Consider the following 129,035-nt stretch of genomic DNA (forward strand, 5'->3'; position numbering starts at 1 on the left):
ACGGATGCATAAATCACTGAAGTGCTGCAGGATAATGCACCAGATAGTGGATGTATTGGTTGTGATGGCATCCATCTGTCTCAAGAGACAATGGACTGCGCCCAGCGTTTATGTCACTTCTGGATTGAACATTGTCTGTTGTGGCTGTAGAGGCCGATGCATGAATGGCTGTCCCTTCTGCAGCTGGCACAGATGAATGACGTTGGCCTGAGGTTGACTTTTTTTTCTTTCCAGTGAGCTTTCTATTTCGCCATCTGGTCAGTTCTTATGTTCTCTGCTTCTTCAATGCTCTTCCTGACTGCTTGTCTCCAGGCACTCAAGTCAGCAGCAAGGAATCCCAAGAATCTGCTCCGATCCCAGTAAACTCGAGGTCTCGCTTTCAGACATCCTTGCATTACAGACATGAGCAACCTATTGGTCTCGTGCTGATAGCAAACTCACCATAGAGCATATCTTTGGGGATGCGGTTGTCATCCAATCGGCTCACATGGTCTAGCCAACGAAGTCGCCATTGACTCAAGAGGGCAAACATGCTTAGGATCCCTGTACACTGATGTACTTCCATATTCAGCATTCTGTCTTTCCAGGAGATGACCAATATTCATCTGAAGTAGTGGAGATGGAACCTGTTCAGCCACTTTTCTTGGCTGGCATAAGTTGTTTATGCTTCGCTACAGTAAAGGAGGATACTGGGAACACAAGCCTGGTACACACAGAGCTTTGGATTTTCACTTAGTTTGCTGTTGGTTCACAATTGACTTCTCAGCTTTGACATGACAGATGTGGCCTTGGCAATCCTGGTGCTGATTTTGGCATCAAGGGACAGATTGTTGATCCAAGGTATGTGAAGCTGTTGGCAGCATCCAGAGTGAGGGTGTTGATGTTGATGGGAGTTGGAGTCTCCATGTCCTGGCCCATAACTTTGGTCTTCCGGACACTGATTGTCAGTCCAAACACCTTGCAGACCCAGAAGAACCAGTCTACAAGCTGTTGCAAATGAACTTCAGTAAGGGATGCCAGCACACCATCGGCAGCAAACAGCAATTCATGGACTAGAGCATTAAACATTTTGGATTTTGTGCGCAGTCATGCCATGTTGAACAGCTTGCCATCAGCTCTGGCATTTAGGCAGTGTTTGATCCAGTGCCCTGGTTTGTTGGGGCTAAAGGATCCGGGTTGCACACTTGTTTCGGGTGATCGGGTTGGTACAGAGACAAAGAACATCCGGAGATCATTGTTAGAATAAACACATGCTGTTTAGTTACAAACTAAACTCAGCAGCTACACTGTGTGCTCACAACATAAAACTCTGTCTTCACTCATCAGTGACTAACTCAAGACTCTCCCACGGAGATGTAGCCTGCACTACTCTGCTATTGGGTGTTAAGATCATGTGGTCTTACATGACAATACTTGTCTTAAAGGTATATCACATATCAGATTACTACATCTCTCCCCTTTATTGAAAAATATATTTTACAGTTTTTCAATAGATCAGGTTATTTATTTACAGATCAATTATTTACAAAGCCAGTCTCCCTGAGGGTTTCCTTATGCCTGTAGAATATCACAGATCTACAGCTTCTGAAACTTGCTTTGAAATCTCCCTTACTGAACTCGTCTGGTTCTACAGCAGGTTCCTGTAAATTTGTTTCTTCGACCCTTTCAGGCACAGTTGGCACTTCAAACGCACTTGTATTCGGTTGAGTCCTTTCAACAGGGAATGTTGATCTAGCCTCAAACAGTGGTGGAATCACTTCTGGATATTTGGTTTCTCCCCTTTATTTGTGTTCCACATGCCTCCTTATTATTCGATTTCTGACTTTCACTTGGTAGGAAAGAGGTCCCGTTACAGCACTTATTTCACCGAACAACCATGCTGGTACTTCTCTGCATTTTTTCACAAATACCTTCTCTCCTACATTAAATGTTCTGTTCCGACTGTGACAATCATGTCCCAATTTCTGACTTTGCTGCCTTCTTTCTACTACCCACCCCCCCCCACCTCCCCAACCAAGCCTGGCATGATTAGGCTCAGTCTCGAACATAGATGGCGTTTCATCAACAATTCTGCAAGTGCGACACCTGTTGTCATATGAGGCGTGGTCCTATAATGGAAAAGAAAACATGCCAATTAAGTTGCTATCGAATCTCCAGATAATTTCTTCCTACCAGATTTGAAAGCCTGAGCTGCTGTCTCGGTGAGTCGGTTTGCATGGTATATTGAGTGGTATGGAGATGTTTTCACGTGAACAATACCATTGAGTCTTGTAAATCGGTTAAATTCAGCACTTATGAATACTGTTTTATTATCTGATGCTAGCACTTCAGGTAATCCATTTATAGTGAAGTTCTGTCGTAGCTTGTCGATTGTCACTGATGATGTGGGTGACCTCACTTCGTATATGTCCATCCATTTTGAGTGTGCATCGACGATAAGTAGAAACATTGTTCCCATAAAAGGTCCCACATAGTCGATGTGTACTCGCACCCATGGCTTTCCTGGCCACTCCCAGGGGTGTAACGGAGCTGTTGCAGGTAATTTTTGCCCTTGCATACAACTTCTCACTAAGTTTTCTATCTCTCCATCCATTCCTGGCCACCACATATAGCTACATGCTATTGTCTTCATTTTGGAAATTCCAGGATGTGCACTGTGAAGTTCTGCTAACAATGACTTTCGTCCTTTTGGAGGAACAATCACTCGAGCTCCCCACAAAATGATACCTTCTTGGCTGGTTATCTCGCACCTTCTCTGGAAATACGGCCTCATTTAATCAGATTCTTGTGTTTGTGACCAACCATAAAGAACTTGATTTCTCACTTTGGATACGGCTGGGTCTCGGTTTTTCTAATCTTTAATTTGTTTTGCACATATTGGTGATGAGTCCAGGAAGTTCAATGACAAAACGAATTCCTGAGGAATTGGAATATCCTCATCTTTTACTTGGAAGGGTAAACAATTGAGTGCATTTGCAATTTGACTTCTGGATCTGTGAATAAAAGTATACTCATACGCTGCTAAGATCAACGCCCATCTTGTACTCTTACCTCTAGAGGGTATCGCCTTGCCTTCACTGAATACTCCTAACAATGGCTTGTGGTCTAATATGATAGTAAAATGACTCATGAGGTGTCCATTTTGATGGCAGAAGAAACATTCAATCTTTTTAAACTGTGATTCGGTACAGGGCTGTTTGCTTCCACCTCTATTACTATAATTTCATGTTTTTGCTGTTAAGTTATCCCTTTTAATTTGTCTGCTAGTGATGGGCTGCTTCCCGCTTCAGAACAAAGCTCTACACTTTTGCATTCTTTTTGGTTGAGGCTGCCCACCCATCATGGAGGATGGCACCATTTTTCACTCCTTGAATGGCTTCTGAGTCTTGTACTGCACCTTCCATTGCCAGAGCGGTTTCCAATACCTTCTGAAAATCTAGATTTGTTTCAGCCAGTAATCTCTTCTGAACCGCATTTTCATTTATACCACACACCAAACAACCTTTGAGCATATCATGGAAGATGTACCAAACTCGCAATATATGGTTAATTGCTTCAGACTTTCCACATAACAAGTGACTGTCTCCCCCTTAGCTTTATTTCTTGAGTTAAATTTAAGCCGTTGAATCATCACCGACGGCTTGGGCTGGTAATGATTCTTTATGAGGTTCACTAAATCATCAAAACTTTTCGAGCCGGGGGCGCTGGGTGCCAACAGATTCTGAATTAGTCCATATGTCTTACTCCCACACGTGGACAGAAGGATCGTGCACCTCTTCCCCTCCCCCGCAATGTCATTCACCTGGAAGGAGAACGCGAGGCGTTCAACAGTCGTCCGAGGTTGGGTCAAAAGGCTCCACTCTTCCAAATTGTGGCGTGCTCTGAGTCAATCACTTCGACGCTCAGGAGGAAATTTTCTTTTACTTACAACTACCGTGCGAGGTACGGCCTGATTTTGGTTCTTCTGGATTCCTTTGTCTTTCACATGCTTTTCGCCTCGTTTTTTCCTGTGATTTTTCGTGCTTTTACTCTTGTTGCCAGTTTGTTGGATCCAGTGCCCTTGGTTTGTAGCGGCTAAAGGATCCGGGTTGCACACTTGTTTTGGGGTGACCAAGTTGGTACAGAGACAGAGAATATCCAGAGATCATTGTTAGAATAAACACATGCTGTTTATTTACAAACTAAACTCAGCAGCTACACTTGTGTGCTCACAACATAAAACTCTGTCTTCGCTCATCGGGGACTAACTCAAGACTCTCCCACAGAGAGGTAGCCCACGCTACTCTGCTATTGGGTATTAAGGTCATGTGACCTTACATTATAATACTTGTCTTAAAGGTATATTACATTTCAGATTACTACAGGTAGACACACTCACTTGAGTCACTGAAAGAGTACAATAGCAGCATGGAGAAAAGTATGTCAGAGAGTTGGTGCCAGGATTCAGCCCTGATTTACCCACTGCTGATCTTGAACACATCTGATGTTGCTCCATTGTAACTGATGGAACTATGCATGTTCTCAGGGAAAGAAGAAACAATACCCAGGAGTCCATGTGGGCAGCCTATTTTCTGCAGCAGTTTGAAGAATCTGCCTCTGCTGACGAGATTGAAGGTCTTGGTGAGGTCGATGAAGGCAATGTTAAGTGGTCTGAGCTGGTAGCGCTGCTTCTCCAAGGTGAGAAAACCATGTCAACTGCCGAGCTGCCAGCCCTGAAGCTGCACTGAGACTCAGGGTAGATGCGTCACGCCAGGGTCTGCAACCTGATCAGAGCAACGTGAGGAAAGACCTTTCCTACCATACTTAATAACGAGATAAAAGCAAAAAACTGCGGATGCTGGAAATCCAAAACAAAAACAAAAATACCTGGAAAAACTCAGCAGGTCTGACAGCATCTGTGGAGAGGAACACAGTTAACGTTTCGAGTGCGAATGACTCTTCATCAGAACTAAACCTCTTTTCTATTTTTCCTTAATAAGGAGATGCCTTGGTAATTGTTGCAGTCACTGTGACCCCTTTTGTTCCTGCACAAGGTGACTATTTTTGCATCGCGCAAGCCTTGAGGCACAAATCTTTCCTTCCAACGGAAACACAAAAGCTCATGTAGCTGCTGCAGCAGTGCTGGGTTTCCACTTTTGATGATTTCAGGTGGAATGCCATAGTTTCCTGGGGCAAGACATTCAATAGCCTTATTGAGCTCAACTCTGGTGGGCTCACTGTCCAACTCTTCCATGACTGGGAAGTCTGGAATGATGCTGAGAGCATCTTCAGTGATTGAAGAAACTCTTAGATGCAGGTTAACAAGGCCAATAAAAAATGCATACCAAGCACTAGGATTCACTTCTAAAGGGATAAAATTGCAAAGCAGAGAAATTATGTTAAAATTTTATCGACCTTGGTTAGCAACTTTACCGTCCTGGCCTCTATATTATAAAATGGATTATAGAGGGAGTGTTGAATGTGCTAAAAAGATTCATAAAGATGATAGCAGAACTGAAATAATGTACTTAACAGGAAAGGCTGAACAGATCAAGGTTCTTTATTCTAGAAAAGAGAAGGATGAGGGGGGAACTGATAGAAATATTTAAAACAATGATTGATAAAGTAGACATAGTGAAAATGTTTCCACTTGTGGGTGAGTTCAAAACTGGAGATTATAAGGTTGTCACTAATGAATCCAACAGATAATTCAGGAGAAACTTCTGGCTGAATTTTCTGGAGATTGGGCCCCAAAATGGGAGGCAAACCCCTTTCGGACAGCGGTGCCAGTGGGACCCGGGGTACGTATTGCCAGCAGTGGCCAATTAAGTAGCCTTCGCTTTGGCCCCAGTCCAGTTAAGGATGGTGGCCTTCCCACAAGCACTTCCAGTCCAATCAGAGGGCCAGCAGCTCAGCGGTGCCACCAATGGTAGTGGCCATTTCTGTGGGTGCAAACCCCTCAATAGCCAACCGCCCTTGAAGACTGGTGAGTGGGGTTTGGGAATGTGGGTGCCAAGCAGGCAGGCAATTGGAGGGTGGGATCTGTGAACGCCAGTGGCACCACTGCCTGGAGAGCAACCATTACCGCTGCAGCGCAGCTCAGTGGGCAATGAAGTGTTCATAAAGGAGGGATTTCCCGTCCCCCCAGAACCCAATGAGAGGCTGCCAGGTTTCAGCCAGCCATCTCCCCACCCAGCATCGGGCTCTCCCAAAGCGGGCAAAAGGCCAGTGGAGGTGGGAATTGGTCCTTAATTGGCCAGTTAAATGCCTCAATTGGAATTCCGGCAGGCGATGCATCTGCCACCTTTCCCACCATTGGCAATATGGCACGGCAGCAGGAAGAAGTCAGGCACCCTCTGATACCTTCCTTCTGACATTTCACCAGCCCTCCCACCTCCTAACCTGTTCCCCCAAAGGGCCCGGAAAATTCTGGCCTTCTTTATCCAAAGAGTTTTAAGAATACACAAGGACACAAGAGGTAGAAGCAGGAATAGACCATACAGCCCATCAATTCAATACAATCATGGCTAATCTTGGGCTTCAACTGCACTTTCCCAGCTGCTCCCCAGATCCCTTGATTCCCTGACAGACCTACAATTTGTCTATCCCAGCCTTAAATATGTTAATGATGGAGCATCCACAACCCTCCAAGGTAGAGAATCCCAAAGATTCACAACCCTTTGAGAGAAGAAATTTCTCCTCATCTCAGTCTTAAATAATCGACCCCTTATCCTGAGACTGTGCCCCCATGTTCTAGATTTCATAGCCAGCGGAAACAATCTCTCAGTGCCCACCCTGTCAAACTCCTTCAGAATCTTGTATGTTTCAATGAGATCGCCTCTCATTCTTCTATTCAGAGAATATAGGCCCATTTCTGCCCTTCATCACAGAACAACGCTCTCATCCCATGGACCAATCTAATGAAGCTTTGCTGTACTGCCTCCAATGCAAGTATATCCTTCCTTAAAAACAAAAACTGCACACTGTATTCCAGATGTGGCCTCACCAATGCCCTGTACAATTGTAACAATACTTTATTATGTTTGTAGTCCAATCCCCTTGCAATAAAGGCCAACATGTCACTGATGGGGCTCAGAGCAAATGACAAGGCTGAAGCATTTGCTACAATCTTCAGCCTGAAGTGCCGAGTGGGTAATCCATCTCGGCCTCCTCCTGAGGTCCTCAGCATCATAGATGCCAGTCTTCTGCCAATTCAATTCACTCCACATGATGTCAAGAAATGACTGATGGCACTGGGTACTGCAAGGGTTATGGGCTCTGACAGCATTCTGGCAATAGTACTGAAGATTTGTGCTCCAGGACTAGTTGTCCCCCTAGCCAAGCTGTTCCAGTATAACTACAACACTGGCAACTACCTTGCAATGTGGAAAATTGGCCACGTATGTCCTGCCCACAAAAAGCAGGACAAATCCAACCCGGCCAATTACCACCCCGTCAGTCTACTCTCCATCATCAGTAAAGTGATAGAAAGTGTCGTCGACAGTGTTATCAAATGACACTTACTCAGCAAAAACCTGCTCACTGATGCTCAGTTTGGGTTCTGCCAGGGCTACTCAGCTCCAGATCCCATTACAGCCTTAGTTCAAACATGGACAAAAGAGTTGAACTCCTGAGGTGAGGTGAGAGTGACTGTATCTTGAGATCAGGGCACATTTGACAGAGTGTGGCATCAAGGAACCCTAGCAAAACTGGAGTCAATGGGAATCAGAGGTAAAACACTCCACTGGGAGGAGTCATAACCAGCACAAAGGAAAATGCTTGTGGTTGTTGGAGGTCAATCATCTCAGTTTCAGGACATCACTGCAGGAGTTCCTCAGGGTAGTGTCCTAGGCCTAACCATCTTCAGCTGCTTCATCAATGACCTTCCTTATATCATAAGGTCAGAATTGAGGATGTTCGCTGATGGTTGCACAATGTTCAGCACCATTCGTGACTCCTCAGATACTGAAACAGTCCATGTCCAAATGCAGCAAGACAAGTGCCAGGCAATGACCATCTCCAACAAGAGAGAATCTAACCATCTCCCCTTGGCATTCAACGACATTACTATTACTAAATTCCCCAATATCAACATCCTGGAGGTTAGCATTGACCAGAAACTGAATTGGACTTGCCAAATAAATACTCTGCCTGCAAGAGCAGGTCGGAGGCTAGGAATCCTGTGGCAAGTAACTCACCTCCTGACTCCGCAAAGCCTGTCCACCATCTACAAGGCACAAGTCAGGATTATGATGGAATATTCTCCACTTGCCTGGATGACTACAGCTCCAACAACATTTATGAATCTTGATACTATTCTGGACAAAGCAGCCCACTTGATTGGCACCCCATTCATCATCTTAAATGTTCACAGCCTCCACTACTGATGCAGTGGCAGCAGTGTGTACCATCTACAAGATGCACTGCAGCAATTCACCAAGGCTCCTTCAAAAGCACCTTCCAAACCCACCTAGAAGGACAAGGACAGCAGATGCATGGGAACACCATCACCTGCAAATTCCCCTCCAAGTCACACGCCATCCTGACTGGGAACTATATCTCTGTTCCTTTCCTTTTGCGGGTCAAAATCCTAGAACTCCCTTCCTAACAGCACTGTGAGTGTTCCTACAACATGTGGATTGCAGCGGTTCAAGAAGGAAGCACCCCACCACCTTCCCAAGGGCAATCAGGGATCCACAGTAAATGCCAGCCTAACCAGTGATGCCCACATCCCACGAATAAATTTTTAAAAACTGCCTCCCTAATTGCTTGCTGGACTTGCTTGTTAACTTCCTGTGTATAAGCACACCCAAGTCTCTCTGAACATCAACATTTACAAGTTTTACACCGTTTAAAAAAATTCTAGCTTTCTATTCTGACAACCCCAAAGTGAATAACCTCACACTTTCTCAGAACGTTCCTTCTGTTATTTGTAACGGACAGAATATATACCATACTCGACCAGCTCGTGCTTAGAAAACACAAAACAAAATGTCCACCGTTAGATGTGATTCTGTGATTGGGCAGTACTCGCTGAATAATCCTGAGTGCGCTAATAGCTACACTAACAACCAATTTAAGATAATCAGTCAATCTCATAATGTGGCTCATTTACACTTACTAGTAGTGACATACATTCATACATAGGGGCCCGTTCTCTGCAAACAAAAGGAATATGTTCAAATCTTGCACCTTTTTTGAATTACCTGGGAGCTTGGGGAGCCTATAGTTCCCTAATGCTTTCTCTAAGGCAACGCCCCAGCCAATCAGCATTGACTTGCCAACCAATCAGCCCCCTTTTCTCCTGTAATGTAAATTGTTGTGATTGTTTGAAATTTGACATTTTTGCGTTTGTCCTGATGAGTGCAAGATGAAAAGCTTTGGCAACATGTCTCTCCTTCAAACGAGATTTAATAGTAATTAATTACGCTACTCACCATTAATTGGAGGGATGAGGTTGTTGTCCGAACATAGGTGCATAATATTTGGAGTGATAAATGATAGTTAGACTCACAAATCGAGTTCCCTTAATTAGGACAGGTGCTGGGCAACTGAAACTGTCCTGTAGCATGTGGTAACTGGAGGTGAGGGCTCTGTAGGTTATTATTGCGGTGTACCCTGTGTTCTTATTGGTACACCTTGAAGTAAATTAACTACTTTATTTAAGAAATTCCTATCAAAATCTTGGTCTAAGTAGCCTATTGTAAAAATGCAATAAATAATTAAAATAATTAATAAATAAAATCCACCATTAGTCAATTTGTACCCACCCAGCGATGTCTCGCATATTTCCAGGGATACACATACCATGATTTGGGAACCCCTGGTTTAGAACGAGTGATTTGGTTTTGCATCTTGCAGTAAATTCAGAAAATTTCTAAACCTAACTTGTTTGAGCAAGGAGGTTATGTGTAATTTGTATATCACTAGTCTGCCCTCAGCTGGAGCATTGCGTCCAGTTCTGGGCGCCACACTTTAGGAAAGATGTGAAGGCATTGAAGAGAGTTCAGAGAAGGTTCATGAGAATGGTTCTGGGCATGAGGAACTTGAGTTATGAAGGTAGATTGGAGAAGTTAGGACTGTTTTCCTTGAAGAAGAGAAGGCTGAGAGGAGATGTGATAGAAGTATTCAAAACCATGAGGGATTTGATAGAGCAGGTTGGGCGAAACTGTTCCCACTCATGAAAGGATTGAGGACATGAGGGCACAGATTTTAAGTAATTGGCAAAAGAAGCAAAAGCGACATGTGAAAAAACTTTTTTACACTGCGAGTCGTTAAGGTCTGGAATGCACTGCCTGAGAGTGTAGTGAAGACAGGTTCAATCGAGGCATTCAAAAGGAAATTAGACTATTATCTGCAATGGAAGAATGTGCAGGGTTACAGAGAGAAGGCGGGAGAATGACACTTGGCGAATTGCTTATTCGGAGAGCTGTTGCAGACACAATGAGCTGAATGGCCTCCTTCTGCGCTGTACAACTTCTGTGATTCTGTGAAACTTGCCTTTTAGGTATTCCAATTTTGCATTAAAAAATTCCAGAGGCAAATAATGTGCAGTAACATTCCTCTTTGGACAGGCTGTAACTTAATTTTAACTTGTCTGCAAGCTACGCAGGACCTCAGAACTTCCTTAGCTGTCTTGTTGATGGTGCATAAATTCTATCTCTTTTCGTGCCGTTGTCATGAAATGAATGATAGCATTACCCCCAGGACTCTGCTAAATACATATCCAATTATTTATGGTCTTAAACAATACCAACTGAGACATCTCCGAACTGCTTGTGGCAGAAGGCTTTAATTTATAGAGTTAGTGCCGCAGCCATTTTATTTTCTTTGGAAATAGAGATGTTGTGTACAAACCACCGTTCAGGTCTCCTGTTCAGATCTAAAGAAGATCCCTATAGCATTACAAAAGCTATTCTTATCTTTAAAACAAGAGGCTTTGGAGCTGAAGGAATAATTCATCTGACTAATAGAAGGGTTATAATTAACTAAACAAACTAATTGAATCATAATTAATTAAAATAAATAATTATTTACCCAGGCAGCACGGTGGTGCAGTGGTTAGCGCTGCTGCCCCACAGCTCCAGCCAGGGACATGGGTTTGATTCTGACCTCAGGTGTCTGTCTGTGTGGAGTCTGCACATTCTCCCTGTGTCTGCGTGGGTTTCCGCCAGATGCTCTGGTTTCCTCCCACCGTCCAAAGACATGCTGGTTAGGTGGATTGGCTATAGTTAAAATTACCCCTTGGTGTGAGTGTGTGCCCTGTGATGGACTGGCATCCTGTCCTGGGTGTACCATGCCCATTGCCTGTCAGGATAGGCTCTGACTCCCCATGACCCTGAATTGGATAAAGTGGCTCTGGAAAAGCGAATTAATTACCCTAAACTGTGCTCAACATTCCTTTTTTATGGAAATGAAAATTAATCAGGTTCCATAACAGATCAACATACTTCACCATATTACTGCCCAAACAGTAAAGGTGACAATTACACACCAAAGTCACATTTTTAAACATGTCTTCCAATTAAAATTGTTAGCCTAACTATACAAAACAAGTACATTTTAAACGAAGGGAGTCATGTGGACTCGAAACGTTAACTGTGTTCCTCTCCGCAGATGCTGTCAGACCTGCTGAGTTTTTCCAGCTATTTTTGTTTTTGTTTCAGTACATTTTAAAGCTCTTTGCTTATTATTAAAATAATGTAATTACGGCTGAGATCTGAGTAGCATCATTATTGTAACATCAGGCTTATTTCATCGTCATGAGGTGAATTTTTAATAGCTGGCCGAAGGCCTCTAGCATTCTCTTGAGTTGTCAACATTCTGGTTATATTGGAGAGTAAAGAGGGCTAAAAGCAATATTAAGGGGTGATTTTAAACCCGTTCGCCTTGCTGAGAGAGGCTGGGCTGTTAAAATTGCACTCACCCACTGAGTGCCTGATGTTTTTCTCACAGGTTCTGAATTTATCCTGCTCTCCCAGGCAGAAATGGATACCTGCCAGAAACTAGTGGAACATTTCTTTAAATATGAGGAACTGTTCTTTTGGTTCCCGGCGTCGGCATTATAAAATCCCCTCGTGCAGCTTTGTCAGTTGTGGAGAGTATTGATGTGATGGCACAAGTATCAAACTGGAGGTATCTCAAGAGATCTATCCTTTGGCTACACCATCACGCTTTTCCACTGAAGTAACAAGCAGTTCTTGATGGCATTAACATGAAGTAAATCTGACTGAGCACAGTCACCATATTGTGACAGAAAGGTTTGGAATTTGTTGGCCTCACTATAAATATTGAAAGCAAGCATTTAGTCAGCCAACCTTTCCTATTTCAGCTCCACACTAGAGATAATTGATCCATAAGCACAAACAAAAAATAAAATTCAAAAATGTTTAAAATTCAAAATAAAAACTTTAATTGTATTATCGATGCATCTAAACTAATGTGCAACTTTTTATTAATGGCAGGCTTTACTGCTATCTGATGCAGTCTTAAAAGTGGATGTTGTACACATTAATGAGCATTTGACATCACCAATTTAATTCAATGTATGTCTAAGTCTTCTGAACACAGCTTCTAACATAAGCCAGATGCCAGAATGCTTCTTGATAGCCCACAGGAATTCCAACTAATTGGCCAATAGTTTATTATATAGAAAGTTCTACAGTGTCTCTGTATGTTCAAAAAGCAACTTAGAGAGTGCAATTCACACAATTAAATTCAAAGGGTATGATACTGGATAGCCTCCAAAAACGGATCAGGGTTAAGCAAGCATTGCAATCCAGGCCCAGGGATTACAATACTTAATTAACCCACGTCCGTTCAACGTAGTGCAGATCGCACAGCACCTTCATGTTGCCTGTTAATATACATGGTTTCTGCATGCAGCCTAAGCTAACTGCGTTGTTTATTTGTCGTGCATCGGTACTGGGCCCAAAATTGATACTTGCGAGCTCTACACAAAGATAGCCTGCACTGCTTAAAGCCTCTAATAGGAGGGGGACATTGTGGCTGCTGGAGGTTTGGACAGCCCCCAGGACAGTGCTGTGCAACAAAGAACAACAGGAGAGTGCGTGCACCAATGTTTCCCAATGTTGCATACTCATAGCTAATATTCCTATGCTTCACCTCACTCCCACACCCTTAGCACTGTTACAAGCCACACACCCATCTCTCACAGGTTGTATAGACTGCCAGCTACTCAACCATGGCAGCAAACACGTTGCAAGACACTCACTGATGCACACATACTCTCTTGCAGAAGGCAGTGCATAACCAGAGGCAGCAGGAACTGACAAAACAACTGCATTTTATAACTCCCTCCATGTCCACCAGGGAGGAGATAGTGTTGGTCATTATTGGGATGCCCATTGCTGCAGCCATTGTCAACAATGGGACTGAAACCATTGAAGAAGATGGTATCCTCATACCTATTTCCCCTTCTCATATCACATTCCACTTCTTCCTCATACCACAATCTCTTCTGACTTACAAGATGGTGTTGGCATACACCACTTACTTCCCCCCTTGCGTTTTTGTCTTTTCAGATATCCAAGATATGCAGCCTGGTCAGGCAGTAGAGGAAGAACAAGAAGTGACTTTCACACTGGCAGCTACCACCTCAGATACTGGCACCATGCATTTCTTAGAGGATAGATTAGAAATGGGGTCTACATGTACTGAGTCACTGGCTTCACTGGCACTGCAGGCAGGACAGGGGGCAAGGATATTACAGATGCCAGCTTGCCAGCTTGGCACATCAGGAAGCCTGCCAGAAAGTCTGTGTTCAATGTCAAGGCACATGGAAGAGTCCAGCATCAATTTTACTCAGTCCTTTGTGCATAGCTTGGAACCCATCCTTCCCAGCCTGGATGTCATGGTCAATTCGATCAACATACTTGTGGATCAAACCATGATGCGGCATCTGATGGACAATGTGTCAGCTTCCATTGTAGCACAAGCAGCTTCCATTGGCCACTCAGCCCAGACTGCTCCATCCTGTGCCGGGATCTGGTATTGACCTGAATGAATTGCTACCTATTGTCACACAGTAGCTGGACTTTCAGAGAGTGGAGTCCCTATCAATTCTGGTACATGGCAAAGCGACATGTTACAGTCAATAGCCCCCTGCACCTTCAGGAAGCTTGCAATCCAAGCAAGCCCTTGTTCTCTCTTTGGCTTGTTTATTTCTGGCAAGAAATTATGAAACCGTGTCAGCTCTCATTGGATAGAGAGCTTCAGTGACCTCTTTTATGCAAACGTGCATGGCAAACAGTGTGATGTTGCTAATTTTTATTTAGTTCTTTCACAGGAAGTGAGCATCACTGGCTAGACCAGCATTTTAATTGCCCATCCCTAATTGTCCTTGAGAAGGTGGTGGTGAGCTGCATTCCTGAACCGCTGAGTTCAAGTGGTGTAGGTACACCCACAGTGCTGTTAGGGAGGGAGTTCCAGGATTTTGACCCAGTGACAGTGAAGGAATGGTGATATATTTCCAAATTAGAATGGTGAGTGACTTGGAGGGGACCTTGCAGGTGGTGGTGTTCCCATGCATCTGCTGCCCTTGCCTTTCTAGGTGGTAGAGGTCATAGGTTTGGAACGTGCTGTCGAGAGAGCCTTGGTGACTTGCTGCAATGCAACCCTTGTCCTGCTCCTGAGGTTGAGGTTTTGACTGCAGCCGGGTGACAGGTTTAGTGAAGATGTCCTTAAAGAAGCACAATTGTCTCACACACTGTTCCTTGCTGAGGTTCAGGTAGGAATCAGTCTCCTGCTGAAAGCACTGCTCCTCCTCTTCCTCCTCCCTCTTGTAGCAGCTTGTTCTGCTCTGTGTGACCTCTATTCACTCTTTCACTCCTACTGTATTCCAAGAGGAAGGCCTATGCTTCTTGTTCAAGACAGAGATGAGGAAAATCTTTTTCTCTCAGAAAGTCATGAGTCTTTGAAACTTTCTTCCTCAAAAGACGGTGGAAGCAGAGTCTTTGAATACCTTTAAGGCAGAGCTAGATAGTTCATTGATAAGCAAGGGGGTGAAAGGTTATCGGGGGTAAGCAGGAAGGAGGAATTGAAGTTAAAATCAGATCAACCATGATCTTAGTGAATGGCAGAGCAGGATCGAAGGGCCGAGTGGTCTACTCCTGCTCCTAATTCGTATGTTCATATGTACTATTGCATTCATGTCTGGGATCAACTTATTTATCACAAAACTTAAAGTCAGCAAAAAGTACTTCAGCATCTGCCACACAACTCCCTGTAGACTTATGAAATGTGAAACAACTACGGAAAACATTGAAAATGTGTAGACTTGTAGCAACAGCCAGAAGGCATAAATCAGTAACTAACCTGCAAGTAGTTGATGACCTCTTTAAACAGTGCTGGTGGAGAGTTCTACCTGCTGATGAATGAGTTTTCAGCTGTGTGAGATCAAGAGAGGACGTTAACTGAGGACTGAACTACAAATAGCATTGCTGGCATCAAATCAGCATAGCATTCTAATTGGTGTCCTGATCTATTTCCTCTGCATACCTCCTGCAGGTAGTCACTGTGTGCACGCCAACACCTGCACCAAGATGCATGTGGCATGGTTCTTATCATGGATGTGCGGGTACTTCAGATGGCATTTTGGCACTTTAACTGTGCTCATAGTGCCCAAAAAAAGGGCACCACCTGGCCCAATTTCTTGCCCACATTGTAAATTTCAAAATGGCACAACAAGGAACAAGAGAACAATTCCCTGGTTTGGAGTTAAACCTGTTAGTTGTGTTGCAGCACATCTTGTTGATCCAGTCTCTATCTTTTCATTGATGTACTATTACTAATCATTCTAGTGATCTATGCTGCCTACTTGAGGACTACAGATTTCATAAAAATGATGCCCTTTATGAACCTTTTTTTATAAATGAATATGACTGGGCATTATATCTGTCTTTTGGATGAGGCTTTAAACCAATGCCCCCGTCTGCCCTCTCAGGTGAACATGGCACTATTTTGAAGAAGAGTGGGAGAATTCTCCCCAGTCTCCTGGCCAATGTTTATTTTTGAGCCAACATTTCTACAACAGATTATCTGGTCATTTATTTCATTGCTGTTTGAGGCGGCCTGCTGTCCACATATTGCCTGCCTCCTTTCCTATGTTACAACTGTGACTACACTTCCAAAGTTCTTCATTTGCTTTAAAGTGCTTCGAAATATTCTGGGTGGAAGGTGCTATCTAAATGCAAGTCAGGTTGATAACCTTTAAGAAATGCTGGTTAGGAAATTTATAAGTTATAAATAAATTTATTTATATTTACAAATGTTGCATTCCCTCAAACATTAAAGTTACTCAGTTTGTGCCTCATTTATGCCTTCTTTATCTCTAGATGTGACTATTCCAATGTACTCCTGGCTAGCCTCCTATGTTGTATCCTCCTTAAATTTGAGATCATCCAAAACTCTGCTGCCCATGTTTTAACTCACATCAAGCTCCATTCCCCCATCACCCCTGCGCTCGCTGACCTACATCTGGCTTCTGGTCAAGCAGCATCTTGATCTTAAAATTCCCATCCTTGTTTCCAAATCCCTCCATGACCTCACCCCTCTCTATCTCTGTAATCTCCTCCAGCCCCATAACTCTCTGAGATATCTGCACTTCTCCAATTCTGATCTCTTGTACATCCCTGATTTTAATCACCCCAGCATTGGTGGCTATGCCTTCAGTTGCCTCGGTGCTAAGCTCAGGAATACCCTCCCCTTCACCTTTCTGTCACCCTACCTAGACTTTCAATCATCTGATCTAATTTCTCCTTATGTGGTTCAGTGGCATACTTTGTTTTATAATGCTCCTGCAGTGCCTTGGTGCCTTTTTTTAACATTAAAGATGCTCTATAAATACAGGTTGTTGTTCATCTGATAGCTGTGTCTGCATTTTTGTAACTCAGCTTTGTTGTTGGGCTTTAATGATTCTGTTATGTTATGGGTACCACTTTGTTGAACCAACCTGTCTAGAGCTGACTAATCCAAAAGACAGAGCTGGTCACTGGAAATATAAAAATAAAAGCTCAAGAAAGCAGTGAAACGGCAACAGAGACAGAAACAGCGGAGATGAAGAACTAAACAGAGAATGACTCAGATAACAACTTAGGAATCAGGACACAGGGAAAGAAAGGAACAAAGTAAAATAGCAAGAAGATAAAATGAGATGAAAAGCAATAGATACAGGAAAAAGAAAGGAAGGTAAAAAGGAGTAAATTAAAATAAAAGGAAAGTCATGGAGAACCCCCTAAACTGAGAAGCAAGAGGGAGAGAATTAAAGACTGTCTTTCTTTTCATGAAAAGATTTTGTAATTATAGGGAGGACAGGTGTCAATGGGATTTTATAGAAGGAGATTCGTATAGTCTGGCTCTTGTCCAGATTGTTAAATATACAGCAAATTAATGACTGAATACTAAATAAACCTACTGTTTACTTTACAGAATGTGACTGGAGTGGCTGAAGCCAAAGATCCTATATGCTTTCCTAACAGCCTTTTAAACTTGTCCTGCCACCATCAAAGACGGTTCATATGTTCCTGCATTCCCTTTACCATTTAATTTATGTTGCCTCTTCTCATTATTCCTACCAAAATGTAATCCCTGCTCTTTTCCCATTCCCTTTAATATTTTTATTTTTAAAGTACTTCTCTGATACCCTCTTAATTGTGATTAGTTCAGCTTCAATCAGCACCTCTGGTGATGCAATTCATGTTCATATTACCCTTTGCCTGCAAACCCTTCTTCTCATGTCCTCCTCTTAATGCTTTTCGCACTAATGTTAAATTTATGCCTTCATGTTACTGCTTAATCACCCACTGAAAATAATCTCTCACTGTTTCACTTGCATAACTTTGAACACTCCTGTTAATTCCCCAAGAACCCTCTTGGCTCCAGTGAATATGTGTGCCTGTGTTTCAGATCTCTCATTAGACATAGTGGCTGCCGGTCTCACCAAGTGGAACGTGTAAACAAGTGCTGCAGATTCAGGATCCTTTTCACCATATCCCCACTCAACGAGCATAGCACGCAATCTTCCACCTGGCTTTTTAGGCTGACATAAGGTATTCTCGCATTTCGCTCATCCGTGTAAGAAGGTGAAGGAAGCTCCATGGGCTAAATGCATAACATTTCTCTCATGTGTATTTTTATTTTATTCCGTGGCTCGTTGATCTGATTTCTTTTTGACGTCAAAACGTGTACTGAAAGGTTACGTGGAAACAAAAACGACCAAATGTTATCTTCAGAAATCATTGTAAAGCCAACTGCAGTTTACAGGTGTTTAGCAAAACAGGGAATTGTAAACAGGAGAAGGAACATGTAAAGGGATGTTTGCAGTATAAACATTCACTGTGGGTTAGAGGCATTTAACTGCAAGCTATAGACATTCTGGGTCAATTTACAGATCAAGTTAAACATTAATGGTGTGCAGGGTGCTTTTAATGTTGCAAATACAATATCCCCCGTTTGAAACTATACAAAGTATGTTAGGTCGATCAACTGACACAAGACTATGCACACCTACTCTTATGCCAAAAATTGTGGCAACAACCCTTGGTGCATCAACCTGATAAAGGCAAGGACAAGTGCCTTCACAATCTCAAGGAAGCACAGAGATAGGTGTAGATATTTGTCGCCAGGTCACCAGGATGACACTGTTGGCGATGATCAAGTTCATACAAACAAGGAGCAGGAGTAGGCCATTCAGCCCCTTGAGCCTACTCTGCCATTAAACGATCATGGCTGATCTGATAGTAACCTGAAATCTGCATCCCACCTACCCCCGATAACCTATCGCCCCCTTGCTTACCAATAATCTATCCACCTCTGCTTTAAAAATATTCAAAGACTCTGTTTCCACCACCTTTTCAGGAAGAGAGCTCCAAAGGTTCACAACTCACTGAGTGATAAAATTTTGCCTCATTTTTGTTTTAAGGCGAACCTTTATTTTTAAGCAGTGACCCCCTAGTTCTAGATTCTTCCACATCCTCTTCATATCCACCCTGTCAAGACCTCTTCACTTCTGCTCTCAACATATCTACCTCTCCCAGGTAGATTCATAGACTCATAGACGTCTACAGCACAGAAGGAGGCCATTCGACCCACCGTGTCGGTGCCGGTCAACAAAGATTTGCCTACACTAATCCCATTTCCAGCGCTTGGCCTATAGCCCTGGAGGCTTTGGCAACGCAAGTGAATATCTAAATACTTCTTAAATGTTCCAAGAATTTCTGACTCAACCACCCTTTCAGGCAGTGAGTTCCAGACTCCCACCATCCTCTGGGTGAAAAACATTCTTCTCAACTCCACTCTTAGCCTTCTACCTCTTATCTTAAATATATGCCCCCTGGTATTGACCCCTCTATGAATGGAAAAAGTGCCTTCCTATCCACCCTACCTATGCCCCTCAAATTCTCATACAGCTCTATCATGTCCCCTCTCAATCTTGGTTGCTCCAAGGAAAACAACCCCAGCCTATCCAATCTTTCCTCATAGCTCAGACCCTCCAACCCAGGCAGCACCCTGGTAAATCTCCTCTGCATCCTCTCTAGTGCAATCACATCCTTCCTACAATGTGGTGACCAGACTGCACACAGTACTCCAGTTGTGGCCTCACCAGCGTTTTATACAGTTCCGGCATAACATCTCTGCTCTTGTATTCTATGCCTCAGCTAATAAAGGCAAGTATCCCATATGCCTTCTTAACCACCTTATCTACCTGCCCTGCTACCTTCAGGAATCTATGGATATGCACGCTGAAATCCTTCTGATCTTCAGTGATTTCCAGGGTCCTACCATTCATAGTGTAATCCTTTGCCTTGTTAGCCCTCCCCAAGTGCATTACCTCGCACTTTTCCAGGTTGAATTCCATTTGCCACTGCTTTGCCCACCTGAACAATCCATCGATATCCTCTTGCAGTTTATGGCTATCCTCCTCACTATTTACCACCCTACCAATTTTCATGTCATCCGTGAACTTCTTGATCATTCCCCCTACATTTAAGTCCAAATCATTTATGTACATCACAAACAGCAAAGACCCCATCACCGAGCCCTGTGGAACCCTACTGGAAACAGGCTTCCAGTCACAGAAACATCCTTCTACCATCACCCTCTGCTTCCTGCCTCTCAGCCAATTTTGGATCCAATGTGCCACTTTGCCTTGGATCCCATGGGCTTTTACTTTCTTGGCCAGTCTGTCATGAGGGACTTAATCAAAAGCCTTTCTAAATTCCATGTAGACTACATTAAATGCATTACCCTTATCAACACTCCTGGTTACCTCCTCAAAAGATTTGATCAAATGTGTCAAACATGACCTTCCCTTAACAAATCCATGCTGACTATCCCTGATTAATCCATGTCTCTCCAAGTGCAGATATATTCTGCCCCTCAGAATTATTTCTAGTAACTTCTCCACCACCAAGGTTAGACTCACTGGCCTGTAATTTCTTGGTCTATTTCTTCCTCCCTTTTTTAATAATGGGACAAGGTTAGCAGTCCTCCAGTCCTCTGGCACCTCACCTGTCGCCAGAGATGATTTGAAAATTACTGCCAGGGCCCCTGATATCTCTTCCCTTGCCTCCCTCAACAGCCTGGGATACTTCTCATCTGGGCCAGCGGATTTATCCACTTTTAAGGCCGCTAAACTCACTAGTACCTCCTCTCTCTCTATGTTAATTTCCTCTAATATTTCACAGTCCTCCACCCTGATGTCTATACCTGTGTCGTCCTTTTCCATTTTGAAGACCAACGCAAAGTATTCATTGAAGACAGTACTCACGTCTTCCTAGTCCACACACACATTACCTCTATGGTGCCTAATTGGTCCTACTCTTTCCTGAGTTATTCTCTTGCTCTTTATATATTTAAAAAACCCTTTGGGTTTTCCTTTATTCTACCCACCAATGCTTTCTCATGCATTCTCTTAGCTTTCCTAATTTCCTTTTTAAGTTCCCCTCTGCACTTTTTATACTCCTCTAAGGACTCTGCCGTATTGAGCCTTCGGTATCTACAATAAGTGTCTCTTTTTTTCTTAATCCTAACCTTTATGTCCCTTGACATCCAGGGTTCTCCGGACTTGGTCCCCCCACTTTGTCTTTCCAGGAACATATTTGCCCTGTACTCTAGCTATTCCCTCCTTGAATGCCTCCCACTGCTCTGACACAATTTTATCTGCAAGTAGCTGCTCCCAGCCCACTTGAGCCAAATTGCAGTAAAATTAGCCTTTCCCCAGTTTAGAACTCTTATTCCCAGCCCAACCTTATCCTTTTCCATAACTAACCTAAATCTAACTGAGTTATGGTCACTATCCCCAAAATGCTCCCTTACTGATACGTCTTCCATCTGACCGGGCTCATTTCCGAATATTAGGTCCAGAACTGCCTCCTCCCCTGTTGTGCTTTCTACGTACTGGCTAAAAAAGTTCTCCTAGATGCAACTTAAGAATTTTTCTCCCTCCCTACCTTGCACGCTAAAACTATCCCAGTTATATTTGGGTAGTTAAAACTCCCTACTATTACTGCCCTATTATTCTTACACTTCTCTGAAACTTGATTACATATTTGATCCTCTATCTCTCCCTGATTGTTTAGGGGCTTATAGTACACACCCAACAGCATGTTTGTCCCTTTTGCATTTTTTACTTCTACCATATGGCTTCATTTGGTGATCCTTCCAAGATATCATCCCTCCTCACAGCCATAATTCATTCCTTGATTAATATTTGCATCCCACCCTCCTCTTCTATCCCCCTCTCTACCACTCTATCTCGTCTGAATACCTTATAACCAGGAATGTTGAGCTGCCCTTCTTTTAGCCAAGTCTCAGCCATAGCTATGATATCATACTCCCACGTGCCTATATGTGCCCTCAGCTTGCCTGTCTTATTCCTCAGGCCCCATATGAACCATACAAACATATGAACAAGGAGCAGGAGTAGGCCATTCAGCCCCACGAGCCTACTCTGCCATAGGGTTCATTTGAAGTATTGGGCAGTGTGCTGTCCACAGGAATTGGCATTGGTCAGCAAGGCTAAACTTTTATCTCCTCTCCTGCTGAATAGTAACAGAAACATGACAGAGCGGCTAATTTCCCAAATGACAGGATATGATTGGTGGCTGCCAAGTGCCCCAGCTTAAACACTTGCATCTACCCAGAAATGTAGAAAATTGCCCAGGTATGTTCTGTACACAAAAAGCAGGACAAATCCAACCTGGTCAATTACCACCCCATCAGTTTACTCTTGATCATCAGAAAAGTGATGGAAGGGATCATCAACAGTACTATCAAGCGGCACTTGCTTAGCAATAACCTGCTCACTGACACTCAGTTTGGGTGCTGCCAGGGTCACTTAGCTCCTGACCTCATTACAGTCCTGGACAAAAGAGCTGAACTCCAGAAGTGAGGTGAGAGTGACTGCCCTTGACATCCAGGCAGCATTTGACCGAGTGTGGCATCAAGGAGCCCTAGCAAAACTGAAGTCAATGGGAATCAGGGAGGGTAGGGGGTATGGTGAAACTTTCCGCTGGTTGGGGTCATACCTAGCACAAAGGAAGAGGGTTGTGGCTGTTGGAGGCCAATCATCTCAACCCAGGACATCACTGCAGGAGATCCTTGGGGTAGTGTCCTAGGTCCAAACATTTTTAGCTGCTTCATCAATGATCTTCCTTCCATCATAAAGTCCAAAGTGGGGATGTTTGCTGATGATTGCACAATATTCAGCATCATTCATGACTCCTCAGATACCGAAGCAGTCCATGTCCAAATGCAGCAAGACCTGGACAATATCCAGGCTTGGGCTGACAAGTGGCAAGTAACATTTATGCTACACAAGTGCCAGGCAATGGCCATCTCCAACAAGAGAGAACCTAACCATTGCCCTTTGACATTCAATGGCATTACCATCGCTGAATCCCCCATTTTCAACATATTGGGGGTTACCATTGAACTGAACTAGACATATAAATATTGTGGCTACAGGAGCAGGTCAGAGGCTAGGAATCCTGCAGTGAGTAACTCACCTCCTGACTCCCCAAAGCTTATCCACCATCTAAGGAGTGTGTCAGGAGTGTGATGGAATATTCCCCACTTGCCTGGATGAATGCAGCTCCAACAACACTCAAGAAGCTTGACACCATCCAGGACAAAGCAGCATACTTCATTGGCACCCCTTCCACAAGCATTCATTGCCTCAAACACTGACACACAGTCGTAGCAGTGTGTACAATCTAAAGATGCACTGCAGGAACTCACCAAGGCTCCTTAGACAGCACCTTCTAAACCCATGACCACTACCATCTAGAAGGACAAGGGCAGCCGACACATGGGGACACCACCACCTGGAAGTTCCCCTCCAAGCCACTCACCATCCTGACTTGGAAATATATTGCCATTTCTTCGCTGTCACTGGGTCAAAATTCTGGAACTCCCTCTCTTACAGCACTATGGGTGTACCTACACCACATGGACTGCAGCGTTTCAAAAAGGCAGCTCACCACCACCTTCTTAAGGGCACTCTTATTAAGGGACGAGATCAGTACATTAGTAAGAGAGGATATTAGATGAAAGGATCAAGATGTAGATTCAGTTTGGGTGGAGCTAAGAAACTGCAAGGGGCAGCAAACATTGGTGGGAGCTGTTTATAGGCCACAAAACTGTAGTGGTAATGTTGGGCACAGTATAACTCAAGAAATTAGAGATGCATTTAATGTGGGTAATGCAGTAATAATGGGCGGCTTCGATTTACGCATAGTCTGAGTTAACCAAATCAGCACTAATGCTCCAGAGGAGGAATTTCTGGGGTGTGTACGAAATGGATTTCTGGAGCAGTACTTTGAGAAGCCAACTAGGGATGGCTATTTTGGATTTAGTGCTGTGTAATGAGAAAAGGAGAATTAATAACCTTGATGTAAAGGAGCCTTTGAGAAATAGTGACCATAACATGATAGAATTTTGCATTAATTTTGAATGCAGTATAGTTCATTCTGAAACTAGGGTCTTAAATCTGAAGAAAGGAAGTTGCGTTGGTGTGAGGGGCAAGTTGGCTATGGTGGATTGGGAAAATACACTAAAAGATTCAACGGTAGACAGGCAATGGCTAGTATTTAAAGAAATACTACAAGGTCTACAACAGAAATACATTCCTCTAAGGCACAAACATCCAAAGGGAAAGGTAAATCAACTTTGGTTAATGAAAGAAGTTAAAGATTGCATTAGATCAAAGGAAGTGGCTTATAAGGATGCCAGAAAAAGTGGTAAGCCTGAGGATTGGGAGCAATTTAGAATCCAGCAAAGGAGGACCAAGAAACTAATTAAGGGGAAAGAGACTGAATGCAAACTAGCAAGGAACATAAAGGCAAACTGTAAAAGCTTATGCAGGTATGTGAAAAGGAAAAGATTAGCTAGGACAAATGTGAGCCCATGACAGGTCAGGACAGGAGAATTTATAGTGGAGAACAGGGAAATAGTGGAGAAACTAAACAGTTACTTTGCATCTGTCTTCACAGAAGAAGATAGAGAAAATCTCCCAGAAATATTAGGTGATCAAGGGACTTGTGAAATTGAGGATCTAAAGGAAATCAATATTAGTAAAGAGGTAGTACTTGAAAAGTTAACTGGATGGAAGGTTGATAAATCCACTGGACCAGATAAACTTCATCCCAGAGTGCCGAGGGAGGTGGCTAGAGAGATAGTAGATATTTTGATGATCTTTCAAAATTCTATAGATTCTGGAAAAGTTCCTGTAAACTGGAGAGTAGTAAATGTAACCCCACTATTTACAAAGTGCGGAAGAGGGAGAATGGAGAACTACAGACCTGTTAGCTTGTTGTCAATAGTAGGGAAAATGTTAGAATCTATTATAAAGGATGTGATAACTGGACATTTAGGAAAGAATGGTAAAATTGGGCAGAGTCAACATGTATTTATGAAAGGGAAATCATGGGAAGAATTTTGCCCCCAGTGGGTGGGCTCAGCAGGGGCAGGCGGGGAGGGTCGAGAAGCCAACTACTGCCCGTGATCAGTGCCAGAACACTGGTTTCACACTGGTCAATTAAGACCCGCCCAACGTGAATGCCAGCTGAAGAACCTCTGAGAAGGGCAGGTGGGGGCAGGGGCCTGTTGTTCACTGGGTCCAATGACAACCCGGCGGCTGGTTCAAAAATGGCGCAGGTAGCCCCAGGGAGGCCATCCACATCAGAGTTGCAGCAGCAAACAAGGATGCAGAGACCAGGTGGGAGGCGAGGTCGGCTGGGCACTCAGCCCCCTGTTTTTCCAATGAGTGCCTCACCACCCTCCTGGAGGAGATAGCTACCAGAAGGGACATCCTTGTCCCCAGAGATGGGAGGAGGAGACCACCGCAGCTCACAAAGAGGGCATGGGAGGAGGTGGCAGCCCGGGTGAGAAGCCACAACGCGATGGAACGCACCTGGGCCCAGTGCCAGAAGCGCTTAAATGACCTGCTGCGCTCAGGAAGGGTGAGTACTGTGTTGGCATGGGTCAGTGTGTTGAATTGTTTTGGGCTGGCCATCTACCCATGGAGCTCAGGGGTGTTAGGGTCTGAGTGCCAACTGTCAATCACGCCGGAGCTGGCCAAGGGGCTGAGCCCTGGCTGCTTGGACTGAGTACCTTGCAGCTTGAGGGCCACAACTCAGATCTGCCCTGTGAGGTGCTCCTCAGCTGGGGTTGGCCAGGCTGCATTGGCGCTGCAGGTAGAGAGTGGACTAATCAGTGCTCCTCCATCCTTTCTGGAGAAGACATCCCATATCAATAGAGAGAGGTTGCGACTGGCAGAGGATCCCCACACCTCCTCATCCTTTCCCGGCGCGAGCAGGAGGCCTGGGAGCTCGAGAGGCGCCATGCACCTCGGTCAACCGGCCGCGGTGAGGCTGGGGTGTCAGACGAAGGTAAGAGTGCAGTGAACAGAGGTGAGAGTTTCAGCTTGTGCAACCATTCTAGTGCAGTCTCTTCATTGATGACAGCCTCAAACCTGGAGTCCCCATTGATCATTGAAAGACGATGGTACCATGATGCAGATCTCCATTGTCTCACCAGGGTGCCTGGCATGCACAGTGAGTGTGATGACTTTTAACTAATAACATATCCTTCTTCTCCCTTAGATCTGCCACCAAGAAGCGAAGTGCAGGACCTCCAGGAGCTACCCCTGAACCCGGAGGACCAACATGCTCCCCAAGCACCTGCGCCACACCCACTCTCTGAACCAGGCACCAGCACAGATACCGGCACCTTGGTGGGCATTAGTTCAGCGGCTGGTATCTCGGTGCACATTGGTGAGGGCACTTCACACTCGCTTAAGGTGCAGGCAGAGGCAGAGAGTGCCCAGGGCACCAGAAGTCGGAGGGCTGCTGGAGACTAGGACGATGCTAGTCGAAGGCAGATGATGAGCCTCTGGAGTCATCCATTAGGCAGCAGATGCTGGACATCCAGTGAGGTGTGCGAGAGGATCTGGCAGAGATCCATGAGGGTAGTGTGCCATGGTCTTCATTGTGGAGGACTCCATGCAGAGTGTGACCATTGTGTTGACCCCCATGGCCAAGCGCAATGCCTCCTCCATTGAGAGAGTGGCAACTCTCATGGAGAGGCTGCTCCAGGGACAGAATCAGGGGCTCCTAGGGTTGCGCTCGGACCTGCAAGTCCTCACACAGGCAATGACTTCAGGCGGTCAGTGTCCGTGTGTGAGATGGATGGGGCACTCAATAACCCAGCTAGGTGCCCGTCCATCAATGGTGAGCAGGGAGGTCCACAGCGACCTCACGTTGGCGCATGACCTGCTTGTCATCTCTGTGGGCTCCTCTCAGGGCGCTCTGGATGACGGCAGCGGCTCCTCCGCCCCTCTGCCAGCGACCGTCGCATCTGATGAAGCTGCGATGACTGGGGAGATGCCAGCCATGGCACTGGCTGCTCCCTCCCAGGCGGGACGAACACCGGCCAAAGGATGACCACCAAAGTCATCAAGGCCGACAGGACAGCAAGGTCAGCAGGCTGTCTCCAATGCTGGTGCCAGCAAGGGGGGAGGAACTAGATGTAACACCCGTAAGCGTAAGTTTAAAGCACCTTAAGCACAAGAGGGACTGGTCACTGGTGATCTTTTGTTCCCCAATCTTGTTATTCCTTTTTTAATGGGGTGACCACCTACACCAGATATTGTTCTATTCAGTACAATGTGAGTACCAACATAAATTACATTTGCTTTTGTGTCATTGGCCTGAGTATGCTTCATTTGTTTTGTAGGTGCAGGGTAGGCCAATATGTAATGCTGGACGTGGGTGGCTTGAACCTTTATCACACAGGCACTGAGTATATCTTGGGGGTCAAGGAAAGGGTCATTTCGGCGATCCACGATGGATGCGGCAGCCCTGGCATGAGGTGGTAGTTCTTATTTGGCAGCCTAGCTGAAGGAGCTTTGGATCAAGGTGTCTCTGCCTCCCTGGATGTTACTGAGGTCTGCCTCCACGCTCTCAGTGTTCTCCTCACCGTGCTCCTCTTCTGACTCACTATTGGATTCATCCTCTGTGGCCTGTGCAGCTGTGTCAAGATCCTCTTCCTCTAGCGGGTACCCCTTTGCCAGTGCCAGGTAGTGGAGAGCGCAGCATGCAACCACTATCAGTGACACCTACTCTGGGGGTATTGTAGTGCTCCCCCTAAATGGTCCAGGCATTGGAAGCGCATCTTGAGAAGACCTATGGTTCTCTCTACCACCGCTCTTGTGGGGTCATGGCTCCTGTTGTACCACTGCTCTGCCTCTGTTCTTGAATGGCGGAGAGGCGTCATGAGCCACCTTTTCAGGGGATAGCCCTTGTCACCCAGCAGCCATTCATCCAGTTGGGCTGGAGCACTGAAGGGCCCCGGCACTTGGGAGTGTCTGAGGATGTAGGTGTCATGGGAGCTGCCTGGGTACCTTGCATAGACTTGCAGAATCTGCATCCTGTGTTCACACACTATCTGCACGTTCATGGATTGGAAGCCCTTCCTGTTGACGAAGGCACCGGGCTCACCTGCTGGTGCCTTGATGGCCACATGTGTGCAACCAATGGCACCCTGGACGCGGGTGAACCCAGCAATCGCTGCAAAGCCTCTGGCTCGCTCAGCCTGGCTAGTCTCTTCCGTACAGAAATGAATGAAAATCAATACCTGCCTGAACAGAGCTTCTGTCACCAGCTTGACGCAACTGTGGACAGCTGATTGGGAGACTCCACACACATGCCCCACTGAGCCATGGAAAGAGCCGGAGACAGAAGTTGAGGGCCACTGTGACCTTCAGAACCACTGATATAGGGTGTCCACCCACACAGTCAGAGCTGATCTCAGGCCCAATCACCTGACAAATGGAGGTCACTGTCTCCCTGGAGAGGCAGAGCCTCCTTCGGCATTGCACCTCGGACATATTGAGGTAGCTGCATCACTGCCTGTAAACCCTGGCAGGATAGTGGCGTCTTCCCCGGCCCCTTCCCCTTCCCCTTCCACCTTGGGCTAACCACTGGCTCTATGCCCCTGTGCCTGCGCCTCTCCTCCCAAAGGTCCCTCCCCTGGAAGCTGCACTGGGACATCTGGCCTCCTCTCCCTTCTGCCCCTCTTTTCCTCCTTACAGGAGGTGTCTCCAGCGGAGACCACAATCCCCATTACCAGGGTAAAGGAAGGCTGTCTGATACCTGGAAAGATCCACATGGCCTGAATCCTCAGGGGGTCTGGACACCAATGAGTCCAAAAATGACACTGGAAATGCTAAGAATGAAGCCCCAAACAGAGATGAAGCTAACAAGTACCAAGGAGCCGCCAACAGCAAGTTATCTCCAAAACCCCTCACTGCTCACATTAACAATGCTGCTGACCCATCTCATCCCTCCCATGGATGAGGTTTTGCAAATTGTGGGTTGCCCGCCTGCCCGTTTTGCCCATGTTATGAGTGAAAAATCACACAGGCAACGTTAAATCACCGGCAATTGGGTTGTCAAGGGCCTTAACCTGGCCTCTTAATTAATGGCGGGCACGACTCCGACTCTCGCACGCGCCCACTGAGCGAAATATCGTGCGAGTGCTCAATGACGCTAGGACTATCGCCCGATGTCATCACGCTTCATTTTATGCTCATTCAGGTCGGGCGCATGCCCACCCAATGAGCTAAAAATTCTACCCTATGCTTGACAAACTTGTTGGAGTTTTATGAGGATGTTACTTGTAGCATTGATAAAGGAGACCCGGTGCTTGTGGTGTATTTGGATTTTCAGAAGGCTTTTGATAAGGTAAATAAAATTAGAGTGCATGGGATTGGGGGAAACATATTAATATGGATTGAGAATTGGTTAACAGGCAGAAGCAGAGAATAGGGATTAACGGATCATTCTCAGGATGGCAGGCTGTTACTTGTGGGGTATTGCAAAGATCAGTGCTGGGGTCACAGCTGTTCACAATCTATATAAATGGTTTGGGTGTGGGGACCGATTGTAATATTTCCAGATTTGCTGATGACACCAAACTGGGCAGGAACGTAAGTTGTGAAGAGAATGCAAGGAGGCTTCAAGAGGATTTGGACAAGCTAAGTGAATGGGCTAGAACATGGCAGATGGAATATAATGTGAATAAGTGTGATGTTATTCTACTTTGGTAGAAAAAGCAGAAAGGCAGAATATTTCTTAAACAGTGAGAGGTTGGGAAGTGTGGGTGTTCAAAGGGACTTGGATGTCCTTGTTCATGAGTCACTAAAAGTTAGCATGCAGGTGCAGCAAGCAATTAGGAAAGTGAATAGTATGTTGGCCTTCATCACAAGGGGATTTGAGTGCAGGAGTAAAGATTCCTTGCTGCAGTTGTATAGAGCCTTGGCAAGATCACACCTGGAGAACTGTGTACAGTTTTGGTCCCCTTATCTAAGGAGGGGTATACTTGCCATAGACACAGTGCAATGGAGGTTCACCAGATTAATCCCTAGGTTGGTGGTGTTGTCTTATGAGGGCTCCTTCAGACACCCTTACTTTTTCCTCCAGTTTTACTCCTTCCCTCTTCCCAACTCCTTCCTCCACCTTTACTTCTTCCTGCACCCTTACTCCCTCCCCTCTCTGCACTCCTTCCCCTTTCTGAAATCCTTCCCTTACACCTTCCACCCCCCCATCATGCACTTCCCTTACACCTACCTCCCCAGTTGCTATCTTTTCCCCCGTTACCCTCTCCTCACCCCCATACTCCCTAATCCCTAACCTCCTGCCCCAACAATTTCATCCCCCCTCCAACTCACCCCCCCTGCACCTTCATTTCCCCCCTCCCAACCTCACCCCCCGCGCACCCCCCGACACCTCTTCCCCTCCCAGTCGACCCTAGACGTTCCTCCAGTGTGCTGTTGCTGTCAGTCTCCGGCCTCTTCTGCTCCTCGGGTATCCACAATGTGAGCAAAGCCCTGGCGGCAAGTTTCAACTTCTGCACGTCACACTTGTCAAGATGTGTTCTGCACCGGCCGATGTGGGCGGATGATCCAGCGGGAGGGGATAAATCCAGCAAGCTAGCTTTGTAATGAGATGCTGATATGTTACAATGAGGTTCCCAACGTCTGATGGTAGGAAACACAGCCCGCCATCGACGGACTGAGTGGACAATCGCGAACTGGTTTCACGACATTGCAAAACCAATTTTCTGCCTTCTTGCCATATTGCCCGCTTACACCACTGAGCATGCCCAATGCCAGCAGGCATGGTTGATTCTGCCCAGGGATGGCCCAGAATGGGCCAGTGTTAAATGTGTAGCTGTTTGATAGCCATTACTTTGCAGCCTGTACACTTGAGCCATCTACCCTTTACATGGTACTGTTGCTTAGCCCTGACAGCCTTCTTAAAATCTCCATATCTGTGTCAGGTATTGCATGGAATGTACACCACAATGACTGTTATTGCCACCTGCTGCCGGGCATATTATCCTGCTGGCATTTTGGAAAAGTGTGTTGGAATGCACACAGAAAAATCCTCCTCACACCTGTAACATGCAACAGCACCTTCATTTTGGTGGCCGTCACCTCTCTAGCACTTATAGCACTTATCCCAAATGCTTTTAGACATCGCGGCCTTTTGCAGACAGTTTTTGGAAAGGCATCTACATATTTTATATCAAGTGCAACTACTTGGTCAAAGAAAAACTATTGTCAACAAAAACATCCCAGTTTTCAACAATGAACAAAATAGTTTTCAATATTTCTGATTTTAATTTAAAGTGGCCTCTGCCTTTAATTATTGAAGATGTTTGCCAAACTTTTACTTGTAGTGAAATACTGCAGCGTAATGATGCAGCTTGTCATCGTACCCCAAAGTCATCCTTGTATTGTTGGAACACATCACCGTCATGAAAAACTTATATGAATGCTGTAAAATTTTATGTGAACACAGAGTGCTATGCTTAAAGCAACTATTTAGTTAAGAAAAGTTGGAAGTTGAAGGGCAATTTTTAAATATTGTCCATTTATAGGTGCTTTTATCTAATTTTGTCTATAAGGGAGCTGAGGCATATAAGCCCTTAATACATGATTGTCTAAATATTTTTATCAACAGGTAAACCTGCTGTCATCTCTATGAACTGCTGACTACAGTAAGAGTTCACTATTGGTTGCAGTTGTCTATTGGCCACCAAATAGTAATGGTAGTGTGGGGCATGGTATTAATCAGGAGATGAGAGAAGCATGTAGCATGGGCAATACAGTAATCATGGGTGACTTCAATGCATATAGACTGGGTAAACCAATTGAGCACTAACACTGTGGAAGACGAGTTTCTACAGTGTGTTAAGGATGGTTTTCTAGAGCAGTATGTTGAGGAGTCGACTAGAGGACAGGCTATTTTAGATCTAGTATTATGTAATGAAAAAGGTCTAATTAATAATTTTGTTGTAAAAGAACCTTTAGGCGTGAGTGACCACAATATGATAGAATTTTACATTATGTTTGAAAGTGAGGTAGTTCACTCTGAAGCTTAAAGCTGAATAAAGGAAATTATGAAGGCAGGAGGGACAAATTGGCTGAGGTGGATTGGGAAAATGCATTAAAAGGTATGACTGTACATAGGCAATGGATAGTCTTCAAAGAATTATTGCATAGCTTACACCACCTATACATTCCTTCAAGGTGCAAAAACCCAAAAAAGTCAGTCAACTGTGGCTGACAAAGCAAGTTAAGGATTGTATAATATTAAAAGAAAAGGCTTATAAAGTTGCCAGAAGTAGTAGTAAACCTAAGGATTGGGAGATTTTTAGTATACAGCAAAGGAAGGCCAAGAAACTGGTAAAGAAAGGGAGAATAGAATATGAATGCAATCTAGCAAAAAACATAAAAACAGCCTGTAAAAGGTTCTATAGGTTTGTAAAAAGGAAGTGTTTGGCTAAGAAAAATGTGGGCCCATTACAGGCAGAGTCAGAAGAATTCATAATGGGGAACAGAGAAATGGCAGAGAAGCTAAGTGATTAGTTTGCATCTGTTTTCACTGAGGAAGATACATGGAATCTCCCAGATTTAGAGATCCAAGGGACTAGGGAGAATGAGGAGTTGAAGGAAATTAGTATAAGAAGGTTGTGGTGGAGAAATTAATGGGACTGAAAGTTGATATTATGCAACCCAGAGTGTTGAAAGAGGTTGCTATAGAGATAATGGATGCATTGAAGATCATTTTCCAAAATTCTATAAATTCTGGAACGGTTCCTGAAGATTGGAAGGTAGCAAATGTCACCCCACTACTTAAAAATAGACTCATAGACGTCTACAGCACAGGAGGCCATTCGGCCCATCATGTCTGCCCCAGTCAAAAAAGATCTGACTACACTAATCCCATTTTCCAGTGCTTGGTCCATAGCCCTGGAGGATATGGCAACACAAGTGAATATCTAAATACTTCTTAAATGTTACGAGAGTTTCTGACTCAACCGCCCTTTCAGGCAATGAGTTCCAGACTTCCACCACCCTCTGGGTGAAAAAATTTCTCCTCAACTCCCCTCTTAGCCTTCTACCTCTTACCTTAAATCTACGCCCCCCCCTGGTTATTTACCCCTCTACTAATGGAAAAAGTGCCTTCCTATCCACCCTATCTATGCCCCTCATCATCTTATACACCTCTATCAGGTCCCCTCACAACCTTCGCTGCTCCAAGGAAAACAACCCCAGCCTATCCAATCTTTCCTCATAGCTTAGACCCTCCAGCCCAGGCAGCATTCTAGTAAATCTCCTTTGCTCCTTCTCCAGTGCAATCACATCTGTCCTATACTGTGGTGACCGGAACTGCACATAGTGCTCCAGTTGTTTCCCAACCAGCGTTTTATACAGTTCCAGCATAACCTGCTCTTGGGAGGGAGGGAGAGAGAAAACAGGGAACAACAGACCAATTGGCCTCCTGTTGGCAGGCTGTGGCTGGTGGGATCCTGCAAGGATCAATACTTGGGCCCCAGCTATTCACATATATCAATGATTTGGGTGTGGGGACCACATGTAATATTTCCAAGTTCGTGGATGATAGAAAGCTGAGTGGGAATGTGTGTTGTGAGGAAGATGTAAAGCGGCTACAGAAGGATTTGGACAGACTTAGTGAGTGGACAAGAACATGGCAGATGGAGTACAATGTGGAAAAATGTGAGGTTATCCACTTTGGTAGAAGGAACAGATGTGCAGAGTATTTTCTAAATGGTAAGAGATTAGAAAGTGCAGATGTACAAAGGGACCTGACTGTCCTTGTCCATAAGTCACTGAAAGCTAACATACAGGTGCAGCAGGCGATTAGGAAGCCTAATGGGATGTTAGTCTTTATTGCAAGAGGATTTGAGTACAGGAATAGTGAAGTCTTGCTTCAATTGTATAGAAGCTTGGTTAGACAGCACATGGAGTAGTGTTTGCAGTTTTGGTCCCCTTACCTCAGAAAGGATATTATTGCTATAGAGGGGGTGCAACAAAGGTTCACCAAACTTGTTCCAGGGATGGCAGGACTGTCTTATGAAGAGAGATTGGGAAAACTGGACCTGTATTCTCCAGAGTTTCAAAGAATGAGAGGTGATCTCATTGAAACCTACAAAATATTTAAAGGAATAGACAGGGTAGATGCAGGTAAGATGTTTCCCCTGGTTGGGGAGTTTAGAACCAGGGGACACAATTTCCAAATAAGGGGAAGCCACTTAGGACCGAGGTGAGGCAAAATTTCTTTACTCAGAGGGTTGTGAATCTTTAGGATTCTCTAGCCCAAAGGGCCGTGCTAGCTCAGTAATTGAGCATGCTAAAGGTAGATATTGATAGATTTCTGATTAACAATAATGTAAAGGGTTATGGGAATAGTTTGGGCAAAAGGCATTGAAGTGTTTGATCAGCCATGACCATATTGAATGACAGAGCAGGCTCGACAGGCTGAATGGCCTTCTCCTGTTCCTATCTTCCTATGTTCCTATTCAGATTATTTTCCAGATATTTCCATTATTCCAATGGGTAACCTCATGAAGATGCCAACATGCAAGATCATAAAGACACAGTGGGCATCACAGCAGAACAGAATATGATAGAATAAAACAAAACAAGCTCAAGTGATAACATTAGTGCACCAATAAAGGTCTTAGATCTAATTGAAGCAATATTACCCCCCTATCACCTTACTGTATTCTATGAGGTTGTTTATGCCCATTGTCTAACAGTATTGAGCTGTTCAGACAAAGGGAACAGGTCTGAGGTAGAAACAACAAAGCCAAGTCACACTCAAGTGGGAAAGCAAGGAAGGGAAGGGAAAGGGATAGGAGAAGTGCCTGGGAGGTGGGTGCACAGCATTGTGTTTTGGACTTTGAGGACTCACCCTGCCTGGTTGGACTTTTCTTAATTGCTCTGGCTTCCAAGGATTGAAGCAGAGGGAGGAAGGAACTTGCAGAAGGGTTATCCTTTGATGGTTTATTTGTTGCTGTCCTGGTGAGCAGAGGGAAGAGTGTTGAAGACAGAATTGTGTTTGTCTGACTGTGTGGAAGATTAAGCTTTAAAATTGCAATACCCAGTGCCTTTCCCAGCCCAGGGGAGTAAAATCAGTAAAATCACACCCAATCTGTCAGAGGAGAAATGTTTGATGCATTCATATGACATTTGCTTCTTTTTCAGGTGACTGTGCGCAACAATGAATATGCTAGTATCAGTAATTTAATATTAAGTATTTAATATAATATAATCACTCAATCTTGAAGGAAGACAGCAGAGCCGAGGGGTGAAGAAGGACTGTTGCTGCCCAGGGAGTTTGCTTGGCTGTTTGAAAGGATGGTCCTCCCCATCGGCTCAATGCAGTCCCCAACACACCCGATTTGGTTGGAACCTCTCTGTTTATTGCCTATTTGCTGTGTAGTCCTATCTACCATTTAATGACTCGTTGGCCATATAATACCTCTTTTGTTTAATTCATTTATGTGATATGGGTGTTGCTGGCTAGGCCAGCATTTATTGCCCATCCCTAATTGCCCCTAAGAAGGTGGTGATGAGCTGCCTTCTTGAACTGCTGCAGTCCCTGTGGCATAGGTACACCCACAGTGATGTTAGGGAGGGAGTTCCAGGATTTTGACCCAGCGGCAGTGAAGAAACGGCGATATATTTCCAAGTCAGGATGGTGAGTGACTTGGAGGGGAACTTCCAGGTGGTGATGTGCCCATGTATCTGCAGCCCTTGTCCTTCTAGATGGTAGTGGTCGTGGGTTTGGCAGGTGCTGTCCAAGGAGTTTTGGTGAGTTTCTGCAGTGCATCCTGGAGATGGTACACACTGCTGCCACTGTTCATTAGAATCGCATTGAAATTTTTGAAGGTATTGCTCAGGTCTCTATATTCTGTTCCCACTGTCAACTGGGATCTGGGTTTTCAGTAGGTAAAATCATGCTAAGTGCTACAATTATATCACATATGTAGGGCAGAGATAGAACTTTCAAAGTATCCTCTCCACCTGCTAATATCTCAGGAGTGAATGAGTGGATGGGGTGCCAATCAAGTGGGCTGCTTCATCCTGGATGGCATCAAGCTTCTTGAGTTGGAGTTGCACTCTTCCAGGCAAGTGGAGAGCATTTCATCACACTCCTGACCTGTGCCTTGTAGATAGTGGACAGGCTTTGGGGACTCACTCACTGCAGGATTCCTCTGACCTGCTCTTGTAGCCTCAGTATTTATGTCCACTTCAGTTTCTGGTCAATGGTAACCCCCAGGGTGTTGATAGTGGGGTATTCAGTGATGGTAATGCCATTGAATGTCAAGGGGTGATGGTTAGATTCTGTCTTGCTGGAGATGGTCATTGCCTGGCACTGATGTGGCATGAATGTCACTTGCCACTTGTCAGCCCAAGCCTGGATATTGTTCTGGTCTTGCTGCATTTGGACAGGGACTGCTTCAGTATCTGAGGAGTCACGAATGGTGCTGATCATTGTGCAATCATCAGTGAACATCAACACTTCTGACCTTATGATAGAAGGAAGGTCATTGATGAAGCAGCTGAAGATGGTTGGGCTGAGGACACTACCCTGAGGAACTCCTGCAGTGATGTCCTGGGGCTGGGATGACTGGCCCCCAACAACCACAACTATCTTTCTTTGTGCTAGGTATGACCCCAAACAGGGGAGAGTTTTCCCCCTGATTCCTATTGATTCCCCTGCAGTTTTGCTAGGGCTCCTTGATGCCAGACTCGGTCAAATGCTGCCTTGACGTCAAGGGCAGTCATTCTCAGCTCACCTCTGGAGTTCAGCTCTTTTGTCCATGATTGAACCAAGGCATGGTGACTAATTATATTGATCAGTAAACACATTATGGCCTGAAACCTTGTAAAACAGTAATACAAAACTGTGCTGAGATATTAGCAGGTGGAGAGGGTACTTTTAAAGCTCTATCTCTGCCCTATACATGTGATATAATTGTCGCACTTGGCACGATTTTACCTACTGCGAATCCAGATCCAAATTGAGAGTGAGAACAGAATATAGAGACCTGGGCAATACCTTCACAAATAATGAGCAGGGGCATTGAAATATTGGCAGGCAGTCAAAGCTGGCAAGAGTACAAGTCTTTAAAATACTGATACTATCATATTCATTGTTGTGCACAATCACCTGTAAAGAACATAAGAACATAAGAAATAGGAGCAGTAGGCCATTCGGCCCCTCAAGCCTGCCCCACCATTCAATAAGATCATGGCTGATCTGCCCAGGCCTCAACTCCTCTTTCGCGCCAGCTTCTCATGGTCCTCAACTCTCTATTTCAAAAATCTTTCTACCTCCTCTTTAAATACTTTCAGTGATCTAGCCTCCACAATTCTCTGGAGTAGAGAATTCCAGGCATTCACTACCTTCTGAGAGAAGAAATTCCTACACATCTCAGTTTTAAATGAGTATCCCCTTATTCTGTAACCATGTCCCCTAGTTCGAGACTCCCCCACTAGTAGAATCATCTTCTCAACATCTACCCTGTCAAGCCCCCTTAGAATCTTGTGTGTTTCAATAAGATTACCCTTCATTCTTCTAAGCTCTAATGAATAAAGGCCTAACCTGTTTAGCCGTTCTTGATAAGTCAATCCCTTCGTCCCAAGAATCAGCCTAGTGAATCTCTTTTGAACTGCCTCCAATGCAAGTATATCCTTTCTTAAATGCAGGGACCAAAACTGTACACAATACTCCAGGTGCAGCCTCACCAACACGCTGTACAGTTGTAACAAGACTTCCCTATTTTTAAACTCCAATCCTCTGGCAATACAGGCCAAAATTCCATTTGCCTTCTTAATTACTTGCTGCACCTGCATGCTAAATTTTTGTGTTTCATGCACAAAAACACCCAGATCCCTCTGTGTTGCACTTTTTTGGAGTCTCTCTCCATTTAAATAATAGTCTGCCTTTTGATTCTTCCTACCAAAGTGCATGACCTCACACTTTCCTACATTAAACTCCATCTGCCAAGTTTTTTCACACTCACTCAACCTGCCTATATCCCCTTGCAGATTCCTTATGTCCTCATCACAACATGCCCTTCCACCTATTTTTGTATCATCAACAAATTTGGATACATTACACCCTGCCCCCTCCTCCAAGTCATTAATATAGATTGTAAATAATTGAAGCCCTAGAACTGATCCTTGTGGCACTCCACTAGTTACATCTTTCCAACCTGAAAAAGACCCATTAATCCTCACAGAGATAAAAACAAAAAGGGTCATGAGGACTCGAAACGTCAACTTTGTTCTTCTCCGCCGATGCTGCCAGACCTGCTGAGTTTTTCCAGGTAATTCTGTTTTTGTTTTGCCATTAATCCTCACTCTCTGTCTTTTGTGTGTTAACCATACTAAAACACTACCCATAAGAACATAAGAACATTAGAACTAAGAGCAGGAGTAGGCAATTCAGCCCCTTGAGGCTGCCCCGCCATTCAATATGATTCAATTCATGGCTGATCTCATTTTGGCCTCAACTCCAATTTCCCGCCCTCTCCCCATAACCTTTCAACCCATAACTAATTAAAAATCTGTCTATCTTCTCCTTAAATTTACTCAGCGTCCCGGCATCCACTGCACTCTGTGGTAGTGAATTCCATAGGTTCATGACCCTTTGAGAAAAGTAATTCCTCCTCATCTCTGATTTAAATCTACCACCTCTTAGCCTAAAACTATGGCCTCTTGTTCTAGAATGCCCCACAAGGGGAAACATCCGTTCCACGTCTACTTTGTCTATCCCCTTTAGCATCTTATATACTCAATTAGATCTCCTCTCATCCTTCTAAACCCTAGCGAGTATAGGCCTAAATTGCTCAATCTCTCCTCATAGGACAAGCCCCGCATCTCTGGAATCAATCTAGTGAACCTCCTCTGAACCGCCTCCAGTGCAACTACATCCTTCCTCAAGTAAGGGGACCAAAACTGTGCACAGTACTGCAGGTGTGATCTCACCAATGCCTTGTACAGTTGCAACAACACTTACCTATTTTTATACTCTATTCCTTTAGCAATAAATGCCAAAATTCAATTTGCCTTCCTTATTACCTGCTGTACCTGCATACTAGCTTTCAGCGATTCATGCGTGAGGACACCCAGATCCCTCTACACTGAAGCATTCTGAAATTTCGCTCCATTTAAGTAATAAGTCGCCTTTTAATTGTTCTGACCAAAATGGATAACCTCACACTTACCCACGTTAAACTCCATCTGCCAAATTTTGGCCCATTCACCTAACAAGTCCATATCCATTCGTAAATTTCTTATTTCTTCATTGCAACTTACTTTCCCACCTATTTATATAAATTATTTATATAAATAAATATATATATAAACCTGTAAATTTAGCTACAGTACCTTCTATCCCTGAATCCAAGTCATTAATATAGATTGTAAATAGTTGGGGCCCAAGGACGGAACCCTGTGGCACCCCACTAGTTACAGCTTGTCATCCAAAAAAAGACCCATTTATCCTGACTCTCTGCTTTCTGTTGGTTAGCCAATCCTCTATCCAAGCTAATATATTACCCCTAACTCCGTGTGATCTTATCTTGTGTATTAATCTTTTGTGCGGCACCTTATCAAAGGCCTTCTGGAAGTCCAGATATACTACATCTACAGGATCCCCACTATCCACTTTGCTTGTCACATCTTCAAAGAACTATAGCAAATTTGTCAAACATGATTTCTCTTTCACAAAACCATGTTGACTCTGTTTGATTGTGTTAAGCTTTTCTAAATGCCCCGTTATTTCTTCCTTGATAATGGACTCTAGCATTTTCCCAATGACAGATGTTAGGCTGACTGGTCTAGAGTTTTCTGCTTTTTGTCTCCCTCCCTTCTTGAACAGGGGTGTCACATTAGTGGTTTTCCAATCCGCTGGAACCCTCCCGGAATCCAGTCAGTTCTGGAATATTTTGACCAATGCCTCCACTATCTCTGCAGCCACTTCCTTAAAAACCCTTGGATGCAGGCCATCAGGCCCTGGTGACTTGTCTGCCTTTAGTCCCATTAGTTTGTCAATACTTTGCCCCTCATGACGGAGACTGTTACAAGATTTTTCCTCCCATTGTTTAGCTGGTATCTTTGGGATGTTTATAGTGTCATCCACGTGAAGACCGATGCAAAATATTGGTTTAAATTATCTGCCATTTCCCTGATCCCCATTATCAGTTCTCCAGCTGCCTCCTCCAAGGGTTCCACGCTCATTTTAGCCATTCTCTGGGCAGGATTTACCCCCACCTTGGGGGGGAAGTTGAATTGCAGGCGCGCACAGTTCCGCCTCCAATCGGCACCCCCGATCGGGGGGGGCGGCACCATTTATGTGGGCGGGCGGGACATCTGCGCGCATGCGCAAGAAGAAGCGTACTCATCTCCCTGAGGCTAAGTGCTGCCTCAGGGAGATCAGCTAGTCTGGGACAAATATTAAAAATAGGGGAAAAAAAATTCCTGACATGTCCCCTCATATGACACTGTCAGATGAGTTAGGACATGTCCATAATTTTTACAAAAACCTTAATAAAATTTTTAAAAACCTACATGAAACCTCATCCCGCCCGTGGATGAGGTTTCATGCTTTTTCTAATTCCTGCCAGGGCTCCTGGCCTGCCCGCCAACCTTAAGGTTGGACGGGCAGGTCCATTAATTAGTTTAATGACTCTGTCAATGGCCTCAATTGATTTTAATGACTCTGTCAATGGGCTCAAGCTGATTTTGCTGCGCCCCCGCCTACCGGAAAATTTAAATGGAGTTCCGCGCCATTTTACGCATCGGCGAGCAGGCCCCGCCCACCCGCTCGTCGACGGGAAAATCCTGCCCTCTTTCTTTTTATATACCCGTAGAAGCTCTTGCTGTCTGTTTTTATATTTCTTGCCAATTTACTTTCATAATCAATTTTCTCCCTCTTTATTAACTTTTTAGTCATCCACTGCTGGTTCCTAAAAAATTCCCATTCAATTCCCAAATGGCCTACCAAAAACATTATTTTTTGCCTTAGTTTTTGATTGGATACTCTCTTTGACTGCCTTTGTTAACCACGGGCGGTTCATTCTTCTCATCGAGTCCTTCCTTTTGACCGGGATAAATTTTTGCTGAGCTTTATGAAATATCTGCTTAAATGTCTGCCACTGCTCATCCACTGACCTTCCCCTTAGTCTATTTTTCCAGCCCACTTTAGACAACTCTTTATTCATACCTCTGTAATTGCCCTTATTTAAGTTGAGGACACTGGTTTGAGACCCAAGTTGCTCGCCCTCAAACTGAATTATAAATTCTACCATGTTGTGATCGCTATCCCCTAGAAGAGCCTTAACTACAATACCTCATATTACTCCCACCTCATTGCGCATTACTATATCTAAAATAGCCTGTTCCCGGGTAGGTTCTGCAATGTATTGCCCTAAGAAAAAACCCCTGATGTACTCTACAAATTCGTCTTCCATGTTACCCCTGGCAATCTGATTTGTCCAGTCAATATGCAGATTAAAATCACCTATTACAATTGTAGCGCCCTTCTTTCACACCTCCACTATTTCCCAATTTATACTTTGTCCTACAGAAGCAAGTGTCATATGAATGCATCAAGAATTTCTCCTCTGATTGGGCAGGAATTTACTGTGGTTTTTGGGACACTGACGTCAGGACCAAACGGAGGTCCCGAGCTCGCACTTGCCAGCACTGACACCGGCTTGGCACACAGGCGGCCTCCTAATTGGCCAACTCCTTACTTGCCGTCCTATTAAGGGCTCCCAGTGCTGCAGTTCCTTTCACAGGGCTGTCAGCTGAAAGCCTCGCAAGCCCCATCAGGAGAGATGGGTGCTGCTTAGGCCAAGAAGGACATCTCCCAGAGACGTCCTCAGGGGGGTAAACTTGTTAATAGATCAAAGGGGAGGAAGGGGATAGATGCCTCAGAATAGAGGAGAAACCCCTCCAGATGCACCATTTGGGCTGTGGGAGTGGCCTTTCACCCCTCTGGCTCTTATTGTCACCGGTCTGCCAAAGGAATGTTGCCTCCATTGAGCTGGAGGCCTCCACACATGACAGGGAGCCACTCCGCCACCAGCTATATGCCATGACAGCCACAAAATCACCCCCAATTGGGGCCATAGCTGGTTAAGCTGCCTGCCTTCCTCCATGCAGTGGGTAGGTGATCCTCATCCCAAGCCACCCTCGGAAAACATCCCTGCCTCCACTCCCGCCATCACAGAGCTGGGAAAATTCAGCCCATTATTACTGCTTGCCGCAAAAATTAAGACTATTTTTCTACAAATTTAACAAAGTAGATTACTCAACTAGCTAAGGACTGTGTTCCATGTGCAGGAGTCCTGTTGCTGTTACATCGAGAGGGGAAGTATGGCACGCCATCCACTCCAAGTCACACACCACCTTTGATTTGAACATGTCTCTCATTCCTTCATTGTCATTGGTGAATAGCCTGCAATTCTACCTCGTGCCAGTGGGGGCACCATCACCATTAGGATTGCAATGGTTCAAAGAGAAGGCCCCCCACCACTTTGTCAGGACAAGTAGGGACAATTAATCTGGCCTTCCCTGTATCTTGAGGCTATTGGCTTAAAAGCTCCTTCTCAAACAATCATCAACCACAATAAGTAAAAGGTTCTGTTTTCATGAAGTGGTTAGTGTACAATTTTTGTTTCTAACAAGTCCAAAGTGCAACTACATGGATCCTATTTAAAGGCAGCCTGGCGTGTGTCATTTACAAATCACATCATCCATGACAATGGCCCACCACTTTCTACAGAATCAACATTCCTTCATGAAAATGATGTCCGCCAAAGTCAGCTTGCCTCCAGGTTTCAATCTCAAAGTAACAAAGCATTGTATAATCGCGACGCCGATTTTTAAAACTCTGTTGCTTAAATGTAGTTTGAAAGAAGCAAACGTCATGAAGCGAGTTCTCCCTAAAAAGGGAGTGACGGGCAGAGTCTGAGCTGCCCTATCGCAGAACAGCAAACCCCTTGCCCCAGGGAACCTGCATAAACCCCTAGTCCTCAATAATTCCCCATGAATACTGTACATCATCCCTCCTGTCCCTTGACGTTCTGCTGAACAGACTGAGCCAACAGTCAGTCAGACACCAGTGAGATAGCACTCTCTTCTTCCCTCCCTATTTCTCTGTTGATGCAGCTGCATTAGTCTCCAGCAGTAACATAGCAAAATGACCCATTTCATTGGAATGTGGGGAATATGAATGCTGGAACAGGAGGGGTGTGGATTCCGTCTCGATCAGCTCTTGAAACGCGATCCCACTTCTAAATGACCAAGGAAACAGACAACCAAGTGCATTTCCACTAAGGAAGACTAATATGTAAATGTTGAGTTGAAACTCTTGTTATAGTAAGTGGGCAGTGTCTGGAAGATTATTGCAAAATGCTATTGTTGCTGCCCTCACTGTTACTGTACGTGGTGAACGGCTCCTCGCTGTCACCGACTCGAGGAGATCTGTACACCTCCCTCCTGAACATCCAGGGAGAAATTGCCGTGGAAAAGGTGCTTTTGCAAAATTTACAGACTTACATTGAAAACGAGATCTACAGAATGGATGACCTGAAACGGTAAGATTTTAATTCGCTCGGAATTAAATCCATTTTTTTAAAAAACAAGAGCTTTAGCAGTCTCATTGAGGAATAGTGAACATTGTCCTGAAAATGTCGTTTATACATTTTTATTTCAACATTTTTATTAATATTTCCCTCGCCTTTCAATTAGTTAGCTCAACTTAGTTGAGTTTATTTTTTTCAGCCTAGTTAGGCAGCTGCATTTTATTATGTCACATTTACAATAATAGCTATTCTCTGAGACCAAATTTGCATTAGAAAGAGCTCACAGCCACAGGATACTTCTTTAAGATAAGTGACATAGTCCTGTGCAATTAAAGCTGGCAAAATATACTGGGCTCAATTTTAATCCATTCAAAACTCATTCGCTTACCCAGGGTTAAAATCATATGTAGCCTTGGTGCAGGATTTCTCCCCGAGATTAAAACATTTAAGTGCAGCTTTTTGATTTACTGTCTTGACATTTACAAAACAGGATACAATGTTACAATTCTATCCATATTTCAGAGCACAGGACTGTCAGATATGATGTGAGGTCTTGGCAAATTACTCAGACTGTAAATATTTGTGACTTAGTCAGCTCTGGTGTTGATTTATTTATGTTCTAGCCAAAGATTTAATTCATTCTGGACTATTTACTTTCAATAAACTCAGCTTGATTTATTTTTCCTTCGATTTCCGTAGTTAAACAAACTAATAGGTATCAATGAGCATCTAAACTCATTCTTAAAGTAATGTTAATTTGATTTCATTTGAAGTGTAATCAGAGTTGAATCAACCTTCAATTTCCTTAGACGGACTTGTGTTTCAGGACACAGGTTGTTTTTAATAGTAACACATCTTTTATTGTCAATGGGCACTTCAAGTTACGTGTATTTGAATAGTGACACTTATCTTGCATTTATATACCACTTTTCATGACCTCAGGATGCCCTGAAGCATTTGATAGTCAATTACATATTTTTGAAGAGTAGTCACAATCACTGTTGTAATGTGGGAAACATAGCTGCCATTTTCACACAGCAAGCTCCCACAAACAGCAGTTTGTTATTGATCAGATAATCTGTTACAGTGATTTTGGTTGGCGAATAAATCTTGGCCAGGATATCAGGGGAATTCCCCCGAAATCCTGGCCAGATCTTTCTGCTCTTACTCATATATGGGATCTTTCACATCCACCTGAGAGGGAAGATATGGGCAAACAGGAGGAGTCCTTGGTTTGATATCTCATTCAAAAGACAGTATCTCCGGCAGTGCAGAACATCCTCAGTGCTGTACTAGATTGACAATCTGAATTTTGTGCTCGGGTCTCTGGAGTGGGACTTAAACCCACAACCTTCTGACTCAAAGGTAAGAGTGTTACCAACTAACACTTATGGATGCTGATTGATGCCACCAGTTATGTGTGCTGTAATGCTGAATTAACTGTATGCACACGATATTCCAATTTATATCTTATTCCAATTTAGAGAGATCGACATTGAGTAGCATTAAAAACTCCTTGTGATGGGGGCAGGGTTTGGAGTAGGTGACGTCTTTATGATACTTAGGTACTGTTGCGATGTGAATGATGATGTGTGCCAGGCAGATCAAATCCACGAGGGAAACTTGATCATGCTATCATGATGGTTTTGCAATTTGTATTTATTTTGAGATGCGTGCCCTGAATTCAGAAGTAATGAATCCACCAAGACTCTACAGATTTTTAAAAAGCAAAATTAAAATATTTATTAACAAAATAAAAGATTTCAAACACATACATAGGTCTACAAATTACTACTGTAATAACTCCTAAAATCCCTAATTAGCCTGGCTTCCAGTTACACCCCTGTTAAGGCAGCAGTTTAAAAAAATAGATTTTAAAAAGATCCAGCAAGTCAACACAATACCCTGGACAGTGGAATTCAAAGTGGCTCTTCCCAGCTTTGGTTTCTGTAGACAGCAGACTTAATGCAAAAATACCAGAGGCTCCTTACACCTCTGTTAGATCTTACAATGCCTTCCCTGACACATAGCCTCATTCTCCTTTATACATGTTTCTCCCTTTTAATGTGTAAATTCCATTGCCCATATGTCTTTGGAGCTTTACCTTTCTCATAATATAAATCTTTTCATGTTGCCTCTATATATTTTCAATAGCCCTTGAGAAAAATAAACACATTCCTCAGCTTATAAAAACAAAAAACTGCAGATGCTGGAAATCCAAAACAAAAACAGAAATACCTGGAAAAACTCAGCAGGTCTGGCAGCATCGGCGGAGAAGAACAAAGTTGACGTTTCGAGTCCTCATGACCCTTCAACAGAACTAAGTAAAAATAGGAGAGGGGTGAAGTATAAGCTGGTTTAAGGTTGTGGGGGGGTGGGGGTGGGGTGTTGGGGGTAGAAGGGGGAGACATTCCTCCGCTTGCTTGTCTGGGTGTTTGTAAACAGATGGAGAGCCCTTTGAAAACTAAATCTCCCTTCATCTATCTACAAATGCAAATTCCCTTTATACCTTACGTGCTAAGACTCCAACCATGTTTACTCATTAGCATATTAGAGACTCTTCTGCACCTTATTTCTTTTGATACTTCAACTTGCAGCCTGCTTGGCTACAAGATGTAATTAAATCACACACACAGACAAAACAACACAACCCCATAAACCTACATTACACTAAAGCAGGAAAATATTATGAAAATTATTATACCTCATGACAATACTTTAATTTTGCAGGTGTCAATTGTTGTCTAGACTGGTTTGCTTTATTCCTAGCCTCTGACCTCCTCTCATAGCCACAGTATTTATATGGCTAGTCCAGTTCAGTTTCTGGTCAATGATAACCCCCAGGATGTTGATAGTGGGGGATTCAGTGATGGTAATGCCATTGAATGTTAAGGGGCGATGGTTTTCTCTTGTTGGAGATGGTCATTGCCTGGCACTTGTGTGGAGTGAACGTTACTTGCCATTTGTCAGCCCAAGCCTGAATATTTTTCAGGTCTTGCTGCATTTGGGCATGGACTGCTTCAGTACCTGAGCAGTCGCAAATGGTGCTGAAGATTGTGCAATCCCCACTTCTGACCATATGATGGAAGGAAGGTCATTGATGAAACAGTTGAAGATGGTTGGACCTAGTTTAACACTGGAGATACTGAACCTTGCCAGAGATGGTGATGCGCATTAACTTAACTATATAGGCACTCTCAGTACCCCTTAATATATTAAATATAGCTGATGGTAAGATACTGATTGCTGCCAACTATTTTGTATAGACTTGTAGAAGAGTCTTTTTCACATCACTGCACCATTTAAGTGGCACTTGTTGTGCTGCCTGAATACTTTAAACCCACGTCAAAATATCTTCAATGGAGAGCTGAAGATTTCCTTCAATTCAGATCAGAGAAGGACAAGTTATTGTATTTATTTACTGCATACATATTTAGGGATGGATATAAACTAATTAATGGATCAATGCATAGCACACTTGGAAAATGTTCTTCTGCCAAATAAATGTGCTCCCAATCAACAATTTTAAAGGATATAGCATAACAATGGGCAACCAAGAGACACTGATGCAGGTATCTTCACAGGTAGTACGTTTAGTATGGTATGATCATTCTGGTCAACACAGGCTCTCCTTCATTCAACTATGTCTTTGGGATTTACCAGCTTTCAGGCTGGTTGGTTAACTAATTTAGGCAGGAGCAGATTTGGTTCCAGTTTTACTGATTTGGCTAATAAAATCTCTTGTGTTCCAGTCTCTTTATCTACATAATACAGGCAATTCCCTCAGCTAACATTACATCACCAGTCCAAGCTCTATGTGGAAAGTAATAAACCATTGCTCTGAAAAAGTCAGGAAATAGCCTCTAAGTGAGTTCAAAACATCCAAATCTAAATGTTAAGTCGCCCCTTTCAGATTTTTTGACTGCAATAACTCTGCTCTCTATCTGCCTGATTGGAAAGTAGGTCCTATCATTACCACCAGCAGTCCCAGGAGCACGAGTCCAGCATGTGACCTGGGCTTCGAATCTGCATGGAGACCCCTAGCAAGAGAAGTTTCGGGTTTGACACTGGTGATAGGTTTGGGGAGAGGTGGGATGATTGTGTATTTCTAGGGCCTTTGTTATGAAGGTTATAGTTTCCCTCTGGAATGTAATTTTGCACCCCACCCCCAAACCACCTCCCCCCCCCACCCCGCCCCAACCCCCCCCCATCCACCTCCATGTACTCTTCCACTTTGAATCTGGGGAAATCCTGGAACAATGCTGCTTTCATCCTCTACACATGTCCAACCCTTGAGAATTCTGACACATCATAATGCTCCTGTGAAGTGCCTTGCAATGTTTCGCTACATTCAAGGTGCTATATGTAGTTTATTGAAAATTGCATTGTGCATTTTGTCCACTTGAGGCTACCATACACAAATGTACCAGCAGAGAGAGTCTGCTAGGATGAGATAACAAAGGACCCATGTTTAACACCTCATGTTGTTCTCATTCTAAATGTCTCTGGCTGAATATAAAACTGCTTCGATTCAAAGAACTTGGTACTATATAAAAATAAGTTGTTGTTATCTGTTTAATAAATTGGATTCCTTGTAGTCTTGTGTTGCACATCAGTCTGCAAAGCCCTTTGCCAATATTGTGACAAATATTTAGCTCATGGTTCATATTAATATTTTAGTGTTAATGTTTAGTTTTGAGAAGATTAGAGTTTAATTGTGGAAAATGGGATAAATGCAACTAAAGTAGCTTGGAGTCTATTACACTTAAAAGCTTGGAGCCATGCTGACTTAAGGGGTTAACAGCTAGAAAGGTAAGATCATAAACAGCAGGTGGCTTACTTTGCTGGAGAGCTGGTGACACGGTATCTACATTGCTTCCAAAGAAGGGCAGTCCAGAGAGTTGTTCTGTTTTGGGAGTTAGAATTAAATTAGTTTAAAAACATTCAGTGAACCCTTAAATACTACATTGTCATCAATTTGGGTAGAGCTGAAGCAGGTTATCTGGTTTTAATTTATCCAAGTGCTCTGTAGCAGTGGAAGAAGGAATGCTGAAAGGGCGCTGCTGTTAGCATGTTCCAGGTAGTTAGGGCTTGAAGAAGCCCTGGTAGCTATTCAGTGCAGTTAGAGCTCAAGAGAAGTCTTGGGGAGCTGGCAAGGTGGCAGAAGGTCACTGGTTCTGTGCTAGGGAGGGTTAGGGCTCAGGAGAAGCCCTGGGAGCCATTTATACCTCGGTGCAGCTGGGAGCATGGAGTTTGGAGAAACCCAGGGGCCGTGCCAGTTTAGTGAAGCTAACGGTCTATGAAAGAGTTGGAAGCGTGCTGGTAATTAGAGGTGGGAATGCAGCTTTGTGAATCCATGGAATGCAGTCTCATGAGAGGAGATTGAACCCTTGGGAAGTGGGCAGTCGTTGAGGCAGTCTGAGTCGGAGGATCTTCTGGAGGAATTCAGAGGATAGATCTTTGAAAGTGAAGAGCTGAAATCCTTCATAACGGAGACAGAGAGTTTTAACAAGACTTTGTCACTGACAACTGGGTGGGTTGCTGAGAATGCTGTGGGATTTGTCTTGGTCATATCTGTTATTTAATGCGCAGTGTGGTGTGTTCAACCACAGTTTGCTTGTTAACCTATATTGAGCTCCTGTTAATTCTGAATGTTAGAGTATAAGGTAGATTTTGTTGATTGTTTTACTTTTCTTACTTTGTATGGTAAAGTTTGTTTTGTTTGTTTAAAACCATGGAATCTTGTAGCTTTATTCTGCTAGTGGGTAACTGGGATTTCAAACTTTATCAACTTTAAACAAAGTGTTACTTGCCCCTAACCAGATTTTAACAAATATCTTTCTCTAGAGATTATTACTATATTTTTAAACAGTATTTTCACCCATATTTCTGGGTCATCGGTGGTGTTCACCAGAGCTCAATTCTTGCCCCTCTCCTAATCCAATATGCATTATTTACATGTTATTGATTAGCAACATCATCTGCAATTGTAGATAAACTTTCACTTTTATTTGGATGGAATTCAATTCTACTTCTCTGTTGCTACCATCGACTCCAAGATTGTTGCTATACTTTCTGAATGCTTGTCAGGATTCAAATCATGGATCAGCTGAAATTTCCTTCAGCTCCAAATTGACATCAAACAAAACCCTCTTCTTGGTTTCCATTAGTATCTGATTCCATTTCATTAACCTTTCAGATTGCTCTCCGATTGAATTTCAATGCTCTGTTCCACCCCGAGCTAAGTTTTTCACCTTTTACCAGGTCTGATGCTGTGTTATTGCTGACCTACAGCCAACCTCTCGCCTTCTGCTGCTGAAATCCAAACTCATGCCTTCATCATCTAGAGGATTCCATTCATAAATACTCTTCCCTTATGAACCCTGTGCCAATGCCCTCCCCAGCACAAAGTGATTCAAACCAATCACTCCCTTCCATGTCAAGCTCCACTAGCGCTGTGTCCTAGGTGATTAAGATCCATGACCTCATCTTTCACAAAGCCCTTTCACATTGCTCAATATTTTCCAGTCATATATCCTTGTCTACATTTTCTCCCACTCTGTCTCTGGATTGCTGCTTCTCCCGCTGTTTCAACTCCAATATAACACACAGGCCAATCATTCAATCACTGCACTTTGGAATTCTCTTCCAGCAACATGGTCAGCCTACTATCTTCCTCTGTCTCCCAAAGCCTCCTAAAATCCCAACTCAACTGTGCCTTCAGTCTTACCTATCCTGATGAATTTCCTAATTCTCCTACAAAGTGTTTATCTATCTGAATTGTAAAATGCTCCAAAACACTTTTTACTGGAGGCATGTTATAGAAATACATGAAATTGTTCTTTTTGGTAATATGTTGCATTGTGGCTTTGTCCAAGATTTCATTACTATTGCTTAGGTTGTTCTAGAAATGCTATCCAACTGATTTTCAACAAAAGGGGGTAAACCAATTAGTTCCTTATCTTTCAAATTATTTTGTTTCTCCTGTTCTAGGTCTTAATTTTTTTGCATTGCAGATTTTATGAAAAAGTAAAGGCACTGCACAGCAATGTTTATCAGGAACCTGTGAAAGCAATATCAAACCCTTTGTTTGCTTACACCCTTATAAAGAGGTTGCAAATTGACTGGCAAAATATTGTACATAGCAATGAAGCCATCGAGAATATCCAAGGTAAATGCTTAGGCTTAAATATTAATATTTTTTAATCTCATCAGTAAAGTTATTATAATTGTACAACTATAATATTAAATATAGTATGGTAAAAGTATAATTGAATTAATTCACTTCTGCAATTACAAAAATTATTTTCAGTGCTTTCATTTCTGGCTACTATTATCCATTGCATTACACCCAGACATTAGCACATTGCTATGCCTTTGGCTATTACTTCGAATCTCTGTGGGTTTGACCATTTCTGGTTTTCATGCTACATGAACTGGCATCTCCTGTAGTTGCACACCTAGAACCAGATTGCTACTCAGTCATACCACAGACCAAGCAGTGAAGGTGAAAAATCATTACTGGCTAGTTATTTCTTTTTTAATTTTAAAACATCACTGCTTTTAATATATGGTGACAATACACCAGTGTGATACAATAAGCCAATTCAATTCCTTCTTTAAATTTAGCTTTGTGTTGTGGATAATCCTGGCAAAGCAATATTTATTGCCCATTACCAATTATCTGGAAGGCACTAAGAGCCAACCACTTGTCGACTAGACTGGGTAGGGGTGGCAGGTTCCCATTCCAGGAGGGCAATAGTTAACCAGTTGGATTTTTACAAAAATATGGCAGCTCTGCGGTCTCTTTTCCGATTCCAATCCATAACTTGTTTTGGTGGGATTTAAGCTCATGATCTCTAGGTTGCCAGTACTAAAACCACTAGGGTACCATACCAAAATCACCACTACCAGCAGCAAATTGTGCTCATGTTCATTGACCAAGAACATACTGCTCTATTCTAGAGTATTATTGTCTATTTGTGGCCAGAACCAGTAAGTTCAGTAAGTTGAGATCAATATAGCACTATGGAATTTTACAGCACATAAGGAGTCCATTCAGCTCCTCAAGTTCTGTGCTAGCTAATTGCTAGAGAAATCTAAATTAAATCCCACTGCCCTTTTACCACAGCCTTGTATCTGCTTCAAATATTTATCTGCCCCTCACTTAAAATATGCAGTGGTACCTGTCTCAATTGTTGCTTGTGATAAATAATCCTATTTTACCTTCTCAATCTCTTGCTGACAATCTTATATTGATGGACACTGGTCACTGGCTCTTCGATAAGAGCCTTTTCACCCTGTTAAAAACCCTTTACAATTTAAAGAAACCTATTGTTAGGTCTCCACTTAGCCTTCTCTGCTCCAGTTGAAAATGTCCCAATAACTCAAGTCTTGCCGCATAATTATAGTTTCTCACGTCAGGTATCTGAACAGGAAAGGTTAACAGTATCAACAAGCATTTTATATTAAATAATTCAATGTACTAAATCTTCAGCAAGTACACAGAGCACATTGTTAGAGGATATGTAATTAGTGGAATTATACATATGATCAGGATTCCTTGCAATGATTGTCTATAAAAATTAAATGCACGGGAATCCAAAATAAATCTTCACTACTGAAAGACAACAGCACATACAGAAAATCTATCAATATGTTTGCATACTAATGGTGCAAATGGTATCACTCCCAATGCAATGAGGTATGTACCTCATCAAAGAGGTCTGCAGAACATAACTATTCATAATATGAATTAGATAAATGCTTGAAGGGGAAAAAATGCAGGGTTACAGGGAAAGGAAAGTAGCTTTAGTGCAATAATACAAACATACATACATATATTTATATATACATTGGGCCAGATTTTAACTGACTCAAAATCCATTCAATTACACAGAGTTATAATCAGGCCAATTAAGTCTGTCGCTCTTACTTCCCAAGTTGTGACTGACAGACAGTTTCCACTATTTCTTTTATATATCAGCAAGTGGAATTCAGGTTCAAGATTCAGTTTTCTTCTGCTACGTACATTACATGGCAAGTGTGGGTACATGGCATGAGTACAATCTCAAATCACCAACACTGAGCCAACAAAATACAGTGCAGCCCTTTTAAAGTAAAACAGCTTGCTAACCACACAAACGATTTTTTTCACTCCTGAGTGTTACTGACTGACACTTTGATTGAGTGCAGAAAGCAATGAGTTCATGAACTCAAGTTGCAATTGCAATGTTTAATACCGATGCAGCAATTTATAATGAAAACAAGGTGCTAACTCTTGAGGGTGTTATTTAATGTGTACTAGGCCACCCCAATGATTCAGCAAGTAAGGGCAATGCCAAATCTAGAATTGATCTGCACAAACCAGGAGGTTTGATGTTCTGTCTCCTGTTCTGTTGGCTGATCTCAACTGCAGCATGGTTGGGACAGCCATACCTATTGCCTACTTAGTGAAAAACTGCACTTAGGTGTCAATATGTGGGGATAAAATGGCACAAAAAATCCTTATTATTAACGGAACAACTAAATTATGGAACAAAAATGCATTAAAATGAATTAATGAATCAATGTTCTACAGAAGATAGCACTGTAGATTAAAATTTGTCAATTTGATGATTTTACACTGGTTGCTGCCTATCACGTGACAGAATCTGTTTCATTACTTTCAATGCTTGTGGTTTAGTGCAGCCAGCCTAAAAATTTGGTTTAACTCTCTTTACTGTCTGCATAGTGATAAATACTGCATATTTTCACCATCTGCGGAATGTGACAAGTGTAAAATGTAAATCCTGTGGACAAAGATCTCCAATAAGGTGAACTGACACTGCTTCCAACACTGCATTTAGCGCTAAAGGATGGTTATGAGAAAGTCGAGGCAAAACTCCCAAAAGCTGAGGACCTAGAGGGAGCTGCCAAAGGTTTGATGAGGCTGCAGGATGTGTACGCCCTAAGCACAAAGGGATTAGTCAAAGGGGAGTTTCTACAGGTGGCTGGAGACGATGTTTCCATTCTCTACAGGCCAACTCTGTCCAGTACCCTTTCAGCAGATGACTGTTTTCAAATTGGAAAGGTATGTAAACATAGGCGAAAAGAAGTTGATTTTCTTTTTAAAAATTCTGAGCTTTGTGGAAATTATGTGAGTTCCTCCTTTCTGTTGAGTATATTTAAAAGGCGCTGGTGCCTCTTTGGAATGAGACTCTCTGACATTCATTTATTGTTACCGTGGATACCTTAGCCAAATTTTAGACCAGCTGAGCATGCTGGTTTTTCACATTTGCCTATTCCACATGCATGCATTAATTAACCAAACTAAGGATTGTGCCAGTTGTTTACACATTTTCTACAGGTATTTAAGGTGTGATTGTACAGTTGCCATTGACTTGTGAGCAATAGCACATCTTATAATGCATGAGATCATTTTGATCAGCAGGAATGAAAATATAAATATTTTGAGAACTAATGTGTATTCTTCTTCAGGTCTCTGGTGATTATTTGCCAAACCACAGCAAAGTGCTCTGACTTTTTTTACTGCAGGCAGAGCAAGGAGTCAGGCCCTAAGTCTACCTCAGCCAGGAATGGGGATTGAATCTCATGTTGTTGGCATTAACCTGCGCTATGCAGTAACTATTTAGCCAACTGAGCTAACCAGTCCCCCATTGTGTTATTATTACCCATGAAAGTGGGATATTCTAAAATCTAGATCAGGAGAAAGTTTTCTCCTCCTTCCCTCCCGCATAATTCAGCTGGTTCTGCTTCAACGCTTTCATTCAAGCGCAACAAAGAGAAAGCTGATTCCTAAAACCATTTTTGAATTTTGTTTTCAGTCATGTTGAGAGACATGAGGCTAGATTTTCAACCTGTCTAAAGTAATGGAAATGAAAATTGGCTGGTTTCTTTAGCAACCAACTCATTCAAAATACCAGCTTTACGCCCAATTGGCAAGTTAATAAACCTACTCCAGGATTTTGCAGTTATAGATACTTGGGCATAAATTCACCTCAGGTGATAGCATTGATGTCAATGGAAAATTGGGCAAGTTCAACCGGGTACTAATTCCCGATCACACATTTTGCATTGCCATTAAGGTGAATTCATATCTCACTATTTTTTTCCTTGAAGAATTTAATGTTTTTATCCATCTATTCTGTTTCATCAAACCAACATGATTTGCTACACAGTTTTGCATAAAATATTCCAGCAGGTGGTGAAAATGATGCGTTTTGACTGGATTTGAGTCAATTGAGTTCAATGTTCTTGAACTGAATGGTTTCCAGTGTATCTCGGTAACAAACTCACTTTCTTAGTTCTTACTAGACAAAGTGATTTCCAATTTACCAACATCAAATTAATGGCTTGTTTTCCGTTGTCAATCCATCTGTTCCTAATCACAGACTTGGGGATTGTTTTGTGTGTGTGTGTCCGAGGCTCAGTTTAGTTGCACATTTAGTTGCATAAACGCCTTGTTCATAAAAAAAAGATAGAATTATATATTTTTTTGCTTAATTAGACCTTCACTTGATTAATCAGAGAATCGTTTCCTTTAGTACGCCCTCAACAAAACAAAGGTACATGAAATCTGAATCAGAAATCCAAGAAAATCCCAAATTGGGATCACATCCAAATCAAAAAGCTTTCTGATTAGATAAAGGAGCTCTGAACTTTGCAATAAATCAGGACCTTTTTTTTATTAAAATAAGTGCTTGCAGCAGAGTCATGTATTTACTCCTGCTACCAGTGTTGATTAGGTTCGAAGTAGCCTGAATATGGCTCAGCATCGCCTGGATCTGGAGAATAGAGAAAGAAACATTTTTGAGAAATTAGATTTCTTTGCTTTTGCTTCTCGCTAGCTGGTTCAATGTAACTACGGAGATGATAAATCTCTCCACTGAGGGGTTGTTCATCATTCCTAGTTTATATTACATTACTTTCATGTTCACAGCAAGTGTCTTGATTCCTCCCCCTCTTCTCACGAACTAACATGTTTTACCAGAATCCCTGATGTCACACCCCACATTTTCTCATTCTTACATCAAAAGGTAGTAAAATTCCACAAACATATTGCATAATACTGAAGAAGTAACATTGTTGTGATTAACAGAGAATGTAAAATAGCAGCAGCTTGTCCAGAGCCCATGAGTAAACTGGGTTCGCACTTATTAGAATGTTATCTGAGTATCCTTCGGCAGAACTATTGGGTAACTGGGTTACAGTGAGAGAACAGGCCTGACCCACTTCTTTGTTCTTTAAATATGCGTAAAGGCAGGAACAATTATTTGGGTTTGATTTTTATCCTCGCCAGGGCCTGGATCAGAGATGGACGGGCATAAAAATAGCAACACTGACTGATGTGCCAGATCCCCCAGCTTCATCCCGGCCATGCCATTTTTGCAGAGGGAGGATTGGGATTGGCAGGGCTACCCGCCCACATGCAGTAGGCAGCTGGCATGACTGATTGAGAGCCTATTGAAGCTGATTAAAGGAAGCCAACTGGAATTCTCCAGTTGGCTTCCAGTTCCCTGCAGGTGGCAGAGGCCAGTTTAACTGTCCGGAGGTGGCCTCTTAGTGGCAGAGTCAGTGGCCAGTGCTCCAGGCACACTGTAGGTGAGCTCCGCCTCCATTCCCCCACCCACCCCCAAACAGTGTCCTGGCCACAAGATTCATTTTTTACTTAAGTTTTAAAAAATTTTGGAGGGAGGGACCTCCATTTTAAAACACCCCCACCTTTAGTTACCCTCTACTGCAGCCCTCTACTCCTTTCAAGCTGGAAAGCTTTGATTGGTCCTCCAGCTTCAAGAACCCACTCTAGACCAGCTAAGGGTGGAGAGGCACCCCATCAAAATTGGGGCCGGTGACAGTTCTCCCCTGAGGGTTGTCTTAGGACCCAGAAACAGTCTTACCTCTGTTCCCTGCCCCAGAGGGAAAATCCTGCCCTTGGAACTTACTGTTTATGTGCAATTTGAAATGCAATTGAATTTCACAAAGGCCAACTTAAAAGTGACATTTTTGAATGCCTGTACAAAAAATATATATATATAAAATATACACATATATAGCTTTATATAGAAAGCATTCTTATATAGCCTTATATAAAAAGCATTCTGATATTACTTTACATAACAAGCATATTTAATTGACCATAAAATATTCTTCTATAACTTTACACAACTATATATAAAAACATTCTTATATAACCTCTTACTCATTGGTCATTATGACACCATTTTAACATAGATATTTAAATCCACATTTTACATGTTATGTTCCCAGGTTGCCTATGATATAGGTGACTACTATCACTCAGTTACTTGGCTAGAAGAAGCAGTCACACTTTTCCGACAAAGTATAGGAATTTGGAACACTGAGGACCAGGGAAATCTTGAGGAAGCTCTCGATCATCTCGCCTTTTCCCATTATATGGTAAGCAGTACGTCTTGAAGGTCGAATTTGTTTGATGGGAGAGGACAAATATTGAGAACATACTACCTGACTGCATGTGAAAATTGTTTAAATGATTAGTGCTGGCTCTGCAATACTTTGGTGAGAAGCTTGAACAGAGAAGGTACTGAGTCTGTTGAACCCAATTTGTAACTCAACTTGGACTAGAGCATTTCTGAGTTTTGACTTTCTAGTGGCAACAAATAAAATAGATTGAGATATTGGAAAGTGGTTTGAAGTTTCTCAGAGCACTCATGTTTACTGCAGAAAAGAAACTTCTCATCCCAATGACTTAAAAATGGAAAGCACTTTGGGGCATTCTACTATGTTAAAAATGCTATTTAACTGCAACTTGTTTTTGTTGACTCTTCAAGGATTTGATATCTTTTCAGTTACAGGAATTTGAAATTATACTCCATAGAGCTGAACAAAAAACAAAATCTAAAACTCAATGTGCATGCAGAAAATAAATCTCAACAGGTCGCAGACTGTCACAACCATTGGGCAGGATTTTCCAGCCCCCACACTGGCGGGCATCGTCACAGGCAGGACACGAAAATTTGGAGAGCTGGTAAAGGTCAACGGCTCTCCAAATTTTCCCGTCCCACCCCCAACGATGCCCGCTGGTGGTGGGGCCGGAAAATCCTGCCCAAGGTTTCCACCGGATATAACAGTTATTTCATACACAGAATACTGACAATCCCCACAATCACCATTATGCACCTATCTATAATATATCAAAAACGTTATGCTATTTTATGACACTTCCTATCGTAAGACCTTGCACCCAGTTGCCAGCTTTCTCTATTATAAGTTCTTATCTCTATATTAATAATGGAAGAAGCCCAAAGTGAAGTTGTTGCATTGGGTCAATTGCTGGCTCAAAATCCTGGAACTTTCTCCCTAACAGCAACTGTGGGTGTACCTACACTACATGGACTGCAGCGGTTCAAGAAAGCAGCTCACCACCATCTTCTTAAGGGCAATTAGGGGATGGGCAATAAATGCTGGCCCAGCCAGCGAAGCCCACATCCCGTGAATAAATAGAAAACAAATTGCAATGCATCTTCCTGCCAGTGTTGGCATTGTAGCATCTTGGTTTTGTAGGGTTGGTTAACACCAATTTTTTGAGCACCAAGAGTGCCCTTCCAACTCCAAAATGGAACTCATGGCATGAATGCACGCAAATCACACTGGGCACCATATTGGTGAAGGTGTTAGTGTGCGCAGTGAAAGACTGTCGGATGTATTCTGAGCGGGCAGGTCATGATCCCCGTGCAGATTTGATGCCAGTGGTGCGATTTTGGAACTCTCTCTCTCTTGACCTCACAAAACTATGCACACATTCAACATCAGGAAAGACCCCTTTCCCAAGCAGTGGTATTTGAAGGGATCAACAACTGCTTACTGATTTGTTGCTGGTTGATTTCTCCTGGCTGTTGCTTCAATTCAACAAGAGTTTGATGCTTTCTATAGTTGACTGAAGTTACAAAAGTCTACAGGGAGCGGTGTGGCAGCAACTGAGGACTTTTTGCTGACTTCAAGTTCTGCATAAACCAGTTGCTCCCAGACATGGACGGCTCAATCTTTGTTTGGATGAGGAGGTAGGACCAGAGGTAGGTGGGCCTTCAAGATCCACTGTCGACCATTGCAGAGGTTTGCCTCCATGCAAATTTTGAAGAGTCCGTTTCGGGATGGGGGTGGTGGGTGGTGGTGGGTGGGTGGGGGGTGACGGCTACCTTCCCGCAAGCAGAGGGTTGCTAATTTTTTTTAAAATGTATTCTTTCATGGCATGTGGGCATCACTGGCAAGGCCAGCATTTGTTGCCCATCCCTAATTGCCCTTGAACTGAATGGCTTGCTAGGCAGTTAAGAGTCAACTACATTACTGTGGATTTGGAGTCACATGTAGGCCAGATCAGGTAAGGATGACAGGTTTCCTTCCATAAAGGATACCAATGAATCAGATAGGTGTTTACAACAATCAATGATAGTTTCATGGTCACTATTATTGAGACTAACTTTCAATTTTGGATTTTTTTATTAATTGAATTTAAATTCCACCAGCTGCCATGTTGGGATTTGAACCCATGTCCCCAGAGCCTAGGCCTCCGGATTACTAAGCCACTGATTTTAGGCCACTTGAAGGGCTGATTAAGGCCCCTGTCATCTAGCAGTCGGCCCGCTGAGGTTGAAGCATGGCCAATGAGAGGAGGCAGCCTCCCAGTGGCACACCAGGGAGCCAGCAGTTAGTTTTGCTTTTCAACCTATACCACCCCTGCAACCATGACTGAAAACTGGCTACAGGTGTGACTACAGGCTGCCTAGTGGAGGGACTCCACCTCTAGTATGGAGGTCTGACGGCTGTGGCCAGGTTTTATATGCTTATTTTGAAATGTATAGAGGCACCCTCTCTCTCCCTCAGCTGCCTCGACAGCAACCATCTCTGAATGTGGGCTGCTGATCTCTCAGGGCTGGAGGACTGCCTATAGCCCCCCCCACCCCACCCAGCCTTAGGAGCCTGCCCTCCATCCTCAATTGGATGGCAAGTGTGCTCCCTCACCACTAATTGGCCCGCTTGTTAGAAATGCCATCAGGCTTCAGGCATCAATGCGGGGACAGGACCCAGAAATGCGCCCAACGTAGGGAGCCCGACTCCAGAGCTAAAACCCAACCCAGTCCTGCTATTTCCCTTGGGATACACCATTGCTTGGAGAATGAATAAGGGCCATGCAGAGCAACATAAGCTGAGGGGAGACGGGGGAAGTGGAGTTGGGGGGGGAAAAGGGCTTTCAGCAGGAGACCATGTACACCCAGGGTGGCAAGCAGCAATTTTTATTTTTATATATCTGTTCATGGGATGGGAGTATCACTGGCTAAGGCCAGCATTTATTGCCCATCCCTAATTTCCCTTGAGAAGGTGGTGGTGAGCTGCCTCCTTGAACCGCTGCAGTCCATGGGCAGAATTTTAAGTCCCGCGGGCGGGCACGTGCCCGACCTGGTCAGGTGTAAAATCGCGCATGATGATGTCGGGTGAGCATCCCGATGTCATCGTGCACTTGCGCGATATTTCGGTCGGCAGCGCGCCCGCCAACAATTAAGAGGCCTACTGAGGCCATTAATGTAGTAATTGACCTGGATCTTTTGCTGCCCGTCCAATGTTACGGTTGGCAAGCGGGCGAATCGGCCAGGCGGCCTTTGGATTTTTGAGGGAGCCTCATCCAAAGGCAGGGTGAGATTTCCGATATTAATTTTAAAAAAAATAAAAATGTTTGGGCAGAATTTTTACCATCAATGTGTTTAGGTGAGTGATTCTTACTGGTGGAATTTTTTTTCGGAATTTCATACTGTTTATTTTTGGTTTTAAAATTCTTCAGGTCCCTGAGGCAGCCCTCTGCCTTCAGGGAGCTTTCATTGCGTGCTCCCCTTGTGCCTGTGCTGACTTCAGCACTTGCCCTCTTCATGCCCGCAACATGGCAGCGCTGGGCCTTTCAGCTCCCGGACCCGCCCATGCACCCACAGTGCTGTTAGGCAGGATGTTCCAGGAATTCTCCTATGTCCGGTATGAGGCCTGACAGGTAAAGATTTTTTGGTAGATGAGGTGCGTGGTAATTTGAGAAGCGGATGAGGTTACTGATGCAGATGAAGGGATATAATATTTGAAGGCGCATTCACTGATCTTAACCACCTGAGTGAAGCCATTAAGTTTCTTGTGGTTCTGCAGACCTGCTGAGCATTTTTGACATTTTCTGTTTTCATGTCAGATTTCCATAATCTGCAGTATTTTATTTTTGATTATATGTTAGGTGGAATTGGTATACATTTGAAAGCATATGTATCCATGCTTTTCTGCATGGCAGCAGTGTGAAAATTAGAATTTAATGGGTGATTTGCATATTGATTCATAGAATTGCCAAAAATGCTAATTCCGTGACCTAAGCAGCTTTTCTTGTTCAGTTTCTGTTACAGTGGGGCATAAGCTCAAATTTGTAGCTACATGAGACATTTATGGCAATTTTGAGGGTATTTCAGTTTTTCTTTACTGTTTATTTCATTGGTTAGTTTAAAAATGGCAAAGTAAATGGTACTTAAATATGTCAAAATACTTCGTATCATGGTGAAGACAAATGTGAAATGGACATTCTGAGGAGAATGATGAAAAAGAAATGAGATAACATCATTTGACAGATAATACAAGATTATAAAACAGAGGTTAGGATACATTATAGGGGGTGGCATTCATTAGAGTTATATCGGTGAGGGATTGAGATATTGCCTGAAGAGCATGAGTAAAATGTTGTGGCTCCTCTGTCCTTGTGTTTTCACAAGGAGTTGATTTACCCCCATTTATGTCTGTGTAACCTGTTTAAAAACAGGATGTTACGCTGACCAGGAGATTGTGTTCGTCTTGTCTGATGTGAAGATACGCTTTTTTAATTCTCTTAGAAAAGCTTAGGGATAATACCACAGTGCAAAGTATTTCCTTGTACTGGATTTAATGCAGCCTGTTGTGGTGGGAACCATGGCGGTTGGGTCCGTTTAATGAAGGCAGAGGCTCCATATCGGTTTCCCAGTGGCAGTAAAACCTCCCCTGATTAAGTTGGAGGACAGAGGGGCTGTTGCTGGATTCCCAGCCACCACTGGCAGGATGTCAACTAGGTTCATTTCAGTGGTGACTCAGGTATTAAAATGGGAGCAGCAAGGCTTTCCCACAGAGGGAAACCTCTGAGGGGTTTGCTGGGGTCCCCAGGGCAGGGTGGGGGGTGGTCCCTCTTTATCAGACCTCTCTACCCAATTAAGGGACAAGCCCCTTCCTCTTGCCTCCAACCCCGCTGCCCCCACACTTTCATGACACTCACCCCACAATCCCCATCCCACTCTCATTCACATTTGGCTGGAAGTACTTGGCGATCCAGGGCCTCTGGTGGGTGCATTGCCGACAGTTGCCACCGCTCCTGGTGGTGCTGATGAGCAATGGAGTGCTGCCTCTGATTGGCTGCCTGATGTGAGCTAATTTTGTTTTTATTATGATGGACACCCATTATTTCCAGTTTTTACTTATGCCCAGAATTTTTTCCATCATTTAGTCTGCAAGAGTGGCCCTTTCACCCAGGAGTGGCCCCAATCACTGATATGCACATAAGAGCTCTCACCAAGCTTGGAGGCTGCTTCATAGACATCAGTATCAGAAGCCACTTGAAGCAGCTCAATACCCAGTACCCACCGTAGGTATCTCTGGGTCAACTGTTATGATCCCTGTAGAGGCCAATAACTTTTAAAAGAAAGGAATTCCCATGATGACAATGGAAAGAAAAACACTGGACATTATTTCACTTTTCAAATTTTTTACTGTAACAAACCAACCAAAATTAACATAATTCAAACATTAGTTAACAAGCAAAGGTATTTCAAACAAAGAGGCAAATTTTACTCAACATAGTCAATACAACAAAGATGCATCTCACGTAGTTATAAGCACCGCGCTACTTCCTGCACAAATGCGGCACCACATTCAGTCTCACAGCCCTTCCAACTTGGCTTCTGTTATGTAAGATCTCTTTCTCCCCATCCAATTGTTTTGGTCCTTGAGTTGCAATAACCAGCAACCCTACTCCATCCAAGGTCCCCTGACACAGTTAACACTGACAAGGCGCACATCTACGAACCCTCTCTCATTCAGGTCATGACAGTCCTTATGGCATGGAATCCCCAGAGACTTCCTTCTCCGATCCCTTTAAATGGCCTGGTGAGCTCTGGCAACAACGAAACAGCAGCAATGGCTCTTGTCTAATCCTTAATCCCTTGGCTTTCCTGTCTTCAGCTCTCTGTTCTTTACAACTGTATAACACAGAGTAACACATTCTCTGCTCTATTCTCAGACACCTGTTTTAACAGTTCAAAGATGAAAACTGTTCCATTCGGAAAGAACCTTTATACAAATTCTCAATATGTTCTGAACTGCCAAACAAAAAATGCAGACTGGCCCAATCCCACAGCAATTAGCTTGCCGTTTATGCTTTGTTTCTTAGCTAATCACCCCCACGGCAACCTCGGGTCATATGGGAATTTCTTGGAACCTAATGTTGTCATAATCAGAGAACCAATTAATCCACTTTCAGAATACTCCCCAGTCCACTTTGGTCTTAAAGGGGAAACTTGCACTAAAGACATTTCCCAGTACATGGATCATCACACAGAAAATACAAGCCTTTCCCAGTACATGGGTCATCGCACACCTCATAGACCAGCTTGAAGTCTCTGCTTTACTACAGATTAATTTTGTTGCCTGTGCCCTCCAAAGCATGCATCATCATATCAGAACAGTGTGCGAGACCTGAAATTGTGGACCTGAAATGGAAATATTTTCAGTCAAGAAATGCATCTGAATTTTATTTTTATATAAATACTCTGCATCGCTTCATGTATTTCCAAATAACAATTTTTTTATTCCGGGATGCATTTCAGAACAACTTAAATACCTATTATGTTATCACTGTCAGAAATAACTGATACACAATGTTTGAATAGATGAGAAAAAGGAAAAATGGTGTAATGTTGCTCATGTTTTATTTTTCAGACAGGAAATGTTGGTTACGCTGTGACTCTATCTAAAGAGCTACTAAGGCTTGGTACGTGTTGCTAAAATCATATTTCCATCAATTTTTCAGAGACACAGTTTCTACATGTCAAACACCAAGTCCACCCAAGGCTGCCACTTGTAATTTTTGATGGCTTCTCCATTCATCATCTTCATCTTTAGACATTTTTGGCCTCACAACTCTCCATTGCTAAATCTGCCTTCCAAAAACTCTGTTTCAAACTGTTTTCCTCTACAGCTCTATAAAGTACAGGTGCATTGAAGACTTGAATATTGCTCCCATATTTAGGGAGGCTTTTCCATTACATCTCACACTCTTGATCATGACCATTCACTCATCTATAGCCTCTAATCCCTCTCTGTGTTGCACTGTCTGTTGGCTTTTTCCATTCTGTCAACATTTTTACAGTCAGCCGTCTGAATCCTAAGTGCATGTTTCTCAGTTCCAAATTATACCACCTTACATTCTGTTTCCTCTGTGTTGAAATCAGCAGTCTCCTACTCCAGCTCATCCTTTCCCACGAGTTCAGAACTGTGGGACTCCTTATACCTTCCCAGCATTTCCTATGCTCTACAATCTTCAAACTTTTAAAAGCTGAGCTTGGCACCACCTAATCGCTGCTTTCTGATGTACAGGGACTTTGCCTTCTCGTTCACTCTTTATGGGTGCATTCCAACACTTTTCTCCAACAAGGACCTTTTTTTTAAAGTTTGGTTTCCTAATGAAAAAGCTTACAATTTTTTTTGTAGAAAAACTCACAAGAACCCAGCATTAGTTGACAACTAAGTTTCAAAAGTCTTTTTTCAAACAAGAAATTTGAAGTTTAAAAATCCTGTTCCACTATTTTCAAATATTCAGTTGTTTTCTGTTAGCAAAGTGTGAGACACAGAATTAGACACTATTTAAGTTAAGTAAAGCAAAATAATTATCAGCCCGGAATTTCCTCTAAACCAGTCCCATTGTAGTGCCGTAACTTAGTTGAAAGTGCAGTGGAAATCCTGCTTACGTGCACTATAGTTCTAGATGATGAGTTGAACAGTCCATCGCTACCTTAGCTGTGTTTTATGTGGGTGCAAACGCTTTATATGCTAAAAACCATATGGAGCCCTGTTGATACATGGGACAGAAAGTGCATTAAAGCTTAGCCTATTGTGTTCAAGGTTGATCAACAGAATATTCCAAACGGTGACAAGAACAGCAAAAAAGACACTAAGAATAAAGCACCTGGAACCACCGAGTATTTTGTTATTACCTACGTAAACAGCAGAAGTTTATTTTGGTAACAATTAAGCCCCCTTTTCCCCAAAATGATCTAATGATTGGTGCAATCATTGCGTGTGGGTATTTTTTCATTGAGGTGATGATGATCTTTGGACAGAAATTGCACACTTCTCTTCTGGTACTTTTAAAAGTTCAAGTTTTGATTGACCATGAGCTGGAGCTGAATAGTCATGACAGAAACATTTTCTCCCTACAAAATGCACCATCCTTCCTCGAGATTTCCCAATGGATTCTATCCAGGCCTTAAAATAATGCAATGCTGCTTAATGTAAATGTCTGGTTATCTTCCAACATAGCTGTGATTTATAAATAGGGTTTGCTTGTTTGGTGATAGGAAACCTTGTACAGATGTTAACTTGTCACACTTAATGGATTAATGATGCAACCACACAATGTGTAAATCATTTGCGTAAAAAATCAATGCATAGCATCATGAAAGGTGCTGTTTGCTCCAAATAGTTTTCCATATTATGTTTTCTGCCTCATATTAAACTAAAGTAAGAATATGTGCATCTTATCTATATTTATACTATTTCAAGGCCAGTTGTTTAGTTGATTTCTTGTCAACAGACTCAAACAATAGGAGAATTGCCAAGAACATACTGAAGTATGAAAAGATCTTGCAAGCATCTTTAGAAGCTGAACCGAAGGAAATTGTGCTTCAAAGACCAAATGTGACTCATTTGCTTACAAGGGACACCTATGAATCATTGTGTCAAAGACTGGGCTCACAGGTAAACTACATGACCTCTTAGCCCTAGTGCAGACTTACTTGAACTTATTGCCATTTTCAGTTCCTTCTGAGTCATGAGGACTTTGCAAGTTTGTTTTATTTCTTTCCTTTGAAGTCTAATAGTATGATCCAGCTATATTTCCAGTTTAACTGTCAGGTTTATAAGAAAGAAGAGCAGGATTAAGCCTTCAGCCCTTGTAGCCTGCACCTTCATTCAATATGATCTTCTATTTCAATTCCACTTTCCCACACTATCCCCCATACCCCTTAATTCCCATTGGTATCCAAAAACAAATCAATCTCAAACTTGAATGCATTCAACAACTGAGCATCCACAGCCCTCTGGGGTAGAGAATTCCAAAGATTCATAAGTTCTTGAGTGAAGAAATTTCTCCCCATCTTAACCCTAAATGTTAACCCCTTATTCTGAAATTGTGAAAGTTGTGTTACATTGAGGATTAAATCTTTTCAAATTGACCACCTTATTAGAATTTTTAAAAAAGAGTACTTATTTTTATCTCAAATGTTGCATGTGAATTTCAAACAAATTGTATTGTTTAATGTTTAAGAAAAAAATACTACTGGATCCTTTTTTACCACTTTAAACCCCTTGAAGTCAAAATGGGAATGGAACCTGGCTGAGTCAAATTTCCCTCCATTCATCCATTGTGTTATTGCATGTGAACTGCCCCCAGTTCTCTGTATAGTTCTGGAACTAAATACAAGGAGGAATTTGAAAGCAACTCCATATAGCCTTTATAAAAGTATCCCTGATACTACCCTAACAAGCTTTGGTAACTCAGATTGTAATTTGAGCATAGATTTATGTTCAACAGCATCTGAACTATCCAGACACTGTATAATTGTATTGTAAAATAATTGGATGTAATTTATTTGCATTGGGACTGTGAAAGTGATTTTTAATGCTTGAGGCTTTGTTCCTCCATAAAATTCCTCAGCATTCGTCATCATTCCACTGTACTCCTCATCACGTTCCTGTATCCCTCATTGTTGCTCTGTACAGTATTCCTTATTATTCCTCTGTATTCCTCATTGTTCCTCTGTGTCTCTCTATTTTAGCCAAAGCATTATCAAGATTCACAACTTTATTGTTCCTACGAGACAAACCTCAGTCCATACCTGATTCTACAGCCAGTGAAAAGGGAGATTATAAGCCAGAAACCATATGTTGTACTGTACCACAAGTTTATCAGTGACTCTGAAGCTAAGCGGATAAAGGAAATTGCTGGTCCTTCGGTAAGGTTTCTTTGCATCTTTGCTCATTTCTAAAATGTCACTGATATTAATCATCAGATCATTACTGACTTTCAATAAAATGATGCAAACAGGGGTAAGCTTAGCAAATGTTGAAGGTACCTTAAGCGTCAGGACTTAACAAAGGGTTAATGAATTATCCCCAAGTATTAGACTTTTTAGTTATGGTTTCACTTTAGCCTCATGGTGAAAGTCCATTTAATGTTAGCTGTGCACCGTAAGTATCACCACCAGCCCATCTTGATGCCTGGGCCAGAATACACATAGCTTTAGATCCTTGAGCGACCTGCGGCCCACTGGCAGGTTTGTGGCCCCCAAAGCCATTTTATGTGTCCCTGGAGCCAGTGTCTAGTAAGACAGGTAAGTGAAGTTGAAGGTTTCTGCAAGGGGCTGCTCCTCCAATCACAAGCCGTTACTCTCACCTGTTTGCTGCTGATGGGCTCACTAGTGAGCCAATCAGCAGCAAACACAGGAGAGAAGCAGTCTCTGATTGGAGGCCAGTGATCACCAGTGGTGGTAAGTGCGCTGGGGAGAGAGAGAAAGGGTTTCAGGGTCGTGGGGGAAGAAGCGAGCGACAATGCTGTCAGGCCCGGGGAGAGAGAAGGTGCGGGGCCCGGGGGAGAGAGGAGATGCTGCGTAGCCCAGGAGAGAGAAGGTGCTGCAGGACTGGGTGAATAGTGTAGAGACTCGCTACCGGGGGAGTGTGTGTGAGAGTGAGGGAGTAAGTGAGGCCGGGATTTTCCAGTCCCGTTGTGCCGGGACCTGTCGGGGGAGATTTGGTTTGGCAGGACAAGATGACCCTGGCAGTGAGCGGGGCCAGAAAATCCCCCCCACCCCCCGCTGAGTGACTGAGTGTGTGTGTGAGAGAGAGAGAGAAAGTGAATGTGTGAGACAGGGAGAGAATGAGTGTGTGTGAGAGAGGGAGAAAGTGAGTCTGTCTGTGTGAGAGAGGGAGAAAGTGAGTGTGTGTGTGAGAGAGGGAGAGAGTGAGTGTGTGTGAGAGAGGGAGAGAGTGAGTGTGTGTGTGAGAGAGGGAGAGAGTGAGTGTGTGTGAGAGAGGGAGAGTGTGTGTGTGTGTGTGAGAGAGGGAGAGAGAGTGTGTGTGAGAGAGGGAGAGAGTGAGTGTGTGTGTGAGAGAGAGAGAGAGTGAGTGTGCGTGAGAGAGAGAGAGAGTGAGTGTGTGGACAGGATTTTTCGCTTGGTGTGTGGGCACACGGCCAATCCGCTCAAGCGTGAAATAGCGCGTGATGACATCAGGCGAGTGTCCCAACATCATCGGGCACTTGCGCGCTATTTCGGTTGTCAGGCGTGCACTAAACTCGGAAGAGGGCAATTAAGCCCATTAATGGTGCAATTAATGGAGATTTTCCGTTGCCTGTCCAATGTTACGGTTGGCAGGTGGGCGAATCAGCCAGGCGACCTTTGCATCTTTCAGGAAACTTCATCCAAGGGCACGATAAGCTTCCCGTTATTAAATTTTAAAAAATGCATGGACAGAATTTTCATCTTGCATATGTCCAGGTTACTGATTCTAATGCGTGGGCATTTTTTTCTGATTTAAAATTTTTTAAATTGCATTTAAATTCTTCAGCTCCCTGAGGCAGCTCTTTGCCTTCAGGGAGCCTTCATCCCGCGTTCCCCCGCGCCTGCACTGACGTCAGCACTCACCCTCCTCCCGCCCCCACCCCAGCAGCGCTGAACTTCTCAGCGCACGCTTCACACTGGCTGACCGTTAATTGGTGCAAGTGCTGACCGGGGCAGGGTAGGCAAACAAACCTTGAAGTCCCAAGCGAAGTGCAGCCCTCCAAGTGCACGCCTTACATATGCTGTTGTGAAACATGTCGGTGTGTTTTCCATGGGCAGATGATCCAGTAGGGGGGGGATGAGTCTGGCGGGCTGACCTTATAATGAGATGCTGATGTATTACAATGAGGTTCCCAACATCCGATGATGGGGAATGCGGCCCGCCATTGGTGGGCAGAGCGGACGATCGCAAACTGGTTTCACTATGTCGAGAAACCAATTTTTGGCCTTCTCTCCATAATTGTCCGCCCACGCCACCAAACACGCCTGGCGCCAGTGGGCACAGAAAATCCCGACCTGGGACTGAGCCAGACACTGCACAATCTCAACCTCAGATAGACATTTTTATGAATTACGTTTTTTAAAGTAATCAATTTATTGCTTTGACATTGCTTTACTTTTGCTCAGAATGTTGTCTTCATACTCAACGTTTTTTGGAACATCTTCCTGAAACGTGCTCATCAGCCCCTTGTGTGAGAAAATAATGGAAATGAGCCCCCCCCCATGCAAGGAGGTTGGACAACCCTGCTTTTAGGTGTTCCATATTAATTGGCTGTTCATTTTTCTGACCATTATTTTCTTTGTCTGACGCTTGGGAGTACAACCTGAGTCATCCAAGAATATTCCTGGCAAGCACCCGATAATCCTCATACCCACCATTCTCTTGCTTCCCTAAAGTAACACTACTAGTTTGCTGCCAAATGACATCATTTCGGTGCTTTGTGACCATGTCTATTAGGAATTAGGTTCGGACTGCAAAAAAAACTAGTTCGCTTAGGACCTTTACAGCCAAAAGTCAGACGGAGTAGGCTTATAGCCCGTCAGCACTGCCTGGATTCCAACTGAAATGCCAGATATAAAAAGCCTGTATCTACTCACTGAATGACTCAATCATAAGCTAACACTGTTAGCACTAACAAGTTAGCTGAGAGGTTTGGGTAATTTCAACATGAGGAGGCAGTGCACAGATACTAACTGAGAACATATGTAGGACATACATTGATTACAATTCATTTTCAAACACAGATGTTAATTTTTCTCATATCTAACTTGAGCAAGTACTGGGTGAGCACGGAAGCTGATCATTATTTTTTCTCTGATCGATTATCATAGAAGAGCGGTAACATTTTGACCAGAGTCATTCCCAGTGTCTCCTTCTTCTCAAGAATTTCTAACATCCAGAAAATATCAGGTACGGGAGCAGCTCACAGTTCCCAGGGAATCGGGTACATGCACATTAGACAATGAGTTATATTTAGCAAGTCTAAGGTTGATAACGAGTTCAGAACTCTGAAACATCTAATCATAGTCAGCCTGCAATATTTGATAATCACAATCTATTAATATCATTATCTGGACGAGGTTGTACTATCTCTGAATCTAATGCAACCATCTGCAAGATAAAGAAAAGACAGGGGATATAATGCAGCAGACATCTTAACTATGATATATGTTGTGATTGCCATAATTACACAGTCTGATAGTTTAAAATGTAAATCATTTGATAGTGTTGAGAAGAAGCTGATAATCAGTCAAATTGTGGCCTATTCATATGTCTATCACCATTTGTGAAACTCATGCAATTTGCTACTTCTTGCTTGTGCAAGGCAGGAATTCCTGTCATTCTTTTTAAACCTGCGAGTGCCTCAAGGGCAACAAATAGCACGACCAGTCTTTATTTGCATACATTTTTTACAACCTCATTGCATCGAGGCCCATTTAATGTAATAGGTTCCCACCAATTGCATAATTCTGAGGTCTTCACCTGCCTGCAGTGAAGCCCCGACAGACTGTCTGTAACATGCCAGTTAATCGTACAGTCAGCATAATTACATTTCTAAACCAGAGGTGAGAATGTCGTTTCTATTGTAACCCCTACCCGCCCTCCTCAAGTATGAGGGAACTAGTGGAGAAGGGTTAAATGCAGCTCTACTGCCATATTTATTTTAATATTATAATTGAACCATACAACTATGTTTTTAGTACAAATGCATTTTTGTTACATACTTTTGCTAAGACATTGGAATCCTGTTCACAGCATAAAATCTAGGATTATTTGAACTGGATTTCTTATTTCTGAGGTAGAAAGGATTGGATCTGTGTCTTGTTTGTCTCACACTCATAGTCAGCTTTTCAAGTCTGGACACAAAAGCTAACTTTCCAGTTTAAGTGTGAGAATTGCCTCTGAGGGTCAAAGGTAGGAATGCTGAGCACGTCAAGAATAAAGTTGGCATTTTCACTTCCTTCATGACCTGTTCTCTTAACATGCGTTTACCTTTGACCTCTCACTCCTATTATAACTTCCTGCCAAGATGGAACTGTATAAGAGAACTCATTAGGGCCTCAATTTTTGGAGCTGACGTCAATCCTCTTTTTGTTACCAAGTTTGGATGAAATCCTAGACTCAGTTGGAAAAGGCAAATAACACTTAATGCAGACACAGGAAACAGGTTATCAATCAAAAAGATCTGACAACATGCCTTGCTGGAATCAAATTTGACAATACCCACTGGTTGGCTTGGTTGATCAGTCCCAATAGTGAATTAAGCTGAACCAAATAAATAATCCAGTTATAGACACATTAAAATTGTAGCTATGTTTTACTTATTATAGAGATAAACAAAATTGAACTTGTTATACTTTGAATAGCATGCGCATTTGAAAGGGAAAGAGATGCTGATGGAGAGGAAAAGTGAGGGGGTAGTGGTCTTACAATCTCTGACACCATGAATTTCTAATTAGTGTCTAACCTTATTTCACTAACAGCTCTCCAGTACTAGTTCCCAGTCCTACAATATTGGCCAAAACACCAAAACACCAAGGAGAACTCCTCTGCTCCTCTTAATAGTGTAATGAGGTACCTTTTGCTCACTTGAGGGGTAGATGGGCCTTTGGCTTAACATCTCATCCTGGAGATGGCACCTCTGACAGTACTGGTCTTAATTGTCTGCGCTCAAGTTTTCGCAGTAGCACTTTCACCCGCTGTCTTCTGCCTCAGAGATGATATGCTACTACTAAGCTCTGGCAGCATCTAACTCTGGATGAGTGGACCCTTCTTACTAATCACAACATTTCTAGTGTCAGAGCTACTGACAAACTGTCAGTTCAGTTTGCCCGTTGTTGTGGTTGAATGCCGACTTGAATCTTCACATCCATCAGGTTACCTTCGCTGACACTGCATGAACACACCAACATACGAGTTAGGAGCAGGAGCAGGCCGTGGTCAGGGCTTCCTCCAGAGTTTGGACTACCGCTGTCCATGCATGAACACACATACCTGTAGGCATGATATGGTATTGAGAGTTTCAAAGGAATCTATTGTACATGGCAAATATAATATGGCCACAAACATTTTTGATCTAGCTATTTAGTGACCTGAAAGGTCAGGTTTGTGCTGGTAGTTTTGTACAGAGCGGTTTTAATGGCCCATGTGACATACTATGATAAATATTGGATTCTGGAGGGTTAACTCAGCAAGGGAGTTCACACAAGACCTGAATCTTCAGTCTCTGTGAAGATATGACAATAATTATGAAGCAGAATGAATTCAAAATATGCAGGTTTTGTGTCGAATTTATGCTGTTGAGAGGAGTAAATTCAACATGAAAGCCGTAGCATAATGGACGGAAGAGCAGCCGAGGTTGGGCAATGGAGGAAGGCACCAGGATTAAAACTGCAATATGGATGCCATTGACAACAAAGAATTTGCAGATTGGACCATTTTTAGCAAAACAGCCACTTGGCAGCCAATTGGGAATTCTGTTGCTAGAGACAACAGAGAAAACAAACCATTGTTTTCACAGCTGGCCCAGTATTGATAATAGAACAGTTAAGCCCACCAAAACTATGTCGGATGATGTTCTATTTTGTGTCACAGCTGTTAGTTTGCCATGGTGCAAGGGGTTAGCTGGTTTACCAATTTTCTGTCTAGAGTATCAACCTCAAAAGCTTTACCTGTCATTGCCCTGTTAACAAAGATTACAATGATGAATTGTATCTATGTAACTTATTATTGGTGTGCATTGTTGAAGAAATTCAACAGATTAGTGTTCATTGCACTTTATCATCAGGGCCTAATTTGCAGAGTAAGATGAGGCCTTGCATAACAGGTCTGTTAACCCATTGCTCTCTACCTTCAAGTATGGTCCCTCGGTATATGGGCTCAATTGGTAACATTCATGCCTGCAAGTTCAGAGATTAGAACATAAGAAATAGGAACAGGAATAGACATTTGGCCCCTTGAACCTGCTCCACCATTCAATAAGATCATGGCTGATCCACTTGTGTTTCGATTTCCACATTCCCATCTAACCCCAATAATCTTTGATTCCCTTGCCTAACAAGAACCTATCTACCTCTACCTTAAAAATATTCAATGACCCCGCCTCCACCACGTTCTGAGAGAGTTCCAAAGTCGCACAACCCTCTAAGAGAAAAAAATTCTCCTCATCTCTGTCCTAAAAGGGCGACCCCTAATTTTAAAACAGTGCCCCCTAGTTCTGGATTCACCCGCAAGAGGAAACACCCTTTCGACATCCACCTTGTCAAGGCCATTCAGGATCTTGTATACTTTAATCAAATCACCCATCGCTCTTCTAAACTCCGGTGGAAGCAATTCCAGTCTGTCCAACCTTTCCTCATAAAACAACCCACTCAATCCAGGTATTAATCTAGTAAACCTCCTTTAAACCGCCTCCAATGCATTTACATCCTTCCTTAAGTAAGGAGACCAAAACTGCATACTGTATTCGAGGTGCGGTCTCACCAATGCCCTGTATAACTGAAGCATAGCTTCCTTACTTTCATGTTCAATCCCTCTCGTAATAAAGGATAGCATTCCATTCCATAACCTTCTTAATTACTTGCTGCACCTGTATACTAACTTTTTGTAACTCAATTACTAGAAGACCTAGATCCCTCTGCACCTCAGAATTATGCAGCCGTCATCCATTTAAGTAACATTCTGCTTTTTTGTTCTTCCTACCAAAGTAAACAACTTCACATTTTCCTACATTAAACTCCATTTGCCAGACCTTTGCCCACTCACTCAACCTGTCTATATCCATCTGCAATCTCCTCATGCCCTCTTCACTACATACTTTCCTGCCTATCTTTGTGTCATCTGCAAATTTAGCTACCACGTCTTCACTCCCCTCATCTAAGTCATTGATGTAAATCATAAAAAGTTGAGGCCCCAGTACAGACCCCTGTGGGACTCCACTCGTCACATCCTGCCAATCCGATAAAGACCCATTTATGCAAGCTCTCTGCTTTCTGCCAGCCAGCCAATCTTCTATCCATGCTAATATGTTACCACCTACACCATGCACTTTTATTTTCCGTAATAATCTTTGATGTAGCACCTTATCAAATGCCTCCAAGCACAGTATGTCTACAGGCGCCCCTTTATCCGCTGCACATGTTAGTCCTTCAAAAAACTCCAATAAATTGGTTAAACATGATTTTCCTTTGACAAAACCATGCTGACTCTTCCCGATTGCCTTTAGCTGTTCTAAGTGCCCAGCTATTACCTCTTTAATGATCGATTCTAATGGCTTCCCCACGGTAGACATCAAGCTAATTGACCTGTTTTCTGCCTCCCTCGCTTCTTGAATAGAGGGGTTATATTTTCTACTTTGCAATTTGATGGAACCTTTCCAGAATCTAGCGAATTTTGGAAAATTAACACCAGCGCATTGACTACCTCATTAGCCACCTCTTTTAAGAACCTAGGATGTAGTCCATCAGGACCTGGAGACTTGCCAGCCTGCAGTTCCATCAATTTGCTCAGTACTGTTTCCCTAGTGATTTCAATTTCACCAAGTTCCTTTCTCCCTTTCACCTCCTGATTTGCAGCTATTACTGGAATGTATTTTGTATCCTCTATAGTGAACACAGAAGCAAAATATTTGTTCTTCTCTTATGCCATTTCCTTATTATTTACTATAAACTCCCCACTGTCACTCTCTAGAGGATCAACACTCACTTTACTTACTCTTTTCCTTTTTAAATACCTATATATACTCTTGGTCTTGCTATATACCTATATATACTCTTGCTATCTGTTTTTACATTTCTAGCCAGCTTCCTCTCATACCCTAATTTCTTTTTCCTGATTAACCTTTTAGTCATTCTCTGCTGTTCTTTATATTCTGTCCAAAATCATCTGTCCTGCCACTCATCTTTGTGGAGTTGTATGCTTTTCCCTTAAGTTTGATGCTTTCCTTAACTTCTTTAGTAAACCACGGAAGTTGGGTCCTCCCCTTAAATTTTTTCTTTATAGTAGGAATGCACTTATTCTGAATACTCTGAAATATTAAATGTCTGCACTGCTCCTCTATTGATCTAACCTCTAACCTAGCTTCCCAGTCCACTTCAGCTAGCTCAGCTTTCAACCCTACAAAAAGTTGCCCTTATTTAAGTTTAAGATACTGGTCTTAGATCCACTCTTCTCCCTTTCAAACTGGATGTAAAATTCAATCATATTGTGGTCACTGCTACCTGGGGGTGCCTTTACTCTGAGGTCATTAATTAATCCTGCCTAGTTACACAGTACCAAGTCTAATATAACCTGCTCTCTAGTTGGTTCCAGAACATGCTGCTCTAAGAAACTATCTCCAAAGCATCCTAAGAACTCCTCATCCAGGCTACTATACCAATCTGATTTTTCCAGTTTATATGTAGATTAAAATCATCCATGATTCTTGCCATCCCTTTATCACAAGCACCCAATATTTCTTCTTTCTTACTTTGTCCTACACTGCGGTTACTGTTAGGGGGCCTGTAGACCACTACCACTAATGATTTTTTCCCCTACTATTCCTCATCTCCACCCAAACCGATTCTACATCCTGATCTCCTGAACCAAGGTCATCTCTAACTATTGCACCAATGCCGTCTTTGATTAACAGTGCTACCCTTCAAACTTTACCTAGTTTCCTATTCTTCTTGAATGTCATGTACCCCTCAATATTAAGGACACAGTGTTTGTTGTCCTGCAGCCACATATGTTCAAGTCGCATAACTTATAGGACTTGCGCACATAATCTAGTCAAACATTGCAGTTTTGAGAGGGTGCTGCATTGTTGGAGGAGGTGGTCCTTGGATAAGATTAGATATAATGATCCCGTGGCACTATTGAAAGCAAAACAGGGAGTTAGTTCTGTTTCAGCAGGATCTTAGCCACATTCCTTTCTCAGCCAATGTCACCAAAAGTGACCTAGCTGGTTATTTGTCTGGATGCTGTTTGTGGGACCTTGCAGCCTGCAGCCAACAATCACTGCAATTACATACAGCTGTTGTGGTTGACGCACTTTGGGGTGTTTCAGAGAGATGCTATAAGAAGCTGTTTAGACGCAAGTCTTTCCTTTCTTGTTTTCTTGCCTTTTCTTGGCACTTGTGAAACACTGCACATTATCAGCAAGCATGCACCTGAGGTAGAACAAGATAGTCTTATCTACATTTGTCGTGAGCATATTAAAACAATTATGAAAATAATTTAACCTCCAAACCATACATGGCCTTTTTTCTAATTTGGTTTCAACAGATCTTTTTTATTCATGACCTTTTCAAAAATTGGCTTAAAAGCTGCTTCTCATTGCCAACAGTGTTTTATATTTAAAGAATGAGGGACTTGCTATCACTCCGAAGCCATGGACTATTTCCCAGATTTTATGGCTAAATTTGTATTTGTAATTCATTTAACCACTAAGTCTCCTTGGGAGGCAAAATGCAGCAGCTCTTGACATTGGCAGATGTGTCTGAATGGTCAGCAATGATACTGTGACTGGAGGGGAGACTGATATCAGGCAAGCTGAGAGGTCATTATTCACTTGCAGCTATTTTCTTGCCTTTTCTTGGCACTTGTGAAACACTGCACATTATCAGCTGGCATACACCTGAGGTAGAACAAGATAGTCTTATCTACATTTGTCGTGAGCATATTAAAACAATTATTTGGTAACACAAGGACATTAAGAAGCAGGGAAAGAGAAAGAAAGCGATTGAGCAAATTGAACCATTCCCTCTTATGGTCCCGGTACAGACCAGTCTAGCCAACCATCTAATCACCCAATGACTGTTCCCCAAACTATCTGCCTACCAACAAAGATAAATCAATAAAAAGAAAGGGCGGAATAAAATACAGGTTATTGTGGGGTGGTGGAATGGCACGCTGCCTGGAAACCACATCGGCATGGTTTCACTATGCAGGGTCCCTCAATCAGGCATTGAGTGCCTATGAGGTAACCCTCCTGGCAGGCCACTGGTAACCATGGTATGGTTTGCTGGGTAGCTTTCCAGAGGCATGGGAAACCTGTGCGAGTCTCGTTTAATCCCTGGGATGCCATGAAATCCCAGTGAGCTCAGGGATATTTGGATTAAGGGGCTCGTTAACAAGCCTTCCCGCCCCTCGCGGGTGAGTTCTGCACCAGCCCCTTTCCACTGCTCACGTAATGTAGAACAGTCTTCAGGGTGCTGGGAATCGGACATGCGGCCTGTCATGCGATCCTCCAGGTCTGCCCGCCATCTTGCCTGCTCCAACAGGCTCCACAAGGTACTGCCAGTAGGTTCTAACCATTAAAAGGGAAGGTTTGTAAAAATTAGACCACTCTAAATGCTGCTAATTATTTTCAACATCTATTTATTATTTTCCGTGTATTCTGTTGAATCTTCTGAATATTTTTATTTCAATCTGGAGTGAAGGAGGCCATAGTTGAAGATACCAACTAAGAGCAGCATTGAGCTTTACTGTGTGAGGACCTGGAATAACAACAGGGCATTAAGGAAGCGAGCTAATTACAACCCCGACTACATCGACCACAGTTATGTTTTAAACACAAATATTGGGCTGAATCTTCCTGGCCTTTTGGAGATGGCTGGGATGTGGTAATGTATGGCAGGGGAGGGTGTTGGGAGGGGGGCTTGACCATCTTCCTTCTGGCGTGGTATATTACCATGGGCAGGAACCTCAGTGGTGCAGCTGCCCATGGAGCAGCTAATTGAGGAGTTTACTGCATAGAAGACTGTGGGTAGGACCCTGGGGGACCCCCAGCAAGTTCTGGGGGGTGGGGAGGGCTTCCTTGATGGATGTTTGCTGGCCCACAGAGGGGCCTCCAGCAGCAGCGGCCGTGCCCCATGCCTGACCACTGGTACACCACAATATCACCTCCCCACCCTCCAACTCCATCCGATCGCTGGGGCCTGCCTGCCTGCACGCCTGACCCCAGCTTCCCCCCCAAAATAATGCACCAACACCCTGGAGTTGGAGCCTCAGCAGTGGCCACCATTATCAGTGCTGAGCTGCCAGCTCCCTGACTGAGCTGAGAGCGGTGAGGGGCAGGCCCCCACCCCCCTCCTTAATTGGATGCTGGCCCTAGCGACAGCCCGTTAATTGGTGGCTGCCGGCAAGCTGCCACCCAATGTTCTGTCACCGCCTGCTGGAGGGGGTGAGGAGGGGGGGGGTCAGCTCCTGCTTTCTGTCCCTGTGGCAGGACTTCTTCAGGGCTGACAAAATTCAGCCCGCTGCCTTAAAATTCAAGACAGTTAAATAATGTTCGGGTTAGCAGTAACTCCAGCAGTTTGAACTTTAAACATTGTCAGGGCTGGTGCAACCACTAGGCTGTTGCCTAGAGGGGCAAAAGGTTTGGCGGGGAAGGGGGGTTGGAGGCAAAAAACTGAATGAACCTTTTTTTTATTATTATTTCACGGGACGGCAAGCATTTTTTATTGCCCAACCCTAAAAGCCCTAGAGAAGGTGGTGGTGAGCCACCTTCTTGAACCGCTGCAGTCCATGTGGTGCAGATACACCCACAGTGCTGTTAGGGAGGGAGTTTCAGGATTTTGACTTAGATGCGGTGAAGAAACAGCAATATATTTCCAAGTCAGGATGGTCAGTGGCTTGGAGGGGGATTGGCAGGTGGTGGTATTCCCATGCATCTGCTGCCCTTGTCCTTCCAGGCGATAGGGGTCACAGGTTTGGAAGGTGCTGTCGAAGGAGCCTTGATGAGTTTCTGCAGTGCATCTTGTAGGTGGTACACCCTGGTGCGTTGATGATGGAGGGAGTGAATGTTGAAGGTGGTGGACGGGGTGCCAGTCAAGTGGGCTGTCTTGTTCTGTATGGTGCCAAAGTGAACAGCTGGGCAACCAATGATTTAATTAACTGCTACAGAAGATTTACCAGGAGGAGCAAAAGAAAACCACCCAACAGTCCTTGGATAAAGTTTTCAAGGTTTGTGGCGATCCTGGCCCTTTGCCCCCATTAGCTCCACCAGGGCCCGGCTGTTGCTAGTCACCTTCAATTGAAAACCCAAAATCTCTCCAACTTCAGTCATTGAGCTTCTCAGAAGAAGAGGGCCAGGATCTCAAAGCCTAAGGTCATGGCACCATGCAGGCAACTCAAAGCACCACCTGCAGTGTCTTCAAAAGATCCACCACATCCAGTGCTGAGTTTGAAGCCCAGATGGTGATATTTGAATTCAATAAAAACAAATCTGGAATTAAAAGTCTGATAATGACCATGAAACCATTGCCGATTGTTGTAAAAACCCATCTGGTTCACTAATGCCCTTTAAGGAAGGAAATCTGCCATCCTTACCTGGTCTGGCCTACATGTGACTCCAGACCCACAGCAACGTGGTTGACTCTTAAAATGCCCTCTGAACAAGGGCAATTAGGGATGGGCAATAAATGCTGGCCTAGCCAGCGACGCCCGCATCCCATGAATGTATTAAAAAAAAAGGTGGCGCAACAGCCAGGCCTTCCCCCAAGCCAACATGCCCAGCATTGAGGCTCAAAATCATTCAAAGCCACCGCCACTGAAACGCTTTAGGCATGCCCTCAAAGTATCTCTGAAGAGGCAAAACATCTCCCCAACCCAACGAACCTGAATGGAAGTAAGTTACCCCAAACCCAAGAGACTGCCTCAGAAAAGAGAGAGAGAGAGAGGGAAATAGAGAGAGAGAGACTGGTGAGTGTTGCCTAATTTGAATTTTTACAAGGTTTCTTTTATGTTTAGTGACTTGTTATTTCAGCTAGGAACGTACAGTGCTGCACACGTATGGTACAGTACTTCAACTTGTACATTGCTCTTTTCTGGGCAAGAGATTTCGGACAGAAGCCAACTCCAGCTTTAACATTGATTCCTATGGGAAAAGATGATTCGTATTAAGTTGATGCACTTAAAAGTGGCAATTTTCAGGAACACAACCACCACTTATCGCAAGGACTCACTGTACTCTTCCACTGGCCCTTGAAAATGCTCACTGGGTGAAACATTCTATAATATTGTAGATGGATTGATTCCTTTGTAAAGTTCATTTCAAACCTTCGATGGATTTATGGAAATATGGGCAACGATAGACGTGGAGCAGCCACATAACTGCGACGCTTTACGCATCGCAACATACACACTGCTCAGCCTAACTGAAAACCATGTCATCTCCCAGGAGAGGCAATAATCCAGACAAAAACCCAGGTCAATTTTGGGGGAAACAATCTGAGAAATTTCTCTCCAACCCCTTAGGCATCCAAGCCTAGCCCAAGAGACCATTCTGGCCCTGATTAATGTCGCAAAGTACCTTCCTGTAGATTGAAATGACCTCCACCCCATAAACAGATCCAGGTCTCACTTAAAGAACACTTACACTACACCGGTTTCTGAAGCTTGCAAGCGGCTGTCGGTAGGATTATTAATTGTATCTCCGTCCCCAGTCCATCACCTCACTCTACATTGAAAATTTTGCAAGTCCCAATTCAATAAACCCTGCATTGAAATTAAAATGCACTAACGATCTACTAACAAGGCCACCGTGATTTTGCTGTGCTTTTTAAAATAATGGATAGATTATCTTTAAGTACATTGTATTGTTGAAGAATCATTGTGCGTGTGCTTTTTTGACAGGCGACCCCAAATAAAGATTTGGTGGCAAGCTCCATACCTTTTAGGAAAGAAAAGTATGGGAAAGCTTTGTTGAAGAATCGTTCGTAAGATTCTTCAAAGATCAATGGGCGGAATTGTCCCAGATTTGCCCTAAGTGCGGTAGCGGGCGGGCAAAACGATGTCTTACCCACTGGCCACAATGGTGGCTTTTCATGCTGCATCATCCCAAACCCACTGCTTTAATGACACATTCCTGGGAAACACGCTGTTTCCATGGTGGGCGGGGTCTCATTCGCCCAGCCACGGCATCACCCCACGGCTTCATCATGCCGGGCGCCATATTTAAAGTCCAGCCGCGAGCACATCTTTCAGTGCTTCCAGCCCACCACTGCTGCAAAGAAGACATGGCCCTGAAAGGCAAAAAGACTGCAGCCTCCAGCTCCCGCATCTCCTCCTCAGCCAGCTCCTCTCCCCATTGCAGCACCCGGTTGTAAAGGGCACAGCAGGCAATGACGATGTGTGACACCCTCTGTGGACTATATTGCAGGGCTCCACCAGACCAGTCCAGGCACCAGTACCTCATCTTCAGCATCCCAATAGTTTGCTTCACCAACTTTCGAGTTGTAACATGAACCTCATTATACTGCCACTCTGCTACAGTCTGAGGCTGCCACATGGGTGTCATCAGCCACATCCTCTGCAAGTAGCCCTTGTCCCCGAAGAGCCATCCCAGCAGCCTCTGTGGATCCTGGAAGATGTCAGGGATCTGTGACCGATTGAGAATGTAGGAGTCATGCACACTCCCTGGAAGCTGTGCGCACGCCTGCAGGATGTGCTTGTGGTGGTCACACACCAGCTGCACGTTCAGTGAATGGAAGCCCTTGCGATTGACATAGTTGACCACATGTTGCGACAGAGACCCAAGCATCACATGAGTGCAGTCGATGGCACCCAGCACCAATGGGAAACCCGAGATTTGGGCAAATCCATTCACTCTTGCATCCTGGCTCTTCTGGTCCGGGTCAAAATGCAGATTTGTGTGCCCTCGTGAAGATGGCATCTTGACCTCACAGATGCATTTGCAGGTGGAGGTTTGTGATATCCCACAGAGGTCACCTGTGGAACCCTGAAAGGAGCCACTGGCATAGAAATTGAACGCCGCAGTCACTTTCACAGCCACTGGCAGTGGATGCCCTCCATGTCCAAATGGCACCAAATCTTGCAGCAGCTGGCAGATGTGACCAACCAATTCCCTCGACATGCGCCGTCTTCGGCGACATTGATTCTCGGTCTATAGACCTTGGGTCTAGCTAGGCGCCAACCAGCGACAGCTCACTTTGGCTCTTCAGTGGCGTGTGCAGGAGCCCCAGCCGCCCTTCTTTCAGAGGGTGCTGCTCCTCTCTCTGTACAGCCAGGTGCCTCAGTTGCTCTCTTCTCCATTGTCTTCACTCTCTGTAAGCCACAAGGCATACAGCTAGTTCATCAGACTCCATGATCCTGATGTACTCCTCCTGCAGGATGACAGAGAGAGACACGTAGTTAGCATGGGTGTACTAAGGACATCTCTTGGTTAAGTCTGAAGGCCCCATAACACATCCCAGAGAGCGCTGGCCACCACTTGGATGGCCAGAGATTAGTGTGCTGCATGGCTGCCTGAAACCCCACCTTCCTCCGCCCCAATCCACCTGACCGATCGGTGGCAGCTTCAGCCATTGGACTGCATGCTGTGCTCTCAGCTCAGGCACAGCCATTCTCCTAACCCAGACTGCAAGGCTGCACTGTTAGCTTGAACCATGGGGGAGAAGAGTCCAAACCAGGATGATGACATTGCAAAGGGCTGTGAACGCCTCCACCAGTGACTGCTCCATGGCCAGCTTTAGCAAGGAGATTGTACAACGTGCCCAGTCATCCAATTGTTCAGAAGTCCACTAAAACACTCATTAGTTTGCAGTCTGTCCCTGAGGAGTGAATGGCTCTGGAGTACTTGGTGGCATTTTGATGCCTGTGTTGCTTAAGTGGGCAGATAAACTAGAGGCCCGACTCCAATCATATCAACGCGGCTGTGCCTGAACTGTCTCAGCTGCAGAGGAATGGTCACTTTATACAAGGTGTCCCTAATGCATGGCTGCTTCCATCACCCAACACCCACCCACCCCCAACCCCAATATGCTTGTGCGCTACCTTCAACCACAGGGCAGCCTTTGCCTGCACCCCCCAAAGTTGCCTCAACCCTAGGGCAACCTTTGCTCGGTGACCCCCCCAAAGTCACCTCAACTGCAGGGCAGCCTTTGACCCCACACCCCCAACACACTTCAACCTTGAAGTCCAACAGGTGTCCCTCGTGATCACTCCGCAACATTACTGTGTACTCACCTCCAAGCTCCCCTCAAAGTGCAGCTTGCCAAGTGCGCGCCTTTTATATGCTGTTGTGAAACATGTCGGTGTGCAATCAAGCTGATGTGGGCAGAAGATCCGGCGGTAGGGGATGAGTCCGGCAGGCTAGCCTTATAATGATATGCAGATATATTACAATGAGGTTCCCAACATCCGATGGTGGGAAACGCCGCCCGCCATCGATGGGCTGAACAGGCAACCGCAAACTGGTTTCCTCGCGAAACCAAGTTTTGGCCTTCTCACCATATTGTCCGCTCATGCCACTGAACACGCTCAACGCCAGCGGGCACGAATGATTCTGCCCAATGTTTTAAGGATTTTTAGATCATATGTGAGAGGTAATTTAAAGAAAATCCCATTGAGGTGGAACTTCCTCTTGGCTGCATTCATGGTGTAACTGTCATGGTGCATGACCTCAGTCTAGCCCAGGTCTCCACCCTGGACAACGGCCAGGCATTTAAATGAATGCGGACTTTCCTGGTGCTGTTCCTGGAATGGCCAGCTCACCCAGATCAAGTATCAGGAGGGAAACAATCGGCAACATAATTTATACCAAATGCTGCTCATGGAAGGAAATCATGGAAGTGGTGCCATGTGGTGAGGGAGTAGGGTACTGGGCTCTCTGTTCAACTTTGCTCACATGCCCAGCTAGTTATAGGAAAACATCTCAAGTTCCAAGGAAGGGTCTTACATCTGAAATATGAATCTATCTTTCAGTTGCTTGGTAGAACAGAACTTGACTATTGTTGAAATGAGAGATATGTTATAGAGGCTTTTCATCTTGTACTCGTCAGGACAAATGCAAGAATGTCAAATTTCAAACAATCACAGCAATTTATACTACCAGAGAAAAGGGTGCTGATCATTTGGCAAGTTGACTCTGATTGGCTGAGGCGTTGCCATGGTGAAAGCAAGCAGTCGAGCTCAAAATGTAGCTCATTTACTTGCTAGAAGGGCATACATTCATACACAGGGACCTATTCTCTGCAAACAAAAGAAATATGTTCAAGCCTTGCACTTTTTTAGATTACCCGGGAGCTTGGGGAGCCTATAGTTCCCCGTCACTTTCTCCATGACAACGTCTCGGCCATTCAGAATCAACTTGGCAACCAGTCAGCACCCTCTTCTCCTGTAGTATAAATTGTTGTGATCATTTGAAGTTTGGCATTCTTGCACTTGTCCTGATGATAGCATAACAGAAAGCTTCGGCAAGATGTCTCTCTTTTCAGCAATATTCAAGAATCTGTCTTTCCTGTTTACAAATCATGTGTATTTCTAGCATTCTTGGCCTTTGATGTCTTTCTGTCCAAATGGCTGAGCACAGATGTAGAATAAAATTCTTTCTGTTCTCTACTCCAACAATATTCTTTAACCCAGAAATCAGAGGAGTGCCCTTTTTGCAACAGTGTGGCAATTTGCATTTTTCATTCCAATTACCCTTTTAAAGAAATGTAAAGTTATCAAGGTAAAGATTTGTGCAGATTCGAGCTTGGAGATTGAAAATTCTGCCTGGATTTGAGAAAAGGGATGTAATACATTCTGCTCCATTAATCCCTCCCAAAAAACAAATGAAAGCTCATTTTCGCATTTGGACACAAAAGAGAGAAGAAGGAATGAATTATTGCCTGCTAGTTAACTCCAAACACCAACACACTTTGTTCAACCTCATTCATCTTGCCTAAGCACAGATATTTTTACAACGTGAGTGTATCATTTTCTCACTGATATTCAGCATTCAACAGCTCAGTGTTACTATTATACTGCAGCTGGGGATAAGGTTTAACCTTCAGCTTTTCCTTCCCCGCATACTCCTGCCCTTTAGTGATTATGTTTTGGTGAACATAGAACTACTGCCAAAGTGGTGAATGCCGTTCAGGGTGGAAAATCATGGAAGTGGTGGCATGTGGTGGGAGAATAGGGTACTGGGCTCCCTGTTCAATTTTCCTCACATGCCCAGCTAGGTATAACAGAAGGGAAAAACAGCTGGAGTTCCAAGGTAGGGTCTTACATCTGAAATGTGAACCGATCTTTCAGTCACTTGATAGTACAGAACGTGAATATTGCTGAAACGAGAGATATGTTGCTGAAGCTTTTCATCTTGCACTCATCAGGACAAACGCAAGAATGTCAAATTTCTAACAATCACAGCAATTTATACTGTAGGAGAAAAGGGTGCTGATTGGTTGGCAAGTTGATTCTGATTGGTTGGGTCATTGCCATGGTGAAAGCAAGTGATGAAAGTGGTGAAGTGTTCTTCAAAGTGGTTTATTGCAATGCTGCATTGCAACTAAACCTATCCAACGGTTGCTTATTCCTCTTGGCTGTAGAGATGGAGAAGTAGATGAGGTGGAGGGGGGGAAGCGGAAGGCTAGGATGGGAGTGGCTGGTCTGAATATTCAAAGTAAGTTATTCGCAACAGCATTGAACTGCAATATAAAAAATACGGCCAAAGCACATATTTTGCCATCGGCACACATCACTGAAATGAAACAAAGCAGGTAACCTTTTTGAGTACCAACTATCTTTTGAAACTTCCGCGTTTGTTAACTGTGAGAAATGACACACTGCCTCTGCAACAATTACAGTGATTTTGATTGGAAGTTGACAATGGGCATGATCAATATTTTCTCACTAGATCATACAAGAAATCATCTGATTAGAGACTAAAGATGCTTAAATGTATTAATGCAACTGGCATACCGCAGGTCTGTCTCTTTTCACCACTCCCTTTTTTTAGCTACACAATTGACAGGGTGTGGTAAATCCTGCCTGTAAATTGGAACACTTGAACTGACTTGATTCAAACGGTGCTAAAGACCGGTAATCTCCTACAGAAGGCTGATGTCCTTTTGTGGAAGTATTACTTTTTTAAGGCTGGCTTTACTGTAATTTTCATCCTCACTGTTTTAAAGTGATATCCACAACAACAACAACTTGCATTTATATTGCACCTTTAACATTTTAAATGTGCCAAGGCACTTCATATGAGTGCAAAATCTGACACTGAGCCACAAAACAAGAAATTAGGACAAGTGACCAAAATCTTGGTCAAAGGTAGGGTTTAAAAGCATACTTTAAAAGGAGGAGAGAGAGCTGTAGGGAGGGAATTCCAGAGCTTAAGGTCTGCCAAGTGGTGGCGTGATTAAAATTGGAGATGCTCAAGAGGCCAGAATTGGAGGAGTGCAGAGATCTTGGAAGGTTATAGGACTGGAGGAGATTACAGAGTTAGGGAGGGGTGAGGCCATGGAGGGATTTGAGACAAGGATGAGAATTTTAAAATTGAGGCAAAGACGGACTGGGAATTAATGTAGGTCAGTGAGCACAGAGGTGATGGGTGAATGGGACTTGGTAAGGGGTTAGGATATGTGCAAGAGAGTTTTGGATGGGATCGAGTTTATGCAGGATGGAAGATGGGAGGACAGCCAGGAGAGCCTTGGTGCAGTCAATTCTATAGGGGCATGGTTGTGGGCAAGCTTGCCCGGAAAGCTTCACTTCAAAGCCCCCTGTCAGGTATTTTTCGTCTTCATGAGATGTTTTATCTGCTGCAGGATAAACTGTTCCTAACACATGAATATTTGAATGACAGACAAAACTAACTATAACGTTGCACACTTCCACTTACAAACCTGGTGAACCAATTCACAAGTTGTTTTACCAAGGAACAACAATGAACAGCAAGTCTACCAAACCTGCATCCTCAGCGCACCCCTCTACAGTAGTGAGACCCGGACAACATATGCCGGGCAAGAGGAAAGACTGAACAGTTTCCACCTTTGCTGTCTCAGATATATCCTTAGCAGCTTTTGGCAGGACAGGGTCACCAACTCAGAGGTCATGGAACATGCTAATTCCATCAGTATACACTCATTGCTAAGTCAATGACACCTGCTATGACTTGGTCATGTTCCTCAGATGGATGATAGCCGTGAACCCATAGACCTTCTGTGAGATGAACTGACCGCTAGGTCATGACCTCCTGGGTGTCCATACCTCTGCTACAAGGACACCTAAGAGTGAGATATGAAGATGGTGGGCATTGACATTAACAACTGGGAGACAATCGCTGACAGCCGCGACCTCTGGAGGCTGACTATTTGGAAGGGCAGTCAAAAGTCCATTGACTTTCGGCAGGACCGGATGATCCCAGCGGTGGGCCGGACCATAAATCCCACCCTATGTCAACATTCAAGATTAGATTGAATAAGTGGATAACGGACAAGGGCTTGAATAAATACAGAAACAGGATGAGCAAATGTACTGAGCACTACTTGCTCTTGTGAAGGATAAACACTGGGAAGGACTGCTATGGCCAAATGCCTATTCGCTTGCTGTAACTTCGCTGCATATGTATAATACATGAAGTATGAGAAATTGATCTGAAAGAATGCATTACATATACACTTCTTGCCTACTGTGTAATTTCTTATTGCAACGCAAGGAAAAGGTTTGACTGGAGTGACTTGCTTTTTGTGAATCGTGTCTGTTTTTTTATTACTTCCAGACTCATTTTGTTTTCGCTCTGGCTTGACATTTGGAACCTATTAAGCAAACTGTGAAATATCTTTTCTCATTTCGAAAACCCCACCCATTCAGAATGAACTGGGAGGTGCGGCCGGGTCCGGTTCCCTTTGGAACTGATGATCTAAAAGTTTCCTTGCTCTACTGGCTGTATTGGGTGGTACGTGAAACATGTCTTCACAGTCTCAAGCCAGTTCCCAGTAAGTGATGTCTACAGCAGGAGGAATTTGCCAGACACGCAGCATTTAAACCAGCTAGCTCACTCACATCATATGAGATCAACTGAGGCTGGAAATTTGACTTGTTCAGCCGGAAGCAATAGGGATGGTCTGTGAAAGCTGGAGATTCAAGTAGAGGGCCCTTACTCTAAACCTGCTTGATCTGGGAGTATTTAAGATCCTGGGTCCCTTAAATGTATAAGTATTCCATTCCACCTCCTTCTCCAAAATTGATATCCTTCGTAAAAAGTCACAAATAATAATGCGATAATAATAACAAGTTCCTACTTTACATTATTTGTGTCTTTGAATTGCAGATTTTTTTAAAAATCAAGATTCCATGGGGGTAGCTATTCTTCCAGCTTTTTGTATGTGGCCCAATAATATTTAACCTTACTTCTGCAAAATAAATTCCTTCATTTTTCCATTTTAAGAACAAGGCCAGGATTTGGCTCTAAATCAGGCAGCACCACAGTGCAGGAGAAAGGCCAGGATCATGATTTCCCTCCCCCCCACCCCCACTCACTCCTCCCTGGATTGCCTCTAGGTAATCTTCCCCCAACCCCACTCCCTCACCACTAGCAAATGTTGACAGGAGATGGGGCCAGGTCCCCAGAGGAAATTCCTTCTGTTCAACATGCCACCCTTTCCCTGGACTACAATATGGAAGGTCACTGTAAACCTGAGTCAATGGCAGTAAAGGCCCTGTCTAAAGGAGTGAGACAACCTTGTGGTGGCATATTCTCCCTCCAGATTGGGCCCAGCAATTAACTGTTAAAGACATGGCCTGGCCTGAACTTCCAGTTAGAGCCTTGATGCTATCCTCTGCCCCTTTAACTTCCCTCACAACATCTTTGGCTGCCCCGTGGACTTTCAAGATTTTCCACCCTCATTCTGGCCTTCTCCCTCTTGAGAAAGAGAATCTCACCAGCCATTCATCATGCACACGGGATGAATCCTAACCCAGGAAAATGGGTTAGGGCTTTTTTCTATTTGCCCTTCTGAAGTGAGTATCTCTGCACAGCCAGGAGTTGTTGCCCATCCCTAATTGCCCTTGAGAAAGTGGTAGTGAGCCGCCCTCTTGAACAGCTGCAGTCTATGTGGTGAGGGTACGTCCACAGTGTTGTTAAGGAGGGAGTTCCAGGATTTTGACCCAGCAGCAGTGAAGGAATAATGATATACCTCCAAGTCAGGATCTTGTGTGACTTGGAGGGGAACCTACAGATGGTGGCATTCCCATGCGTCAGCTACCTATGTTCTTCCAGGTGGTAGAAATCATGGGTTTGGGAGGTGCTGTCAAAGGAGCCTTGCCAAGTTGCTGTAGTGGATTTTGTAGATACTAAACTCTGTTGCTACTGTGCACTGGTGGTAGAGGGAGTGAATGTTTGTGGATGTGGTGCAGATCAAGCGGGCTGCTTTTTCCTGGATGGTGTTGAGCTTCGTTAGTGTTGTGGGAGCTGCACTCATCCAGGCAAGTGGAGAGTATTCCATCACACTCCTGACTTGTGCCTTATAGATGGTGAACAGGCTTTGGGGAGTCAGGAGATGAGTTATTCACCATAGAATTCTCAGCCTCTGACCTGCTCTTGTAGCCACAGTGTTTATATTGCTCTTCCAGTTAAATTTCTGGTCAATGGTAATTCCCAGGGTGTTGATGGTGGGGGATACAATGATGGCAATGTCATCGAATGTCAAGGGAAGATAGTTAGATTCTCCCTTGTTGGAGATGGTCATTTCCTGTAATTGCGTGGCACGAATGTTATTTTGGGTTGTGAAGGATCTGGAGAGTCAGGCCTCATTGTCTTGCCCCATCTAGGAAGAACTCCACCCCAAAGAAGACAATCACAACCCATGTTCTTTGCTAAAGATTGTGCACATTTCTGCTGTGAGATGAGTTTCATCCCATCATGACACTAACACACCATGTTAGAAAATTCTTATTTTGTTCACTATCTAGAGGCTGGTTTGGTTTCTTTCCAATGCTCGCCCTACTTCTCCTGGAAGAATGAATTCATGTGAGGGTGCAGAGGGAGTATCCTCAAAGTCTTCATATATGGCTATGTCTCTAGGCTGTGATGTGGTTCACCCTCCTGCAATAACCCATGGACACCGATGTCAATTGTAGCTTCCCGGTTCCCCTGATTAAATTCAGCACAGCGATTAATTGTGGGAACTTCTGGGAATGTATAGTGCAGAAGCACACAGGAAGATGGTGAAAGAGCTCACAACCTAATTTAGTGGACTTCTATCAGGCATTTGATTCAGTGGGCATGAATTTCAGAAGAATGTTAGCTTTGCTTCATCCAGCACAAGACACCATCACTGGCGTAAAAGTTTACAATACGTTTCCTTCTCCTTCTGTTGTTGAAGCTAATGGTTCACACCAGGTTACAGTTCCACAGGTACCAACATACTTCCAATGTTTCACCAAAGTGATGTTCCTTCTTCTGTGAGCAGGCATGCAATCCCCTGCCTCATAGACCTCCACATTTGAGGGTATCCATCCACGGTTCTGCAGTCCCCTAGACCTGGCTAGCTCCATGTCCCAGCATTATTGGCCATATTGTCATACACCCATGAGAAAAGAAGCCCTGTGACTATCAGCCACAAGTTCAGGTCGATCCATGAGCCTTGCCCAAGTTCATTTTCAAAGGGATTTGACCACAACTCCCCATCCACTCCCGGCACCAATTCTGCCTAGACCCAGTCCAGCCCATGCCAGCCTGCCACACATTACATGATTCCTCCATTCTCTCGCCTGCCTGCACCCCCTCCTGTGCCCAATAGTCACAACACATTAACCATATGGCAGATTTTATTTGGATGACAGGTGGTAAGGGACTCTGGGACGTACACAGATTGATAGAAAAATGTTGTCATTGTTTTGTAGATGCGGCATCAGCACTGCCTTTAAGCCAACCAAATTGCTGCATGAAGCTAGGGCTCCAGAGACAATGCATCTCAGCCACTTCCATCATGATTCATCACTTAAGCAACATTGTGGCAAGTGAAGGGGACATAATCTAACATTAATAAAGGAGGAATGCCAATTGTTCGACAATATACTGACCAGAGATTTCTGATAATTAACCACTATGTGTGTGAGGCGCCTTGGCACATTTTAATACATTAAAGGCGCTATATAAATATAAGTTGTTGTTGTTGGTACTGAGTTATACAGACTGAGAATGACGTGCCAGGTTTAGTGTTGGGTTGCATTACGTTAATAGGACAATACAGTTAGCCCTAATATCCTCAGGCTGAAAATCATCCAGTCCTGCATCTATGGCAAGAGAAGCCTCGTGATTGATTGGGAGACTCTGGAGTCAAATAGCCAGTGAGGTCTCACAGCTTCAGGCTCATGCAAAGAAAATGGAAAATTGAATGAGCAATTAGCGTTGCTGATGTTGTCTGTGAAAACATAATCCATCCTTAGGTGGCACAAGGGAAGCAAACTGAGGGAAAATTGGTCAATTGCATAAGACATATATTAGCACCATCAACCTGATTAACTGATATTTGTGAAGTGATTTATAATTACATTGGTTTCTAAAAGCTCCCTGATTTCTCTTTTCTCAGTATTCCAGTGTCTCAAGCATATTAAATATTAAATTAAAATGTATCAGCAAACATCAGGAAAACTTATCGTTCAAAATATGTGTCTAATTTGACATCCACTCCTTGAATTTCCTATTGCAGAACTATTACTGATGTATTTGTTGGGCTCTTATTTCTTGTTGTTATAAAAGCTTCTTAATGGGATGTGCACAATGGTCAGGTCAGCTGGAGCGAGAAAGAGAGCAGGAGACTTCCCCTCACTCAACTGCTGCTGATGTTCTGCAAACTATGTGCTTAAGCACACACACAGAGCTTGAAATGTCACCCGACTTCTCTCCCCAACTGCCCGCTTTAAACAACAATTGTATATTCCAATTTGATTGAATCAAGTCAGGATGTTTTCTTACAATCAAGGCCCTTTGTTCAAGTCATCAGTTTCTGAATGGTTTGTTTCCAATTGTTGAATGCTGTGGCTGCCGTAGATATCTTCAGTAAGGCGGGGAAAGGGTTTTTCCAATTGCTGGGGGTGGGGGTGGATGATATTGTTTGTAATGAGTTTCATAGATTAGCTAAGAGCTACTGCGGATGCTGGAAATCCAAAACAAAAACAGAATTACCTGGAAAAACTCAGCAGGTCTGGCAGCATCGGTGGAGAAGAAATCAGTTAACATTTCGAGTCCTCACGACCCTTCGGCAGAACTGAGTATAGTTAGGAGAGAGGTGAAATATAAGCTGGTCTAAGGTGGGGGGGGCCGGGGGAGAGAGAAGTTGAGGGTGGGGTGATTGTGGGGATAAGCAAGCAGTGATAGGAGCAGATAATCAAAAGATGTCACAGACAAAAGGATCAAAGAGGTGTTGAAGGTGGTGATATTATCTAAGAAAAGTGCTAATTAAGAATGGAAGGCAGGATACTCAAGGTACAGCTCTTGTGGGGGTGGGGTGGAAAGACTAACAAAGTTTTAGTTTTAGATTTAAAAATAATGGAAATAGGTGGGAAAAGAAGAATCTATATAAATTTTTGGGAAAAAAAAGGGGGAGGGGGGAGAAACGGGGTGGGGATGGGGGGAGGGGGAGTTTAAGATCTAAAGTTGTTGAATTCAATATTCAGCCCGGAAGGCTGTAAAGTGCCTAGTCGGAAGATGAGGTACTGTTCCTCCAGTTTGCGTTGGGCTTCACTGGAACAATGCAGCAAGCCAAGGACAGACATGTGGGCAAGAGAACAGGGTGGAGTGTTAAAATGGCAAGCGACAGGGAGGTTTGGGTCTTTCTTGCGGACAGACCGCAGGTGTTCTGCAAAGCGGTCACCCAGTTTGCGTTTGGTGTCTCCAATGTAGAGGAGACCGCATTGGGAGCAACGAATGCAGTAGACTAAGTTAGGGGAAATGCAAGTGAAATGCTGCTTCACTTGAAAGGAGTGTTTGGGCCCTTGGACGGTGAGGAGAGAGGAAGTGCCTCTCTCCTCACCGTCCAAGGGCCCAAACACTCCTTTCAAGTGAAGCAGCATTTCACTTGCATTTCCCCTAACTTAGTCTACTGCATTCGTTGCTCCCAATGCGGTCTCCTCTACATTGGAGACACCAAACGCAAACTGGGTGACCGCTTTGCAGAACACCTGCGGTCTGTCCGCAAGAAAGACCCAAACCTCCCTGTCGCTTGCCATTTTAACACTCCACCCTGTTCTCTTGCCCACATGTCTGTCCTTGGCTTGCTGCATTGTTCCAGTGAAGCCCAACGCAAACTGGAGGAACAGTACCTCATCTTCTGACTAGGCACTTTACAGCCCTCCGGGCTGAATATTGAATTCAACAACTTTAGATCTTAAACTCCCCCTCCCCCCATCCCCACCCCGTTTCTCCCCGCTCCCCCTTTTTTTTCCCAAAAATTTATATAGATTCTTCTTTTCCCACCTATTTCCATTATTTTTAATTCTGTTTTTGTTTCATAGATTAGCTGTCCGTTGGATGTATGGTGATGTAGATTCGACCATCTTGCTGTATATTGAAATTGCTTTAGTCTCTTTCAAAACATCTGCCTTTATTAAAAGTCCAATATTTGACATGACAATATAAAGGATAAATTTTGCAAACACAACAAATGTTAGAACAAGAACATTAAAAAGCTGGAAACACATCTGAACCCTGATGGAATATTCAAGCCTGATATGTTAGCACTCCCTCTACAGTTGTTGCCTGACCCGCTGAGTGTTTGCAGCATTTCTGTTTTTGTTTCAGGTTTCCAGCATCCGCAGTATTTCTCTTAATGTTCCTGAGTTGATCATAGAATTATACAACATGGAAGGAGATCATTCGGCCCATTGTGCCCTTGCCAGCCCTTTGGTGGCACTATCCAATTAATCCCACTCCTTTGTTCTTTTGCCATAGTCTGTAATTTATCTTCCTTCAAGTATTTATCCAATTGTTACTTCATAGCTAGAAGTTGCTTGAACCATTTCAGAAACGTAGTGGACCATTCATGACTAATACTAATTAATTATGAGGATTTTAATGAGTGAACTGAAGCCAATAATAATTCCCGGTTAAGTATCCAGACTGAAAGCACCAAATTCACCTTTGACTGGCCTTTTGCAGCAGTCAGTAATTACTTCAAGACTAAAACCGTGCAGCTAGATTACAGATAACAAACCATGAATAATTCAGCTGCCCACACTCACCAGCTGCGGGACCAGCTGAGCAATTTTACTGGAGGCAAGCTCCTAATTGGCTATTTCGGCACAGACTAGAAGGGCCGAATGGCCTGTTTTCTGTGCTGTAGTGTTCTATGGTTCTATGGAATGTGTTTTGGAGCCTTTTATTCTTCTTAATTCCAAATGGACTTCCCTCATCACCACGGTCTATGGGATCCATCAGTGAAATTGGAGGCGTCAGCAAAATAATATTGCCCAGTTTCCAATATTGTGACCTGATCTGGCAAGACTCAGAATTTCTCCTTCCAAAACAAATAACGTGCATACTTTATATTTAAAGTTAAATCCATACTATCAAAAATGTATTTTTTAAAGGCATTGAGTTCTGAGCGTGGCATTGTGGACTGTGCCATTTATACTTTTTGGCCTGAAGATATCTAAACACATATGTACATACATATTATATGTATATTACACTGTAAACTGTAAAGGACAAGTTGTTATGAATATCTAATTTTATGATTTATATGCTTTAGGGGTTTAACTTTTAGTTTGGGAACTGAATTTTTAAATGTAAGATAATTGAAAAAACCTAGGTTTGAGAAATTGGTATACATCCCTAAGATAATTGCAATTCAAAGGATGGCCCATGTTTACTTCAAGGGTTAGAGTTAGAGGTGTGAATAACAATAAACAACAGGGGGTCCTTTCTTAGTTTCAGAATGGAGCTGGTGAGTCTGGTAAGATTGCAGTGTCGCCATTAGAGATATAAATTATTCATGTTGGTCCCAGAATCAAAAGGATGTTTTGAAGGTAAAGTTAATTAGCTTGAATCTCTATCTGGGACATCCCAGGCATGCCATGTTGCTGTGGGGATAGATTGCACGGAGGTTTCAATTTGATTTTGGGCTTTGATCTGGGTGATTCTCACAGAAACAAGACGTCTGGAGTTGGAACAGCTTAGAAACAGGCAGAGAGAGCATCTGTCAGGAGCTGTAAAGGAACTGTGGACTAGGAGCAGAGGATTATCAGAAACTATGAAGCCTCGTTATGCATTCTTGGCTGGGAGGCAAGACAACCATTAGACTGTTGAAACAGCTGCATCTGAAGGAAAATATTGTTTGATTGACAGCTCTTACTCTGTGATCTATTCTGTCAATCTCACAATGTTCACACAAGATAAAGAGATGTCAAGTGCTCACAGTTTCTGCTATTGATAATGGAAAGTGTCTGGATGATTGACACTTAGATAGGATGTAATAAAATGATTTTTTTTAAGTAAGTAGAAAGTTATTAATGAATCACTTTTTTTAAAACATTTTTCACACATCCGAGTGGGATAGGGTTCACTGGCTCTGTATAGAGTGTTTAATGGATGAATAGGCATGGAAGTGCCATACCTTGGCATGGAAGGTATGAGCAGTGGGTGGGGGCATGAGTTGGCATGGATGGGGTATGGGGAGTGTGTGGGGGGTGAAGGGTGAGAGCTAAAGGTCTGTTCTTTGTTTTTCTGTCATTATTACAACTAGGACAGAGCCCCAGAGCCCTGAGGCGGGCCTTTTAAACAGCCTGCCTCAGCACTCAGCAGCCCCTCTGGCTGTCTCCAACCTCTTTCCAGTCGTGGCAGACCTGACTCCAGTTAGCACCTGCCCCCTCAAAACAAAAATTGCGTCTCTGCTGGCACTTTCCCCCGAACCGGGCAGGCCAAGCCGGGAAATTTCCCGACCCCCGCTACCCCCATCTCGGATGAACATCCGGCCCCACGCCTTCTGCCACATCCTCTCGTCTTCAGTTACAGTGCAGCAGTGACAGAGAACTGAAATCAAGGCACCCAACTCCCTGCCTTTGGAGAATAGTATTTGGCAGGAAAAAGTAAAAAAGGGAAAAGATAGGAAGGTAAAGAATCCTATGCTCAGTGCCCATTTCTTCTCAATATGTTAAAGGAAGCATTTGAACCCAAACAATTGTTATTGTTCAGCTATTACATTCTGCTCATTTATGTTGAGTTCATAGGGCATTTACTGCGAAGGAATTAGTGGCCAACAGTAACAGTAACAGAACTGATCTGTCATCTGGTTCCTATCTCAAAAATGAAAAACTTAAAAGCTGAGCATGTTTATAAATAAACTATTTTTAAAACCTGCCATCTGTGTACGTTGAGTGAGACTATGACTGTCCAATATTTAAGATAATTTAACATAGGAACTTTCGGTTGATTGCTTGCTCAATGAACACAAATGCACTGACACTTGTTTACTTGGGTCAACAGTTGCAGAGATCAGTGGTGGCCTCTGGGGACAAGCAGGCTGCGGTGGAGTACCGGATCAGTAAAAGGTAATATCTGTCAAATAGTCGTTTGGTAGTACAGAACTTGAGTATTGCTGAAATAAAGAGACATTTTTTGTTGAAGCTTTTTGTCTTGCACTCATCAGGACAATTCGCAAGAAAATACCAATGTCGGGGAAACGAGGTATTTCTACTGTATTAGAAGAGAGTGCTGATTGGTTGACAAGAGAGTGCTTTGACAAAAAAAAGTCCCTTTTTTCAGCAATATCTGTCAGCAAGATCATGCAGCTTCCAAGCTGTAACACAATTACATTCCTTACCTGTCAGCGGGTTAGTCTGTCTCTATCTTAGTTTGCATAATTTTGATTTTACTCTGATGGTTCAGATTAGCCTTTGGCTAAGAAGCCATCTTCCCTATGTAAGTTTAATAGATGTTGTCATCCTGGCTGAGGGGTTTTAAAAAATTCTTCCTCTCCATCTCTCCTATCTTTCCCCACCAATTGCCTTAGGTCAGATTGAGTAACAAACGCCACTGATGGGCTCAATCCCATCTGCTCTTCATGCCAAACACTATCTTGAAAATGTAGTACATTTTTCCCATTTTTTTTCTATTCACTACTTCAAATTTTTTTTATAGCTCCGGGAAATCCAATTGAAGTATTCATTTTTCTTTCACAATCGCTGCCAATTTTAAAGTAGAACATTCCATGAGGTTGAAGAAGGAAGCTAGTAACAGATTTCATGAGGACATAAATGGACTCGTGAAATGGGCATACACACGGCAGATGCAGTTTAATGGAAAGAAGTGTAAAGTGATGCATTTTTGTAGGAAGAATGAAGAAAGGCAATATGAGCAAAACAGTACAATTTTCAGTGTGGGTGCACAAACAGAGAATCCTAGGAGTACACTTCGAAAGTGGCAGGCCAAGTTGAGAAGGCAGCTAAAAATGCATGTGGGATTCTTGGATTTAGAAACAGAGACATGCAATTTTGCTCCCATTCATTTTAACACAAAGGAAAGCCGTATGGCTGGTGAGAACAGAAGCAAAAAGCCCAGGCAAGTGACAACGCAAAGCACTTCATAGAGGTCACAAGCAAAGATGGAAAGTTGTGGGGTGGGAAGCAAAGGCCTAGTCAAAAATGTAGATGTGGAAAGCCTTATTGAAGTGAGGTGGGAAGGCAGATTCAGGGAGACCGTATAAGTGTGGGACCAAAACAACAGAAGCCTTTGCAGCAGAAGATGGAATGAAGAGCGAGGATGCAAAGAACATCAGAATTGAAGCCTGCAGAGTCTGATGTAAAATGCATCTGAATCACTTCAAACATAATGAATTGCCTGTGAAGCACTTTGGGAAGGTGCTATACAAATGCAAGCTCTTTCTTTAACCATGAACTACTTCATCACTAGTATAAATATTGATATTACTTCTTTCAACAATCCATGTCTTTTTCCTTCAGCCTTTATTAAGTGGTGTTTGGGGTTACTATTTATAGCCCTCTCTCTTGAGCATTTTCAACCCCTTTAGCACAGTTCTCTCACTAACTACCATGCTTGTAATGTAATGGGAGATATCATTAGTTTTTATTTTTTTCAATAAACATAACCATTTTTTTTGTATGTTTTTCCCAGTGCCTGGCTCAAAGACACTGTGGATCCAGTGATCAAAAAGCTGGAACAACGAATTGCGCATTTTACTGGTTTAAATGTGCAGCAGCCTTATGCAGAATATCTCCAGGTAGTCAACTATGGGATTGGAGGTCACTATGAGCCACACTTTGACCATGCAACGGTAAGCGCTATAGTTTGTTTTATTATGGGATGTATTACAGCATGTATACTGTGTTAAAGTGTGTTACAAGTTGTGTCCTCATCGTCATCAGTCCCTTGGAACGAGGATGATGTCTGCCAGGCTTCATGATTTGTGTGTCCTCAGGTGACTCAACAGGTCTTTGGGCAGAGAGGACAAGAGTTGCCCTGAGGAAGACTGAGTTGAGGCTTCTCAAGCCAGGGTTCTGCTCTCTCTGCTTCCACTTCTACATCGGAATTCATGCGGTCAGTTTTTTACTGCATTGCAGCTTACTGGATGACATGCCACCACTTGCCATGGTTTGCAGCAAGTTCCTCCCACACACCAATGTCAATTTGTCCCCTTTTCAATGAGGCCTTCAGAGTGTCCTTAAAATGTTTCCCCTGTCCTCCTTGAACATGCTCAATGATTGATCTTCCACAGCCCTCTGGTATATAGAGAATTCCATAGATTCACCACCCTCTAAGTGAAGAAATTCCTCCTCATCTCAGTCTTAAATGGCCTGCCTCTGATTCTGAGACTGTATCCCCTGGTTCTAGACTCACCAGCCAAAGGAAACATCCTATCTCCATCCACCCTGTCACACCTGTAACTTACAAAATTCTTACAGAGCAGAATAAGGGCAGACTATTTAGGACTGAGGTGAGAAGGAATTTCTTCACTCAGTGAGTGGTGAATCCTTGGAATTCTCTACCCCAGAGGGCTGTGGAAGCTCAGTCATTGAGCATGTTCAAGACAGAAATCGATAGACTTTGGGATACGGATGACATCAAGAGATATGAGGATAGCACAGGAAAGTGCCGTTGAGGTAGATAATCAGCCATGATTGAATTGAGTGGTGGAGCAGACTCAACGGGCTGAATGCCCTACTCATACTACTATGTTACTTTTTTCCTACGTTTCTTGAGATCGAGTGCCATTCTTAAGTTGTGAAAAGAGAATTTACTTTGGAAGCTGATTATTTGGCATGCCAATGCAATGCCCAGACCAACAGAGCTGATTTTGCATGATCATGTTTGCAATGCTGGAAGGAATTGACTTCAGTGAGTATGCTGGAATTTGTTCATCTGTCTTCCCTTATGACTGAGACACCGTTGATGGAAATTCTCCAGTGCCCAGAGGTGTCTTTGGTAGGTGACCCAGGTCTCAGTGCCATACAGAAGGATGGTGACAATAACAGCATTGTAGACTAAAGCCTTTGTCCTCTTATGGAGATCCCTGTTGGCAAAGACCCAGTTGTGTGATCGGTTTGTGTATACATTAGAGCATTAGAAAGTACTAGAGTTTGTGTAGTGTTATAGTTTATTGGTGGATTTTCAACATGTTATAGTTTGTTACAGTGTGGGTTATAGTAGATGTTAGTGTATTAGGTCCTTCGCAATGATTGTATAATGTTATGATATGCTACAGTACATGTATGTTATAGTTTATTAGAATATATTATAGTACGTATAGCATGTTACGGTATATGTTATTAGTATTGTGTTATGTTAAAAATATGTTCAGTCCTATAAACTAAACAGCAATCACACTTCCACAGAGTGTTTATACGATAATTATAGGTGAAGGAATAATGGGTACTTATGTCACTAATGTGCAGTGGTAGGTGTAAATTTAAAATTATTTTAAAAGCTCTCTGGGCTGATGATGGATTCTCCCATCACTTCAACGGATGAGTGTTCAGCAAGTTAAAAAAAGACCGGTTTACAGTGTAGGTTGATGTTGCCTTATGTGTGGCGTTCAGCCAAGTCTCGGTTTGTATAACCAATTGCAAATATTGCATATGAAGTCAGTGTTGAGGGATGGATGGAGGCGTTTTCTTTATGCCGCACTCGTTTGTCCTGAGGTACTTGATTCTCTTCTCAAATGTTGAAATTACTTGATGACAAAGACTTCTCCATTTGGGTCTATCCAAGGCTTTTTTTTGCCCAATTGGAATCCAGCTTGCAAGCTCTGGGGTTGGCTTTCAGATTGTCTTTATATCTAAGTTTGGGGTATCCTGTGGTGCAGTTTCCCATGTTCAGCTGGCTGTAGAGTACTGTCTTTGGAATGTGGGAAACCTCCATGTGAACCACATGAGCGATCCAGTGAGATTGCAGAGCTGAGGTGCAGAGGGGTCTGGGTGTCCTAGTGCATGAATCACAAAAGGCTAAAATGCAAGTACAGCAAGTAATTAGGAAAGCTAGTATAATGTTATCATTTATTGTGAGATGAATTAAATACAAAAGTAGGGAGGTTATGCTTCAGTTGTACAGGGCACTAGTGAGACCACATTTGGAGTACTGTGTACAGTATTGGTCACCTTATTTAAGGAAGGATGTAAATGCGTTGGAAGCAATTCAGAACAGGTTTACCAGACTAATACCTGGAATGGGTGGGTTGTCTTATGAGGAAAGGTTGGACAGACTAGGCTTGTATCTGCTAGAGTTTAGAAGAGTGAGAGGTGACTTGATTGAAACATATAAGATCCTGAGGGGTCTTGACAGGGTGGATGTGGAAAGGATGTTTCCCCTTGTGGAAGAATCTAGAACTAGGGGTCATTGTTTAAAAACAAGGAGTCACCCATTTAAGACAGAGATGAGGTGACATTTTTTCACTCAGAAGGTCATGAGTCTTTGGAACTCTCTTCCTGATAAGGTGGTGGAAGCAGAGTCTTTGAATATTTTTAAGGCAGAGGGGGATAGATTGTTGGTAAGCAAGGGGGCGATAGGTTATCGGCAGTAGGCAGGATGCAGATTTCAGGTTACTATCAGATCAGCCATGATCTTATTAAATGGCAGAGCAGGCTCGAGGGGCTGAATGGCCTACTCCTGCTCCTTGCACGTATGTTCATACGAAGCTGAGCTCTGATGAGCATGCTCTTATTGCGAGGTATGAAGCATTTTGCAAGAACCTCAGTGTTGGGGATTTTGTCATGCCACATGACGTTACTAATAAATCTCAGCCAGCGAAGATGGAATCGTTCTGGTTGGTTTATGTGATGTCAGTAGATTATCCAAGTCTCACAGCCATAAAGAAATGATGGAAGAAGCACTGCCTGGTAGACTTTGGATCTTTGTCCTGAGACAAACTCCATGCTCTTTCCAAAGGCTGTGAGTGAACCTGCCAAATGCTGAGCTTGCTTTTGCCAGGCACTGGATGGTATTGTCATCTAGCATAGTGCTATTGGAGAGGATACTCCCAAGATAGCAAAACCACTGTACTGAACAGAGGAGTGTATTGTTCATAGTGACTGTGGGGTCTTGGAGTATGTGGCCAGGGGCAGGTTAATACAAGATCTCTGTCTACTTCAGACCTATTGTCAAGCCAAAGTGTTGTGCGGCTAGGGCAAAGTGATCAATAAACAGCTGCATGTCTTCTGGAGTATGCGCTTTGAGAACTCAGTCGCCCGTGAGCAAGAGTTCACTCTGAAGCTGTTCAATAATCTTTGTGCAAGCCTTGGGCCTTTGCAAATTGAAGAGGTTGCTGCCTGTCCTGAATTGAATTGAAAGACCTTTGAGCGCATACTGGAGCATGGCTAAGAAGTATAAGGCAAACAGAGCTGGAGTCAATACCCAGCCGTGCTTAATGCCATTGGTGACAGGAAAGGCACCCATTGACGTGCCACTTTGCATCATGCTGGCCATCATGTTATCGTGAAATGAGCAAATGGCACTGATCATCTTTTCAGAGCAACCATATTTTTACAGAACCTTCCACAGCCAGTTTGCTGTATCAAAAGTCTTGATAAGGCCAATGTACACCACAAAGAGATCCCCGTTCTGTTCGTGGGACTTTTCTTGAATTTGACTTGCTGAAAGGACCATAGGCGGGATTTTCTGCACCCGCCCGCCACTGTTCCGGTCCCGCCGCAAGTTAATGGACTTCTGGCTCGGGCGCCGCCTCACCCACGGCAGGTCCCACCCACGACGGGGCTGGAATATCCCGGCCTGTGCCTTCTGTTCCCCATCCCATATGGAAGCTACACTGTAATTCTGGGTATACAGAGTCAGTGAGGTCAGTGATATCCTGATTAAGGATAACTGCTTGCAAGAGCTTTTCTTGCAATTGAAAGAAGTGATATTCCATGATGATTGTCACAGAAGGACTTGCTCCCTTTTCTGTTTGTAGAAATGAGTTATGGAAGTATCTCTGTCGCCTTGGGGCACAGTGCCCTAGGTCCAGATTGGGCAGAAGAGATTAGTGAATTTCCTACCCATGTAAATCCTTCCATCTTTCCCATTGAAAGCTACCTCATGGCCTTCATGACTCCCCTTTGAGATGGATCAAGAGGAAGCTCTTCCAGAGTGGGTGCTGTGGAAGTGACTCAATGGTGTCATTGTATACTGTGGTTTGTTGGTTTCTGGGATTGCTGAAGTGCTGTGCTCAACGAGAGAGAATCTCATGTCGCTTTGTTAGGAGCTGATTGCTATCTGCTGAGAGGATGGGTCTCACACTGTCAGTTTTGAGGCCATACCCTGAGCACAGGCAGTTCATGTAGAGCCTTCAGGTTGTTTACTATTAGCAGCTGCTCAAAGTTCTTTAACCTTGAATTCCCGCCATTGGCTCTTCATTTCTCTGAGTTTGGCCTGCAGCATGGTTTTTGCACGATGGTATCTGGCAATCCTTGCTGGTAAATTCTTGTCAGATATGTAAGATCCGTGAGTATCATGCACTTCATCTAGAAGCTTGGGGCGGAATCGTCCCAGAATTGCACTAAGTGCGGTAGCGGTATGAGAAACGACACTTTACCCACCAGCTGCAAGGGAGGGTTTTGTGCTGTATCATCCGGTCCCCTCGTCATTAATTATGCAGCCACAGGAAACACGCCATCTTGCTGGCGGGCGGCCTCTGAATCGCCCACCACGCCTTTACCACACCATTTCCTCACTCCGGGTGCCATATCTAAACTGCAGCTGCGCACACAGTTCTCAATGCTTGCAGCCCAGGACTGTTCCAGTGTAGACATGGCCCTGAAAGCCGAGAAGAGTTCAGTGAGCCCTCACTGGAATGTCTTTTGGAGGTCCATCATGATGTCCTCCACCCCCTCCCTGGCCGCAGGAGGTCCAGCAATCTCACCACTCCAGCTTGGTAGGCGGTGGCAGTGATGGTCAGTGCCAATGCTGCACAGAAGAGGTTGACCATCCAGTGCAGACAAAGGATTAATGATCGCATCCTTGCAGCTAGGGTAAGGCAACCATCTCATCATTCTAAACTCACACGCTCACAAGCCCATCACGCATTCACTGGCATCTCACTCACTGCCAGCTCAAGGGACATCACCACTCAGTCTCCCACACACACCCTCACATCTCCATCTAGCCTCACCTCTTCTGGAGACCACTTGAGGCCACTTGTGAAGATCAAATTGTGCCCCCACAAACACACTTTGGGATACCCCAGCCTTCCCCAATACAGCCCTTGCCCTGCAGCCTCTTTCCTTGCCTGAGGCCACTTCTCCTCTCTCCCCAAGCAAACCCTAGCCTTGCAGCCATTGAAAAGCCACCCCCACCTTACGACTGGTCTGGTAGGTAGAGACCTGCCCATAAGCCCCCCTAAAAGTGATGTGGTGCTGTCTGCAAATCCTGGCACTGATGACCACCACTGCTGCCTGAAGCAAGATAGGCAAACAAACCTCAAAGTACCAAGCGAAGTACAGCTCATCGGGCACACGTCGCTTATGTACAGCTGTGAAACACGACAATGTGCCCAGATGATCCAGCATGGGGGAGATGATTCTGGCGAGCTGGTCTTATAATGATGCTAAAGTATTGAAATTAGGTCCCTGATGTGCAGTAGCAGCAAATGCGGCCCGCCATAGATGGATGGAGCAGACGATTGCAAACTGGTTTTACGACGATGTAAAACCAATTTTTGGCCTTCTAACCATATTGTCCACTCGCGCCACCAAACACGCCCACCGCCAACAGGAGCGGAAAACTCCGGCCTTGTGGTCAAAAGGTTAGGAAGGACTGGGATGCTGAAGAGAGTTGAAATGCTTTTTTCTAGGCTAAGGTAAGGAAATAAGTACTAAACCACCCTTTTTTGTAAGCAGCTAATAGCTTATGCAGGATAACTTCCTGAAAGATATAAACTCCATGTGAAATTGGCTTTAGTACTTTGGTTTGATTTATGCACCCTTTGTAATTCATTTACTTTATCAATTTATGGTCAAAATATTTGTTCAAAGTGTATTTCTTTTTGTTTTGCAATAGTCCCCTAACAGTCCACTGTATAAACTGAAGTCTGGAAACAGGGTGGCCACATTCATGATATATGTAAGTATTGATCATATAGTTTCTGTTGATGAAAATACCATCTCCTCGCAGACTTGTTATGTTTTGCATTTTTGTGGAATGTGGCAATTTCTTTTTACAATCCTGCCCCAGTATTATTTCCCAAAATATGAGAGTAGATGCATTTTTCCAGCGGAGTTTCAGAGGGGTCAATATTGTTGATAATGAGGCGATGGCATAGTGGTATTGTCATTGGACTGGTAATCTGGGAACCCAGGCTCTGGGGACCTAGGTTCCAATCCCAATTTGAATTTGAATCCAATAAAAATCTGAATTTAAAGCCTAAATGATGACCATGAAACCATTGCCAATTGTCATAAAAACCCATCTGGTTCACTGATGTCCATTAGGGAAGGCAATCTGCCACCCTTACCTGGTCTGGCCTACATGTGACTCCAGACCCACACAGCAATGTGGTTGACTCTTAAATGCCCTCTGAACAAGGGCAATTGGGGATGGGCAATAAATGCTGGCTGAGCCAGCAACGCCCACATCCCATAAATACAAAAAAAAAATTAGAGACAGGAATATTGTCCAGATTTACAGATGACATCAAACTGGGTGCAGCAGTTAATGATGCTAAACTATGTGCAATAATGCAAAGGAATCTAACAGGCTAGGTCAGCTGGAAGAGAGGTTGTAAAGAGAGTCCAACATGGGTGAGTGTGAAGTTATGAGGCTAGGTTGGAGAAGTGAGAATGTGGAGTTTTCACAAAATGATGGTGTGATTAAGGGAATGGAACAGTAACAAAAAATGGGCCTGGGGGGTTATGTGCAAAAATTGTTAAAGCTGTTGGTTCAGTATTCACAGGAGGTCAAGAAAGCAAATATAGTGCTGAGATGTATAGTTGGGTGCAATTTATAAGTCTAAGGAAATGATTTTAAAGTTACTCCTGGTCGTGGTGAGACCTTATCAAGAGTACTGTGTTTAATTTGCCCTCTGTATTATAGTAAGGATACAGAATCAATAGGTTTAGGAAGGAAAATCACAGAATTTAGGGTGTGGCAGCAGAAGGAACGACCTCCAATGTTGGAGTGATGAAAGTGAGTGTAAATGTCAACTCTGTCTGGTGTGCTAAGAGACGGGAGATTCAGCAAAATTCATTTTGAAACTGGTACCCAATTTTCGGTCAATTCTGAAAGTTGCCCAATTAGGTTAAAGATGGCTGACAGGGTACCGTGGGCGAGGGCGTTCCCAAGCTCTGATGGCCTTCTATAGACTGCTGAAGAAGTTAAAAAAGCTTGGGAAGTTAAAAAAGAAAAAAAACCCACTAGAATGATGCACATATGTGCTTATTTGCATGTAATTATAGACTGACGCACGCGGAAGCTAAACATGGTCATTTTTTGTTCTTTTTTAAACTCAAGATTTGTTCAGTCATTCCAAATGCAATAGCCAAAGCCAATTGTGTCAATGTGTTATGAATTTAGGCCTGAAACAGATAACTTCTTGAGTTCAATGGTGCTTGTTACTCCTACAACCATCTAAATTTCATGTGAGCCAACATGCATTGCTCTATATCTCTCAGAACACTAACTGACTCTGGTAGAGTAACGATAGAACCACATTGTAAACTAAACCAGATACCCATGTCTTTTTCTTTCTTGGTATGTGGGCATCACAGGCAAGACAGGCATTTGTTGCCCATCCCTAATTGCCCTTGACCTGACTGGCTTGTTTGGGCAGTTACGATCTGGAGTCACATGTAGGCCAGACCAGGTAAGGATGGCAGAGTTCCTTCCGTTAAGGACATTAACAAACATGATGAGTTTTTATGACAGCTGATAATAGTTTCACAGTCACCATTACCTTCCAATTCCAGATTTATTAGCTAAATCTAAATTCCACCAGCTGAAAAAGTGGGATTTGAACCCATGTCCACAGGGCACTCACCTGGGAATCTCTGGGTTATTAGTCCCGTGACATTACCATTACCCCACTGGCACTTTGTATCAATTTCTTTAATCTCTTTGAAGGGTTAACACTGGAAGCGATGCAGCTTTGCTTTAATCCACAGTGAGACACCAGGCATGATCAGTCACTTAAATCAAGCAGTGCAATTTGGTTTGGTAATGATTTTGGTAATTATATAAAAATGAAAACTAACAACATCATCCAGCTCGGGTGGGAAATCTTGTCCCTTCATAGCTATGAAACTAGCATAACGTTTATGATGAAGGAGTCATTATAAGAATAATCTTGTGTTCTATTTTAGTTGAGTACAGTGGAAGCTGGAGGGTCAACTGCTTTCATTTATGCTAACTTTAGTGTTCCTGTTGTCAAGGTAAGTAGAATATATCTTGTTTTTGTTACAACTAGATGTAGTTGTTGATATTTGTTATAATTATAAATGTATATTTATCTAGCATGTAACAGCCGTACTGATCAAACTGCCTCAGCCAGGTGAGCAGTTGTGGCAATTCATCTTCGGCCTACTAGATTAGAGAGTGAAAAATCAGACAGTGCTCCACGATCATAATCCAGTAATCCCTGTTAGTCATGTGTGGGAATTAGATGAGGACAGGAGTGGGTTTGCATGCGATGCTGTCCATAGTCGAATGATCTGCCAGCAATCACTGACAAAGTTCATAAATGAAGAATGGGCACACAGCCCAAATACCGGTGGGGGGGGTGGTGCTCGGAACAGTGCCCTGCTACGAATCAACAGTTTTAGAAGGTAGAGAGAGAAGAGAAAATTAGTGATAAAAAAGAATGAGTTCCCCCTCTTTAAACCATTTTATTAATCTGTGGGCGGAATTGTCCCAGATTTACACTAAGTGCAGTAGCGGGCGTGAAAAACAATGCTTTACCCACCGGCCGCAATGGCGGGTTTTCACACCATATCATCCCCTTCCCAGTAGAAAACTTCCCAGCCTCATTAGTAATGCATTCACGGGAAACACACGGATCGTCGGTGGGCAGGCCCTGTTCTTCCTACCAAAATCAATCACTTCACACTTCCAGTCATTGGATTTCACCTGCCGCTTGGCCACCCAGTCCACCAGCCTGTCAATGTCCTCTTGAAGTCTTTAACTCACCTCCTCAGAGCTCACAATACTTTCAAGTTTTGTACCATCTGCAAATTTTAAAATCCTGCCCTGTATTCCCAAATCTAGGTTACTAATATGCAGTGAGAACTCACCTCCTAACTCCCCAAAGACTGTCCACCAGCTACAAGGCTCAAGTCAGGAGTGTGATGGGATATTTGCCTGGATGAGTGCAGCTCCAACAACGCTCAACAAGCTCGACACCATCCAGGACAAAGCAGCCCACTTGTTTGGCACCCCATCCACTACCTTCAGCATTGACTCCCTCAACCACCGACACACAGTGGCAGCAACGTGTACCATCTACAAGGTTGTTATAATCCCAGCTGCTGTTACCATTGGACAAGCCAGATTCCAGGGTGGATCCCAGCTTGATAGATCCTAATTTTGTTTCTTTAGATACATGGAGAGTAGCTTCCGAACAGAGGCACAGGTGTCAGTTGATGAACTTTTAACAAAAGAATAAAACTATTCAACAAGAAAAGATGCACTATATTACAATACTCCTTCACCCACAACTATACCTTTACAAATGTATACAGATTTGTAAGGATAACACAAGTTACAAAGCTATCTTATACTCTCACGTACAAAGTAAGTACACAGTCCATGTAAACCCATGGCACCCTGTGGTCAGACATAGCACACTCTGAAATCAAGTGACAGATGCCACCTCAACCAGATGCTATAAATCTCTCCTTAACTCCCCCTAGACATTTGTCACACCATGAGCCGACCAGTCTCACTGAACTCCGTCCTTCACACGAGGATTTCCGATCTCCATTCTCCAGGACCTTGCCTTGGAATCTTCTCCCAAATGAACGCTTTCTCTCAGATGCCTTCCACAAGGGTTCACTTCCAGAGTTTTGAACTCTCCTTCCTCTTCCCTAGGTCACCACATGCATTCAAGCTGTCTTTTACGTACTCTGTCTCACCAACTCAGCCATCAACAGTGAACCACTGTTTCATATGCCATAACAAAGAGTTACAGACCTTCAGTTGTCTCTGTGGGTTTTCTTGACTCTTGCTAACTGTTCTGACTTTAAATTTGCTTTCTGCAGCTTTTGTCTCTTTAAATCTGAAGCACGGAGCCTCCTTTCTGCCCCTCACTCTCAACTTCATTATCAGGACCTTTTCCAAGTCCCTGCCCTTCCTTTGACTAGAGGATTTTCTTTGGATTTTCCCCTCTTGCACTGCCCTGGATTTTTGGAGTTTTTCTTTAGCTTGGGACTGGCTATCTGTCCCCTTTGCTCCAGTCTCTCCTGGCAGCAACTTTCAGAACCAACTGCACTCAAACAGCTTCCAAACAACTGCTGTTTTTTTTCCTCTGTGTGTGTGTGTCTGTGGGAGGGACCTGCCTCTCTGGCCCCCTGATGCTTGGCAACAGTTCAATTCTTCTACCCTTATTTGTTTAACTTAGCTGCAACCATTGTAAAAAACCTCATTAGAAATGCAAGCATCTTTTTAAAGTGAAACTAAAACTCCATTTGACCTTTCTTAACACAGATACAGAAATACAAATCAAACTTAAATTCTAAAACTAAAACTCATTCCTAGTACCCACAAATACAAATATAACTTACTTAAACTATCTCTATTTCCTAACAAAGATGCACTGCAGCAACTCACCAAGGCTCCTTCAACAGCATCTTCCAAACCTACGACCTCTACCACCTACAAGGACAATGGCAGCAGGCACATGGGGATACCACCAATTGCAAGATCCCCTCCAAGCCACATACCAGCCTGACTTGGAACAATATTGCCATTCCTTCACTGTCACTGGGTCAAAATCCTGGAACTCTCTTCTTAACATTACTGTGGGTGTACCCACACCACATGGATTGCAGCGGTTCAAGAAGGCTTTTCTCCACTTTCTCAAGGGCAATTAAGGATGGGCAACATATGCTGGCCTAGCCACTAACACCTACATCCCATGATCAAATAAAAAAATATATATATAATATCAAGAAAGGCAGTGGTCTTAGTACTGACCTGGGGAATCCCACTGTATATATTCCTCTAGTCTGAAAAGCAACCATTCACCTCTACCTTCTATTTCCTGTCACTCTGCCAACTTCGTATCAATGTTGCCACTTTCCATTTTATTCACATGCAAGGCTAGCATGTGACACTTTATCAAACGCATTTGGGAAGTCCATTAATATCACACCAACTGCATTACCCACACCAATCCCCTCTGTTACCTCATCAAAAAATGTAATCAAGTTAGTTAGACATGAAAAATCCATGCTTGGATATTAATTCAGAGTAGCCCAATTGAATTGCCTGAGACACCACATGGTTACAGGGCTTCATTAGCGGTAGCCATGAAGGAGGTCATCTCCAAACCCTGTCCTGGGATTACATGTATTGCATGGAGTAACTTTACTTTGGAGTGGGGAAGAAGGACTCTATCCATTCAGTTTGAAAATATGTCAGTGTATTAATTCTCTGTTGAACACCTCTTTATCTATGGTGCTGGCAATAATCAAAAGATTGATGCATACCATTTTCAGAGACAGAGATACTTTTATGATAAATGTATCTTGTACCTTGGAATGAAACTAATCAACTTCAATAGCCCATCAAACAGGCATAGTGCAACATTAAAACAAGGCAACCACCATACTTCCCATTATATCTGTTTTATGTTTCTAAATTGACGCTTATCTATAGGAATATAGGAACAGGAGTAAACCATTCAGCCATTGAGCCTGTTCTGCCATTCCATTAGATCATGACTGATTTGTTTCTCAAGTCTATTTATCTGCCTTTGCTCCTTATTCCTTGATACCCTTCCCTAACAAAAATCTATCAGTTCACAAAATTTTAATTGACCCAATATCCACTGCTTTTCGGAGGGAAAGGTTATCAATTTTCACTGATCTTTGTATGAAAGATGCTGCCTAATTTCACTCCTAAATGGCCTAAGTCCAATTTTAAAAATATGTCTACTTGTTCTTGATTCCTTCACTAGAGGAAATAGCTTTCCTGTATCTATCCTATCAAATCCCTTAATTATTTTAAATACCTTGGTTAGATCATCTCTCAACCTCATAAACCCAAGGAAATGAAATCCATACTTATTTTCTTCTTCTTGCTTATGACAGCTTGCAGCTTTACAAATCTAAGCCCAAGTTGGACAACTGAGTCACTGCACTGTGTGTTGTTAGGTGGATTGCCTTGAATCCTGCGGCAAATTTTTTGTAGGCTGCATCCACCCACAATGTGGTGAACAGTCTGATCCGGGTGACCACAGTTGCATGCTGGGCTATCCTTGAAATCCCATTGTGATGCCCTTGCATGGGAAGTGTGGATCCTGTTGAGTGTAAGACCACTGCTTTCAAGGGAGGTCAAGCCCTGGAAGCTCTACTGTCAAATCACTCACCAGATCCTTAATGCCGATATTGGTTGCAGTTGCGCCATTTGTCCTTTTTGTTAAAACCTGCAATGCTCAAAGCATTCTCAGAGCTCCGGAAAAGTGTGCATGATTTGAGTCATGTATTCTGTAGGTTCTGAGGATCTTCATGGATTGCCAGTTCTGGGTTGCACATGCAACTCAACTAACCATGTTTATGCATCCTATGCTCATAACTTAATCCTTTAAGGCCTGGTGTTTTTTTTTTCTGGTGAATCTGCACTGTACCCTATGAATTTATACATCTTGATAATTTCCAATTATGCTTTAATCTCTCTGTATTACCATCAAAATATAGGTAGATGCCCACAACCTTCAAATTCTACCTCATGGTTAAGGATTGTACACTAACTACAAGAAATGCCTAAGTTTATAAATCCAGGACATCATCGCTTTATTAAGATCACAGCGATTGACTGCCTCAAAGAATCCCTGGTGCGGCCTTTTCTAAGTGGAGGCAGGCAACCACTTTTTCAATGTTAGCATGGACCGGTTGGGCCGAATGTCCTGTTTCTTTGCTGTATACCCTATGTAAAATATCTGCAATTATTTAAAGTGTTTCAAAAACCTTTACTGGTTATTACTTTTTACACAGAGCATTTTGTTGTTTTAATTGAATTATTGATATTATTATAGGAATGCAACTTAAAGTATTTGGATAGAATGAATATTTGGTGAAATATTAATTTTAAATTTCCATTTCTTCCATCAGCTTAAATGCAAATAATTGAATAAATCCATCTCTTTCTTATGTTGAATTTAATTTATTTTAAATTCAATGGTATGACTAGTCTAATTGAAGGTATAGACATGTGAGGAATGAGCCAGCCTGCAGATTTCTGTATTATTATTATTGATTTCTTAATTGCTCAAGTTTCCTTTTTCAACAAGGAAGGAAATGGAACATTCATGCCAAGTCAAGCAGGCTGGTCTAATATTATCTTACTCCAATTACTCTTCTTGGGGTTTTTCTAAGCCATCTCTGCATATTTATGTTAGGAATTCTATGTTCCCCGTAGACCTATAACAAAATCACAGATTATTCTTGTGGCATTTACCTTCCCACCCCAAGCCTTGGCAACAAAAAAACATATGGCACTGACAAATATCAAAATAACTGTGACAAAGCAGAGACTCCATTGGAAAAAAGGACTTTACTTAAGCAAGTGAAACCCAGTCTGTCAGAATTAACGTGAAGCCTGAAGTTGGCAGTAATTCCTTTCAAAAGATCTTTTTGTAACGTTCTTCATTGTTGTCATGTTTCTTATAAGGATTACAGGCTGAATTCTGTAACTTTAAGATTGTGGAATATGTAAGTCTAACAAAGAAGCAAGAAAGATTTTACAAGCCATAAGTTATGAAGGCGATTTAAATGTGAATTGCTGAAAAAAGAGACACACTGTTGAAGCCTTTCATCTTGCACTCATCAGGGCAGGCACAGGGAGCTATTGTCCTTATGCTTTTGTTTATTCAAAACAAGTGCAGTGTCTGGACATTTTCCTTTTGTCTGCAGAGGACAGGTTACTGCATATGGATGTATGTTGCTTCTAGCAAGCATAAGTGAGCCACATTGCAAGCCCGACTTATATTCTTAAATTGGTTGTTGGTGTACTTCTTAGCACACTTAGGATTATTCAGCAATTGCTGCCCAGTCACAGAATCATATCTAAAATTAGACATTATGTTCTGAGTTTTGCAAGCATAGGTTGGTTGAGTGAGGTCAGTACTCTGCCTGTTTCGATCAGCCAATGGGACGTGCTGTTTGATACGATCCACCTGCCATTGGGATGTAAGGCCTGCCTACCTGGCATCACAGCAGCAATGAAGTTCATCCACCACATTACTCATTTGTGTGGTAGACAGAATGTCTTTTTGTTTGAAGGCACTATCCTGTTACTGGAGAATGCCGTTCGTGTTGCCACTGCATAATAGCAGCGTAAAACAGCCAGCTTCAATTGTTACTCAAATTTTTGAGATACTTTACGCTTCCAGGGTAATTTGGAATTTTTCATAGGTCTCTGCAGCCAAAGGAACATGTCCAGATATTGTGCCTTGTGTGAATAAGCCAAAACATAAAGACAATAGCTCCTTTGTGCATTTGCCATGGCAATATCTCAACCAATCAGAGCCAACTTGCCAACCAATCAGCAACCCCTTTTTCCATGTAGTATAAATTGTTGTTCCCTTTGAAATTTGGTGTTCTTACATCTGTCCTGATGAGTCCAAGGCAAAAAGCTTTGATAGCATGTCTCTTTTTTCAGCAATACTCTGCGCCCTGTACTACCAAATGACTATTAAATGTAAATAAAAGCAAATTACCATGGATGCTGGAAATCTGAACTAAAAAATAAATTTAATTTAATTTAATTAAACATAAGATAAACTTAAATTAAATGTGAATAATTTGGTGAATGCTAAATGCTCATTAACTAGCAAGATTATGTAAAAAAATAGAAGCAGAAAAAGCAAAGAGAATACGGTATTTGATTGGTAGAGCCATGCTGAATTTCACTGAGTAACACATCGCAGAAAGTGGGAATGAAGAACAGCAGCTAACTTTAGCACCTGAATGCTGCAGCATACTGGAGTTCTGTTCAGAAGATCAGGCAGGGTGAGGTGCAGAAGTTGCATCAGCATCGATCTGACACCATTTTAAGATGGAAGATCACACCCCTCACAAACCTCACAACAAGGCAGGGTTAATGTTGAGCTTTAATGAGCCAAAACTTCTGTGATTTCTGGTGCCTGGATTCTGGCCATGGGAAGTGCTGTTAGGCAGTGGGGTGTCCCGAGTACCGGACAGATCCATTTCAGTCTGCTGCGTTCCAACTTTACACAGGTCATCTGTATCTAATTTGTCACAGCAGGAGTTATGTTTCAGGCATAGTGATCTCATTGTATGGTTGCGTCAAACATCTGCCGAATACACTATGGGACTATACATGGCTGAGTCCATCTCCTAAATTGCCAACCAGGTCAGTTTAAGAAACGTTCTGGGACTATTTCTAACAAGTCATCATCCTGCCCTCTGGCTACCCAATCCATGAATGAGTGCAGTGGAAAAATATTGTAACCTGAAACTATTTTTGCTATGCTGCAAAGTCCTTGTTTGTAGCTGCTGTTGTCTCCTTCAGAAGTCTATCAAGTTAAACTTCTTTGATCTAATCCCAAATTTTTCATTGAATTTTACAGTGTGACAACATGCTCTGACATAATGAGAAATTACGCCCTTAAAACATTGTTGGGAACTATACATCGAGTATTATTGGAATCCCCTTTTTACTTTGATCTTGTGTTAGCGGATGAAATAATGAAATTAAAATAACAATCTGAAAAAAGATAACAATTCAGTCTTCCTACACTTAGAATTATTGAGTTTAAATCATTTCCCCAAATCTGCCTGGTGTGTCCTTTCCTTCACATTGACTATATTCACACACTGAAATACAGCATGTTGTATAAAGTTTAGTAAATACTGATCTAGTGCAGATTTGTCAATGGCACCCAGACCTCACTGCAATGCCAAGACATCACAAGTGCAAAATACCCATATTTTCATAACTTATCCAAGAATTGGAAAAATCCTACATACAGACGGGTATCAATTTAGAGGTTTCTTTGAAATAAAAACAATTTATTAACAAAAACGTATGGAACAAAGCAAACAGACCTCCCTTAACTTGCAATTTAAAGATTTTTAAGTTGCAATGTTCTTGCTTTTGGTTCCCCTTAACTCAAAGACTTTTATCAGTACTTGCTAAACTCTACAAATTAAAACCATGTGCAGTCCAAACTATGTGGCTAACTGTATTTTAGGTATCAGGATTACTCCAGAGACCAGTTTGAGTCACAGCAGAGCTTCGACTGTAGGTTTGAACCAATGCCATTCTGTACAACACAATGGCAAACTTATTTCCCTGTGTATTGTATCTCATTGGTTTCTGGGGTAAGGTACCAAGTGTCCTGACTCTTCCCATGCAGCGACTTGCCCCCCTCCCACCAGCCCCCCACCTCTCCTCCCCCACACAACCAGGTTACTTCAAGTCAGTCCCAGTAATAATGGGATTCTCTGGTGATTTTGACCTTCCAAATAAGGTCTCACTCCCCTCAAGAATGTGTAACCATCATCTGTCAAGTCTTTGAAGATCATCATGACTCCTCAAACTGAATTCTTGAATTTTTAAATCTCCAGAATAATTTTCTTTGCTTTTTTTACAGGTTATTTTACTTATAACATTGATGGTTATTAAAAGTAAAACCATTTCAGTTTATTATGCTAATTGGAACAGTTTACTTTCCAAAAGAACACAAACAAGATGGAAAGATGGCTCATCTTATATATTTGGTTTGCACAAAGATTCATCAGCCCTCCTCATACCGCAAAGCTAACATCTGATGAACATTAACTAGAAATTGCTCCTGTTTTTTTTTAGAATGCAGCCCTGTTTTGGTGGAACCTCCACAAAAATGGACAAGGTAATGCAGACACTCTCCACGCTGGCTGTCCAGTGCTAGTTGGAGACAAATGGGGTAGGTGCACGATTGAAGTAATTGTGAATCATTTGTTCTATATGCTCCTTAAAATGGCAGTGCACAAGGTAGATGAGCCCAATATAACACAACAAAATCAAACACAGGGGCCGAATCTTGCCCTTGTCGGGCGGGCTCAGTTGGGAAGCTGACCGCCGTCCACAATCGAGGCCGGGAGGCGATTTCACGCGTTAAGGCCCACCTAGCGTGAAACGCGAGTGGCATTGCCTGTGTGGGAGGGAGGGGAGGGGGGCGAGTGCGTGCTTCAGAATCTCCCTGAGGCACAGAGCTGCCTCAGAGAGATGAAGAGTTAATAAGATAATAAAGAAATGAAAAATGTTATAAAACATGCCCCCTCGTGTGACTCTGTCGCATGAGCAGGGACATGTTATTAATTAAATTTTAAAATTTTTGTTTTATTTTTATTTGGTGTTGGAAACCTCATCCTGCCCATGGATGCGGCTTCCTAAAAAGTGCAAAGGCCGCTTGGCCTTTTCGCCTGCCCGTCAACTATAAGCACGTCAATTCACACTGGAGCGGTTCGGGCGCGTACCCGTCTGCCGAGGTGAAAGTTCTGCCCATGGGATTGAGAAAGGTGATGATAGTGGTAAGGTGATTGGGATAGCAAAAAAGATGCTAGTTTCATGACTGATGTAATATAAACATTTCCAACGATTAAAACACAGGCCTCTGGTGCACACTGTGTGGAGAAATATATAAAAAGAAGCCAGAAATAGAATACAACAAGCATGTGTGTTATACACCAAAGACCTGTGTTTTGGCATCAGTGAGATGCAAAGGGATCTGGGTGTTCTAGTGCATGATTCTCAAAAGATTAGTATGCAGATACAGCAAGTAATGAGGAAAGCGAATAGAATGTTATTGTTTATTGCAAAAAAAATTGAATACAAAAGTAGGGATGTTATGCTTCAGTTATACAGGAGCATTGGTGAGACCACATCTGGATTACTGCGTCCAGTATTGATCTCCTTATTTAAGGATGGATATAAATGTGTTAGAAGCAGTTCAGAAAAGATATACTTGACTATTATCTGGAATGGACGGGTTATCTTATGAGGGAAGGTTGGAAAGATTTGGGTTGTATCCGCTGGAGTTTAGAAGAGTAAGAGGTGACTTGTTGAAACATATAAGATCCTGAGGGGTCTTTACGGGGTGGTTGTGGAGAGGGATCTTTCCTCTTGTGGGAGAATTTAGAACTAGGGGTCACTGTTTAAAAATAAGGGGTCGCTCATTTAGAAGAGAGATGAGGAAAAGTTTTTTCTCTGAGGGTAGTGAGTCTTTGGAACTCTCTTCCTCAAAAGGCGGTGGAAGCAGCCTTTGAATATTTTTAAGGCAGAGCTAGATAGATCCTTGTTAAACAAGGGAGTGAAAGGTCATCAGTAATAGGTGGGAATGTGGAGTGGAGGTCGCAATCAGATCAGCCATGATCTCATTGAATGGTAGAACAGGCTCAAGGGGCTGAGTGGCCTACTCCTGCTCTTAATTCATATCTTCATATGTTTTCTTTGTGCGTTCTTTGCATCCTCATTCAAGGCAGAATCATTTGGTAAATAGAACTCCATTCTTTTAACGTTTTTTACTCTTTTACCCTTTACGCAGCTATTACCTCAAGGAACAGCTTAATCAGAGTCCTGGGAGCTAGCAACCAGATCATGCAATAGTTAATGTTGGCCATAGTTTGGCAACAGTGTACAGATGAGGGGTTGAGTAGGTCACCGGGACCAGAGCTTAGTTCCTGAAGTTTACTTCAGTGATTATGAAAATTCAGCATAAAGTTTAATTACCTCAGTAATTAAAGCCTCTGAGTATGAGAAAGTGGAACAAGGATTTAAAGTTAACAATAAGAACATGTTTTTAAAAAATTTCTTGGTGGTGTGACTCAAAGGTAGATGGGTAGAAACTCAAGGTCCAGTACTTGGCAAAGAAGAATCTAGAAGAGTGGGAAAGATAGAGGTAAATAATTGGATGTACAGGCTGAAAACCCCCATGTTGTAGTTTAATGAAAGTGATCATTTTATACAGTACCATAAAAACTACATTCGAAGATATGAATTAGGAACAGGAGTAGGCCATTTACTGCTCGAGCCTGCTCCGCCATTTAATGAGGTCATGGCTGATCGGTTTGTAACCTCAACTCCACATTCCCGTCTACCCCCAATAGCCTTTCATCCCCTTGCTTATCAAGAATCTATCTACCTCTGCCTTAAAATCTTAAAGACTCTGCTTCCGCCGCCTTTTGAGGAGGAGGATTCCAAAGGCTCACAACCCTCTGAGAGAAAATACTTCTCCTCCTCTCTGCCTTAAATGGGCGACCCCTTAATTTTAAACAGTAACTGAGAACAGGAAACGTTTTAAGCTAATTCTATAACACTTTTAAAGGCCAGAATTTTTCTCTCGTTGGGCAGGCGGGCCCCTGATCCGAATGAGCGTAAAATGACGCGCGATGACATCGGGTGAGTGTCCCGACGTCATTGCGCACTCGTGCGATATTTCGGTCAGCGGGCGGGCATGGGAGTTGGCAGCACGCCCACCGACAATTAAGTGGCCTATTAAGGTCCTTAATCAATTAATTGAGTAGAATTTTTTGCTGCCCGCCCAATCATTCGGTTGGCAAGTGAGCAAAAAGGCCAAGCGACCTTTGCATTTTTGGCGAAACCTCATCCACGGGCGGGGTGAGGATTCAACCAGTGATTTAAAAAAATAAAAACTGTTTATACCCCTATTTAACATGTCCCGGCTCATGTGACAGAGCCACATGAGGGGACATGTTTTATGACATTTTTAGTTCGTTCCTTAGTTTTTTTAAACAGCTCTTCATCTCCCCGAGGCAGCTCCGTGCCTCAGGGAGATTGGAGCGCTCTTTCGTGTGCATGCGCGAAGTTCGCGCTAGGCCCACTCGCCCTCCTCCCCTCACCTGCACAGGTAGCGCTGAGCGTTTCCACGCTGGGCGGGCCTTAATGGGCCCGCCTGCGTAAAATCAGAGTGCGGTGCCAATCGCGGGCAGCAATCGGCTTCCTGACTGCCCCGCCCGCCCCTGCCAAGCACCCCCCATCAAGGGCAAAATTCTGCCCATGGAAGTTATGCAAGAGGATTAGGAAGTTGCCCATGTTGTATTATTCAAAAGGCAAAATATGGTAAACTAGATAATGATAGTCCAGTTAGCCTACCTTTAGTGGGTAAGCATTTATTAATTAATTAGTCAAAATTAATACTCGTCTGCAAATTCACAATTCAGAGCAGCCAGCATCAATCTAGAAACACAGAAATATAGAAAGTTTACGCCACAGAATTTTGAATGCCTTTATTAAATCTCCCGATAACCTCCTCTGCTCTAAGAAGGTGAACAACCCCCAGTCTCTCCAAGCAGCTGAATCCTCCCCCATCCCCAGCAACATTCTGGTAAATCTCCTCTGCACCCACTCCAAAGCCTTCCTAAAGTGCGCTGCCTAGAATTAACGACGATATCAGGCTGAGGCCTAACCAGGGATTTATAACGGGTTTGCCATGAGTTTGTTGTTTTTGTACTCTGTCACCCTGATATTTACAGGAAGGTGGGGGTCCTGTCAAAGTGAGCAGCAGAACCTCGCTGCAATGTTTTACTCCATTTTGTGCCTTGCAGCCAGATTGAGAGGGCTCGTCGGCTCATTGGTGAGAAAGCTGGCAATTGCGGGGGACAGTCCCAGGCACTGAAGAAGATTGCGGGTCATGCGGGGTTTGGTGTTGGGGCGGGGGTGGGGGTTTGGGGGGGGATGGGGAGGTGGTTAGTCTCAGAGCACATTGGACAGGTGGGACAGATAGATCATGGGGTAAAGTTCAGAAGGAGAGATTGCAGCTTGGGAGTCTGAGAGTTTGTAGGGGTATGGGTGGCGGGGTATATCACGGGGAAGTCTCAGAGATTGTATGGTTGGTCCGAGAGATTGCAGAGAGGAAGAGATCGTGGGAGTCACTCCTGCTATGCCCACAAAACAGAGCTGGAAAAGCACTTACCTCCTGGAACTCTATCTAATTATCTCATTCATCTGGGTGCAAAAACAGCAGCATGAACGGGGAGTCAATGAATTAAGTGACACATTACCCAGACGTCACTACAACTATTCCTGATTTTGCGCTAAAAATTGAATTACCCATAAGTTGAAATAAACAATATAAATAAACAACAAAATGGCAACTTATTGCTGAAATGTGTAACGAAAGGATAATTTGAATTAAGTAACTTTGACTTAAGATAAGGAGGTTGTATGGGGAAAAATAAATATAATTAATATATTTTTCTTTTTTAATTGTTCTTAATATTTGCCTTTTTTTACCATATTTCAATGAAAAATGGGTAAGACTAGTCGTTGCTGGTATTTTCTAGCCGACGATTTGTAGATCTTTTAATATGTGGCTGTTTAACAATTGTTCTTCTTTAAAAACAAACTTTTCAGTCGCTAACAAATGGATCCGAGAACATGGGCAGGAATTTCAAAGGAAATGTGGAGCTGACCCAGATGAATAAGCGATCTCTTCGTCATGGGACCTCTTGGAGTACAAGAACTTGTGCTATGCATGGAGAGGGGTAGCACCATATGTTTCTGAAATAATGACTGGAAGCCCGAGCACTGTCTGAACAGGAGTGAGGAAGCATGGCCTGAAGCCAAACACACTTTAGCACTGACTCGGGTCTGAGGAATGGAGCTGAGCGGTTGTTAACATATGGGGAAAACATACACCCTCGGAACCAGGACGCGTTGCTGCAAATTTCCATTCATGTCATCGCTGACTGTGCCTATGTCATAAATTCCTGAACACTGTATCCGAGAAAGCTGGATCAAAGGAAAAAGGAAAACAAACTACCCTCAAATAACTGAGGACAGAATGTTTTATTTTACAAAAGTAGCTCACTGAAACAAATTGCTATATTGCTTTGTTCATTCCTGAGGAGAATTTCTTTGGAGAATTAAAAGTGAAATGAAATTTGAAAGTGAAATGAAGGGGAACTTCTGTTTCTGTCTCTCTTGATTTTGGAATGCAGGCAGTAAGGTAAGAGAGGAGATCAAATGTATGTTTTATTTATCCAATGGGATCTGTTCTGGTGCTTTCATTTGAGCCTGTCCAATGACCGTGCACAGATCATGAATAGGTGCACCAGCGGACAGTACACAGGTCAGAATCACGTCCAAGACCTGTACACAGATTGCGGAATGCACACGCTCACTCCAGACTGGCAGAACCCCACATGATCAATTCTTTTTATTCTCTCACAGGATGCGGGCAGCGCTGGCATTTATTGCCCATCCCTAATTGCCCTTTAGAAGGTTTTGGTGAGTTGCCTTCTTGTACCACTGCAGCCCATGTGGTGTAGGTACATCCACAGTGCTGTTAGGAAGGGAGCTCCTAATGTTGGTTAAGATGTGCTGAAGCCTTCCTGGCCGTTGCCTGAATCTAGTGTTAGGCCCATTTCCTATATAAATTCAGGGCCCAACTGTAGGTTTAGACCCCTTTCTAGGGTTGCTAACTGTGATTAAATGCACTCCAGGAGGTTTCATCACATGACTTGCCCCCACGCTCCAGCCATTAGCCGGCCATCCCATCCATCCTTAATTGTGGTGCACTGTCTTCATACGCCAATTTAAAAAACAAAAAGCCTAATTGTCCATTTGGATGATGATTGACTGTCAGCCAAACAGCCTTTTTCTCACATTTTCCACTTTTTAATATCTGGTAAAGGGAAAAGCTCAAAGAAAATGACCAAAAAAAGCAATCTTTTTTAATGTCACCATGATTTTCCTCCAGGATTGCACACATCAGTGTCCTAGAGATTGTTCTTCAATTTCTGGAGACTCCAGGCCAATCCAGGAAGGTAGGCAACCTTACCCCTTTCTCATACTAAATCTTGACTGATCACAGCATACGTTGTGTACGCTGCAAACAGTTTTCTTAGCCCAGAATTCCTTCATGGGGCTGCTAAATGTGGCTAGAAAATGGGAAGTAAATTGTGGAGCCAGGAGGAGCAAGAGTGCTTCTCATAGCTCCTCAGTGAAACTGCAGACCCCTGTCAGCCACCTCTTGGCACCCTCCGGATTTCCTAGCTCTCCCTCCCTGGACTCACTGTAGTCCCATTCTTGGCATCCTAGTTGGTCAACTTTCATCCTCTTCAGTTTCCTAGGGTACAACTGACCAATCATGTCCTGATGATGAAAGAGGACCACTTTTCCTGGTCCTCTTGTGTACCAGTTTTGATGCAGAACTCTGTACCTTGATGCACCCATTTTTAATTCTTTGGAATATATTTATTTTGCGTTCCATACATCTTATAGTTGAAAACTTCCACTGATAGTCAGTCAATCTGATAGATACCTTTCTGACCAGTTAATCCATTGATTCCAATACCAATATGATTCCAATATCCCTTCCTAACAGCATTATGGATGTTCCTACACCACATGGACTGCAGTGGTTCAAGAAGGCAGCTCACCACCACCTTCTCAAGGACAATTAGGGATGGGCAATAAATGTTGGCCCCGGCAGTGATGCCCACATCCCCAGTAAAGAATAAATTAAAAAATATATAAGTCTTAACTTTTGGTTGTTCTTCATTCCTTTCTAGAAAATTTTCCACCCATTTCTTGATCACAGAAATACAGAATCTTTACAGTGCAGAAGGAGGCCATTTGGTCCATTGAGTCTGCACTGGCTCGCTGAAAGAGCATTCTACTTAATCCCGCTCCCCTGCCTTATCCCCATAGTCTTGCACATTCTCTCTTTTCAGGTAGCAATCCTGAATACCTTGATCGAACCTGCCTCTACCACTCTTACAGGGAGTTCGTTCCAGGCTCCAACCACCCTCTGGGTGAAAAACATTTTCCTGACATGACTTCTACTCCTTTTGCCTGTTATTTTGATGCCCTTCATTCTAATATTGTTCCTATAAAACATTTCTGTAAAATACTGGTTTGGCCACAACTGGAGTATTGTGTCTAGTTCTGGGCCCACACTTTAGGAAGGATGTGAAGACAAACTCATGAATGGGCCTAAGGCCGTTACTTTCAATCCTGAAATGTGCCATTTACCTTAAGTTACCGTGGAAAGGTAAGTTGTCCCAAAAATTTGAGCAAGAGGTGAAGCTAGCCACCATGCTGCCACTATGCAGCAGCAGCACGAGTGGTAGTCTCCACTAACAGGATGCTGTTGTCAAGTCAAAAATTGTTCTGCCTATCACACAAATGAGTAATATGGCATATGAATTCCAGTGCTAGTGTGATGCCAGGTATGTAGGCCATACATCCCAACAACTGAATCGTATCAAATAGCATGCCCCTTGGCTGTTCGCAAGAGCAGAGTGCTGACTGTAGTCAACCAGCCCATGCTTGTAAAACTAAGAACACAGTGTCCAACTTTAGATGTGATTCTGCAATTGGACAGCACTTACTGAACAATCCTCAATGTGCTAAGAATTGCACTAACAATCAATTTAAGATTATCAGCTGGGCTTCCAATGTGGCTCAGTTATGAGTTGCTAGAAGTTATACATTTTCCTAAGAAGGGCCCTGTCCTCTGCAAACAGGAAGCACAAACAAAAGCATGGGAGACAACTTTTCGCTAGTGCATTCCCCAATCAGAGTTGATTTGCCATTTTTGAATTTATACAAAAACTTGAGGGATAACAGTTCCTTGGTGCATTCTCCACGGCAACGCCTCGACCAATCAGAGTCCAATTGCCATCCGATCAGCACCCTTTTCTCATGCAGTATTAATTGTTTCACTTTGAAATGTGATATTCTTGCGCCAGTCCTGATGAGTGCAAGTTGAAAAGTTTTGACAACATATCTCTTTTTTCAGCTTAATCTTTTTTACGCAACCAGTGATTAGGATCTGGAATGTACTGCCTGAGAGTGTAGTAGAGGCAGATTCAATCAAGGCATTCAAAAGGGAATTGGATCATTATCTGAAAAGGAAACGTTTGTAGGGCTACAAGGAAAAGACAAGGGAGTGGCATTAGGTGAAATGCTATTGCAGAGAGCCAGTATGAGCACAAGGGGCCAAATGGCCTCCTTCTGTGCAGTAACCATTCTATGATTCTAACACCAGGGAAACTAATTGGCCCGCCTTAATTGGCCCGCTAGTGTGAAATTGCCTTCCGGCCTCGATGCTGACTGCCGCTACTGAGCCTGCCCGACAAGGGTGAAATTCTGCCCATTATCTCTGTGTCCCTGAATTATGTAGTACCACATCTTAAGTGACCATATTCCAGAATATGACCAGGCATCATCTGAAACCCGGTTTCCATATACATACTGACAACACCCTACGCTACCTTACCAGCACCTCCTTTGACTCCTCCTCTGTCTCTAAATTGTAAATGGTTTCAGCCCCTGCCATAAATTCCTTTTCCTAGCCACTGGCTTGACCCCTCTTCCTGGCAGCAGTTTGCAACCCTGGCACTGAGATGAGCTTTCAACCATACACCTGCGCCATCACTAACATCTCCTGTTTCCAGCTCTAGGACATTACCGACTCAGCCCTGCCTCAGCTCAACTCAACTGCTGCTGAAATTCTCAGCCATGCCTCTATTATCTGATTATTCCAGTGCACTCCTGGCCAGCCTCCCACGCCCTACCCTCTGTAAACTTTAGGTGATACAAAAGGAAGAAAGGAAAGGCTTGCATTTGTTTCGTGTCTTTCATGACCACTGAACATCTCAAAGCAACTCGGTTGTCTGTGTCCTAACTTGCACCATGTCTCATTTACTAATCACCATAAGACCATAAGAGATAGGAGCCATTCGGCCCTTCGAGTCTACTCCGCCATTCAATGAGATTATGGCTGATCTGATAATCCGCAACTCCACTTTCCTGCCTTTTCCCCATACCCCTTGATCCCCTTACTGATTAAAAATCTGTCTATCTGTACTTGCTGATGTGCATTGGTTCCAAGTCAAGCAAAGTCTTGACTTTAAGATTCTCAACCTTGTTTTCAAATCCCACCATGGCCTCAGCCCTCCCTATCTCTGTAACTTCCTCCAGCCCCACAGCACCCTGAGATATTAGCACTCACCTAATTCTGGCCTTTTAAGCATTCCCAATTTTAATCACTGCAACATTGATGGTAGCGCCTTCAGTTGCCGAGGCCCCAAGCTCTGGAATTCTTTCCCCAAATCTCTCCATCTCTTTACTTTACTTTCCTCATTTAAAACGTTGCTTAAAACCTATCGGGTTTTGGTCATCTGCCCTAATATCTCCTTCTGTGGCTTGGGGTCATAATTTGTATTATAATGCCCCTGTGAAGCACTTTGAGATGTTTTATTGCTTTAAAGGGGCAATATAAATATAATGTGCTGCTGTTGTTGTTGTGACCCCTCATCCCCTTTCTGATAACTCAGTGTGGTCTATTGCTTCTCAACCACAAAAATTATCCACTGCAGGAACCCAATGCAAAAGAGTATCCACCAAGGTTCTCCAATATCTCAAATCTTGTACTCTCCATACATCACAGCAACAACAATAACTTGCATATATAAATCATTTTTAATGTATTGAAGCATCCCAAGGTACAGGAGTGCTATCAAACAGAATTGGACAACAACCTGTCTAAGAGATAGTAGGATTGGTGGCCAAATGTGTTGTCAAGGAAGGAAGGAGTCTGTTATCATCATTGTGGGTCTTAGCTGAGGTTTTCCTTGGATAGGACTGGTAGAGACTACTGGAGCAATCGGTTGCTGATAAACTTTAACTTTTATTAAACATTATTCTAACTATGTACAGGATAAGGCTTGGCACAAGGTTTTACATAGAACTATCTCTCAGCATACTCTGTTGCCATGTGATCTCACATCATTGATGATGTAGACTCTCTATTTACATTAACCCTTTACGCTACAAACAGTGCCTTAAAAAGGGGCGAGGAAAAGATGCAGAGGTTTAGGGAAAGAATTCCAGAATTTAGGGTCTAGGAAGCTGAAAGCACAACCACCAAAGTTAGAGTGATAAAATCGGGGATGTGCAAGAAGCCAGAATTGAAGGAGCAAAGAGTGTTATAGGCCTGGAGAAGGATATAGAAGTAGGGAGGGTCAAGGACATGGAGGGATTTGAAAACAAGAATGAGAATTTTAAAATCGAGGCATCACTGGACTCAGAGCCAATGGGTCAGTGAGGAAAAGAATGGTGGGCGAATTGGACTTGGTGCCAGTTAGATGCAGGCATCAGTGTTTTAGATGAGCTCAAGTTTACTGAGGGTGCAAGGTGGGAGGGTCACTGGGATAGCATTAGAGTAGCCAAATCTGAAGGTACCAGCAGCATGGATGAGGGTTTCAGCAGTGGATGAGCTGCGGAGGTGGAGACAGACAATGTTACGGACGTAGAAATTTCCATGCACTGTCATTCCTTTATGTCTAGCTTAAAAACAGTAGATAGTGTTAACCTAAGGCCTCCATTAACACCAATCTTTCACAAGAATCAAACTACCCTTACTCACTTCATAGAAGTATTCATTTTGGAAGGAAACAAACCCTGTCCAATAATACAGACCGGACTCCCATTGAGGCAAAACTCCATATTCTTCTGGCCTCTCTCACTCACAGCACTGCTGACAAAACCACTCATTGGGCATCTTTAGTGAGACACTGGGGAAAGGCATCATAGAATGGAAAATCTAACTGCTGAGCGTGGGAAAAGTAGTATCAGCTACGTGTTGATTCCCAATTGAGTTAACAGCTTGGCACATGTATCAAGAAAATGTTATTTAAACAGGGTAGTGGTGTAAAATGTAACTGCGGGACGAATGATAACTGCATCGCACATTAATTTGGTGAGTTTTGTGAGAACTTTTGTCTGAGCTAATTCCTCCCATTCCCCACAGAGTTACCTTCTGATTAGCAGTCAGGCACAGTTTCTCAAGGCACAGCAGATAAATTTCAGAACTGAGTCCAGGGCCAAATGTCAAAGGCAGTTGCAATGAATGAATCTCTTTGTTCATTCCCTTCGGTTTGATTAGCCTGCTACAATATGAATTCTGAAGCTCTGGGACTATTTGAAATAAAACCAATGGAGAGGACCAGTGTCACCAGGAAAAGGAAATGCGCTTCTAAGGGGGCACCACCGACACAAAAATCTGGAAGTAGAAAACTGGTATCAGTTTAAGTGACCATGAAGCTGGGTGGATTTCCATTGCTTAATATTTTAATTTTCAATTTTAAAATGTCTCCTACTTGGTACGATGACACAGAATTGGATACAGTTGACTGAAAATAATATAGTATCTGCATTTGATCAGTTTAGAAAAATTCTAGAGTAGTTTGCTAAGAAAGGTCGGCACCATACCACGATTTCACGCTCCATGAACTGCCTCAGGGAGAGGAAGTGCTGCTTTAAAAAAAAAATAAAGAAAATACAAATGTCATAAAACAAATTCCCTCATGTGACTCTGTCACATGAACAGGGACATGTTTTTGATTCAAGTGTAAAATTTTTATTTGATTTTTATTTTGCTTTAGGAAACCTCATCCCGCCCGTGGATGAGGTTTCCTGAAAAGTGCATAGGCCGCTTGGCCTTTTCGCCTGCCCGCCAACCGTAAGGTTGGACGGGCAGCGTAAATTTGAATTTAATTACTTTTTTAATGGCCTTAACAGGCCTTTTAATTGTTAGCGGGCGCGCTGCCGACTCTGGCGCGTGTCCGCCAAACAAAATATCGTGGGACTGCGCGATGATGTTGGGACGCTCGCCCGACGTTCATCACGCGTCATTTTACGCTTGGCCGGGTCAGGCGCCGCCCGCCCGCCGAGCTTAATATTCTGCCCACAGGCCTAAATTTGACTGTTGGCGGGCGTGCGCGCCACCGGCAGGCCCGGGAGCAGTCGGGAAACGGGCCCCTGACCGCGATTTCATGCTGGCCAGCCAATTAACAACCAGCCAGCGTGAAACATGCGCTGAAAAGCTCAGCGCTGCCGTGGTGGGGGCGGGGAGAGGGCGGGCGATGACGTTTCTGCGGGTGAGCTCTGCGAGAGAGCTCCCTGCAGGCAGGCAGCTGGCCCAGAAGCTGCAGACCTGAAAATCATCAAATAAAGGTTTAAACAGCTGCAAAAAAAATGCCCATGTATCACAATCAATTACCTGAGAATATAGCTGATGAAAATGCTGTCTACGGATATTTATTTTTATTTTATTTCACAACGGAGATTTCATCTCACCCTAGGATGAGGCTTGGTGAAAAATGTAAAGGCCGCCTGGCCGATTCGCCCGCCCAACAACTGTAAGGTCGGATGGGCCACGAAAAATCGGAGACAATTGCGCTGTTAATGGGCTTAATTACTTTCTTAATTCTCAGCTGGCACGCTTCTGACTTTTGTGCATGCCCGCTGAGCAAGCGCGAGGTGTCATCGGGATGCTCGCCTGACATCTTCTCGCGCAATTTTAACGCCCGATCGTGTCGGGCACCACCCGCCCGGGGGACATAAAATTCACCCCATAGAAATATAAGGAAATTTTCTTTTTCTTTGACAGGACATAGCATCATTGGCAAGGCCAGCATTTGTTGCCTATCCCTAATAGCCCTCAAACTGAGTGGCTTGCTAGGGCATTTTAGCGGGTAGTTATGAGGCAACCACATTGCTGTGGGTCTGGAGTCACACATAGGCCAGACCAGGTGAGGATGGCAGATTTCCTTCCCCTAAAGGGCATTAGGGGACCAGATGGGTTTTTACAAACAATCAATGATAGTTTTCATGGTCACCATGACTGAGACTAGCTTTGTATTCCAAATTTGTTGGTTGAATTCAAATTCTACCAGCTGCTGTGGTGGGATTTGAACCCTTGTCCCAAAGAGAATTAGCCTGGATTATGAGCCCAGCAACATTACTACTAAACTACCATCTCCCCTTGCAATTGTGCTGGAAGCTCCTTTCAAAGGATTCTCGTAAATCCAGAGTAAGTTATTTCCATTTTTGATGCCCTGTGTGGCTTGTTATTAAATTTATTTAACAACAAACTAGGAAAGGCTGTAGAGTTACGTGCGTTTTCAGTAAATTCTATTCAGCTGTTAGAGCATATAAATGTTTCCAGTTGAGAGGGAATAGCCAGGAAATTTTTCGTACTTTTTCTTCTCCGGGTCGCACCCTTGATTGAGGGTCGCCAAGCCACGGGTTATGCTGTAATTTTACCATGGGGTAGGGTGAGGAGGCGGGCCTCAGATCTACCTCAGCCAGAACGGGGATTGAACTCCACAATCTTGATGTTAATCCCGAACCACATGTTAAGTAACCAGCCCGCCTTTTCTGTACTTCAATACTGAATCAAAGTTACATCCATATTGATAGACACACAGGCCTGTGCCATTGTTTTAGTCCATGTGGAAAACGGATAGAAACCAAATCAACATGTTGAAAAATACTGTTACTGCTTTTGGTATTGGCGGTCCTAATCCGAGCGACTGGAATGTATCTTCATTCCCTTTATAACATCTCACCAGGTAAAGTATTATATTGCTAAACGTAAAAGTCAAATTGTATACCTGATTTGTTACCTATGTAAACAGTTTGTATATATAAACCTCAAAAAACATTTTAAGCAGGAAAACAATAAGTTTATGATTTGTAAGTTCCTTGGCAAAGAAATAAAAATAGAAGGAACTAGCCAATCACAAAATATTATCCCATCAGCAAGCAGTGGATCTGTTCAATTAGTACTCGGCTTTAGAGCTAAAATTCATTCTTTGTCTTTGTCACGGTCTATGTTTTTTCTTCTCTTGATGGGGAAATGCTTTCGACAAGTAACATTTGTCTGGAGTTTAATGAAAATCTATTTCCCAATGTAAATAATGTTTTTAGCTGTTTGAGTGGCAGTTGAAAAGGTTCAGGA

At 43.3% G+C, this 129,035-nt stretch overlaps 1 protein-coding gene across 1 annotated transcript; it reads left to right on the forward strand.

The window, feature by feature from the left end:
* The first annotated feature begins 42,781 nt into the window (after nucleotides 1-42,781).
* On the forward strand, nucleotides 42,782-120,174 carry p4ha3 (prolyl 4-hydroxylase, alpha polypeptide III). Its single transcript, XM_078545201.1, has 13 exons — nucleotides 42,782-43,491; nucleotides 50,496-50,650; nucleotides 53,328-53,551; nucleotides 56,749-56,898; nucleotides 63,493-63,544; nucleotides 65,366-65,529; nucleotides 66,609-66,785; nucleotides 96,086-96,150; nucleotides 97,733-97,892; nucleotides 104,105-104,167; nucleotides 106,402-106,470; nucleotides 115,088-115,184; nucleotides 119,633-120,174. The coding sequence occupies exons 1-13, from the start codon at nucleotides 43,307-43,309 to the stop codon at nucleotides 119,701-119,703; spliced, it is 1,632 nt and encodes a 543-aa protein (XP_078401327.1). The 5' UTR covers nucleotides 42,782-43,306; the 3' UTR covers nucleotides 119,704-120,174.
* Nucleotides 120,175-129,035: the final 8,861 nt, after the last annotated feature.

Source organism: Cetorhinus maximus, chromosome 7 (genome assembly GCF_964194155.1).
Source record: "Cetorhinus maximus chromosome 7, sCetMax3.hap1.1, whole genome shotgun sequence".
Lineage (NCBI taxonomy): Eukaryota > Metazoa > Chordata > Chondrichthyes > Lamniformes > Cetorhinidae > Cetorhinus > Cetorhinus maximus.

Excerpts from the sequence above, each read along its gene's own strand:
- p4ha3 (XM_078545201.1), top strand. The coding sequence starts at position 43,307 with ATGCTATTGTTGCTGCCCTCACTGTTACTGTACGTGGTGAACGGCTCC. Across the intron at positions 50,651-53,327 it reads AGCCATCGAGAATATCCAAG|CGCTAAAGGATGGTTATGAG; the intron begins GTAAATGCTTAG and ends CACTGCATTTAG. Across the intron at positions 106,471-115,087 it reads TTAGTGTTCCTGTTGTCAAG|AATGCAGCCCTGTTTTGGTG; the intron begins GTAAGTAGAATA and ends GTTTTTTTTTAG.